At 44.6% G+C, this 130,451-nt stretch overlaps 3 protein-coding genes, 1 long non-coding RNA gene and 1 pseudogene across 7 annotated transcripts; 4 read left to right on the forward strand and 1 right to left on the reverse strand.

Moving 5' to 3' along the window:
• Positions 1–667: 667 nt before the first annotated feature.
• TMC2 (transmembrane channel like 2) lies at positions 668–81,760 on the forward strand (the record flags this gene model as incomplete). Its single annotated transcript, XM_079945434.1, has 21 exons — positions 668–701; positions 1,273–1,320; positions 20,871–21,189; positions 24,197–24,349; positions 33,854–33,944; positions 38,896–38,977; positions 39,367–39,473; positions 44,220–44,318; positions 47,506–47,648; positions 49,878–50,025; positions 55,620–55,808; positions 56,926–57,105; positions 58,549–58,698; positions 60,662–60,790; positions 62,469–62,536; positions 63,350–63,589; positions 72,276–72,401; positions 75,749–75,827; positions 76,657–76,768; positions 81,357–81,418; positions 81,548–81,760. 21 exons carry the CDS (start codon positions 668–670, stop codon positions 81,665–81,667), a joined length of 2,679 nt encoding a protein of 892 aa, XP_079801560.1. The 3' UTR covers positions 81,668–81,760.
• A 13,121-nt stretch (positions 81,761–94,881) lies between these two features.
• Positions 94,882–100,842, forward strand: NOP56 (NOP56 ribonucleoprotein). Its single transcript, XM_079944299.1, has 12 exons — positions 94,882–95,463; positions 95,606–95,695; positions 96,150–96,264; positions 96,846–97,007; positions 97,165–97,363; positions 97,733–97,920; positions 98,002–98,153; positions 98,334–98,434; positions 98,799–98,947; positions 99,164–99,285; positions 99,470–99,607; positions 100,378–100,842. Exons 1-12 carry the CDS (start codon positions 95,461–95,463, stop codon positions 100,744–100,746), a joined length of 1,788 nt encoding a protein of 595 aa, XP_079800425.1. The 5' UTR covers positions 94,882–95,460; the 3' UTR covers positions 100,747–100,842.
• A 4-nt stretch (positions 100,843–100,846) lies between these two features.
• IDH3B (isocitrate dehydrogenase (NAD(+)) 3 non-catalytic subunit beta) lies at positions 100,847–105,968 on the reverse strand. 2 transcript variants are annotated; one of them, XR_013831519.1, is made up of 13 exons: positions 105,921–105,962; positions 105,721–105,801; positions 105,511–105,609; positions 105,291–105,411; positions 103,331–103,391; positions 103,121–103,253; positions 102,886–103,019; positions 102,693–102,795; positions 102,457–102,603; positions 102,123–102,217; positions 101,949–102,009; positions 101,060–101,257; positions 100,847–100,966 (listed from the first exon to the last, which is right to left on the reverse strand). XR_013831519.1 is itself a non-coding variant. In XM_079944300.1 (12 exons), exons 1-12 carry the CDS (start codon positions 105,954–105,956, stop codon positions 101,171–101,173), a joined length of 1,158 nt encoding a protein of 385 aa, XP_079800426.1. In that variant the 5' UTR covers positions 105,957–105,968; the 3' UTR covers positions 100,876–101,170. The 2 variants fall into 2 exon arrangements, 1 of the variants encoding a protein (XP_079800426.1); XM_079944300.1 differs by having other exon boundaries at positions 100,876–101,257; positions 105,921–105,968.
• A 70-nt stretch (positions 105,969–106,038) lies between these two features.
• LOC307198874 lies at positions 106,039–110,191 on the forward strand. Of its 2 annotated transcripts, none has more exons than XR_013831708.1 (3): positions 106,039–106,593; positions 107,652–107,807; positions 108,593–110,191. It is a non-coding gene; the product is annotated as an uncharacterized lncRNA (long non-coding RNA). The 2 variants fall into 2 exon arrangements; XR_013831709.1 differs by having other exon boundaries at positions 108,616–110,191.
• A 5,290-nt stretch (positions 110,192–115,481) lies between these two features.
• On the forward strand, positions 115,482–116,685 carry LOC307198176 (STE20-related kinase adapter protein alpha-like; annotated as a pseudogene). Its single transcript has one exon. The product of its transcript is annotated as an STE20-related kinase adapter protein alpha-like (transcript).
• The last annotated feature ends 13,766 nt before the right edge of the window (positions 116,686–130,451 follow it).

A 130,451-nucleotide genomic window follows, 5' to 3' on the forward strand; every position in this document is an offset into this window, starting at 1 on the left:
TCAGACCGTTCCTCTGAAAGCCTGGTCATGGTTTTCAATGCAGCCAAATCTGCCTTTTCTGAAACCAGGCAGCAGTGGGAAGAGCTGGCGAGTGAGCAGGTATAGTGGGAGCAGGAACAGTTCATCAAAGTGGGCTCAGGATTCAGACCAGGACTCATGTGAATGCCCAGTGGTAGCCCTGGGAATCTGTATTTTAAATAGAAGCCCTGATGATAACTTTCACAAACATCCTAGAATTTCCCTGGTGCCTGTCCCAACCAGTGACTCAAGATAGAAGGAAAAAACCCTGGGATGATCCTCACACCTCCCCTGGCTGGAGTGCAAGTGGCAGCATTGCCAGGACATGAGCCAGCAGCTTCTGGCCCCTCCAGGGCCCCTCCGTGTGTAAGTGATGCCTGAAACGTGAGGCTACACCGCCCCTTTGCCGGGAAACCTGAGCAGAGGAGTGTGCAGCTGGATTGAAGGGCTGGGAACTCACCGCCTCCTGCCCTGCCTCTCTCCCAAACTTCACCCGCCTCCACATTCAATCTCAAACAAGCCAAGGAGCACTGGCTGCCAGGAAAGGAGGCCGGCCACCATGAGGGCCTCAAAACACCCTGGGCCGAAGGTGTGCGTGGATGAGCGAGCCTTGTGAGCCAGCCTGGGCGCCAAGCGAGCCCTGCAGACCATGAGCTGCCAGCTAAAGGGCCTTGGGGAGGAAGGTGAGTTTATCCTCATCTCTGCCCACTCCCAGGTTTCCTGGGCAGCAGGGGATGGGGAAGCAGACAGCGCCTTTGAGGCACAGGGACACAGGTTCGAGTGCAGGGCCTGCCGCTTGCTGGCTGAGCAGCCTCAGTCTGGTTATCCAAGCTCTCCCTGCCTCAGCTATGAAATGAAGGCAGCCATGGCCCCGTTGCAGGGCTGTTGGGGGGATTAAAAACGACCTGTCCTGTGCCTGCGTTAACACTGAGCGACAGAAGCCATCAGAGCCCGCGGGGCTCTTTCAGCCGCCCCTGTCTTGGTTAGAGTCACCTTTCCTTAGCAATCCCTTCCACAGATTTCTCTGTCTCTCTGTCTGTCTGGGGTTGTGGAGATATTCTGACCTCATGATTTTCCAGGGTGTCAAAGAAATGTCAGGACTGGGAACTCTGGAGCTTGTTGAGTTAGATAGCTGGAGCCTGGTTCCCTCTGAGGTGCTGTAAACCCTCTGAGGGTCCCCACAGTGAGATGGGGCAGTGCAGGGAAGGGGACTTTCCAGAGGTCAGTGGGTCATCCCTGTTGTATCTCTTACAGGAGGAGGTGGCGCGAGGGGGCGGGCGAAGAGCAGCTCTCCCGGCACAGGTGAGATGGGGTGAGGTGTCCCGGGGAGCCCCAAGGCCCAGCCAGCCACCAGCCTTCTCTTCCATGCTCCTGCTTCCCTCCCTCCCTCCCTGTCACCGTAAGGAGCCTCCCAATAACTGGGGAGGAGGCTGGGTGCTGCTCAGCACAGGAGTCAGGGGAGAGGCCCAGAGTTAGTGACGCTGAGCTGAGCCTCAGGGAGCAGTGAACACTCACCAGCCTGGGAGGCCGGGCCTCCGTCCCAGGCAGCTGCTAGGAGGGGGAGTCAGAGCTCACACGCAGGCCGCCTGACTGCAGAGGGCACACCCTTACCCTCCACAAAATACCAGCAGTGGTGGGTCACCTCCCCATCGGGAATGCAGACGCAGCTCCTCTGTGAGCCAGTGAAGGCTTCACCTGGAGGGGGCGACCTGCTCCACAAGGAGCTGAAGAGACAGCAGAAGTAACGGGGGAAGATTCTCCACTGCCAGGAGGGCAGGAGCCACATGAACGGGTCGGGCATCCTGCACTTCAGGTCAGGAGACATGTGGTTATGGTGCCCTTCTCTCCTCCTCGCATCCCACGCAGGGCCCTGCTTATAGGTGAGGAAGCAGAATCTCAGGAGGTGACGGACTTCTTGGTGGGGGTGGGGGTGCTGGGAGAGATCCTCTTACCTCATTCTGAGAGGGGCTAGTCCTGGCCCCATGCTGGCACACGGTACGTGGAGGAGCTGGCCCCAGGATCCACCCCATCTGCCTCCTCTGCCCGGCCCTTCCTCTTGCACCTACTGCTCCCCCACTGCCAGGGTCCTGAGCCCTTGGTGAAGCAGCCCCGTGATGCGGGGGGTGTGGGGGCACCCAAGAGCGAGATGTGCAGGGGAGCCAGGGCTCTTGGGCAGGCGGGAGGAGCCATGGAGGCACCACTGACATCTCAACACTCCTTCCTATGCCCAGAGCTGCCCCATGGCCACTGTCCCTCCTCCCCACCCCACCTGCCTCTGCATCCAGTCCTCACATCTCTCCAGAGTCTTGGGAGTGAGTGTGAGAAAGTGCACGGTGCTCAGTGGGGCTGGACCTGTCCTCGAGGAGGGTCAGCTCCCTTGATGACACTGTGTGTAGGATGCTCGGGTCTGGTCCTCCACATTCCATTTCCCTGCTGTCTTCCAGTTGCTGTCCCGTCTGCACCCATCCTGACTCCCCCTCCGCCACCCCTGAAGGGGTGGGCCTTGTGGGGGTCACCTGTGGGCGAATGGTCCTTGAGCAGGACTGAAATGGAAAGTTATTTTGCCGAAAACACAAACCTTTTTCTACTGAAATATGCCACGTACACACCCCTCCCCGCCCTTGCCATCTTCCCTTCTGCATAGAAAAGAGGAAGTGATTCAAAATTTTAACTTCAGGGACCCAAATGGTCAAGGGATGCAGTGAAGTTCAATAATGGGAATCTGTTAAATGAACTGGAACACAATTACATAAAGATTTCCATTTTAAATCTCCTGTGAAGTCACCTCTGAGGGACCTAAATCCTATACCTTCAGCTTATGTTCTACAAGAAGGAAAAAAATGTCTGAGAATACAAAGTTTGTTTCTCAAAATAATTACAATTTTTTATTCTATTAGTTGAAAAGGAGGATCAGAATTCTCCCTCCTCTTGTATCATTTAGTGAACATACTTAACTGTTAAGAGTTGGAGGGTGAGCCAGACCCACTGTGTCTTCCAGCTTCTCTATTTTCCTTTCAGCCTATTTTTTGCTTTGAATTTTCTGACTTGAGTCAGGTGCATAAACGTGAGGAAGCCTTTAAGTGTAAACGAGTGCATTCGGGGCTTGGAAGTCTTCCTAATGTGACAGCTGCCTTCCTAGCTCCTAAATTATGCATTACGTGGAGTCTATTGAAAACTGGCTATGAAAGAAAAACTAAAGAAGCAGCTTGCTTTCTGTGTAAAAGAGGTTGGGGAAGATTGAAAGACAAATTCTGGCTTGCTTTCCACATTCCACATGAATTCCATTCAGTTGGGAAATGAGATTACAACAGGAATTACAGCTTGGAAAAAATATGTAAACCACCAAGTTACATCTACGGTGCTTGGAAGAATGCCTGGTACAGTTCATTACCAAAGAGAAAACTGTTTCTTAGCTGACTGAGGATACACAGTTCAGAAGAGGTTACAAACGTATATTGACTTTCTTACTCAGTCTTGTCAAGCAATATGGAACTGGTCTTTGATGACCATGAGACCCTTCTCCTTAATCCCTTGCCCACCCTCTCTGTTCCTCTGCCCTCTCTGAGAGCCTAGCTCAGTTCTAGAGCTCTTCCCTGGGATCACAGCTGTGGTGGCACACACTTTTTCACACTTGCTCCCATGTCTTTGGAGGAAGTAGATTTGTTTCTGGCCAAAGCCTTTCAGACCATGGGAAAGAGCATCTGTAGGACAAACCCATCTTTCATGGCTAATACTGAACAGCTTCTTAACTTGGATGAGTTACCATCACACTTAAATAATTTGTTGTTACATTGTCTTACCAAAACACTCTTCCCATAGAAGGTGAGAAGGAGAAGACATTAGGGTAGGAGTGGGTGAAGAAAACCTACCCTGCCACACATGCGCTCACCTGTCTTTGAGTCTGTAACTAGCACTCAGTACTTTTCAGTGTACTTACACCAGGTGTCTCATCAGACCCTGCAGTCATTGCAGCAATTGGAAACCAAGTTCCAAAGACATGGAGATTGGTAATGGTGGAGTCAGACCCTTGCTTGATGCCTCTTCTTGCCTTCACAACAAGTGAAGCAACCACAGCAAACATGCTCATGGGGTCTGCCCCACAGTGACTGGGAACCACTGTCCCCACCCTCAACAGCCTCTTCAATGCTGCTAGCATCATCCTTTGATGCAGATCACATCCGGTCGATGCTCCAGTATTACACTCTCTCCCTCCAGATTTCCCCCTGCTCCCCAAGGGTATGTACTGCTCTCTGGGCAACTTCCTCTCTCCATGCTCCCTGCCCCAGCACCAACCACACCCGAGACTCAACTCTGCCCTGGTCACCCATGCCCCAGACCTCTTGGCATTTTCACTGGAGTCCTTCAAGCCCCCGTTTACTTTGCCCAGAATCCCCCCACCTCACTATCACCACTACCCCTCTCTATCTCAACCCCTTTCTTCTCTTGTCAAACTCATGTTCATCCTTTAAGACTCAGAGGAAACATCAGTTCTTGGTGAAGCATTTCCAACCATCCCAACCATAATTCATCACTCTCCCTCTGTAGTTCCAAGATCTTTTTTTATTTAGTCCACCTTTCATTCCTTCTTTAAAAAAAAAATACGTTCATCTAAGTTATTGTCAAGAGCTGGCTCCCTAAATATCACCAACAGGCCTGTTGATAAGACAAAGCCGATTTATTGCTTACAGCAAGCAAAGTCTTGACAATATCTCAGAGAGGGGAAGGTAAGTCAGAATTTATTAAGAAATGAACGTTTGATTTAGGATAGGACTTCCAAAGTGACAGCTTGATTAGGATTGGGTAAGAATCACAATATAACAATCCACAATAAACAGCAAGGCCAGGATTTTGAAGCAAAGCATTGAAAAAAATCTTAGGAAGCAAATTAGAGTCTGTTATGCTTTCCACTGCAGAGCTGATGGGTCTTTGGGAAAATTCTGTAATGAGCAATCAAGCCATTTGCTGGTCAGGAGTTTCCTGGAAAAATAAAGTCATGCTAACGAAGATAGAGGCATAGCACAACATCATCTTCATATAGACACTAATGTGTAGTTGGGCTTCTCCATGTCCAGGCTGAATGTGGGGAAATGGCTTCAGTTCTCAGTTTGTCTTTCTGGTCATTCTTCATCCTGAGCTGAAGGACTGACCATCAATATCTGAGAGTATCAATTCGGATCTTCACTGCTGTTTGAGGTGTCATAATTGCATGTCAATTGTCTGCTGAAAAGTTGTTCTGCTGGTGGTCCTTTCAACCTGTGTATCAGGTTTTCCAGTTCTTTTTGAGGGATGACCCTTCGCTGGATCATTTGACGCACAGCAGCTGTGTAATAGAATTCAAAACTCTGGAGATCACACATCTGAACATGGGAATGCAGAAAAATACTAAGAGGATTATGACCAGAGTTTATATAGCCCACTTTTCAGCCAGGAGCCAAGAGTGCCCAGACTGAACAAGAACACAGATCTCATGCCCAAACTGATGTGTCCACAGAACTACATATGGGGTCATTAGACATATAACCCAGTTTTATGATATCTTCATTTACTACCTGGATCTTTTTAGTAATGTTAAAGATCTCTGAGAGGTCTGCAGGAATGTGAGTACAATATTCTTCCCCTGAAACAGCTCATATTACCCTTGAGAGGTCAATACTATATCTAAAGCAGCTCTGTTCTAACCTCTAAGGAGATATATTCTACGGCCTTCGTGGCATTGCCTGAGTCCTGCTGCTTTTTTCTCTCAATCATAAGGTTCACCCTACTATCTGGGCCTCTTGTAAAGTATAAAATGAAGAGTACTGAGGAGAGAAGAAAGAAATCCAGAATTCCCCTAGAGTAGTTAGGGTTTCAGTTCTGGAATCAGGGCCAGTTTTTCTCCTTTTTCAATGAAACTATAAGCTGATCTCTTTTTCCTAGAGGACAAACCAATGGGCCAAAATGGAGCCTGGGTAATGTCAAAGGCAATCTTGAGAGTCAGTATTAGTATACCAACGTAATAAGTTCCTGTCCAATTTGTGGGTAGTAGCCAGCAGGTTTCTGTGCCAGATTCAATACCAGTCATTGAGGGCCACCCAGTGACCTGCTTTTGGCCAACTGATTTCTTACAAGGAACTGGGACCAAGGGAAGCTGGTTGGCTCCCAAGGCTCCTTTTCGCCAGTTCATGGGTGAATTGTAGCTGGGAATTAGTCATTCCAAGGAGTGATTAAGGATGCAAACAGCAATATTAGAAACAGGGATTATAAGTAACACAGTTAAAAGTAGCCTTAAGTGAGTGAGAGGATAGAAGATAGGTAAAAGAATAGAAAACAGAGGAATACAGATCGTAAACTAACAATCTGTGGTCTTGTTCTGTGGATCTTGGGCTCAGCTGTGTACATTCGAAGGCTGCTGCTTCAGGGTGGCTCCTAAGAACCTTCAGCCTGAGGTCACCATTAGGGACAATCTTCCAGTAATTTGAGGATAGTTTATGTCTCTTTAGTTGAAGGACATGAATTCAAGAACCAACCTACTTAAGCATTTCACTGCTTTGCTAGTTGTTAACAGTACCTGACAGAGTCCTTCCAGTCAGGGTTCTGAGACAGTCCTTTGATGAAGACAAAAACTCTGGCCTACAGCTGAGGTTTCAAGGAAGCTTTGGGGTAAAACAAATAGTCTCTGTAGGTAACAGGAACTTCAAATGGCTGTGGTTAACTTATTACTGATAGCTGTCAAAAGTGAAATATTTCATAACGGTAATGAAATTGACAAGGAAATTTAGTTGTTTCTGTAGCACACAAAACAAACACAATTAAGGCAATCTAAAAGTTTTGAACAGAATGTCTATAATAGTTAAGCATGTCTTTATAGACAATGAACATTATATCAGATTTATAAAGATGGTTAAACAGATAAAGATATCTTGAGGTATAAAACAATTTTAAAAAGACATATACATAATATACCAAAACATACTAAGCATGTAAGAAAAATATATCAAGACTATATCAAGTAAAGAGATTCGGTAGATCTGGAGTAGGTCCTAAGTATGCATATGTTAATAAAACTCCATAGGTAAGTCTGATGTTCATCTCCAGTTGAACAGCACTGGCCTTAAAATTACTAGATTCAAATTTTAAAAGATTGTTATCAAATAAACATTTTAAATGATAACTGAATTATGACTGATAATTATAGCATTGCCTAACATGAGAAAATCATCATCAGGACTCTGATAAATAGAAACCAATCCTGGCAGCAAAGGCATTGAAAAATCTCTAGGAGCAACCCATAGAGCATACAATTGCTGAAATATTTAACATTTGACCTATACCAGTTTAACCTAGAAAAGGCTAAGCATCTCTTCTGATTTGACACCACTTCCCATGAAACTCCAACAGTAACATATCAAATAATCCTAACTGCTTCTGGCACCTTTCTTTTTTAAGAGATGGAAAAACAAATCTTTGTGACTTCCCAGGGCCCTCTAGGAAATCACAAAGAAAGTTTTAGATACAAAAGATATTCTGAAAGTTATTTTACTTCATTTTACACTTACGAGTCAATCTTAGAAACAAAAATGAAATCAAAATTTTTCAGATTTGATGGGAATTCCCTGGCGATCCGGTGGTTAGGACTTGGCGCTTTCACTGCGGTGGCCTGGGTTCAATCCCTAGTTGGGGAACTGAGATCCGGCAAGCCATGCAGCACTGCCAAAAAAAAAAAAAAAGCTTTCAGATTTGAACACAAGATAGGATCATGGATGCCTTAGAAACAATATTTGGCTACTCATTTGAAAGTGACAAAAAAAACTTTGAAAAATATACTTAGAGGGTAACATGATCACCTACCAAGAACCTTAGCACTTCATAAGTGAGGAAGCTTTGTTTTCCTAAATAATCAAAGCCATAATAAAGCCAACACAAAGAATTATTGTGGGAAGACTCAGAATCTTTGCTATATAGTCAGATAAAGGATGGGGGGGTGCTTTATATCATAAATGAAGGCAACTAACAGTAAACTATAAAAATAAACAGAAACAAGCCCATCAAAACTGAGCAGATTTTGTTAGGATTTTAACAGGTTTCATAGCTTCTCAGACTCATTATTTACTCACCTATAATCCAAGGCTAGTAAAATTCCCTTTCCATGAACCTTCTGCTATTTTCTATATCCATTCAGGTTTTGTCCTTCACCATGCTCCATTCACTCTGCAACAGCCTGTCATTTCATTTTAGGGCAAACCTATTCCTTCTCCCTTAACAAAAACACATTTTTCACTTTGCATACAAAGTTGTGCCTTTCTGTCAAGACTAATCATAGTAGAGTCTCACTGAATTATAACCGTTAACTGAAGGAACTTCTATCTCACAGAATAAGCTGGGAAGATGGATAATTGTCAGCTGTCACACATCAGCACTTTAGACTAGCAGAACTCATGAGTACACATAACACAACTTTCTGCAAACAAACACACCCCACACATAATTTTTCAAAGGGACAGAAATGTACATGTTCATTTACAGACACAAAGATATTACTTCTAGGTAGCATATTTTTTAAAAAGAAGCAAAAGGATACAAACTTAAAATCTTGCTTAGTAATCAATGTTTCAGAATTTCATCTTACTTAGAAATGATCTAGGCATCCAATGAATACCATTAGCTCAATTTAGTATCAGTCCAAAGTTTCAAGATACCTATAAATCTTGGAAATTAATCTTGCAGCTGGAATACTATAAAACATAAATCTATTGAAATCAAATGTTCAGAATGATGAATCAATTTAATTAAGCACAAATTTATGTATTTCATAATCTTAAACTTTAAGTAGAAGTATCATTAGCATATTTAATCAATGAACCTATATAAGTTTAGGATACCTAAGTAGAATAAAAGTATAATCTTGTGTTGTATTTAATGCTGAAAAATCAAAGAAGGCATGTTTCTTTTTATTAAACCAGACATAATAAACTAGTTCATTTGCCAAATTTTTACCAAATTTCTACGATTTTTTGGAATATTTAATTTATATAAACACATTGATATCTTATAAACAAATCAAATGAGCTCCTTTAATCTTTAGAGAAACTTCTCCTTTAGATGTCCCTTGGAGCATCTCATTGATCAATGATTTCATTTTTTAATAGATTTTATCTTTTAGAATAACTTTAGATTTACAGGAAAATTGCACAGAATATACAGAGTTCCCATATATAATCTTCCTTCCTCCTCTCACCCCAGCTTTCCCTATTATTAACATCTTGCATTAGTGTGTTATATTTGTTACAATTGATGAACCAATATTGATGCATTATTATCAACTAAAGTCTACAGTTTACGTTAGGGTTCACTCCTTGTGTTGTACATTCTATGGGTTTTTTTCCTTTTTTTTAAATTGAAGTATAAAACAATCTATGGGTTTTAACAAATCCACCATTACAGTATCATACAGAATGATGTGCCTTAAAAATGTCCCTCCTCTTTCCCCTGCCCTCCTGGCAATCACTGATCTTTTATCATCGCCATAGTTTTCCCTTTTCCAGAATGTCATATGGTTGCAATCATACAGTATGTAGCCTTTTCAATCTGTCTTCTTTCAGTTAGGAATATGATAGGAATATGAATTGAAGATTCCTCCATGTTTTTGTGGGTTTTCTTGGCCACGCTGCATTGCATGCGGGACAGATCCCCCACCAGGGACCAAACCCACGCCCCCTGGAGTGGAAGCGTGGAGTCTTAACCACTGGACCTCCAGGGAGGTCTCGGTTCCGCCACGTTTTTTCATGGCTTGATAACTCATTTCATTTTAACACTGAGTAATATTCCACTGTCTGTATGTATCACAGTTTGTTTATGCAGTCACCCATTGAAGGACATCTTGGTTGCTTCCAATTTTTGGCAAATATAAAGCTGATATAAACATTTTTAGGTATTTTGTGTGGACCTAAGTTTTCAATTCATTTGGGTAAACATCTAGGAGTACAATTGCTGCATCATAGGGTAAACCTACGTTGAGCATTTTAAGAAACTGCCAAACTGTCTTCCAAAGTGGCTGTACCATTTTGTATTCCTATTAGAAATAAATGATAGTTGTGGCCGTTCTACATCCTCACCAGCAATTGGTGCTGTTAGTCTACTGAATTTTAGTCATTCTGGTAGCTGTGTAGTAGTATCTTCTTGTTTTAATTCGCAGTTCCCTGATGACATGTGATAACATTTTTTCATATGCTTATCTCCCATCTGTATATTTTCTTTGGTTAAGTATCTGTTCAGGTATTTTGTCCACTTTTTTTTATTGAGTTTTTCTTACTGTTGAGTTTTAATAGTTCTTTGTGTATTTGTGTACAAATTCTTTGTTGAATATGTGTTTTACAAATATTTTCTTCCAGCATATGGCTTGTATTTTCATTTTCTTCTTAACAGTGTCTTTTTTTTTTTTTTGCGATACGCGGGCTTCTCACTGCTGTGGCCTCTCCTGTTGTGGAGCACAGGCTCCGGATGCGCATGCTCAGCGGCCATGGCTCACGGGCCCAGCCGCTCCGCGGCATATGGGATCTTCCCGGACCGGGGCACGAACCCGTGTCCCCTGCATCAGCAGGTGGACTCTCAACCACTGCGCCACCAGGGAAGCCCCTTAACAGTGTCTTTTGCAGAGCAGAACTTTTAAATTTTAATAAAGTCCAACTTATCAAATTTTTCTTTCACAGATCATGCTTTAGGTGTTTAAAAAGTCTTTCAAAACTCAAGATCACTTAGATTTTCTCTTATGTTACCTACTAGGAGTTTTATAGTTTTGCATTTTACATTTAGATCTATGATTCATTTTGAGTTTATTTTTGTGAAAGGTATAAGGTCTGTGTCTAGATTTTTTTTTCTTGACATATGATGTGATGTTCAGTTGTTCCAGTACCATTTTGGGAATTGCCTTTCCTCCTTTGTCAAAGATCAGTTGGCTATATTTGTGTGAGTCTATTCCTGGGCTCTCTATTCTGGTCCATTGATCTATTTGTCTATTCTTTCACTGATATCACACTGCCTTGTTACTGTAGCTTTATAGTAAGTCTTGAAGTTGGGTAGTGTCAGCCCTTCAACCTTGTTCTTCTCTTATGTTGGCTATTCTGGATATTTTGCTATTCCATATAAACTTTAGAATAAATGTATCAAAATTCACAAAATGACTCATTGATATTTTGATTGGGACTGTGTTGAATCTATTGATGAAATTGGGAAGAGCTGATATCTCAGTAATATTGAGGCTTCTTATCCATGAACATAAAATAGCTCTCCATTTATTCAGATATTTGATTTCTTTCATCAGAGTTTTGTAGTTTTCCTCATATAGACCTTACATAGTTTGTTAGATTTATACCTAAGTATTTCATTTTTTGGTACTAACGTAAATGATGTTTTGTTTTTAATTTCAATTCCAATTTTCTCATTGCTGGTATATAGGACTTTGGCACATTACATTCTTTTTTTAAAGCAGCAATAAATATTTATCATCACATACAGTTTCTGTGGGTCAGAAATCTGAGGATGGTTAGCGATGTGGTTCTGACCCCTGATCTCTCAAGAGGGAGTGGGTGAGATGGTGGCTGGAGCTGCAGTCTCATCTGAAGGCTTGGCTAGGGCTGGAGTATCTGCTCCAGTCACATGGCTGTTGGCAAGATGATGCTGGCCAATGGTAGGAGGTCTCAGTTCCTCCCTACATCGACGTCCTCCTAGAGTTGTTTGAGCATTCTCACAACATGGTGGCCGGCTTCCCTCAGAGCAAATGAGCCGGTTGCTTGGGGGTTCCTCCCATCTTCCTGGGCATCAAGGTCCCCCATCAGTGTCCAGCAGGCACCCTAGTTGTGGGGAGATGCAAACTCCACGTCTTCCCACACAGCCATCTTGACTCGCCCCCGCACCACCCGCCCCGGCACATTTGCTTTTCATTCTGCAGCCTTGCTATAATCACTTTTTAGTTCTAGGAAGGTTTTTTGTGGATTCATTGAGATTTTCTACATAGATAATAATATAATCTGTAAACAAAGACAGTTTTATTTCTTCCTTTCCAATCAGTATACCTTTTATTTCTTTTTCTTGTTTTATTGCATTAGCTGGGACTTCCAGTAAAATGTTGAATACGTAAGAGGGAACATCCACATCTTGTTCCCAATCTGAGGGGGAAAGTATATAGTTTCTCACCATTAACTGTGATATTAGCTGTAGGTTTTTTGTAAAAATTCCTTATCAGGTTGAGGAAGTTCCCATCTACTTTTAGTTTGCCGAGAGGTTTTATTATGAATAGGTTTTGTATTTTTTCAAATGCTTTTTCTGAATCTATTGATATGATCATATTACATTTTGTCATTATCATGTTGGTATGATGGATTATATTAATTGATTTTCTAATATTGAATCAGTCTTGCATACCTGGAATAAATCCCACTTGGTTGTGGTATGTTATTCTTCATATATATATTTTTGTTTTGTTTTGTTTTGTTTCTTTTGCCATGCCATGCAGCTCGTGGGATCTCAGTTCCCTGACCATGGATTGAACCCTGGCCATGGCAGTGAAAGCCTGGAATCCTAACTACTAGGCCACCAGGGAACTCTCAATTTGCTAATGTTTTATTGAGGATGTTGACATCTATGTTCATGAGGGATATTGATCTGTAATTTTCCTTCTGTGTAATATTTTTGTACAGTTTTGGTATTAGGGTAATGCAAGCTTCATAAAATGAGTTGGGAAGTATTCCCTAATAGAAATTTTATGGAAGAGATTGTAAAGAAATTATATTTTTTCTTTAAACATTTGGTGGAATTCACTAGTGAAACCATCTGGGCCTGGTTTTGGGTTTGTTTGGTTGGTTTTTGGCTTGGGTTCTTTTTGTTTGTTTGTTTAAGATTAATTGTTGATTCAATTTCTTAAATAGATATAGGCCTATTCAAATTACCTATTTTTTCTTGTATGAGTTTTGGTAAATTGTGTCTTTCTAGGAATGTCTATTTCATCCAAGCTGTCAGATTTATAAGCATCAAGTTTTTCATAATATTCCTTTACTACCCTTTTAAAGTCCATGTGATAATAGTGATAGCTACTCTTTCATTTCTGATATTAGAAATTTGTGTTTTCTCACTTTTCTCCTTGGTTTTCCAGACTAGAGGTTTATCAATATTACTGCTCTTTAAAAAAAAAAAAAAAAAAAAAAAAAAAAGCTTTTGGTTTCATATTTTCGCCATTGCTTTCCTGTTTTAATTTTCATTGATGTCTTGTTCTAATTTTCATTATTTCTTTTCTTCTGCTTAGTTTGGATTTAATTTGCTCTTCTAGTTTCACAAGGTGGAAGCTTAGATTATAGATTTTTAAGCATCTTCTAATGTAGGTATTCAGTACTACAATTTCTCTCTAAGCACTCCTTTTGCTGCATCCACAAATTTTGATAAGTTTTATTTTCATTTAAATTTAATTCAAAGTATTTTAAAATTTCTCTTGAGACTTCTTCTTTGTCCCATGTGTTATTTAAAAATGTGTTGTTCCATCTTCAAATATTTTGGTATTTTCCAGTTATTTTTCTGTTACAGATTTCTAGTTTAATTCCATTGTGATCTGACCTCATACTTTGAATAATTTCTATTCTTTTAAATTTGTTAACATATGTTTATGGGCCAGAATGTTGTCTATCTCGGTGAATGTTCCACGTGAGCTCAAGAAGAATGTATATTCTGCTGTTGTTGGATGAAGTGTTTTATAAATGTCAATTAGATCCAGTTGATTGATGGTGCTGTTCAGTTCAATTATGTCCTTACTGATTTTCTGCCTACTGTATCTTTCAATTACTGATAGAGGTGTGTTGAAGTCTCCAACTATAGTAGTGGATTTGTCCATTTATCCTTGCAGTTTTATCAGATTTTGCTTCACATATTTTGGTGCTCTGTTGTTAGGTGCAAACATATGAGAGATTATTTTGTCTTCTTGGAGAAATGACCTCTTTATCACTATGTAATACCCTACTTTATCCCAGGTAATTTTCCTTGCTTTGAAATCTGTTTGTCTGAAATTAGTACAGTTACTCTAGCTTTCTTTTGTTCAGTGTTAGCATGATATTTTTTTCTCCATCCCTTTACTTCTAGTTTATATGTGTCTTTATATTTAAAGTAGATTTCTTGTAGACAACATATAGTTGTCTTTTTTTATCCACTTTGACAATCTGTCTTTAATTGCTTCATTTAGACTATTGACATTTAAAGTGATTATTGATATAGTTGGATTAATATTTACCACATTTTTTGCTGATTCTATTCACTGCCCTTGTTTTTTGTTCCTATTCTTGTCTTCCACTCTTGTTCTGTGTTTTGATTGAGCATTTTATATGATTCCAATTTCTCTCTTTTTTTAGCATATTATACTAAATACTACATTTTTCACTTTTTTTAGCACTAGAGTTTGCAGTATACATTAACAACTAAGCCAAGTCCACTTTCAAGTAACACTATACCTCTTCATGGGTAGTGCAGGTACTTTATAACAGAGTCTTCCCAATTCCTCCTTCCCATCCTTTTAACATTGTTGTCATTCATTTCACTTATCCATTAGCTATAGTCATCTAATATATTGTTGCTATTATTATTTTAAAACTCTTATCTGTTAGATTAAAAGTAAGAAACATAAAAGTTTTATACGTCATTTGTTTGTTCGTTCTTGAATGCTCTTTCTTTACGTATATCCAAGTTTCTGACCTACATCATTTTCCTTCTCTCTGAAGAACTTACCATTTCTTTTTTGAACTTATCATTTCTTTCAAGGCAAGTCTGGTCAATTTTTGTTTGTCTCAGAAAGTCTTTATTTCTCCTTTATGTTTGAAGAATAATTTTGCTGGATACAAAGTTCTAGACCATGGGGTTTTGTTTTTTGTTTTCCTTTCAGCACTTTAAAATATTCCACTTCACTCTCTTCTTGCTTGTGTGGTTTTTGAAGAGGAATCATATAATTCTTATCCTTGTTTCTCTAGAGGTAAAATGAGTTTTTTTCTTCCCCCTTCTGGCTTCTTTCAAGATTTTTTCTCTGTCTTTGATTCTTTGTAATTTTAATACAATATACTAGGTGGAGATTTTTTGACATTTGTCCTTGTTGGTGTTCTCTGAGCTTCCTGGATCTGTGGTTTGGTGGCTGTCATTGATTTTAGACAATTTTCAACCATTATTACTTCAAATATTTCTTCTATTCCTTTCTCTCTTTCTTCTCCTTCTGGTATCCCCATTACTCTATGTTACACATTTTGTAATTGTCTCACAGTTCTTTGGATGTTTTGTTCTATCTTTTTATCCTTTTTTTTATTTGCTTTTCAGTTTGGGAAGTTTCTATTGACATATCTTCCACTCTACTGATTCTTTACTTGACTATGATCAGTCTACTAATGAGCCCGTCAAAGGCATTCTTCATTTCTGTTACAGTGTTTTTGGTTTCTATCATTTCCTTTCAATTCTTCTCTAGAGTTTCAATCTCTCTGCTTACACTACCCATCTATTTTTGTATGTTGTCCACCTTTTCCATTAGATCTGTTAGCATATTAATCATAGTTATTTTAAATTCTTGGTCTGATAATTCCAGAACCTCTGCCATATCCAAGTCTGGTTCTGATGTTTGCTCTGTCTCTTCAAACTGTGTTTTTTATCTCTTAGTATGCCTTGTAATTGTTTGCTGAGAGAAACATGATGTACTGGGTTAACAGAACTGAGGTAAATAGGCCTTTAGTATGTTGTTTTATGTTTGTCTGGCTGTTAGGCCATGTTCATTGTTCACTGTAGCTGTAGGTGTCAGAGGACTCAATTTCCTTTAGTGTCCTTGTTCTTGTCTCTCCTGTTGTTTTGAGTTTCCCTAGGAACTCCTTTTTTTTTTTTTTTTTTTGAGTCTGAGCCTTGCAGTTTTTTCTGTTGTCATCCCCTGTCATTATACTGGAGTCTTGTTTATGTGGTGGTGAAGTATGGGGCAAGGGAAATGCTATAATCCTATGACTAGATTTCAATCTTTAGTGAGCCTGTGCCTTTAGGCTGTGACCTTCACAAGAGCTTCTCAGCCTTCTCCCCCCAGCCTTTGGTGACACAAGAAGTCTAAAGGTGGCTGGAGTGGGGGTATTTCCATTCCTCCAGGTCAATAAAGCTGGTAAACTCTGGTCAGTTAGGCTCACTCTGGTAAAATAATTTCCCTGGAGCATAGGTGTAAAGGAAACACTCTGTTTTTTTTCTTTCCCACATAGGGAAAAACCCAATTCTTCCCTACTGTGAGTTTCTTCCCTACTGTGAGTTTCTTCCCTATGTGTCTCCTTTACTACTCACACAGAACACTTCACTTCTGATATTTCTTGCCACCAAATGTATGGAAGTTTTCCCTTACAACAGTGTGACACTAGCTGGGTGTCCCACAGTATAAGTCAATTCTGACACTACTTACTCAGACCCCACAGGCTTATTTCCCCAAGATTGAAACCTACCCCCAGTTCAGATACCAATCACAAGCCCAGGTCCTTCTGACCAACCAGCTATAGATCCAAGGTCCCAAGGACCCCCTCCTTGGGTTCAATTAATTTGCTAGAGTGGCTCACAGAACTCAGAGAAATATTTATTTACATTTACCAGTTTATTAAAGGATATAATAAAGGATACAGAGTAATAGCAGATGAAGAGATACATGAGGGAAGGTCTGGGAGTTGGAGTGTGTCACCCTCCCAGTATGTGGATGTGTTTACCCAACAAGAAGCTCTCCCAACCCACTGTTATTGGGATTTTATAGAGACTTCCTCACATAGGCATCATCAATTCTTAACTTCATTTCTAGCCCCTCTCCCCCATCTTGAGGTTGGGGGTGGGGCAGGGCTGACAATTGCAAGCTTCTAATCATGGGTTGGTCTTTCTGGTGACCAGTCCCCATCCAGCCATTCAGGAGCCCATCAGAATCACCTCATTAGAAGAATAGATGTTCCTAGTGCTCTTAGGATTTTACAAAGATTTTAGGACCTCTGTGCCTGGAACTGGGGACACAGACCAATAGATATTTCTATTATCTCACAGCAGGCCTTTGTTAAAGAGAACAGGACAATCTGGGTTACTTTTCATATTTTAAAATGAGTACTTTCCCCTCCCCCTGCTGGAAGCACCATGCATTTTCCTCCAGTCTTCACAGTGAGAACCTGCTAGTGCTCCCAGGAGGTAAAATTCACGAAAGTGTGCCCCCTCCTCCAAAGACTGGGCCCCATAGTTTTTAACTCTCAAGCTAGCACACAATAAGCCTCCAGCATTTCATCAATTACAGTTTGTATTCCTATCAGTAATAGCCATGCTTTTTATCTTCTATATTCTGATCCTTTGGCACCTTGAGGCTTTGTTGACCCTGGAAGGACAGCCCTCCCAGTTTTAGCTAATTCTTAGAGATAGCAAACAACTCATCTGCAAGCTTTCCTTTCGTATGCAAACCAACCAACCCAGGTTTATAACCTCAATCTTTATCAAGCTCATACTCTGGGCCTCTATCCACCTGCCCTATTCACCCCAGGGCCTGGTATCAGAACAACTAGGGAATGCCCCTATGCTCCAGGGCCCACTGAAATTATTCAAATTAGCCAATCCTAAACCTGCTTACCCTGCCTCACCCCTTCCTTTCCTTAGAAACCATAATAAAGGCTCATGCCCACATTTTTCCTCTCTGCCTTGCTACTGACTGAACATTGTGCTTCCTCATGTGGCCCTATGTGACACGGTGTTGCTTGGGATCTGTAAGTCCAAAAACCTCTTCCTCCATGACAGTCATTTCCATGTCTGAGTATCTTACCATACCTAATTAAAGTAAGTCCTGAATACTCTCCCTTTAAGCACTATAAGCACTGGCTCCCATGGAGGGCTTCTGCTCAAGGTAAGCTATGATTCTCTGCCTCTCCAGTTTGCGGACAGTAGCTTGCCCTACAAACTCAATTTTCTGATGGATCTAAAAAGAATTGTTTTTCAGTTTGTTCAGCTTTTTTCTTGTTAGTAGGATGGAGCTCTTTACACATTGGAGTGAAACCCAGAAGTCCAATCATTTCATTTTTTACCTATTTTCTCTATCTTCTTAGCCAAGGCAGAACAATTCTTTTTCCAGTATCCTTTATGATTACAGTTTCTTGAAGTATCTTTATCAAGAAACTCCCTCCATTGGGGTTTGAATACTGAATGGGGCCTTTATAAAAGCACAAAACTGACCATGTCACCTCTGCGTAAAACTTTTCTGGCATCCTTCCTACCCACTCACTACCTAACCCTGCCCTGTACCCACTCGCTGCACACACATACTCTATTTTCACTCTAGGTCTTAGCTTAGAAGTTTCTTCCTCCAGAATATCTTCCTCAGGTCTGGGTGAAGCCCACCACTGTGCTTCTTGGATTCTACCAGTATCCTAGTTTGAGATCCAAGAGGAGAACTCTGGATAGTTTATCTTTGAACCACAGAGCAAATTCTGTTTGCTAAACCCAGCATGCTCCCCTTACATCACACTTGTATAGATATTATCTCAGTTGGATTTACCTACCACACTTTGAGATAGATGCCTATAGATAAATCAGGTCCCCTGGAAGCAGAGCCTGAGATGGGGATTCTTGTGCATGTGATTTATTGAGAGCAGCTCTCAGGAGACAAGGAGTAAGGGAATCAGGACAGATCAAGGGAAAGAGCTGAGCAAAGCTGTGTGTTCAGCTGGGGTCTAGCCTCTGCCTGATCCCACAGGGAGCTCTGGAGAGTGAATGAACCACAGACTTGCTCTGCCTGGAGGCCAGAGGACTGGACTTTTTATACCCCATATCAGTTAGCAATTGGCTGTCAGCTGACTTGAGGAGAGGGGAGGGGTGTAAACTCCCAGACATTTCCCAAGATGGTTTCCATCAACCACGGGTCCCTTGGGAAGGGAGAAGCTGTGAACGGTAAGAGCCAACATGCATAGCAGCTAAGGGACAATGCCACGGCCAGACAATGGAGATCTGGGTAGGCCACCCACAGCACACCCACGAGAAAACTGACTCAGAGAGAACAAGAAACCTGCCCAGTGTTACCGGGGTAATAACCAGCAGAACAAGGTTTCAGGCCCACATATCCAGACTCTGAATCCCCAGCTTACTCTACCCAAATCCACCAGCGACCAGCTTTGGTTGCTGTTTCACGGGGTGGCTTGCTTCTCAGAATGTAAAGCTCAAGGGTCAGGGAGCAGCGAGGAAAACTCTCTGTGGCTGCTACATTGCATGCACAACCTTGAGAGGCTGGAAAAGGGGTGGACAGAGGCAAGAATTTGACAACCTGGGACTCCTTGTCCTGGACTCCATCACTGATGGGACTGTTGCTGGGGATGTTGGGTGATGAAACTCCACTCTGCCCTGCCCTGCCCAAAGTTGGGGCTCTCACAGCTCTGTTGGGAAAATCTGCCTAGTGGTGGCAGAAAAGCCTGGATGGGGAGCCACTGTGAAAAGTGAGAACCTGTGCTCTGCAGACAGATCAGGTTCCAGGTGATGCCCACTTAGAGCACAAAAATGGCAAGGCAGGCTGGAGGTGGGAGGGAAGGAGGAGGGCCTTTGCTGAGTACCTCTCATGAGTCAGACCCTTTATTCCTGTTTTAAATTAACCTAACTATTCCTGTTTTAACCTAACCTAACTATGTAGTGGCTACTAGAGCCGTTTTACAGGTGAGGAACCTGAGGTGCAGAAAAGTTAAGTAATTTATCTGTGGTCACAGAGGTAAGTAAATGATAGAACTGATATTTTCGGGCAGACTGGCCTAGCTCCAAACCTGTGTTCTTTATACAAGTAAAAAGATCTTGACCAGGCTTCCCTGATGGCTCAGTGGTTGAGAGTCCACCTGCCGATGCAGGGGACACGGGTTCGTGCCCTGGTCCGGGAGGATCCCACATGCTGTGGAGCGGCTGGGTCCGTGAGCCATGGCCGCTGAGCCTGCGCGTCCGGAGCCTGTGCTCCACAACGGGAGAGCCCACAGCAGTGAGAGGCCCGCATACGCAAAAAAAAAAAAGATCTTATTTCCGGATAAGAATATCAGGGTAATGACTTCCGTTCTCAGAAGTCAGTCATTGTGTCATGTTCATTACCAAGCTGATGGAGTAGTAACATTCCCATGTTAGAGATGAGCTGAGACTCAGAGAGGTTAAGTGACTGGCTCAAAGACACCCTGCTAGTAAGTGGTGGAGAGGTTGCTTATTAATACCAGAACCTCATTACAATTTTTCCTGCATTTAATGTGTAACTGCCCAGCTGGGATAGCTGTGCTTACACTAGGCGTTGGGCAAGCTGTTGGGGAAAGTTCACACTTGAGAGTAGATTCTGTTCAGCCAGGCCATTTGCCAGTGCTATAAAGTCATGGTTTAAAATAACAGCAACAACGTGGGAGCAGCGTTGAGACACAGGATCGGAACCGACTCCGCTGCTCTCACCACCACCACCACCCCCCGTCCCTTCCCTCATGCCAGGTGGGGCACATGAGGGGACAGCCCTTGGAGAACGGAGCCAGCAGGCCCTCCGCGTCTCAGTCTTCCAGCCTTACCAAACAGAGGCTTACGCTTGGCCTTGGCCCTGGGCGTCAGGAGAGGACTGAGCTCTGACCCAAGGGACTGCACCCCCAAGCAGAGAAAGGCATGTGTCTGGGTCTCTAGCTGAGGTTTAGGTGAGAGTGTGGGAGTGCCAGCCGGTCAGAGGAGGGAGACATTAGCTCTCAGCCGAGACCAGAGGCTCTGTCTGAAAGAGGTGGCTTTTGGAACCAATAAGGTCCAGGAAGCATCTTGTACATCTGATTTCTCACAGCTGGGGACACTTTCCTGGGGTCGAGGCCCGTGAGGCCAGAACTGTTCATTCCCTGCCCCTGCAGGTGACAGGTCCGGGAGGAGACCCTCGAGGAAGCGGACTCACAAAGCCGAGAACGCGCCAGGCAGGCGCCGAGCCCCGCCTGGACAGAAGGAGCGGGCCGGGGGCAGCCCGGGGTCGGGGTCTCCCCGGAGGAAGCAGGCAGAGCGCAGGGGACGCAGAGAGCAGCTGGGGGAACCGGAGCGAGGCTCGGCAGAGAAGACCTGCGGAGGAAGGAGGAAGAGGGACGGGAGAGCTTCCCTCAGGGAGCACCGAGCACCTCCAAAGAAGGAAAAGGAGGTGCCGAGGAAGGAGGAGATGTGGAAGCAGCTGAAGAAACACAGGTGTGTTGTGACCGGGCTTCAGGCGCGCTTCAGTCCGCGCTCTCCCTCTCCTTCCAGCCCTGCTTCCTCCCTTGATAAGGGTCAGGTGTCGTCTTCCCCCCTCATTCTCTCCTATAAACGGGTGGCCCCTGCTCTCTTTTCTTAGTCCCTGCCTGTGCCCCTGCCAAGCTCTTCGCGGTTGGGGGCGGAACCGGGATGAGGGTCACAGCCATCCCAGGTTGAGGGGCCACCGCACACTCTCGACTCAAAGCCCTCCTGGAGCACAGGTGCAAGTGGAGCTCTGAGTGGGGAGGTGATATGGCAGCAGGGTGAGAAAAGATCCCAATTCTCAATTTCAGCTGGTGACTCACCACGGCTCTTGATGAGGAGCTGAGAGAAATTAACAAAATTGGATTTAGGAGTCATTCCAGGGCTTAAGCACACCATTTCCTAAGGTGACCTGTGTCCTCTTCTGTGAAATGTGGCTTTGATCTAGAACTTCAAAAGTTCTACCAGCTCTGAAATTCTAGGATTTGGGGGTTTGGTTTACTTGCTGTGTTTCCTTTGTTCCATTAGCATCTGCATACGGGGGTTAGTGGATAGAGCCAGTTTATGGAATCAGCAAGTTGGGATTTTAGTTTCATTTTTCGCTACCAATTTTGATGGGACATCTCCCTCTCTTTGCCTCCTTCTTCCACTTTACTTTGCATCATTTCTCAGGATGTTTTAAGAATCCCCATTGATAATGGGCTGGGAGGCTTTGGAAACAGAGATACCAGGACTATGGCAAAGAGCTGATGCTCCTTCCAATGGTTTCTAATAAACCTTCCTTGCCCACACCCTCACTCAGGTGTTCCACTGTACATCTCCAACTTTACAGAGGAAATTAAGGCCCACAACAAGGGCCACTGATTTCTTCTGTCACCCCTGCCAGCCATCCCTGGCTCAGTTAGGGCTTTTGTCTACTGTCTGGTTGTCCGTAGACCTGAGCTAACAGGGTAAAGGGTGCATGGTGTCCTTAGCAACTTAGAGAGAACTTGAATGCATCATTGATGGGCCCCAGAGTGTCCGGAACTTTAGAAGGAGGCGGTCTGGGTGGCAGATGCAAAGTAAGGGATGCAGACAAGGACCCATTTGTGCCATTTTCAGCTGAGTGCCATGGCAGGGCATAGAGAGATGAAAAATATCCAGTCCTGTTGCTCAGAAACTGACAGTCTAGCAGGGGAGGTAGGACATGGGCATCAGCTATCACAACACAAAGCAGAAGGCAATATGTATGCAAGAAAGGATTTGATTAAGAGCATGTTGCTGGGAGGCTGTGGTTCCTCCATGAGGAAGGTAAATATTTCGTTAAGACTTTAAAGCCCGGGTGGAATTTGAACAAGCAATGACTGAATGTCTCACCCCCCTACCACCACCCAAACTGAGGGAACAACTTATGCAAAGACTCAAAGGCAGATATCCTGGGGGGCAGGGGGGGGTGAGATAAGGCAAAATGTCCCTGTGCTCTAGGCTTTCCAGCATTTAAGAGCTAGGGTCCCCCCCTTCTCCACCTTATTCCTGTGACCTCTCCTTGCTCCTTAGGAGTTGATCAGAAGCTAAACTCACAGAGGCAAACTGGTCTCTAAAACCTGTGGTAACCCAAGCCCACATCCTGATATTTCCGTTTATCAAACGTGCTAAAAAGGCTGCACAGGCAGAACACTTCTCCAGCCCCTCCCTCACCCCCTGTCAGCTGCTGCCATCTCAGCTGAGAGTCACTGTTTTTATGAGTGAAGGAGGCTGTGAGTAGCACAGACAAGAACTTGGATTTTGTGGCAGATGAGCACACAGTCTTGTCTGTGAGCTGGTGAGGGTCATCACACCCTCCAGCTGGAAGGCCTCTGCAGTTGTGCTGTCCCATACAATAGCCACTAGCCACATGCTAGGCATTTGAAATGTGGCTGGTGTGACTGAGGAACTGAATTTTTAATTCAATTTAATTTTAATCTGATGTTAATACCACTGAGTTAAAAAATTTACTGAACTTGGACAAACAGATGTAGTTTTGTTTTTTGTGGGTTTTTTTGCGGTACGCGGGGCTCTCACTGTTGTGGACTCTCCCGTTGCGGAGCACAGGCTCCGGACGCGCAGGCTCAGCGGCCATGGCTCACGGGCCCAGCCGCTCCGCGGCATGTGGGATCTTCCTGGACCGAGGCACGAACCCGTGTCCCCTGCATCGGCAGGTGGACTCTCAATCACTGCGCCACCAGGGAAGCCCCAGATGTAGTTTTGAAGTTGATTTAACTTTGAAGCCAAAGCATTTCTTCTGGAAAAAAAAAAAAAAAAAAAGACAAACTAATTTTGTCAGTGCAGATGTGAACATCAAAGGAAAATGATATTATGTTACTTTATTCATTTACAAGGAAACTTTTAAGTATGTCTAAAAATTTGGATATGTAAATCTACTTTTTCAACTAAATTTTATGAAATCCAAGTACAGATTAAATATGTTCAATGAAAATTTTGTGCCTGAATTGACATCCGTGGTGAGTACAAGATGAACCCTGGGTTTTGAAGACAGTACAAAAAGAATGTAAAATGTCTCATTAATAATTTTTACACCGATTACATTACTGTAATTATAAATTATAAATTTTTCATATACTGGGTTAAATGAAAAGTATTATTAAAATTAATATGTCCATGTCCGTTTATCATATTAATATAGCTACTAGAAAACTTAACGTTACGATACATGGTTCACATTATATTCCCATTGGGCAGCCCTGCACGAGCGAGGTTGTGCAGCGTGGGGGGGACTCAGGGGCATGGAGCTTGAGGAGGCAGCCCGCGACGGGCCCTGGGCTCCAGGAGGAGAAGTGGCCTCCTCTGCCAGGTGGGGAGAGTCGCGGAGGGCTCTGAGCGGGGCAGGCCTGTGTGGGCGGGAGGTGGGGGCATCTTGTGTGGGCCCCTCACATCCCACAGTGCCCCTGAGGACCCCGGCCTCCTCCTCACTCCCCTCTGCTCCACCCCGCCTCTGCTCCAGGTCATCCTCCTTGGCCTCCAGCACCTCCGGTGGGGAGTCTCTGTCTGAGGAGGAACTGGCCCGGATTCTGGAGCAGGTGGAAGACAAGAAGAAGCTCATCGCCACCATGCGGACCAAGCCCTGGCCCATGGCGAGGAAGCTGGCGGGGCTCAGGTGAGCAGTGGTGGTCGACCAGGGCCCTCCCCGTCCAGAAGGCTCAGCTCCTCTGATGGGCGCAGGAGTCCCTTCCTCCTCTCCACTCCAAGGGGGCTCAACAAGAAGGGGGGTTCACCCTCCCACCCTGCTTTGGTCATGTCATCCCCAGCACTCAACTGGCCATCGGGCCCTGCTGTTGGCCAGCACCGAGCAGGGCCTGGCGGAAGCCAAGGAGGATCGTGGCCCTCCGGCTACGCACCCCCCTCCACTGTCAGGTCACCTCTCTGTCCCGTGCCCCATCTGGTGGCTTCCGCACCTCCCTCACAACCAAAAAGACACGCCTTCCTTGGGGGTGGGGGGGACTTTCCATGACCCCCATCTCAACAAGTTCAGACCTCTTTTGTGTTCCCTAAGCACTAGAATCTCTCCCCGTGTCACACACTCACCCTTACAGTGTGGAGAGCAGGCGGAGGGGCTGTCTTAGCTACACTTGTGTCCAAATGCCTAACACAGGGCCAAGCTTGCAGTGAGGTTCCATGAATATTGCGTGGCCTGGTGCCCACGCCCCTGACTCCTATTTGCAACTCGGCTATTTCCCTGGTTTCCATATGATGAGCCAGCCCACCATGCATTTTATGGCTCTTGACTCTCTGCTGAAGTTTTGAGAGAAGGGCAGGACGTTTTTCCTGAAAAAATCCCATTCAGTGTTACCATCTTCCTCCAAGTCCCACCTCGGTCTTTCTGCCACAAGACTGGAATGACTCCCTCCTTCCCTCTGTGTAAGAAGCCATTTTCCCTGGTTCCTCTCACACCTGATTTTCCTCATTGCTCAAGTCAAATGCCTCACCCCTTATCACATAGAACAGGTTGGCAGACATTTTTTTTTTTTTTTTTTTTTTTTTTTTGCTGTACGCAGGCCTCTCACTGTTGTGGCCTCTCCCGTTGTGGAGCACAGGCTCCGGACGTGCAGGCTCAGCGGCCATGGCTCACGGGCCCAGCCGCTCCGCGGCATGTGGGATCTTCCCAGACTGGGGCACGAACCCGTGTCCCCTGCATCGGCAGGCGGACTCTCAACCACTGCACCACCAGGGAAGCCCTAGCAGACATATTTTGACGTTCAGCCTCACTGTGTCTCGGAGGCACAGCAAAGATGCTGGCTGTGCAAACCCTGACTAGGAAGGAGCCTGGTAAACAGAGCTTACTCCACTGTTTTGCAAATTATTACGTTGTCTACAACTCAGCTGCAGGAAGAAATGCCTCCCTGCGGTGCCTCCAGGCCAGTGCTGACCAACAGAACTTTCTGGGATGATGGAAATGTTCTAAATCTGCGCTAATAGAGTAGCCTTCAGTCACATGAAACTAGTGAGCGCTTGAAAAGTAGTCAGTGCAATTGAGAAACTGAATTTCTGTTTTATTTTAATTTATTTAAATTTAAGTCATCACAGGTGAATGGTGGCGACAGTTTGGGCAGTAGCTACAGCTTCATGCAGCAGGTTGTCTGCCTTCCCACCTCCCTTTTTCTGAGTCTCTTCTCCCTGCTCCCCCAGAGCCGAGTTCTTCCTCCTTCCATCTGTCAGTCTAACAGAACCTCACTCCAACTCAGGTGTCACCAGAACACATCTTTTATTAACAGTGGAAAAAGAGCAATGTTGATGCTTGTGGAAATGAGATCTCCAGCTGGCTGGAAGTCTCAGGGACCATGAAAATCCCTGAGGGCCATTCAGCTGCCCTGAGGAGAAGTCTGCATCTCCTCCAGGCCTGGGGGCAGAGTTCCTGCTCTTGGTGGGGGTGGGAAGTGGCTAAGGCCCTAGAAGCTGAAAAGACTTGTCTCTCCCACTGGAGCAGGTCTCCCCTCCTTCTCCCTCTTGCAAGACTCCTTATCCCAGGCTCAGGCTCTCCAGCCTCTGGGTCTCAGCTCCATTGGTGCCTCTGCCCTCCCACCTGGCTAGTTCCCACACTCTGAGACTCAGGCCAGGTGTCCCCTCTGCAGGGAAGTCCCCATTGCCCCTCCCTGCATTCAGGCTGAGTTAGTTACGGCCTCTCTGACCCCTAAGGCCCTCACTTGACTGGATGCTCTTGTTTGCAGAGCTGTTTTTTATTAATCTTTTAATATTCTTTTTTTTAATATATATTGCCAACATTTGCTGGGTGCTCCCTATGTGCCAGGCACTGTTCTGAGCGCTGGGTGTGTAACAATTCATTTAATCTTCATAATCACCCTTTGATGTAAGTACCATTATTATTGCCCCCATTTTACTGACGAGCAAACTGAGACACAGAGCAATCTAGTAATTTGTCCAAGGCTAAACAGTGAGTTTAGTGGTCTGGCCAGAATTTGAACTCAGGAATTCTGCCTCCAGAACTTGCACTCTTAAATTGTAACTGCTTCTCTAGGATTACTAGACATTCTAGAATACACCCCTTTGCCTCCTGTATGATTTCCTCTTCTGGCAGTAAAGTCTTCAATTGCAGATCTGCAGATAACATGTCCAGACTACATCTTTTTTTAGAAGCAATGGTGTGGGGACCCCAATCTCTGGCCCACTCAGGCAGCTGGCATAGTTGTTGTAGACAATCGAAGAAGGATGGCAAGGCATAAAGAGCAACAGCAGTGAATTGGGGCAAGCCTGCCTTCACACCTCTACCATATCTGTGTGGTTTGACTGGCTATTCAATCCCCTCAGGCTGGATTCCTTCCCTTAACCTCTCTGAGCCTCACAGCTGGCTTTTGTAAAGTAGGAATAATAATATCTACCTGCAGAGTTGTTCTGACAAATAAAAAATATTTAAGTACCCAGCATATAATATGCAATTAATAGATAGTAATTATTGCTATTAAAGCTTGAACATCTTGTTCCAGACACTGTGCTGAACCCTGAGAGATGAGGATGGGGAACAAAGATGAATCAAAGAAGACATTATTAACGCACATCATTAATAATGACACGAGGCAGGCTGTGATGTTGGCAAAAGAGTTTCTAGTGCTCATGAGTCAGGGATGTTTGCTTTAATCATAGAATTAATCAGGTATGTCACTCAGCTTTGTCAGAAACCTAATGTGTTAGAAAATTACCCAAAGTGAGATCTGAAGAATTCCACTTCTAGGAAGATGGAGTAGATATACTTCTCCATAGTCTTCCCACTAAGTACAACTGAAACCATGGATATTATGTGTAAAGCAAACATAAGAGACTCAGAAAGGTGGAGAGAAGAAAGGCAGACTGGCTAAGGACCTCAGGGTCAAATGAATGACAGAGCATTGAGTTCCAATTTTCCTTTTTGCCTGTATATCCAGACTGGATATTGGAGAAGCTGGCTGCCCCCAAACACTGACAGTCACACACAAAAGCACCTCAAGAAAAGTCTGCTGTCTCCAGCCAAAGGACCAGAAAAGGGACAGCCTGGCAAGACAGAAGACTTGTAAACAATAACAAACCTACTCCAGCCAAACATCATAAACAAATGAGCAGCTGTAGCCCCAGCCCTGGCAGCAAAAGCCAAGTGGAGAAGCCTACATTTCCTCCCTTGCCAGGCTGTAACATGGTGCCCCTAACACCCCCATCAAATGTCAGAGAAGGCCAAGTGAGGAGCAGGGACTCTCATCCCCACTGGGCAGTGTAATGAGCCCTCCCTCTCCCTGGGGTGTCAGTGGAGACTACATGGGGAGTCTGAAATTTCACCACCACCTGGAAGTAACAAGGCATCTCTTCAAGCCAGGAGGATATGAGTGGAAGGCTTGTGGGAGCCTGAACTCCCATCCCTGCTCAGCAGTAACAAGGAGCTCCAGCCCAGCCCCAGGTATAAAAGGAGGCCAAGTGAATAATCTGGACTTCCACCTAGAAGTAAGCAGGCAGCATCCCCCTTCACCTACTGGAGCAGTGTCAGAGGAGGCCTGCTAAAACACAAGATTTAAATAAGATCCAGAGTCTCATAACATAGTATCTCAAATTCCAGGCTTCAGTTGAAAACTCAGTCATCATACCAAGTACGAGGAAGATCTCAAACTTGAGTGATAAAAGGTAATCAACAGATGCTAACATCAAGAGGACATATATGTTAGAATTATCTGACAAAGATTTTAAAGAAACCATCATAAAAATGTTTCAGTGAGCAATTATGAACACATGAAACAAATGAAGAAATAGAAAGTCTCAGAAAATGAATAGAGGATATAAAGAAGAACAAGTGGAAATTTTAGAAGTGGAAAATATAGTAACTAAAGTTTTTTAAAACTCAATGAATGGGCTCAACAGCAGAATGGAGAGAACTGAGTAGAGAATCAGTGAAAGTGAAGGTAGAACAAGACAAATCAACCTGAACAATAGAGAGAAAATGGTCTGGGGAAAAAAGTGAACAGAGCCTCAGGGACATGTAGGATTATTATAAATGATCTAACATTAGTGTCTCCTCCAAATCCCTAGATGATGAAAGAAGAAAATAGAGTCTCAAAAGAAGAGAAAGAGGGTGGAACTGAAAAAGTCTTCAAAGATATAATGACTGAAAATTTCTCAAATTTGGCAAAACTTACAGATTCAAGAAGCTAAACAAAACCCCAAGAAGATAAATCCAGAGTAATCCATGCCAATACACATCATGGTCAAACTTCTGAACACTTATAAGAGTCAGAGAGAAACAATGCATTACTATAAAGGACAAACAATTAGAATGACAGCAAATTTCTCATCAGAAACTATAGAGGACAGAGGAGGTGACATAAAGATTCTTCAAGTGCTAAATGAAAAGAATTGTCGGGGCTTCCCTGGTGGCGCAGTGGTTGAGAGTCTGCCTGCCGATGCAGGGGACACGGGTTCGTGCCCCAGTCCGGGAAGATCCCACATGCTGCAGAGCAGCTGGGACTGTGAGCCATGGCCGCTGAGCCTGCGCGTCCGGAGCCTGTGCTCCGCAATGGAGAGGCCACAACAGTGAGAGGCCCGCGTACCGCAAAACAAAAACAAAACAAAACAAAGAATAAAGGAGAAATCAAGACATTCTGAGATGAAGGAAAACTAAAAGAACATGTCACCAGCAGACCTACCATAAAGTATAACTACAGGAAGTTCTCTAAACATAAAGGAAATGGTAAAAGAAGGAATCTTGGAACATCAGGAAGGAAGAACATGGTGAGAGCAAAAATCTTGGAAAATACCATGGATTTTCCTTCTCCTCTTGATTTTTAAAATTATGTTTGACAGTTGAAGTAAAAATTAAAACACCACCTAGGGCTCCCCTGGTGGCGTAGTGGTTGAGAGTCCGCCTGCCAATTCAGGGGACACGGGTTCGTGCCCTGGTCCGGGAAGATCCCACATGCCGCGAGCGGCTGGGCCCGTGAGCCATGGCCGCTGAGTCTGCGCGCCCGGAGCCTGTGCTCCGCGACGGGAGAGGCCACAACAGTGAGAAGCCCACGTAACGCAAAAAAAAAAAAAGATAGCAGGAGAAACTATGTAAATACCAGACAAAGTCAATTTCAGAATAAAGAAAATTACCAAGGACATAGAGGGACACTACATAATGATAAAAGGGTCAATCCACCAAGCAAACAGGACAATCCTAAATGTATATGCACCAAAGAGATCAGTGGTTTGGATTCTACAGAGTATTAATTTTCCAGTGCTACATAATAAATTACCCCAAAACTTAGTAGTTTAAAACAATAATAAACATTTATTATCTCCTGTTGGTCAGTAATTCAGGAGCAGCTTAGCTGGTCAGTTATGACTTGGAGTCTCTCATAAGGTTGAGTCAAGGTGTTGGTCAGGGCTTCAGGCTTCAGACGGCTGGGGCTGGTGAATCCACTTCCAAGGTTACTCACACAAATGGATGGCAAGTTGGTTCTGTTTGTTAGTAAGGACCTCAGTTTCTCTCCATACAGGCCTCTCCACAGGCTGCTTCACTGTCCTCATAACATGGCAGCCGGCTTCCCACTGAAGAGGGGGATTTCAAGGGGGAAGTCACAATACCTTTTACGTCCTAGTCTCAGAAGTCATAAACTGTCACTTCTACCACCTTCTATTCATTGGAAGCACATCACTAAGTCTGCCCTGCATTCAACCGCTTGGCTTGTGGGATCTTAGTTCCCCCACCAGGTATTGAACCCAGGCCCTCAGCAGTGAACACGCAGAGTCCTAACCACTGAACAGCCAGGGAACTCCCCAGTTCTACATTTTAAAGGGAGGAATGTCAAATAATTTGCTGACATAGTTTAAAACCACCACATATGGGAAGCCAGGCATGCTTGGTTAAACTCAACTGCCCTTAAATTGATTCAGTGACACCTCTAGAACAGATGCCATCACCTGACTCATCTGAATTTCCACTTAGAGTGAGCTCAGCCTCTGTTTGATCTTTGTCTCCATAACTGAAAAATAAAAACTGCTTAGGGACAAAGGGAGACACCAAACCAACATAGCCCAGATCACCTTCAACCTCTTGACCACCTCCAACCTGTAGCCACCTCCCTTTGGCCACCTGTATTCCCTACCTTTGTCTGGTTGTCTTCTGGATTTCAGGCTGGCTGATACATTCTCCCAACGTTCTGCACGGGACGGCAAAGCTCTGTAAGGATGCCATCAAATGCGGGCTGCCCTGTGTCTATTTATACCTCTGCATCTCAAAATTAAGTGTGATTTTGAATCTGAACTCCTTCACCAGGGGATAGTTTTTGGAAATATGTAGTCTCTGAGAGATGCTTTGGATCAACTTCAGAGTATTCTCATTGTGGAAGGCGGCATTGCTGTGCCCCTTGTCCAGACCCCTGGGGAACAGAAGTCTCCTCACAGCAGCCCCCTGGGCTAGGAAAGAATCCTATCAGCTGCCCACTCCAGGAGCTGCTGTTTCCCCAGAAGGAGAAGGGTGACTGCCTGGTAAATGAAATTGCTGTGCTTACATGGCATGCATCCACACGTTTGAGTCTCATAACATTGTCCCCATTTCTAGATGAGAACTGCCACCCTGAGAGGCACAGAATCCTGCCTGGCTCTCTCTGGCACTAAAGCCACACAATACACTCCTTCTCTCCCAGCAGTAATTGCTGGCCACCCTGACTGTGTCTTCCAAACTGTTATTTGGGCCCTTTTATCGACAAGGAGGGTCTTTCTAGGGCAATGTGAGGGGCTGTTGAAGTGCTGTCTTCTGCTGTGGATGGCTGCCCAGGAGAGCCTTGCCTCAATGGCTTCCTCCTCTCCTGAGTGTTGGAGGGACCTGAGGGGTTGCTAATCACCTGGCAAAAGTGACCTTGAGATCCAGGCCCCTAGAAGTTTCCACAAAGCAAAGGATCTCTCTTCTTTTGCCTTTTTACTTCATTTACCACACACCATCTGGTTTGAGGAAAAGGAGAGATGAGCTTGCAGAAAGTTCCCCATTTGAAAGGAGGGGACAGAAGCACCCTACAGAAGTAAGATTTGCAGAACTGTTAGGGGAATAAAAAAGAAGAAGTAAGATTTTCAGGGAATTAATTCCCTGGCGGTCCAGTGGTTAGGCCTCCACACTTTCACTGCCGAGGGTGCGGGTTCAATCCCTGGTTGGGGAACTAAGGTCCTGCAAGCCATGTGGCACAGCCAAAACAAAAAAAAAGTAAGATGTGCAAAACTGTTGGAGGGGAGGGGAAGAAGTAAGATTTGCAACAGTTGGGAAGTGCAGTGCAAGAGCCAGTATTTCCATAAACCAACTACTATCTCTAGTAAGAAGAACACTGATCACGTATGACATGTTTAAAGGGGTTTGCTGTAAAAATGTTAGTTGTGATTATTTATATACTTTCAGTGGATCCAAAAAAGCTTGCTGTGTCCATCAGAACTGTTAGACCAGTTGTTCTCTTTGCAGTGAATTGTCCTCAGAATTTGCACCCAGCGCTGGGCAGGGCCCTCTGTTCTCCTGAGGGCCCTCTGGGCATCTGGACACAGTCTGGACATTGAGAAGAGAAGCATTTGGTGCCAGGCTCAATGGCGCAGGCATGAGTTGGCCTTTACTTTTGAGAATTTTTATCAGAAGTCTTCAAATCTTACTAGTTATCACATTTAAATTCACAAACCTCAAATGCTTAGGAGTCTCTACCCACTCATAAGATATAGGAAGAGGACAAAAATATGAATTTCATGAAAACATTCTTTGGTGTCTTGGAGTCATTGGTAGTCACAGATAACTCACTGCCAGAATGAGTGCTGCCTAGGGAGAAAACAGGGGCTGACCCCATAAAGGAGTCTTAATCCCATACAATCCAGCTTTTGACCCTGGACTCAGAAGCTAGACAGTTGGCCTCATTAACATTAGGACATCATTGAGACATCCTAATAAAACCAACCTTGGAGTTAACCCCAGGTTAGAATGTAACTTTAACAGGTGTCTACTACCTGCGTTTGCACTTTGGAGGTGGTTTAGGTTGTGTTGCCAGCAGGGGGCGCTGTAACAACAGCAGTCAGACACACAGGACCCAATGTCTTCTTCCACCCACCCTGAGATGGACTTCATTCTTCATCTACTTGTGTGGGTTTATCCAGTGTTTCCTGATAAACTGTTTCTGTGGGGGGATGGATGGGGGAACCCTGATTTGGAGCACTTGCTGAATCCCATAGTCTAAATACTCCCACCATGGCCGATTTCAAGCTACCAACAGTTTAATAATTTGTTGGCCAAGTTCCAGAATATTTAACAATTGGTTCTCAGAAGCCAGCCCTCACCAGCTCCAGCACACCACCCAGAATATTTAACAGACAAACCCATCCATGTGTTTCCCGTGCCGTCTTCCTTGGATGTTCACTCACTCATCCAGCGTTCATTCACTCCACAAATACCTACTGAATGCTGTACTGGTTTTTTTATTGCTGCTCTAACAAATTACTACAAGCTTAATAGTTTAAGACAATACTCATTTATTAGGTCACAATTCTGTTGGTCAGAAGTCCAACTTGGTGTGGCTGGATTCTCTGCTCAGGGTTTCACCAGGTTAAAATCAAGATATCAGTGGGGCTGTGGTTCCCTCCCACCTGGGACTTGAGGTCCTCTTCCAGGTTCCCTGACTTTTGATAGAAATTCATTTTCTTCTCTTGCTTTCCAGTGTGGCATCCTCCAGAGGGGCCCCAGCAACAGAGGGTGGAGAATTCTCTTGCTTCTAATTTCTCTGATTTCCCCTTTTGCTGCATCTCTCTCTGACTCTTCTGCCTTCCTCTTCTTTTTCTAAGGGCTCACATGATTATATTGGGCCCTTCCAGACATCCAAGGTAATCTCCCTGGTTTCAAGTCAGTAATCTTAATTACATCTGCAGAATCCTTTGTGCCATTCACCAAGGGGCAAAGGTCATGAGAGCCAAAATTCTGCCTACTGGTGCCTACCATGTTCCAATCACTATTCTTGGCATTTGGGAAACTTCAGTGGACAAAACAGACAAAATGCCCTGCCTTCGTGGAACTTACATTCTAACTAGGGATATAAAACACTTAAGGCTTTCAGCCACATATACACCCTCATAGTTCAGATTTCTTTGCTTGGGCATTAATTGAATTTCTGCCTTTTTCCCCCCCGCTAACCAGGGAGGCCCAAGAATTTGTGGAGAAGTATGAAGGAGCCTTGGGAAAGGGGAAAGGCAAGCGACTCTACGCCTATAGGATGCTGATGGCTAAGGTGTGTGGTGCAGAGGCGCAAACCTGTGGGGGGACTTGCTCAACTCCTGAATCTGGGTGACCATCACAGTGCCTGCCCAGCTTCACCATTTGTGTCCACCTCCCCCAGAATCCTGAGCGTGAGGTCCAGTCAACCATTCCAATTTATCCAAGAATGGAAACCAACCGTATCCTGTCCATTTCTCTCTACTTATCTGTGAGGGCTTCAGTATACTTGAGACTTGTTTCCTCTCCAGTGAAGAACTAAACTCACAGAATTAATGATGTTGAATCCACTGGGATCTTATTTTCCAAACCCCCAAATCAAGACTTTGATTTGGTGGAGACCCAGAGGGCCATGGTGTAATCAGGGTCATACAGAAGGACAACAGTAGTGTCGACGGGGCATTGGGGGCAGCTCTGGTTTATTGAGTTATGCCGTAAACTGAGCTTCTGATTCAGGCTAGGGTAATGATCTCTAATTGGATATTTAATGTGGAACTTATGGAAGTATTCTTCCTTTACCTACTGATCTGAAAAACTATCATTTTCATCCACTTAATTCTTGTATAGGGCCTTTTTTGGAGCTTTTATTTGAATTCATCCTTTCAGCTATTGATTAATTCTAATGGCTCATAGGGCTTCCTCCTTTTACCTTTCTTTCTCAGAAATGTTTTGGCCAGTCTTGCCTATGTTTCCATATGCATTTTGTTTTGTTTTCTTTGCATTCTTTTTTTCCACATGCATTTTTAAAATCACTTTGCCAAGGTCCAGTATAGCCCATTGAGATTTTGATTGGAAATTTTTTTAAATCCTTGATTTAATTTGGGAAGATTTATCTGTACAATATTTAGTCTTTACATCTAAGAATACCATACATTTCTCGAGCCTTATTTTTACAACCTTCAGCAAAGTTTGTCATTTTCTTCATATAGATCTTTTCCATGTCATATGTTATTTCTACAAAATTTATGTTTTGGTTGCTTTTGTGAATAGAATCATTTTTCCATTTATTTAATAACTAGAGATACCTGGTATGTAGGAAAGCTACGTATTTGAATATTAATTTTTTTTTTTTTTTTGCGTTACGCGGGCCTCTCACTGCTGCGGCCTCTCCCGTTGTGCAGCACAGGCTCCGGACGCGCAGGCTCAGCGGCCATGGCTCACGGGCCCAGCCGCTCCGCGGCATGTGGGATCTTCCCGGACCGGGGCACGAACCCGTGTCCACTGCATCGGCAGGCGGACTCTCAACCACTGTGCCACCAGGGAAGTCCTTGAATATTAATTTTTTAATCTGGTTCCCCTGTTGTGCTCCCTTATTAGTTCTAATCATTTTCATCTGATTGTGTATGTAAAGGTGTTTTTCTTGGGTTCTTCTAAATCATTCCTGTCCTAAAGTGCGGGTTAGCAATCCTAGAATAGTTTCAATTGATGATGGTGATAGTGGGTCTCTTTGCTTTTCCATTACTTTAATGAAAATGGCTCTACTGTTTCACACTAAGTTGATGGGAGTTGTTGCCTTGAAATAGATTTTCTTTCTCCCAATAAGAAATTATCCTTTTATTTCTAGTTTAATGACTTCCATTTTATTGGAAATAGATGTTAGATTTTATTAAATACCTTTCCCTTCTGTTCATACACTTACTTTTATCAGGCACATCTGATTTTTCAAGTATTTTATTTATAATTTTTACATAACTTTTCATAAGATTGATTTGAATTTATGTGTGTACATACGTGCACGTACACTATCTTGGCATATTTTAATATTAGGGCTGCACTTGCTTTATAATATTAAACGAATAGCATCACCTCCTTTTTATGCTGTAAATCAGTTTGTACAGCTCATTCATTTTTTTGGAAATTTGAAAGATGACACCCTTAAAACTGTACGGATCAGGAAGCATTTTATAGAATATCTTGATAATTTTTTAATGTTTTTCCAATTGATGTAGTCAAGTTTTAACTTTTTCTTGGGGCCATTTTGATATTTTATATTCTTCCCCAAATTTGATCATTTCATTAAGATTTTCATATGTATTAACAGAAAGTTGCATATAGGTCGTCCCATAATTTTTGTCATTACATTTTACATATGTTGAGTTTTAATCTCTTTTATTCCTAATTTTGTTTTTTTCTTCCTTTTCAGTTATAGTTGCCTGACAACTATCTATGGGTCGTTTATTAATTTTATCTAAAAACCATTTACCACTTAACAACTGCACACTCAGAACTTTTTTCCCAATTAAGGAATGTGTTCTTCACATATACCTGATAAATGGTCTATTCAATCGTGTTTCTATTCAAACAGTTCTAGCTTCTTTGTTAGCAGAAGGATGGCTGCCAACTCTCCATTCTTTGTATTTACTTTCCTTCATGGTTTTTAATTCTTTGCTTTCTCTCTCTTTGCATTCTCAAAAATTTCTCAGGTTTATTCTCAATATCATTGGATCAATTTTCTTCTGTCTCAAAGTGTAATGTTTATTTTCATTCTATTACTGAACTTTTAGCAACCTTGTAATTAATCCTTCCATACTTCACCTGTAACCTTTTTTTTTTTTCTCCCCTGGCCACGCCATGCAGCTTGCAGGATCTTAGTTCCCCAACCAAATGCAGAGTCTTAACCACTGGACCGCCAGGAATTTCCCCTCCTGTATTCTTTTTTAACTCTCTAAGTGCTAACCTGTACTCTAGAAGCCATATTTTTTGTATCCTACTAAGAATATTGAGCCATCTCTCAAAATTTAATTATGTATCCTGGAGGAAATGCTTTCCAAAAATTTCAAAGAATGGCATCACTTTTTCCTTGTTTTGACGTACTAATTCTCAGGCTTCACTGGTTGTCTTTAGTTATTCAGATCCAGATTTCATCCATGGACAGGATGTGCCTGTGTCTTGTTCGACCACTGTTTGAAATCTGTTTTCCTATATACAGCTGACTAGTAAGATGACATGCACAGCTAGTAACCCAGTCTGAGGACGGCAGCTACCAAATCACACAGCTCTGAGGAAGGGAGTTGGGGGTCTTCTCCCGCCCACGCCCAAGCTCAGTTTTCTGATTCTCTAAACCAATGAAGGAAAGAGCTTCAATGCAGAGCTTCCCCCAGGCCTCTCTCTGCCTCTGCCCCCCGCCCCCAGGCATCATCTTTTCAGGCCAAGATGCCGACAGCCTTGAGGGGCTGTCAGGTGGTTGCCAAGTGATCAACTGGCAGGCTATGTCTCCAGGGGCCTCACTTGACAACATTCATTACTCCATTGGTCCTCTGCCTTGCAAGGCTATATTTTATACTGATTTTATCAGCACCCTGACAGGGGATCTGTCTCTCGGGGGAGGACTCACATTAATAAAGCTTATGAGACTGATATATAAAACCAGATACCAGATTACTAATCTACAAGGAGGAATAACTGGTGCAAGAAATGAAAAACAAATTTTTTTTTTTTTTTGCATTATGCGGGCCTCTCACTGTTGTGGCCTCTCCCATTGCGGAGCACAGACTCTGGACACGCAGGCTCAGTGGCCATGGCTCATGGGCCCAGCCACTCCGCGGCATGTGGGATCTTCCCAGACCGGGGCACGAACCCGTGTCCCCTGCATCGGCAGGCGGACTCTCACCCACTGTGCCACCAGGGAAGCCCAGTGCCTTTTATTTTTGATAGTACAGTTAGTTATATGGGAAACTAAACCATAATCCCAATTCCAATCTATTAATTTGCAATGAAAAAAATTACTGCCATAGAAATCAAAATATTCACAGCCCAGATGATGCGCAAATGCTTTCCTTAGAGACAGACCTAGATAACAAGCCAAATAAGCCAAAGATGGTTTTTGAGCACAGAATCAGAACTAGGGAAGGGAGAGGAAGCAATGGTGTTGGGGTGTCCATGTCCACCATCTGCCATTCCCCACATCCCTTCCTGTCTTAGGGAGATCTTTGCCGTTATTATCAACCTGTCTTTTGCTTATGAACCCCTCTTCTCCTTGGCATCTGTGAACATTTCCCTCTTCTGACAGGTGGTTTCCTTCCTTATACAGTAATTATCCAATCATGATATAGTCAAAGCCTTCAGGTTTGGAAGCTCGTCTGATTCCTTCAGATAAAATTTCCCTTTTATCCTTTAGCGAATTTACAAAGGAAAATCTCATTTCCTTCATGAATAAGTTCTTTTGAGACCTTTGTAATAATAGAAACTGATCTGAGGATTTTCTCCCTACTTCCTCTTTGCCTGCTGTTTTCTATGAGGTGTTTTTGGGTTTTTTCCATTCCAAATGGATTTATTTCCGGGGGTGGGGATGTTGGAGAGAAGCCCCTTGAAGAGTTGACAAACTTTCACGCAGCCGGCAGACAGACAGCTATTCAAGTTTCTGATTGGTACAAAGTGTCGGAGCTGGAATAGACCATGGAAAGGGGCATAATGCCTTCCCAACTACTTTTAGGAAAAAAAAAAAAAAACAGGCTGCTGTTTCACTAGGAGAAGAATGGGAAGCCACGGGCTGAGATCTCTTTACCACTTCCACCAGCCTTGTAGTTTAGCAATAGTTCCTATCAGATTAAGGCACTTGGCTGTCTGCCAAATGTAGGTATGAGAGTTATGAAATTTCTTTTTTCTCTTGAATTTTTGGTTTAAGATGAAGGAAGTTGTATCAGAGTTTGCTAAGCCAATTTGATTCCCCAAATCATAAATTATACACAGACTTTCTAAGTTCATATGTAAAGTGTCCAAACCTGAAACTTTATCAGCACTATAGACAAATGCAAAGTATTGTGTTGCCCTTGCTTCTCTCTGACTCACACCTGACTTTGGAAAGTGAAGATGTGCACATCCACCTCTGACAGCCTAGGCTCAACAGCTCCAACATGGCAGCCTCACCCACATGTCAACATGTCAACATCTACATGCACCTCCAATTTCCCCTCCAGGCCCAAAGGCAGCGTGTTAATGAACTAAGGGTGTTGCCTGTTTAATTTCAGAAATGGGTCAAGTTTAAAAGAGACTTTGATAATTTCAAGACTCAATGTATTCCCTGGGAAATGAAGATCAAGGACATTGAAAGTGAGTATTTTGGTGTCACTGTTTTTAGTTCGTTTGCTGAAGGGTTTTCCAAGGGTTTGGACTGTGTTCTTGACTAACTGACTAGATTATGTTATAGGTTCTGTTGTACTAGGAGAAAGATGAAAGCAGAAACTAACACATCATTGTAAAGCAATTATCCTCCAATAAAGATATTAAAAAAAAAGAAAAAAGATGAACTTTGGACTAGTCAGACCAAAATTTAAGATGTGCTTCTTCACATCGGTTAGGCCCTTTTTTTCATCTAGAAAAAGAAAAGGGATGTATATTCCACAGACTGACATGAAAATTGAATCCATCACACACATAAAGTCCTCCTTTATGTTAATGTCCTTCTGCAACACTTACATCCACCATCTTTCTCTCTTCAGGTCACTTTGGTTCTTCAGTGGCATCATATTTCATCTTTCTCCGATGGATGTATGGAGTTAACCTCGTCCTTTTTGGCTTAATATTTGGTCTAGTCATAATCCCAGAGGTAAGAAAAGAACTGCTTACAACTTCAGATAGTGTTGAGGCTTATCATGACAGCCATCTTCATTTATATAAATCAAATACTCTGTTTTACAAAGAATCCGTCATTCATTTTAAATTCTGTGCTCACATCATTTGCCCAGATAGCCGAGTACAAAGAATGGACCCTACATTTTTCTACCTTTCATTTTACTTTAAAATTAGTGGAGAATTAATATCTCAGTGAGGTTTTTTTCTCTTTCACCTTGAAAAAAAAAGAGATAGAATGCATTATATCATAATTTATTACCCCAAAGAAACCCTGCATTTGAATAGCACTCCTCACTGTTCTCCCAGATACAATCTTATTATGGGTGTAGGTAGATCCTTACCTATAGCTTAGTAATTGAGAGACAAGAAAGGAACAAATGACCTGTACAAATTTACACAGTAAATTTGTGGTGAATGAGATTCCAGGTTTCCAGAGTGTTGGCCTGGGGCCTTTTCCAGGGGTGCCTGTGGTCCATTAGCGCTTAGCACAGTAATTGCTACAGTCCTGCCTGAACCATTTGGTGCTTGTGCTGGGTACACAAGTGGATTTACCTTTACAGCCTACAGGGTAATGATATTTATGCATTTAGTATTTTTTCCTTTTAGGTTTATTAATTGGCTCTATGATAGGTTACTGATTCCTACTTTATTACAAATGATTCCATGAGAATATTAGAGTCAACTCTATCTGTAGTCACATCTTCGGGAAACTTTCCTGAACATCTATTTTTCACAAAATTAAAAGACTTCCATGGAATGTGAATTAAATCAGATTAGTTAGAAGAAGTGGAGGGTTTATTATAATAGTACTTGGTAGCAAAGGAGTGTTATATTATTGATAAAACCATTGAATTCTTTTCTACATTACCCAAAGAGTATGCTTACAATTATGTCATTAACTAACCTTTATACTCCTTTATGTGCACACCTGGAAATCAAGGATTATGAGTCAGTCCACTTTGTCCTATATATATTCTTAAACCATTGTCACTCTCCAGTACAGAGACAAAGATTTTATTTTATTTTGTTAAATGATTCCATATGAACATTTTTTAAAATTTTTATTTATTTTTGGCTGTGTTGGGTCTCGTTGCTGGGCGCAGGCTTTCTCTAGTTGCAGCGAGCGGGGGCTACTCTTCATTGCGGTGCGTGGGCTGCTCATTGCGGTGGCTTCTCTTGTTGTGGAGCACGGGCTCTAGGCATGCGGGCTTCAGTAGTTGCAGCACGCAGGCCCTAGAGTGCACGGGCTTCGGTAGTTGCAGGCTGCAGGCCCAGTAGTTGTGGTGCACGGGGTCTAGGGTGCGTGAGCTTCAGTAGTTGTGGCTTATGGGCTGTAGAGCGCAGGCAGTAGTTGTGGCACGTGGGCTTAGTTGCTCCACGGCATGTAGGATCTTCCCGGATCAGGGATTGAACCTGTGTCCCCTGCACCGGCAGGTGGATTCTTAACCACTGCACCACCAGGGAAGTCCCCAGAGATAAAGATTTTAAACCTTCTGGCAAATGTGTACAAATGCTCTTGAAAACAAATCTGGTTCTCCCCAGTATTGTCAGAAGTTAAATAGAAGTTTTACTTCTCCCCTCCATAGCCAAGGAGGAGACAGTTTTCCCCAGTAGTTACTGGGGAAATTTACTCTCACAGACTCTTTGCTTTCTTCCTGGGAGTTTTTGATTCCAAATAGATTTATTTCCATGAGAACAGATTACATTTAAAGGCTGTAGGCCTATGAGACATCACTAGAATTTTGCTATACAGTGGTCCAGAAAGGCAGTGTTTTGGGAAAGGTGAATAATTTTTAAAACACTGAGGTTTTTTTTTTTCCTCAAAGAGAATATTACATTTTATATAATTTATATAAATTGATATAATTTATAAATATTTCCTATCAAGGGGACATTTGTTTGAAACAATGAAAATTTAGTGATTGCTGCATTCCAATGAAGCAGCCAAGACCTGAACTGTTCAGGAAAGAACACCTTGATTTGATTGGCAGGTGTTTGGGAAGCCGTCTTGGAGTAGGTTGGGAGAAAGAAGAGAAAGAGAGAGACAGGGAAAGAGTAGAACAGACAAGACTTGATGATAGGTTGGATAACAGCAGTTGAGAATGTGGGGTATCCTAAGATGCCCTCTTAATTAGGATAGTGGGAAATTGGCTTCATGGGAATCTGACACATCCAAATTCACTGCAGGTAGAGTAGAGGAGATGACCTGTTTGTTCAAGGACACGGCTAACTTCAGGGCCCAAAGGTTTTAAGCCTAAACCTAATGATCAGATATTCCTATGGCTCATGGCTGTTTTAAGGCTAACCACCGTGACTCAGAGGGTCTAGGAATAAGAATATTAGAAGTGCTCAAATGTTAGACAACTTTAACAGAATTTTTCCTCATACTCATCTTCTTTTGCCACAAATCCTTGATACATTTTAATGGAATCAAACTTCTCTGAATGCTTGAGTGAATCTTGTTCGGCTTTAATGACAACTGCCTGCAGATCCCAGAATGCCTTCATGGTCCCAGGAGTGCCCTCAGTTATGCTGCAGGAGCTCGCTATCAAGGCCTTGCTACACGACGAGCTCATGTATTTCTTGTCTTAACATGGGCTGCATATGAAAATCACTTGGGGAGTTTTTTTTTAAATATGAAGTCCAATCAATTGAATCTGAATCTCTGAGAATGTGGCTCTGGTGTCCCTATTTTAAAAGTTCCTATGGTAGGCAGGCATCTGAGATTGCCGCCAGTGATCCTCTTCTCCTGGTAGCATGCCCTTGTATAATCAATCCCCTCCACCTGAGTAAAGCCTAGACCTTGTGGCATGCTTTTAACAAATAGAATGTAACCAAAGTGACAGGCTGTCACTTACATGATTAGGTTATAAATGCCTGTGACTTCCATGTGGCATTTTCTCTTGGTTCCCTTCTTGGCTCGCATGCTTTGATGAAGCAACCTGCCAGACTGGAGAGGCCCACTGGAACGGAACTCAGTGTGGCCTTTGGACAAGAGCCAGCAAGGAACTGAGGCCCTCAGTCCAACAGCCCATGAGGAACTAAATCTTGCCAACAATTACGGGAGTGCATCTGGAATCAGATCCTCCCCCACCAGGCCTTCAGATGAGACCAAAGCCCTGGCAGACATCTTGACTGAAGCCTGTGAAAGACCCTGAAGCAAAGGACCCAGCTAAGCCCAACCCAGGTTCCTGACCTGCAGAAACGAGGAGATAGTTTTATGGTAATTTGATATACAAAAATAGATGACAAATACAGCTCCCCAAGTGATCCTAATATGCAGCCAGGGTGTACATTGCTGGTGTACCTTAATTAATTTAATTAAATAATTCTTTAAAATATCTTGTAAGTTCTGCTCTAGGGTTCACATAGGCAGCAGTCAGTCAGTAAGCCTCATATGGGTACTTCCTCTAAAAATAACTATTAAAACTTTCAGATATATGCAAAGGTATAAAGAATGAGCCCATTTGCCTGCCACTAAGTTTAAAAATAAAAAATTACACACACTCTAGAGTCCTCCATCTACTTCTCCCCAATTATGTTACCCACATAACTCTCACAAGTAATCACTCTCCTGAACTTTCCATTTCAACTTACATTTTAAAATGTATTGGCTTAAAGTTAAATAACATAGTTTCTTTTTTTTAAAATCACTCATGTATCTGAAGTTATACTCCCCTTTGCATGATAGTGTAATTTTTTCCTCTCTCATTTACATTTGTTGATTCTCTGACATGTTGCATGCCGCAGCTAGGGATTCCGTGTGCTGCAACTAAAGATCCCACATGTGGTAACGAAGATCCTGCATGCCACAGCTAACACCCAGAGCAGCCAAATAAATAAATATTTTAAAAATATATATATGACTGAATAAACAGGAAGGCACATTCGTGGAAGGGAAAATTTAATATCATAAAAAAGATCAATCCTTCCTAAATCAATATATAAATTTAATACAATCCTTATTTTTTAAATAATTAAGGCTGTGAATCAAGTCATATATATAAAGGGGTATTAATAACAGAATTATGTACACATGAAGAACTAGAAATACTCCAATTAGTCCAACAGTAGGGGATTTGTAAGTAAGGTTATGGTATATACATGTGATTAGATATTTTAAAGTCATTTTGTTTTGAAAAATACCATATGCCATAGGGAATTGGTCATAAAATAATATTAAGCTAGATAATCAAGCTAAAACGTATATAAAACTCAGAAACTCTGAAAGGAAATACATGAATATTTAACAGTCATTATCTTTAGGATGTGAAGGTGACAGGTAATTTTTTAAACATTCTTCTATACTTTTTCACATTTTCTACAATGAGTATGTAATACTTTTAATTACTTTTTTTTTTTTTTTTTGCGGTACGCGGGCCTCTCACTGTTGTGGCCTCTCCCGTTGCGGAGCACAGGCTCCAGATACGCAGGCTCAGCGGCCATGGCTCACGGGCCCAGCCGCTCCGCGGCACGTGGGATCTTCCCGGACCGGGGCATGAACCCGTGTCGCCTGCATCGGCAGGCGGACTCCCAACCACTGCACCACCAGGGAAGCCCGAGTATGTAATACTTTTAAAATCAGAAAAGTGATTAATGTTATTTAAAGGAAAAAGAATGGATATTCCTGCTCTGAGAAGAGATTTAGCCCACTATGTGCACATCTCCGTGTGTTTGTATCTTCTCCACGTGTAATTGTGTCATTCTGTCCCAACACAAGGTGCTGATGGGCATGCCCTATGGAAGCATACCCAGAAAGACGGTGCCTCGGGCTGAGGAAGAAAAAGCCATGGATTTTTCCGTCCTTTGGGATTTTGAGGTACCAACATGCCAATGCACTTCCATTTTGTGATTGTGGATGAGTGTGAAGTGTTTAATTATTGGAAAGCCAGTGCTTTAACCAAATGGGATCCTAGCACTGTGCAAAATGAGCTAGCCAACCATGTCCTCCTAGACCCCCTTCGTGGGTCCTTTTATCACACACTCTGATAAACGTGACTTCCCCATGAGGCCACTGGTCCCCGCATTCTGCCAGATCTATGTAAGGTGATATTACACGATGGTTTTATCTCGGCATAACCACAGTAAGACCCCCAGGCTATTGCCAGTCCAGCCTTTCCCCAACCTTCACGTGACATCTTCAACTGAATATCCTACCTGCTTCTCAAGTCCAACAACTATCCAACCAAACCTACATCACTTTTTCCCATTTCATTTATTGGAACCACTGTTCATCCAGTCATTCAAGTCTGAAACCTGAAAGTCATCCCACATTTCCTCTCCTCACCACCACCCCTCACATCAAATCACTCACTAAATCTGAGCCTATCTACTAAACGTTTCTTAAACCAGTCTCCTTTTCTCCATCCCTCGCACCTCTCCTCAAACCTCACTGTTCCAGGACCACTGTCAGAATCTGCTACCTCTCCTCCCTGCCTTGGCTTGTCTCCTCAAATCTCCATTCCCTCTGCTGCCAGGTGACCTTTCTAAAATGTAAACCTGACCCTGTCACTCCCCACCTCCGATATTCATTTATTCCCACTCCCAGATGGAATAAAGCCGAGTGTTCTGAATTGTGTTTACAAAAGAATTGTTCATGACCTGGCTGCCCTCTACCTCTCCAGTCCCAGTCCCATGTCTGTCTAAGACCTCACACTTCATGCCTCAATATTATCAACTTTCGGGGAAGTCCAGTGCCTCCCTGCCTTTGCTCACGATCCTATGCCTGGAACATCCCTCCCTCTTTTTGGAATCCTCATACCCCCGTGCCTCTGGGGGCCTTGGTCTGCAGCTCCAAGGAGTTCCAGAGGCAGGAGGACTGGCGGTGGTGGTTCAAGCAACACATCTTGCTGCTGCCATCCTTCACTCTCATAGTCTGATTCAAGACACCTCAGAAATGTGCGAAAGTAAGTTGGAGTATTTTTCTAAGTCATTTGGAACAGGGGTGTTCCAAATAACTACTATACCACTAAGAATTACTACTACCACTATATGCTACTACTAAGAATTTCCTTTATTCTTTATTTCACCCAAGGGCTGCTGTTGAAATGTCCTATCCACTCAAAACGAACAATTTATTCAGCAACAATCCCATGTTGTATTTGTTGTTGTTGCCAAGGATAAATTTTTATTTTTCAAGTAAAAATTAAAATTTTGGAAAACTTATATCCATCACCATGACAGTGGCAGTTTCTCAGTAGTTAAATACTTTTCTGATGAGATCAATGGAGATATTAACAGAGTGATTTTTTTTATATTGTATAAGAAATGTGTCAACATTTGGCATATGTTCACAACTCAATGAACCATTACTTTCCAGATGACCAATACATGATGTTACAAAATCATGTGTGAGTAAAAGATCCCACATCTTGATAGTAAAAGACAGAGCAATAGATTTTTAAAAACTATATTTTGAGATAATTTTAGACTTACAGAACAGTTACATAAATAGTACAGAGAGTTCCCATATACCCTTCACCCATTCACCTTATGATAACATCTCATATACCCATAGAACAATTATCAAAACTAAGAAATTAATCTTGATACAATATTATTAACTAAAATATAGTATTTATTTGTATTTCACCAGTTTTTCCACTAATGTTCTTTTTCTATCCCAGGACCCAACTCACAATCTCACATTGATTTAATTGTCACATCTCCTTACTCTCCTCTGATCTGTGACTGTTCTCTATCTTTCAGTGACCTTGACACTTTTGAATAGTGCTGGTCAGTTGTTTGCCCCTGAATTTGGGTTTGTCTGATGTTCTCTCATGATTGTATTAAGCTTATGCATTGTTGGGGAGGTAGCGTGCCTTTCTCAGAGTGTCAAATCAGGGTTACATTATGTTGACCACTTGGTTAAAGTGATATCTGCCAGAATTTGGGCTTCCCTGGTGGTGCAGTGGTTGAGGGTCCGCCTGCCAATGCAGGGGACACGGGTTCGTGCTCTGGTCCGGGAAGATCCCACGTGCCGCGGAGCGGCTGGGCCCATGAGCCATGGCCTCTGAGCCTGCGCGTCCGGAGCCTGTGCTCCACAACGGGAGAGGCCACGACAGTGAGAGGCCCGCATACCACAAAAAAAAAAAAAAAAAAAAAATAGTGATATCTGCCAGAATTCTCTGCTGTAAAGTTAGTATTTTTCCCTTTTTAATTACTTAGTATTTGGGGGAGAGCAATGGATCTTAAGGTATGAAAAAGTTCATTATATGATTCATATTCCACATTGCAACTAACCTTTAAGAAATAACTATTTAGTTATTGGGTTGAGGTATGATATCGAAGAAGAAATAGCCCCAAGTATATGAAAAAATACTATTAAAATTTGGCTCCCCTGTCCAACTACATATCTGTGTGAGGCCAGAATAATCCCGTTTTATATTCAGCAAAGACATAAAAGAAGTGCTAAAATTATAAATTAATTTTACACCTAAATAATTATACCTAAAAAGTGTGCTAATTACACGTAAAGCCAATTATACCAAAAACCAAAATGAAACTTGAAGCTCAGGTTAGATTGTGAGCCTTATCACATAGTTTTCTTTAGAAGTTTTGAAATACTGAGAAAGTTCACGGACTCCCTTCTAGTTCCAGAGTGTAAGACCCTGAGCACTGGGTGGGGGTTGGAGGGGGAATTTGGAGCCGTGTGTGCATGTGCACACAGACACACACACACACACACACACACACACACACACACACACACCCCTTATCCCTAATTTGTCCTGAATGTTAACAACACTCTCCTCCCCGTGCTGTGTCTCCATGCACTCTGTGTAACGGAGAAATAGACAGGAGAAAGACGAGGGGAGACGTGGAGACAGGCATAGACTCTGGGGCAACTGGGGGAGTGAAGGGAAGAACAGGAACATCGAGAACCCTTCCTTCCTCCCCTCCGGCTCCCATCACACCCGAGAAAGAAACCCCAGGTCGATGGAAGCATCCGATGACGGTCACGTTGAGCTTACAAACCCAGAGCATTTGGCTTTGCTGCCCCACAGGGCTACATCAAGTATTCCGCTCTCTTCTACGGCTACTACAACAACCAGAGGACCATCGGGTGGCTGAGGTACAGGTTACCCATGGCTTACTTCATGGTGGGGGTCAGCGTGTTCGGCTACAGCCTGATGATCGTCATTAGATCGTAAGTATGACTGTCTCATTTACAGGCTTTTAATTTTCTTCCCAGAAACAGCCCACTCCTGTGGCCACACTGTGCCTACTTACCTTCTTGTTGGGGATTTAGAGAGAAAACAAGGAAACAAATAAAGCAAATGCAGATTGTCATATGGGGTATAAAAGACATAGACAGGGTAATGTGGGAAGTTCTGGGAAATGGGATAGACAAGTCCTTTAGAGGAGGCTGGGCACAGCACTTTAGACAAAGCAAGAGTATGTGCAAAGGCCCTGAGGCAGCAAATATCCTACTGAGTCCCCAAAACGGTCAAAAAAAACAGTGTGGCTTGAAAGGGAACATGGTACCCTAATTAAGGAGAGGCTGGAGAAGTTTCCAAGGCCTGTTTCTATTTTCCCCAGAGCCCAGCATCCTCAGAAAAACCCTCTGCTTCTCTGTCTAGCTGGCATGTGAGAACTGAGCTGGTGCCTACAAAGATACAATGAGGCTAAACCAGTGTATATGGCAGTGAGTAACCTTGGTGTCCTCTCCAGCCCCAACTCTACTTGTCTCTGTGGTCAGAAATGGCTTTTTAATATGTCTGTGCCTCTTAATTCATGTTCTCTGAAGAAAAACTTTGGCCCAGCCCGAACTGCCTTCTTCTAAGTCAGAGGACCCCAGTTAGCACAGGCTGTGCAGGGTGGGGACACAGTCTGTGCACAGACCTGACCACCAGGCCCACTCACCCTTCAGCAGAGCCACAAGAGAAGAACAGGGCCGCTGTGTGTGCACAGGAAACAGAGCGCCCTTGAAGCCCAGCTAGAACCCCCGGAAAGCGGAAAGCGATGTGCGGGCCCAGCTGGGTTTTCTATCTCATCGTCTCAGGGGAAAATGCTGCTGTTTACAAGAGCCTGCCTGGCACAAGACAGTGACCACTAGGTGACATGTGGCTGCCCAGCTCTATCAAACAAAAGGAAAAAAAAAAAGGAGACAGGCGAGACAGGCTTGGTTTTATTCTTAGCCTTCACATTGCTATGTTTTTCCCTGCCAGATTTAAGGATGTGGAATGTTTCTCTGTTGAACCAAAAAATTAGCTAAGGCAACCAGGCCCCTGGAACTGCAAATCCCAAAAGCCTAACACATCAGATAGAGTCAAAGAGGGGCAACCCCACCCGCATTGTATCTGATGGGACCCCTGCCTGGGATTCCATGGTTCCCACAGGGCTGATCTCCAGGAAGCACAAAGAGAGTGATACCAACCAGGGCTCTTGGCTTCCTTAATCAGTAGAAATTGACTAGAGGCCAGATGAGAAATTCAGGCAAGCCTTTCCTGGGGCCGCTGCTGCAGCAGTGGAGGAGCAAGAACAAACAGCAGGTTCCCTTGCTTGCTCACTGAGGGGGGGAAAGCTTGTTTCTTATATGGGGTGAAGGTAGGGGCGTGTCCAGGGGTCAGGCCAGAGGTGTGGCTTAGGTGTTTTGCCCATTCCTTCGGTGGTATGTGCAGGCATGCTCAGTACTCTGCTTTTGCTCCCAATGCCCTGTTTTTGCTCCTGGCTCTTCAGAAATGGCAGTTGGGATTTTTTGTTTTTTCTTTTGTCTTTTTGTACCTTTTGGGTCCAGAATTTGCCCCAACTGAGCAGGCACACAGTTATTTTTAGTCCCATATAGTTTCTTTGTATTTTGTAGCTCAAGGAGAGGTGTGTCCAGCACTGCAGCAAAGGGTCCCAGGTCCCAGGCCTGTCTCAAGAGGATGAGGACAGGTAGGATGAAATAGGGGGCTATCAAGGCAGGTCCAAGGTACTTTCCTCCGAGCTTGCTTAAGAAAAAGATGTGCGTATTATCTGGTTGTAGTACTAACCGCCTCAGGGCTTATTGAATTTTACATCAGAAAAATATGATTTTTATCCAAGAAAACAGATGAATTAGAAGGGGATATTCTCTGTGAGAATGAAGAGTTCTAAAACATTTGCAGGTGAGTCAAGCTGCAAGACATCAGACGTCAGGGTAGAAAACATGGTTAGTGTTTTCTGTACCCTGCAGACTCCTTGTTACGCAGTTGACACCATGTGTGCTCGCAGGGGACTCTGAATTTGGGGGGAAGGTGCTCTGGCTATCGGTAGCCTGATTCAAATCCATCTTGGCTCTTTCCCTTCACTGGATATCTGCCACCTGTGCCCAAGACTAGCTTAGGCCAGGTTCCTTTGGGCTGACACAGTAGACACAGGGGCAGACATAACAACAGCAGTGTGCACCCTACAGGATGGCCGGCAACACCCAGGGCAGCACGAACGACGGGGAGAGCGATAACTTCACATTCAGCTTTAAGATGTTCACCAGCTGGGACTACCTGATCGGGAATTCAGAGACGGCCGACAACAAATACGCCTCCATCACCATCAGCTTCAAGGTAGTCGCTTCAGGGCCATTCCCACTTCCCGGGGGAACTTTGGGTCCCTCCTCTCATTGGGAGACTTCTCCCAGCTGGGGCATGGGAAATAAGATCCCTGATTAATTTGTGGTAAGGGCTTTACCAGAAGTGGGAGCATAGCTCTCAAGCCTTCAAGAAAGAATGTTCATGGCTGGTACCCACCATCTGTTTCTTAACATGGCAGAGAATCATGGAGCTGGTCCCTGGTTCTGCCTCTTTCCTCATGGAACTGCTTTCTGCTGGAGGAAGTGAAAAGACACACTTGGGGCAGCCGTTCTCAACATTTACACATGTTTGCATGATCTAAGGAGCATTAAAAATCTTCTGGGCCCCACCCCTAGAGATTCTGGTGTAATTGGTCTGGGGTGGGGTCCTGGCATTGGTTTTTTTGTTTTGTTTTGTTTTGTTTTTTTGCGGTACGCGGGCCTCTCACTGTTGTGGCCTCTCCCGTTGCGGAGCACAGGCTCAGCGGCCATGGCTCATGGGCCCAGCCGTTCCGCGGCATGTGGGATCTTCCCGGACCGGGGCACGAACCTGTGTCCCCTGCATTGGCAGGTGGACTCTCAACCACTGTGCCACCAGGGAAGCCCCTGGCATTGGTTTTTTAAAAAATCCCCCAAGAACACCCACAAAGAGTTGAGAACCCGGTTTGGGGGTGTGGGAATAAAGGAATCAATTAAGTGTACAACTCCACACTTAATTATCTATTAATTTGTTCACAAGAGAGATATGAGGTGGCCTACAGAATATAGAATGAAAACAAGCCTGAGGGTGAGCAGATGAATGAAGGCAGAAGCAGTGCACATCTCACTTTTCCCTCCATGACTGTAAAAACCATTCAGAGTTCTTTTTTATTTATTTATTTATAACATCTTTATTGGAGTATAATTGCTTTACAGTGGTGTGTTAGTTTCTGCTTTATAACAAAGTGAATCAGCTCTACATATACATATATCCCCATATCTCCTCCCTCTTGCTTCTCCCTCCCACCCTCCCTATCCCACCCCCCTAGGTGGTCACAAAGCACCGAACTGATCTCCCTGTGCTATGTGGCTGCTTCCCACAAGCTATCTATTTTACATTTGGTAGTGTATATATGTCCATGCCACTCTCTCACTTCGTCTCAGCTTACTCTTCCCACTCTCCGTGTCCTCAAGTCCATTCTCTACGTCTGCGTCTTTATTCCTGTCCTGCCCCTAGGTTCATTAGAACCTTTCTTTTTTTTTTAGATTCCATGTATATGTGTTAGCATACGGTATTTGTTTTTCTCTTTGTGACTTACTTCACTGTGTATGACAGACTCTAGGTCCATCCACCTCACTACAAATAGAGTTCTTTTTTTTTAATTGAAGTATATTTGATTTACAATGTTGTGTTAATTTCTGTTGTATAGCAAAGTGATTCCATTATACATATATATTCATTTTCATATTCTTTTCCTAGGTTACTACAAGTTATTGAATATAGTTCCCTGTGCTATACAGTAGGACCTTGTTGTTTGTCTATTTTGTATATAGTAGTTTGTATCTGCCTAATCCCAAACTCCTAATTTATTCCCCCCTTTCTCCTTTAGTAACCATAAGTTTGTTTTCTATGTCTATGAGTCTGTTTCTGTCTTGTAAATAAGTTCATTTGTATCATATTTTAGATACCACATATAAGTGATATCATATGGTATTTGTCTTTCTGTTTCTGCCTTACCTCACTTAGCATGATGATCTCTAGGTCCATCCATTATTTCATTCTTTTATATAGCTGGGTAATATTCCATTGTGTGTGTGTGTGCGTGTGTGTACGCCACATCTTCTTTATCCATTCATCTGTCAATGGACTCTTAGATTGCTTCCATGTCTTGGTGCTTATAAATAGTGCTGCAATGAACATTGGGGGTGCATATATCTTTTCAAATTAGAATTTTTGTCTTTTCCAGATATATGCCCAGGAGTGGGATTGCTGGATCATGTAGTAACTCTATGTTTAGTTTTACTATTCTCCACAGTGGCTGCAGTTCCCACCAACAGCATAGGAGGGTTCCCTTTTCTCCACACCCTCTCCAGCATTTATTATTTGTAGACCTTTTAATGATAGCCATTCTGACAGGTGTGAGGTGATACCTCATTGTAGTTTTGATTTGCATTTCTCTGATAATTAGCATGTTGAGCATCTTTTCATGTGCCTGGTGGCCATCTGTATGTTTTCTTAAAAACCATTCAAAGTTCTTGATAGTCCTCAAAAAAAAAGATAAATAAAGTTCTTGATAGTCCAATGCTTCTCCTGTCTGATCGGTCAGACTTTTTTACCCCAGAACCTTGCAGAGGTCAGATCTACACCGCAACGGTGCTTGGTTGTCTTGCCTTCTTCTCTCTCTTCTCTCCTGGCCCTTCTGGGAGGAGAAGTGGGCTGCTGCCCACTGATACCAATCGTTGCCTACAGAAGACAGGTACACCCACCAGGGACAGGGCTTGGGTTCAGCAACTCACTACATGGGTTTCATGAGCCCCAGAGTCAGCTTGGCAGTGGGTAGAGCAGGGAGCGGGCTCAGTTCTCCTTCTCCTTCTCCTTCTCCTTCTCAGCAATGCGAAGCCTGTGGTGGAGCATCCAAGGGCAGGGTAGGGGTCAACAAGGACTTTGACCCTTCCTTCGGGACCACTAGAGAGAGACAAAGAAGGTCAATGCCTGTGAAACACTTTGAACATATGGGAAGGAGAAGGCTTCCCCTCTGAGTCTGTTAAAAACCACTTATATAACAGGACACATGTCGTGAGAACTGTGTGCGTTAATGTATACTAACTACCTGATGAGTTAGTTGAAACTGAACCCGAACACAATAACTGTTAATTGATTGAAAAATCTCCTTCCTTCTCCCAAGGCAATAGAAATAAAAACAAAAATAAACAAATGGCACCTAATCAAACTTACAAGCTTTTGCACAGCAATGAAAACCATAAACAAAACAAAAAGACATCCTACAGAATGGGAGAAAATATTTGCAAATGATGCAACCGACAAGGGCTGAATTTCCAAAATATACAAACAGTGCATACAACTCAACAGCAAAAAAACAAACAACCCTATCCAAAAATGGGCAGAAGACCTAAATAGACATTTCTCCAAAGAAGACATACAGATGGCCAATAGGCACATGAAAAGATGCTCAACATCACTAATTATTAGAGAAATGCAAATCAAAACTACAATGAAGTACCACCTCACACGAGGTGGAGAAAAGTTACATTCCCACTGTTACTGGGAATGTAAGTTGGTGCAGCCACTATGAAAACAGTATGGACGTTCCTCAGAAAACTAAAAATAGAATTACCATACGAGCCAGCAATCCCACTCCTGTGCATGTATCCAGACAAAACTGTAATTCAAAAAAGATACATGCACCCCCTATGTTCATAGCAGCACTATTCACAGTAGCCAAGACATGGAAACAACCTAAATGTCCATTGATAGATGAATGGATAAAGAAGATGTGGTACAATGGAATACTACTCAGCCATATAAAAGAACAAAATAATGCCATTTGCAGCAACATGAATGCAACTAGAGATTATCATATTAAATGAAGTAAGTCAGAAAGAGAAAGACAAACACCATATGATATCACTTACATGTGGAATCTAAAAAATGACACAAATGAACCTATCTAGGAAACAGAAAGAGACTCATGGACATAGAGAACAGACTTGTGGTTGCCAAGGGGGAGGGAGGTGGGGGAGGAATGGGAGTGGGAGGTTGGGGTTAGCAGATGGACGCTTTTATATATAGAATGGATAAACAACAAGGTCCTACCATATAGCACAGAGAGCTATATTCAATATCCTATGATAAACCATAATGGAAAAAGAATATTTTTTTAAAGAATGTATATATATATATATATATATATATATATATATATATATATATATATAAAACTGAATCACTTTGCTGTACAGTAGTAATTAACACAACATTGTAAATCAACTACACTTCAATTTAAAAAAAATCTCCCAGGTACTTTGGTGTCCGGGAGACCTCATTTTCCATCCTGGCTCTGCCATGTACTAATTGTGTCTTTCTATGAAAAACTTACTAATGCAGGATACAAGGTTAATAATAAAAAATCTATTGTATTTTTATACACTAGCAGCAAATAATTAGAAAATAATTTAATTCCATTTTCAATAAAATGACATAAAGTACAAAAAATTTCAAGGAATATAGATTTAACAACAACAACAAAAAAATGTGTGACTGCCTACACCAAAAAGTACAAAACATTGCTGAAAGGAATTAAGAAACTCTAAATAAATGGAAAAATATACCATGCCCATGGATTAGAACAGAGGTCAGCAAACTACGGCCCAGGGTCCAAATCCAGCCTGCTGCCTTTTTTTTTTTTTTTTTGCGGTACGCGGGCCTCTCACTGTTGTGGCCTCTCCCACTGCGGAGCACAGGCTCCGGCCACGCAGGCTCAGCGGCCATGGCTCACGGGCCCAGCCGCTCCACGGCATGTGGGATCCTCCCGGACCGGGACACAAACCCATGTCCCCCGCATCGGCAGGCGGACTCTCAACCACTGCGCCACCAGGAAAGCCCTGCCTCTTTTTGTAAATAAGATTTTATTGAGACAAAGTCATGCTCATTTATTTATATATTATCTATAGATGATTTCATGCTACAGAGACATAGTTGAGTAGCTATGAGAGAGACCACGTGGCTTGCAAAACCAAAAATATTTGCTATCTGGTTTTCTAATAGAAAAAAACTTGGCCAGAACTTTTTAATTAAAAAAGCCAGCTCCCTGGGCTTCCCTGGTGGCGCAAGGGAATATAATTGACATACAGCACTGTATTAGTTTAAGGTGTACAGCATAATGCTTTGACTTACATACATCATGAAATTATTACCACAGTAAGTTTAATGAACATCCATCATCTCATATAGATACAAAATTAAAGAAATAGAAAAAAAAAATTTTTCCTGTGATGAGAATTCCGGATTTACTCTAACAACTTTCATATATAACATACAGCAGTGTTAATTATATTTAACATGTACCTTACATCCCTAGTACTTATTTATCTTGTAACTAGAAGTTTGTATCTTTTGACTGCCTTCCTCCAGTTCTCCCTCCATCCACCCCATCCCACACCTCTGGTAACCACAAATCTGATCTCTTTTTCTATATGTTTGTTTGTTTGTTTGTTTGTTTGCTGAGTATAATTGACTTACAACACTATGTTAGTTCCTGTTATACAGCAGAGTGATATTTCTCTACAATTCAAAATGACCACCATGGTAAGTCTAGTTATAATATGTCACCCTACAAAGATATTACATAGTCATTAATTATATTTCCCACTTTGTACATTTCATACTCGTGACATTTATTTTTCACCTGGAAGTTTGTACCTCTTAATCTCCCTCACCTATTCAAAATATATTTTCTTAAAGAAAAGAATTATCCATATACCACCCCCTCTGAATTCTTTCATTTCTGGAAATATAGAAAGTAGTAATCTCAAGGAACCCAACAACAGTGGTTTCTTGTTATTATTCACATCTCATTTTCACACATCAAGGAATCAATAGTGGATGAACAAGAGAGTAACAAAGAAGAAAATGTCCATCTGACAAGATTTCTCCGTGTCCTGGCCAACTTTCTCATCATCTGCTGTTTGTGTGGAAGTGGGTACCTCATTTACTTTGTGGTGAAACGATCCCAAGAATTCTCCAAAATGCAGAATGTCAGCTGGTATGAAAGAAATGAGGTGAGGAGGGCATCTCTGCTGAAGTGAATATTTCAGGAAAATACTGAAATTACCCTGGTTCCTATGCCATTCAGCTGAATTATTGAATTCTGGACTATTGGACTAATTTTAAAAAGTGAAATTACATCGCTTATAAATCAATTGTCTAGTAATGCATGGGTGTGATTCTGGGCTTCCTTTTCTGTTCCATTGGTCTATTTGTCTATTCTTGCACTAATAACACACTGATAAACTATGGCTTTATAGTATGTCTTGATATCTGACAGAGTGAGTTCTCTCATCAAGATCCACAATAACACACATTAAGGTTTTATTGCACTTGCATTGAATCCATAAATCTCTCCTGGGAATTTGACATCTGTGGTAGTTGGCAAAAATAGCTACAAATTCTTCCCATCCTTGTATCCACATTTTTTTGCAATGTGGTTTTCTAGTTCCTCCCATGAAGAGGTGAAATCTGTTTCCCCATCCCTTGCCTTAGTCAGTGAAACAGTAGCAGCAATGATACAAGCAGACTTGAAAAGTGCTTGTATTTTAGAACTTGCTCTCTTGGGAACCTGAGACCTCCACCATGTGAATGATGCCCAGCTAGCCTCCTAAATGATGAGCGGCACATGGCCCAATTATCTCATCACCTTAGGTGACAGCAAATCCACCACCAGATGTGTGAATGAAGCTGACCCCAAAGGCCACACCCTGCACCACATCCCTCTACTGTTGGTTCCGTTCTGTGATCTGAATTTCTGGTCTTGCATGCTCCTGAGATGAGGAGATTCTTACCTAGCTCACAGCTTTTACAGAATACGAAGCACTGTCCCATATGTTAATTCATTTACTTCTCAAAGATAGTTTGCTATTTTTATCAATGCTAATAACAGCAATCGTGGTGACAACCAGTCACAGAGCAGTTAGGACCTGTGGAACATACACTGACTGCTCAGGGCTTGTTGGTGCCTTCGCCAGGGTCATAGAGCAAGTTGTGGAGACCCCGGGGCATTTCCAGAGGCAGAGGAGGGGGCAAAAAGGAGATGGAGATGCATGGCCCTGGGGGTGCAGAGATGGTGGAGAAGCAAGTGATATTGATGACAAAACTAACCCAGCTCTCCCAATTTCTCAGGTAGAAATTGTGATGTCCCTGCTTGGGATGTTTTGTCCCCCTCTGTTTGAAACCATTGCTGCCCTGGAGAATTACCACCCACGCATTGGACTGAAGTGGCAGCTGGGACGCATCTTTGCACTCTTCCTGGGAAACCTCTACACGTTTCTTTTGGCCCTGATGGATGACGTCCACCTGAAGGTAAAGACCACAAACATCCCCCCAATTCCTAGTGCCCACCAAATTTCTTTTTTAAATATAATAATTTCCTTGTGCATAATTTATATCAATTTAAAATTTTTTGGAAAGGTCAGAAAAGTAAAATGAAGAAAAATATCACCAGATTCCTATGACCCAATTGTTAACATTTTGCTTCAGTTCTTTACTGTCTTTTTCTTAGGCTTTTTCACATCATCTGCATGTCATTTGGTACCCTTAATATTTTATCTGCAGGCTTTTCCATATTGTTTCTTAGCTACCATAAATGTTTACCAGCCCAGTATGTGCCCACTGAGCTGATAAGTCATGGTTGAGTTAACCTTTCATCACTGCTCACCAGGTGGATATAGCGTACCCACCAAGCCAGGCCCTGGGGGTACAGCAGAGAGTAAGACACGGTCCTGTTCCAGGGGAGACAGACTCATTCATCGAAGCATGCTGGGGCAGGTGCTTCAGTGGGAGCAAGCCCCGGGCAGTGTGGCAGTACACAGGAGGGGCTGCAAACCCCACCGTGGGGGATCTTAGCAGACCTTGGAAAAAGCAGAGGGAACAGCTCATGCACACAGGGAACTATGAGTTAGCTGAACAATAGAGTGGAGGGGAAGAAGTGAAAAGTGAAATTGGGGGAAGGGCCAGATTATGATGCTCCTCTTTCCCACACGTCCCTCCTCATGAACTTTTTCCTGAGGTTAACAGGAAGCTACTGGAAGTTTCTCAGCATGGAAGTGACTGGATCTGACCGTTGCCTACTCTCCATCTTCATTTCTTGCTTCCCTCCTACCCTAGTAAACTCCTTCACCCTCCTGAGCCTCACATTTCCTCCACGGGGCAAAATTCTCTCTTGCTTCTCTCTCCATCCTTCTCCCCGTGTTTGACTAGTTGACTAATCCTCCTGCGGTGTGGCTCAGATGTCACTGCCCCCAGGAAGGGCCCTGTTGTCTGATGTGGATTTCCTCAGTCCCCAAAGAAAATTTCCCACAGCTCTTATCACTCTGGTCTGTAATTGTCTGTTCATCTCTGTCACTTACTAGACAATGAACTTTCTGAGGAAAGCTCCGTTCACTCCTGTGTCACTCCTGTTCACTCTTGTGTCACCATTGCCTTATAGGCCCAGAATAGACCCTGAATAAATTAATCTCAAAAGAACAATGAGTAACTGAATGGATGGACAAATGGATGAAGGGACAGATGACTAATAACAGAGAAGAAAACTTCCTGGAAAAGACACAAGGACTTTAGCCAGTTGCCCCCCTCTCCTCTATAGATTGAAAGGCTGGGAGGGCATTTCTGGAGAGACCTGTTGAGGGGTAGGGCAGGGGCTAGATGGTAGGGTTGTGGCATATGCTGGCTCTATTTGTTGTTCCTGTAGAAACATTGGACCTTCCCTGGCTCCTTCCAACCCCACATCTCCATCTTCCATTCTAGCTTTCTAACGAAGAGACAATAAAGAACATCACTCACTGGACTCTGTTTCACTACTACAACTCCTCGGGTTGGAATGAGAGCGTCCCCCGGCCACCCCTACACCCTGCAGATGTGCCCCGGGGTTCTTGCTGGGAGACAGCTGTGGGCATTGTGAGTAGTTACGCTCTCCTGAAAAGATGATCCCTGTTCTCAGTTCTTCGTTGTCCCTTCTTGATGTTTCCATTTTTAAGCCACCAAAATGTCAAGCTAGCATTTCTTAGGAAAGTTCCACCTTTTCACATTATCTTTTTTTCAGTGTCCCAAACATTTCTCTCTGTGCTTCTTCTAGCAGTCTAATACCACTTGGATTTATTTGGAGTTTTACTGCAGATTTCACTGAAAGCCTGAGGTTCTCCACCTGGAAATCATGAATACAACTCCTAAAAGTTGTATACAAGATTTTGTGTGTATATGCATCTGTGCATTTTTCTGTAAAGAGAATTAAAGATTTTCATTAGATTGTCAAAAATTAACAACGACCATTTCCCCTTATCCACTTTCACTACTGTTCCTGTAGCTTACACAGTGTGGACTTCAAAGGCTAGTGTTCTTTGCCTTCCTAGGCAGAAACTTGAAGTATTCACAGGTAACACAGGGATCAGCTGCCTTCTCTTCCTCAACTCCATCTCTTTGCATGGGGTTTCTATTCACCTGCCACCCCTGAAGAATCCATGCCCATAGAGCATTGGACAACAGTGTTCTTAACGGAGGTTGATGAAGTCCCATAGAGGAGAGGATTATATCACACACTTCATCAAACACTGCCTACAAGTCCAACAGCAGATATTTTCCTGAGGCAGGGTTTCCTTTCCACGGGGTCCTGGGGGCTTTTTCTCCCTGCTTCCTTCACAGAAGGCTCAGACTCATGACTTCTCATCTCCTCCAGTCTAAATTCCCCCATTCTCTTCAAATCGTCCTCATCTTTAATATGTAGAGCAGCTCACATTTCTAAACCCATCACAGTGTGTAACAGAGAAAACCTTCAAGTCAGTGAAACCTACCCTCTTTAGAAGACAAAAGAGAGTTTGTTACCTATATGATTCCTTTGGAATATTCTGCTATAGAATTTCTCTTTTCCTTCCTCACATCTTGGAAGGCATCTCTCTTGCCCTCCTCCCTGAATGCCCATCACTGATTAAAACTTGTTTCCTTCTGAGTTTGTTGGTAATGATGGGTTTGAGGCATAATGTCCTGCTCACCTATGTCCACCACCACCTTCACCCCAGGCCCCAGAGCATCACCTTGCATAGACGTGGAGACCTGATACAAGTCAGTTTGTGTTTTACTTAAGAGTAAGAGTCTGAATTCTTGTTAAGGAAAAACCCTGAAAACTCATCAGCTGTTCATCCAGCAAGCATTTATTAATCATCTTGGAAGATACAAAAATGAATAGAGCAGACCCTGTGTCCCCTGGGAACTCCAAGTCTATTAGATGTCTTAAAGATTGTGATGAAGTCGGGTAGATCTTTCCAACTTTTCAAAAAGAATTAATAAATTATATGTACTCTACACATCAAAGAAAACTTTGTTCCTTTGCTTTTGGCTCTTCTTCTATGTGCCTCTGTGAAAAACCTACATTATTTTCTCTACATACCCCCCAAAAAAAATCCAGTTAGCAGGGGGTGAAGAAAACCAGCAGCTGTCCCCAGGGACAGTGGTCAGATTCAGTCTTAGCTGCGGCAGCTGGCACTTCAGAGCAGATGGGGGAAGCAAGGAGTGAGCCTTCAGATCCCACATCTATGCAATAGTGCTGATAACTACCAAATACTGGGTATTGCCAACTGCTAGGCAATTTGCATACATAATCACTAACTTTCCCAGTAACCCTGCAAGGTTAATGTATCAACTTCAAAAGGTTCAGAGACTATTCCAAAGCAATGAATTAGTAACTTGTAGAGCTGGAACCTATAGTAAGCATTTTTCAAAGCATGGGGTCTTTTATCTGCACGACCATTAATCAGAGGGTCACAGAGAAGAATAAGAGTGGGTGGGGGAGCGTTGGCATGCAGTCAGTTGGGAGAAGCAGGCATGGTCAAACCCTGACCATCCCCTTTCTCTATGTTCCTCCTCGCAGGAATTCATGAGGCTGACAGTGTCGGACATGCTGGTAACGTGTATCACCATCCTGCTGGGGGACTTCCTGCGGGCTTGCTTTGTCCGGTTCATGAACTACTGCTGGTGCTGGGACCTGGAGGCTGGATTTGTAGGTCACCACTTCATGGACATTGTGCAGAAAGGCGTTCCAATCATCCTTTCTGTTACAGTCAGATGCATTCTGTGCATTTCTTTAGATGCTTAATGACAGTCTCTACTCTGTGGAGTAGTATTTCATTTTTTCTAAGCAGGACATAAAATCCAGTAGATAAAAAGTATTTTTTGGTTTGTTTGTTTTTTTTGCGTTACGCGGGCCTCTCACTGTTGTGGCCTCTCCCGTTGCGGAGCACAGGCTCCGGACGCGCAGGCTCAGCGGCCATGGCTCACGGGCCCAGCCACTCCGTGGCATGTGGGTTCTTCCTGGACCAGGGCACGAACCCGTGTCCCCTGCATCGGCAGGCGGACTCTCAACCACTGCACCACCCGGGAAGCCCTAAAAAGTATTTTTAATATTTTCAAATGTTAAATTTTAAATTCCCAAGATTTAACCCTCCTATATTTGGATTCTGCATGTTTCTTCCTTTAATCCACGCTCACCTGACTTTCCTTCTCTCTCTCCTCACTTTGTTTTCCTCCTTCTCTCATTCTTGTCACTTTTTATCTCCATTTCTGGAAGACAAATTGGGAAGCAGGTTTCAGGTGGCCTCACAAGGACACCGACTACTCCCTAATGCTCACACACTTTATGTTCTTTCAAACAGTTGACAAATTTCCAAAACTCTGAAAATCAGAGTCAGGTTGAAAATCTGCATCTGGCTGAGGTGTTTCCTTTCCATGAAAAAGAAGATGACAGTGGGGTTTCCTTAGTGGTGCAGTGGTTAAGAATCTGCCTACCAATGCAGGGGACACGGTTTCGATCCCTAGTCCGGGAAGATCCCACATACCATGGAGCAACTAAGCCCGTACATCACAACTACTGAGCCTGCGCTCTAGAGCCCGCGAGCCACAACTACTGAAGCGTGTGCGCCTAGAGCCCATGCTCCATAACAAGAGAAGCCACCACAATGAGAAGCCCGTGCACCGCAACGAAGAGTAGCCCCTGCTCACCACAACTAGAGAGAAAGCCTACGTGCAGCAGCAAAGACCCAACGCAGCCAAAAATTAATTAATTAATTAATTTGAAAAAATGATGAGAAGGAGAAAAGAGAATTGGAGGATTTATTTATTTTGTTTTTAAAGCTTTCTTTACATTTGACTCCTCATTTAATTATTTGCATTTTGTTATTTATTTGATTTACTCCTTGCTTATAATTTCAAGTTACATTTCTGATTAGAACATTGATAAAATGTTCTCTTGGGGCCTCCCAAGAACACACTGTCAGCCTGAAGGCCATAAAAAGTAAAAATTCTCTCTCTGTTTTTTTTTTTTTAGTTTGACTATGCTGCACAGCTTGCGGGATCTTAATATCCCAACCAGGGATTGAACCCAGACCCCTGCAGTGGAAGTGTGGAGTCCTAACCACTTCACTGCCATGGAATTCCCAAAAAATTCTCATTATTTTCATTGGAGAAGACACTGAAGAAAGTTTCAAGTTTGAGAACTTGAAAACTCTTTTTTAAAATTTGAAAACATGTTAAAGAAATAGAAATCTGAATCTAAGGTTCCTCTCTGGTCACCAGAGCAGGCTCTTTGGGATGGAGTGGCTTGGTCAGTTGACCGGTAGTGGGGTCTGGCTGACACGACCTAACAGACTTTCTCTCTCTACTCTCTCTCTCTCTCCCTCCAGCCCTCATATGCTGAGTTTGATATTAGTGGAAATGTGCTTGGTTTGATCTTCAACCAAGGAATGATCTGGTGAGTTATCAATTTCCTCTGGTGATCACCTCATTTGGGGAGTCAAAAAGCTGGAATCCCAGGCTTTGCCTTTCAACCAGCTAGAGAGAGGCTAGACAAATCATCTGGCCTCTCTGAGCTCCCTTCTTTTGCTTGAACAGGACTAGAGGAGAACCAGGACAATGTCTGGCCTACCCACTTGCTACCATATATGTAGAGAGGGGAGAGAAGAGCTAGGGAGAGAGAAGGAAAAAAGGAAGAGGGAGGAAAGAGGGAGGAGAGAGGGAAGAAGGAAAAAAAAGTCGGGTGGGAAAGAAAGAAGAGAAGGAAAGGGAGGGAGGGAGAAGGAAGGGGAGGAAAGGAAAGAGAGGAGGGAGGGAGATAAATGAACTGAGGAACTTCCCTCTGAGAAGGAGTTAGAGGAGGCTGCCTGACTTCAGCCAAAGGCTTTCAAAGGCTCATAGCAAGCCAATGTCCAATTCTTTTAAGTTAAGGACGTCAAATACTTTTCTGAGCAGCAGTGCTGTTTCATGGACACCATGGAGAAACAGACAAGAGGCCATGTAATTTGCTCCATGCCTGGCGGTGGGGCAGTGGTAAAATCCTGGCCAGAACCCAAGCCAGGAATGCTCAGAGAGTCCCTGTCCTGAGGAATGGATGGCTATGGCTTGGTGATAAATGTCCTGGTTAAATGGGAGACCCCTTCCCTTGGGACCTACAGAGAAAGCAACAAGGCCTCCTGCCCCTAGCCCATCAGTCCCGTTTCCTTGTGTCGTCCTTCCCCGGCCTCTTCTGCTGTCGAGCCAACCAGGTGTGCGGTCTCTGCCCTTCCAGGATGGGCTCCTTCTATGCCCCAGGACTGGTGGGCATCAACGTGCTGCGCCTGCTGACCTCCATGTACTTCCAGTGCTGGGCAGTGATGAGCAGCAACGTCCCCCACGAACGCGTGTTCAAAGCCTCCCGATCCAACAACTTCTACATGGGCCTCTTGCTGCTGGTGCTTTTCCTCAGCCTCCTGCCGGTGGCCTACACCGTCATGTCCCTTCCACCCTCCTTTGACTGCGGGCCATTCAGGTGCACAGCCTCAGTTGCAGGAGGGCACCTCCTCTCCCAGGGCAGTCTGCTCAGAGATCTCAGGCTCAGAATTCCAGTTCTGGTGTCACGTCAGCCTGCGAAAGGCCATGGAGCTTTGGGAAAATCATTAATGCTGTTCAACAGAGCTTTCTGCAGGATGGAGGTGTTCTATGTCTGTGCCATCCAATATGGTAGCCACCATGTGGCTGTTGAGCACTTGAAATGAGGACCAAGAATTGAATTTCTAATTTTATTTCATTTAAATTAATTTTAATTTAAATAACCACCAGTGGCTAATGGCTACCATATTGGACAGCACAGCTCTAACCTTTTAACATATGGATAGCCTACTGCCCTGGATTGCCTTGCCGTGGGATGAGTAACAGGGGGCATTCTGAAAATGAAACGACCGTACATTTACAAGTCCCATTCAAATGTGAAGCCGCTACTGAGACTCTTGACAGGGCCCTCATGCTCTACAGAGCACTGTAGGCTCAAGGTATAAGCCAGACTAGTTTCAGAGACTGGACATTGTATATAAAGAGATAAACAACTATGTAAGGAGGTAGATGGAGAGAGAATGTGCATCTACTGCTCAATTTCCAAATGCGACACCCTCTGAAAACAAAGCCCTTTCTTTTCTGCATAAAAAGGGATTCTGTGGTTCAAGAGTTTGGGACATGCTGCCCCTTTTATCTGCCACCTCCTCGCTTAGAAATGCACAATGCACACTCCTTTATTCAAGGCTCTGAAGAAAAGTGCAGTGAGAGACCGTGTGCAAGCCGGTGCTTCCGTCCCTGCTGACCACAGACCCTTGCTCCATGGAACACCATCTAGGGCAGGGAGGAGGGTGAGGCTAGTAAGGTGCCCACCTTGCACCTGCACAACCCCGAGGGCAGTACCTCCTTAAACTGTGCACCCCAGGGCCTCACCTGCCTCATTCCAGTCCCAACCCTGCCTACTAAGGTGGATCAACACGCTTTGGGAAATGCTGAACTGACACTTCTCAGTTTATAACAGACTGACCTTGATAAAGCCCTGTGCTTGGTGCCCCACAGCAAGGGCTGTGGGAGCTCAGAGGAGTCGTTAGCAGGAGAGCTCACAGCAGAGTGTGATGGGGCTGAACGGGGGTCCAGATAGAAGGGAAGGGGGGCTGGATCCAGAGTGGAGGACCAGGCTGAGTGGCAGGAGGCCTGGGCACCAGGCTGAGGGACAACCACATGGCAGAAGTGGCAGAAGCTTCTTTAGGCTTCTTCCTGAGCAAGGTTTGGAGGGCTGGGCTCTGGGTGCAAAGGTTCAGCCGGTGCCCCTTTGCCCAGACCACCCACCTGTTCCAGGCAGGAGGCCAGTGAGTAGGCCCGTGTCGTGTCTGGCCCTCGCCACCTGCCCCACTCTTGCTTCTTCTGCTCCCTGAGGCCCTGACAGCTGACACCCAGATAGCAGAGGAAGGGACCCACGAGTGGAGCCCAGGAGGACACGTGGCTGCCACCTCCTTCCTGTCACTCTTCTGATAAAACCCACCAACAGGGCTTCCCTGGTGGCGCAGTGGTTGAGAGTCCGCCTGCCGATGCAGGGGACACGGGTTTATGTCCTGGTCCAGGAAGATCCCACATGCCGCAGAGCGACTGGGCCCGTGAGCCATGGCCACTGAGCCTGCGTGTCTGGAGCCTGTGCTCCGCAACGGGAGAGGCCACAACAGTGAGAGGCCCGCGTACAGAAAAACAAAACAAAAAAAACACCAACAGCGAGAACATTCATCCCTCAAGCATTTTCACAGCTGTCCTCTCACTTGCTTCTGAATTTTACTCAATGGTCACCTTTTCAGGCCTTCCCTGGAGACCCTAACTGAAGTCACACACACACACACACACACACACACACACACGCACGTCTTGTCATTACTTCTGTTTATCACATCTCTTTACCAACATCTAGCATGCCATTCTTTTTGTTTTTTCATCTTGTTTGCTGTCCATCTCCCCCACCAGACCATAAGCTCCATGCAAGTGTGATTTTTTTTTTCTTCCTTTCTCCCTGCTTTACACCCAGTGTCTAGGAGAAAATTTATGGTCAGTGCTTGAACCAGACCCTTCACCTGGCAGAAATTCACTTTTAGGGTTGGGACCAGATCCAGGCAGGCAAGATAAATGAGTGAGATGGGCAGCATTGTAGAGTGTATAGTTAAAAGTAAGGGTTGGTAAACTACATCCCGTGGACCGAATCCAGACCACCTGTTTTTGTAAATAAAGTTTTATTAGGACACAACCTCACTCATTTGCTTACAAATAATCTATGGCTGCTCTCTAACTACACCAGTAGAATTTGAGTAGTTCCAACAGAGGCCATCTGGCTCACAAAGCCTAAAATCTTTTTTGGAGAAAAATTGCCCCCACTCCTGATTTAGAGCATAGACTCTAGAGCTGGCTCTGTCGTTTGCCAGCTGGGTCATCTTGAGCAAGTTACACAGCAGATTCATTGCCTCTGAGATGGAAAATTTCACAAGCTTTGTTAATTTGTTCAGCTATGCCTTCTTCTCCTCTGTATATAGTTTGGCCATTATCAGTTGTAGCACATCACAGCAGATTCCACTTTATTTCAGTTGTTGCTGTGAGGGTTTAGTGTGCTGTTATCTGTAAAGTACTTGGAGGAGTGTGCTAACCCATAGTAGGGCATATATACGAATTTGTTAAGCTTGAGCCCTGCCTGAATTCGGGGTAGCTGGTACTCATAACAATGCTATGAGGTGGGAAGCATTATCTACATCAGGGATCAGCTAACTTTTTTCTTTTAGAACCTGATAGTACATATTTTAGGCTTTGAGGATCAAGAGACAAAATCAAGACTATTATGTAGGTACTTATATAACAGGAGAGAAACAAATGCCCACAACATTTTTACTGGCAAAATTCAAAATATGATAATAATAATAATAGAGTATAATTTTTTGTAATACAGGACTACCAATGAGAAGAATGGAATTCTTTTGAGGGGAAGGAGGTGATATTTCACATAATAGAGGTTCAGAGTTACTATTCTGTATCATCAAAAATCAGTTGTCCTGCCCAGATAGCCATCTTTGCTGCCAGATCAATTTTTGTGCCAGACATGGCAACACATCTACCACCATAGAAAAAAAATTTGCCATAAAGCTTTATTACTGCCAAGCCATCGGACTGCTGTGCAGTAGGGCAAGTCAGGATATTCGGTTTCTATTTCTGATAAAAATTCACAGATATGAAAATGATTAAGTCATGAGAGCAAATGAAGTTTACCATTGACACTATTGACTCAATTGTACATGATAGATTCAAATATTTTCTACAAATTACTTACTGATGAATAAGAAAATGAATAATCAGTGTGCACACACTGAAATTTTCACAAGCTTTGTTAATTTGTTCAGCTCTGACTTCTGCTCTACATATAGTTTGACCATTATCAGCTGTAGCACATCATAGCAGATTCCACTTCATTTCGGTTGTACTGAATTCCGTTCCATTCAGTTGTACTAAATTAGTGTTTTCTCAATTTCTTTGAGAAAATTTCACCCATATATGTCCTGCACAGAATATTCATAGGAGTTAATTCTTCAGTCACTTCAGACTTGGCATTAACTCCTCGAATAACAACTAAGCAGTATCAGAAACATCTATTGACTCATTAAGAGCCAAAGAAAACCACCTGAGATCACTTGCCTTGTGTTTGAATGTCCTCAACTCTTCAAGCAACTGCTCTTGCTGGAAAATCTAAAAGTCTTAAGTATATTTTCTCTGAATACATTCCTTCAGCTCCTACAATTTAATTACTTCATCACTGGTAAATGAGGACCATGATTTTGGAAACTAGAGGAAAGGGTATCCTTGTTATATAGAGACAGAAAGCTTAGATAAACTATGTCCTTCAGTTGTATGGAAAGCTGAATTTGTAAATGATAAACTTCTATATTTAGCTGAGGATATTTCTTTTTTTTTTTCTTTTTTGGTTGCACCGTGTGGCATGTGGGATCTTAATTCCCCGACCAGGGATTGAACCCACGCCCCCTACAGTGGAAGCACAGAGTCTTAACCACTAGACTGCCAGGGAAGTCCACAGCTGAGGATACTTCTTTTTTTTTTTTTTTTGAAGATCAATCTTAGTAAAAACTTTTTTCTCTGTTTTTTTTAATTGAAGTATAGTTGATTTACAATGTTGTGCTAATTTCTACTGTACAGCAAAGTGATTTAGTTATATACATATATACATGTTTTTAATATTCTTTTTCATTATGTTTTTTTTCCAGGAGATTGGATATAGTTCCCTGTGCTATACAGTAGGACCTTGTTGTTTATCCATCCCATATATAATAGTTTGCATCTACTAATCCCAAACTCCCAGTCCATCCCTTCCCCTCCCTCTCTCCCCCTTGGCAACCACAAGTCTGTTCTCTATATCTGTGAGTCTGTTTCTGTTTTGTAGATAAATTCATTTGTGCCATATTTTAGATTCCACATATAAGTAATTATATATTTATCTTTCTCTTTCTGACTTACTTCACTTAATATGATAATCTCTGGTTGTATCCATGTTGCTGCAGATGTCATTGTTTTGTTCTTTTTAATGGATGAGGAATATTCCATTGTATATATGTACCACATCTTCTTCATCCATTCATCTGTCGATGGACCTTTAGGTTGTTTCCATGTCTTGGCTATTGTGAATAGTGCTTCTATGAATATAGGGGTGCATGTATCTTTTTGAATTATAGTTTTGTCCAGGTATATGCCCAGGAGTGGGATTGCTGGATCATATGGTAGTTCTATTTTTAGTTTTCTGAGGAACCTCCATACTGTTTTCATGGTGGCTGCACCAACTTACATTCCCACCAACAGTGTAAGAGGGTTCCCTTTTCTCCACACTCTCTCCAGCATTTGTTATTTGTAGACTTTTTAATGATGGCCATTCTGACCAGTGTTAGGTGGTACCTCATTGTAGTTTTGATTTGCATTTCTCTAATAATTGGTGATATTGAGCATCTTTTCATGTGCCTACTGGCCATTTGTATGTCTTCTTTGGAGAAATGTCTGTTAAGGTTTTCTGCCCATTTTTCAGTTGGGTTGTTTTGTTGTTGTTGTTGAGTTATATGATCTGTTTGTATATTTTGGAGATTATAGCTGAGGATATTTCTAAGTAAAGTGTTGAAGGTGCAGCCTAGTTTCTTCTTGCTGTTTATACTAAAAATGTGAGAAGAAAGAGATAAATTGAGGAAAGAACTGATAAGCAAAAAGGAACAAGGACTTGATGATTTGGGAAATTCTCAGTCTGTCCAGTTTGCAGAAGACTCTAAAAACAGGTCCACTGTTAGGAAAGCATGCTCTAAGGAGAAAGCCAAGGAGGAGGCTGGACAACATTTTGCTAGTGCTTCTGAAGGATCTGAATATTCATTCACACAGATGATTCTTTTAAGCATGTAACTCGGATCCTCTCAACCATCTCAGCAGAAGCCAGAAATAGAAATGGAATTATCCAGGAAAGATCTGTGTAGGACCCTCTTGTGTAATGGACTGAATTCCCACAACATACATGGAAGCCCCACCAGGTATTTGAGATTGTTGTATGAGCAGTATCAGAGCTTGGACTGAAAGGGGCAGAGAAGAGGAAAGCTGTTGGACTCCAGATATTCTATAGTCAGTAAACAGGCTGATCAAATCTACTCAGCTGAAACCTGTGCTACTCTTCAAGAAAAAGGAAGGATGACTCTGAGGCCAGAGTCTTGGGCCTGGAGGGCAGAGCTGCAGGCAGGCACAGAGGGTTGAGCCGAGAGAAAATCATTCTCAGGCCTTTGAAATCTAATGGAATTTGGCTGACTGGACTTCAAAATTGCTGGGAACTGGTGATTCCTTTCTTCCTTCCATTTTCTTCCTTTTGGAATTGGAATATCTATAACTGTTATCCTATGGTTGACCCACCATTGTATTTTGGGAGTAAATAACTTGCTTTCTAGTTTCACAGCTCCACAGATAGAGAGAAATTTTGCCCCAAAATGGATCACACCCGAAGTCTCACCTACACCTGATTTAGATGAGATTTGGGACTTTTGAGTCCATGATATTTAGATGAGATTTTTGGACTCTGAGTTGATGCTGTAATAGGTTGAGACTCTGGGGCATGTAGGGATGGTGGTGAATATATTTTGCAGGTGGAATGAGTGTGAATGTTTGGAGGCCAGAGAGCAGACTGGTGGGCTGAATAATGGCTCCCAAAGATATCCAGGTCCTAATCCCTGGAACCTGTGGATGTTACCTTATACATCAAAATGGTCTTTGCTTATCTGATTAAGGATGTTGAGATGGGGAGATTGTCTGAATTACCCAGATGGGCCCTAAATCACGTGTCCTTATTAGAGGGAGGCAAAGAGATATTTGACTTTAGAAGAGCAGTAAGTGATGTGACCTTGAAAGCAGAAAGAGATTTGAAGATTCTATGCTGCTAGCTTTGAAGATAGAGGAAGGGACCATGAGCCAAGGAATGCAGGGAATGAAGCTCTAAAAGTTGAGAAAAAGAAACAGATTCTTCCCTAGAGCCTCCCTCTGAAAGGAGAGCAGCCCTGCTGACACCTTGGTTTCAGTCCAGTGAAACCATTTCAGACTTTCTGGCCTCCAGAACTGTAAGAAAATAATTTGTATTGTTTTAAGCCTCCAGTGTGGTAATTGGTTACACAGTAGTCACTGAAAACTAATGCATCATCTAATATGTCATAATTCAATGACAAAATAATCCACATTCTCTTGTGACTTAAGCATCACATTTGAAGTCCACTTTTCTTGTTTTTACAAAATGGGTATGCAGTAGTAATTTAAAAAATAATAGGGATTTCCTGGTGGTCCAGTGGTTAGGACTCTGCACTTTCACTGGCGAGGGTGCGGGTTCAATTCCTGGTCGAGGAACTAAGATCCCGCAAGCTGCAGGGCACAGCCAAATAATACTACTAATGATAAATTAAATGTTATGATGTGGTGATATGCATGGCACTTGAAATGCTGTCATGTTATAACTACATCATTGCAATTTGTAGTGTGCTGTGCAGCAGTACTAAGCATTGAGATGGCCGCAGATGTTTGCTAACACAACTACTCATCTCTGCTATTATAGCACAAAAACAACCAGAGACTATACATAAATAAATGAGCGTGGCTGTGTTCCAATAAAACATTTACAGACACTGAAGTTTGAATTTCATACTTCAATTTTTATGTGTCACAAAATATTATTCTTCTTTTGATATTTTTCCAGTTATTTAAAAATATAAAAGCCATTCTTAGCCCACAGGCCTTATAAAAACAGGTAGCAAGGCAAATTTGGTCCATGGGCCATTGTTTGCTAACCCCTGATTGACACATAAGAGAAAAATGAAGCTTCTAGATGCAACATTTTGGAGGGCACTTATAATTTGACAGCCCCATACTCAATGTTTTATATGAATTCATGTCTATGTCCTCTAAACAATCTGAGACAAATGCTGTTATTATATTTATAATACCATATTGTATATACTATTTTATTATTGTACTATATTATACGGACGAGGAAATCAGGGCAGAGAAATTTTCAATATCTTGCCCAAAGATATCAAACCTCTGCAGCACTAACCAATAGAACTTTCTATATGAGGGAAAAAAATCCACATCTGCTCCTCAAATATAGTAGCTATTAGTCACATGACTCCTTGAAATGTGTGACTAAGAAACTGAATTTTTAATTTAATTTTAATAACCACATTGAAAATTACAGCTCGGGCTTCCCTGGTGCCGCAGTGGTTGAGAGTCCACCTGCCGATACAGGGGACACAGGTTCGTGCCCCGGTCCAGGAAGGTCCCACATGCCACAGAGCGGCTGGGCCCGTGAGCCATGGCCGCTGAGCCTGCGCGTCCGGAGCCTGTGCTCCTCTAAAAGAAAAGTACAGCTCTAGTGGGGAGAGTGAGGGTATGAATACAGGCAGAAAGTGAGTAAGTAAATTGTCCATGGTGTCCCACAGCTAATAAATGGAGGAGAGAGGATTTAAACCAGGAATTTCAAACCATAAATTCCTGTTCTTGGCACCAAAGCTACCAACCAAAAGCCAGGAGCAGACAGTAATCTCTGGGCAGGTATTTGTAGAAGGCAGTCTGCATAATGGTTCTTAGGTATTTGAAGAAAATCAAAATCACTGTTGTGAACAGTCCAAGAGCCTGCCCTAGGCAATACTGGAATTCTCATCTGAAGACTAATTGTAGGTATTTTTGAGTCACCATGAGGCTGTCCATCACATCAGTATCTGGAGAGCTGCCTCCAGGCCCAGGGACCCAGAGGAAGCTCCATGTTGGTCTCATAGCTACATCACAGGTCATTTTCTCCCATGAGAGTATAGGAGAAAACCCATTTTCATCTTGCCGAGGAAGGTACCAGGCACAGGAGACCGAGGTAGTTTGAGAGGTTGTGAGGCCCCGAGGACTTGAAGCTGGGGAGCCAGGGTGCTGAGGCAGCTCTAAGCCCTCGCCTACAGGGCAGCCCCACGTGGGGGCTTTTTCCACTGCAGTCCCTGTGGAGAAGAGCTCTGTTCTTCCAGGAGAGTAGTTGTGAGTGGCAGCCTGGACCCTCCAGGGTATGGACACAGTTGTTTATGCCGTATGAACTTCACAGCACGCTATAATGTATTCTCTCCTCTTTCCAGTGGGAAAAACAGAATGTATGACGTCATCCAAGAGACGGTCGAAAACGATTTCCCAACCTTCCTGGGCAAGATTTTTGCTTTCCTCGCCAATCCAGGCCTGATCATTCCAGCCATCCTGCTGATGTTGTAAGTTAGCCAGGGGCCGTGGCTCTGCCTCGTGGAAACCTCCCCGAGACTTCCTTGGCAGGTCCTTCTTTCTTGCCCTCTCAATCTGGATTTCCCAGAAGCAGATCCTCAGACAAAGACTTAAACGCAATCTAAATCGCAATTGGAGGGAGCAGTGTGTGTAGGGAAGTAAGACAGAGAAGGGACAGGAAGGTGCATTCTTACTACTGGGGTGACTTTAATCCTGCTGGGAGTTCTGAGAAAGTGTGCCTCTGAGTTATCCCGCTCAAGGGTGAGGGATCCGGGACATCTGTAGACCAGGTCCCATCCATCACTGGTTGAGTGTTGCTGGGAGATGTGGAAGGGAAGAGGCGTTGGTTAATTGCCCGGCAGTTTGGGCCAGCTGCCTTCATGGACAGAATGGTTTCCGAGTGTGGGGCGGGGCTACACTGGCAGCTGTAAGTCTTTCAGTGAGCACACTGAAGATAGGGCCCAAAGCATAAGGTGAGTACTGGCATTGTCTGCAGCACCCTCCAAAACATCCACTGGAAATATCAAAGACCCCTTCCCCAAGAAAGCTGAGGCCTGATGCAGCCTGTCCCTGGCTGGGCCCGCAGGACTTCTCTACAGAGCACCCCGTGCACTAGAGTGTTCGGTGCATTTGTCACCATCCCTCTCACAGACTGAAGATGTGGGTGGGCTTGGCGATATCTGTATCCCCAACACCAGCCCCATGCCTGGGGCGTAGGAGGCAAACAATGAACGCTCAAGGAAGGAGCAGGGCAGGAAATTGTGAAATATTCCTAACGTACAGAAACATACAGACAAGCATGTACAAGATCACAAGATTAAACAGATGTTAACATTTAGCAATATTTGCTTCAGATCAGTCTCTCTTTTTAAAAGAAAGAAATGTTACACTTCAAGCCCCACCCAGTCTTTCTCTCTCCCTCCCTCTCCAAAGGTGACCACTATTTGGATTAGTTTTCATCATTTCCAATCTGGACCATTTAATCACGTGTATGTACTATTGCTTTCTGAGTTCAAAAATTTTTCATGACTCGTTCAGACTACACAGCTTTCCTCACTCACGTTATGTTTGGGGGACTTTTTCATGTGGATACACAAGCACACATTTTCATGGCTCTGTTGTATTCCACTGTGTCACAAAAATAATCAATAAACAATCTGTAATAGGAATAGAAAAGAGTTTTATTTGAGCCAAACTGAGGACTATAGCTCAGAAGACAGCTTCCTGGATAACTCTGAGAAGTTGCTCCAGAGAAGCATGGTTTTCAGCACAATTTTATATCTTGACAGAACAAAGAACATTAAACAAATCAGGGATACATTCTTTCAAGATTTCAAAAAAAAAAACCGATCAGCACACACACAGCGAGTCAGCATGGCCTTGGCATCTGGGAAGCGAATCTTATCATCAAAGGAGGACCAGCATTGGAATCCTAGGAAAGGAGACATTTAATCTTTATTTTTCACATGGACATTCTTTACTTCTGGTTAATGTGCCCTTTTCTTTCATAATTAAAATAGATATAGGAGGTCCCTGGTGGCCTAGTGGTTAGGATTCTGGGCTTTTACTGCCGTGTCTCGGGTTCAATCCCTGGTCAGGAAACTGAGATCCCGCAAGTCGTGAGGTCACCAAAAAAAAAAAAAAAAAAAAAAAAAAAGCAGATGTACAACGTATGCTTGATAGGTCACAAGCAGGCTGCTTTACTTAGCATAAAATTCAAGTTAGCTCATGTATAAGCCAGAATGATTTCCCCATACCTCAATATATGAAAATTTCTTTTATCAGTTGTGTGATTAAACCACAGTTTAACCATTTCTCTGCATAGAGATAGGTTGTTTCCACTTTTTGGCTATCTCCTTATATGTCTCCTTGCGTGCATATTACAGTTTTCTCTAAGATAGACTTCTAGAAGTGGTATTGCTGGGTCATAGGTATGCGTTTCTTCAATCTTTGAAGATAGTGCTGAATTGCTCTCCAAAATAGGTGTATTTCCTTACATCCTTGACTTCAGACATCCTCTGCTTCTAGTCCCGGCATGAAGGAGGGCTGACATGGTAGTGACAACCACCTGAGGAAATTCTGGAACCCAGACACCAAACCTGACCTTACGGGGCGGCACAGGGAAATGCTAAGCTTGGAAACAGCCTCAGGAGGAACACAGCCACCCAGGAGCATTTTATCTTCTCTGATCTCTGGTTCCTCCCTAACAAATGGGCTGTGAATTAGGAGAGAGGGCAAGGCCTCATGGGCGCCTTCCCAACAGATGGTGGTCCCTTGCTTGTCCTCCTTCTGGCCTCTTGTCGCCCACGGTCCTCTGAGTCTTTGCTTCAGGAAGCTCACGGGACAGCCTCTGACCCATACTCTACCAAAGGCTGCGTGGTTCCTCCCTTCTGCCTGTAAGAGAGCTCGAGGATTCTGCTGAAGTGGCTCCACCTCAGGATCCACCCTGAGGGCAAGGATCAGAAGACCCAAGAAAAGTGACAGATAAGGACAGGCTGTTGGAGCACCCAGTCCAGGAGGCATCCCGGGCTTTTGTGGCCCCTCCTTCTCAGGTGGTACATCCAGGACAAGCCCCAAATCCTAGATCCTGTGAAAGGGAAGCCCAGGCTATGGCCTCAAAGGACACCCAGCCACCCAGTCAGCCAGTGGGGGCTGGACTCTGAAAACCACAAGCCCAGGACAGACATTCCCATCAGGGCACCCTGGGTAGAGGGCCTTTGGGGTCTGTGCAGTTGTGTTTCTAGGCAAGCTTGGAGCAGGTCACTTAGCACCTCTCTCTCCTCTCTCCGCACTTGAAGGCTTTGGCATCAAATGTGGTCTCCGACAAGTGCAAATAGATAGGGCGGCCTTGGGCAAGTGACTTAAACTCTCTGCATTCCAGGATGCTGACCTGTAAAGACAGGAGTCATCCTTTCTTCTTCACAGGGTTTCATCAAAACCAGTGAGACGTGGAGTGGGATGCACATGGCACAGAGCCTGACACAGGGCAGGTATCCAGGAAACACAAGCAGCTGTTTCTGCAGACAAGAAACCCTGCCTCTCCCCTGCCTCTTCAGGTTCCCCAGAAGAGGACTGATTCCTTTAGCTAACCTTTATTAAACACTCTGAGAACTAGAAATGTGTTCAAAAAAATAGAGAGAGAACAGGGATGTCCAAGACCTTGTCAATGATGTTAAGTGGAGAACTTAAGATGATGCTAAGACCTCCCTCCACCCTGCCCAGGGGCAAAGCCTGGTCACCTATTCCGGGAAGCCTGCTGTGATTCTTCGGGAAAGGTGTCCAGCTCTTGCCATTTTCCAAGATCACAGTACCCCCGGAGCATGCTTTTCTCTTGCAGCCTGGCCATTTACTACCTGAACTCAGTTTCCAAAAGCCTTTCCCGAGCTAATGCCCAGCTGAGAAAGAAAATCCAAGCGGTGAGTCTGTCGGGCATTTTCATTCAAAAAGATGTTATGTTTTTGGTTTTTGCTGATTTGCTCTTTGAGCCCAGTTGTATTCTTTAAATGGCTTTCCTCTAAACCAAACCCCAAATTATCTGCATGGTAGGAAGCAGCCTTGAGAGACTCAATGACATGCATTTATATTCTGAGGGTATTTGGGAATACATAACAGTAATGACTTAAATTTTGAGCGGTTGCTAAAGAACAGGAGAAACTCAATAGATTAAACCAATGTTCATACACAATAAAACCAGTACCCACAGTAATTCCTACCTATTAAAACTAAAACTAGAAATACTAAAGAAAACAGCATTGTCAGAACAACATAGTGCTTGTGCCCCATGACCTAAGGAGTCTCTTAAGTCCCCTCCACACTGGGGCAGCCTCTCTCAACATCTGCTGACACGCTGACTGCCTCTTCTGCTCTCCCAGCCCCCAACCCCACCTTCTTCACGCGGTAAAGGCTCTACACCAACCCTCCCTAAGCCCTGCCTTCCTTGCTTCCTCACCCCCTCTTCTGGAACTAATCTCATCAGCCTCACTGCCAGTTCCCCACCCACACTTCCTCCTGCCCAGGTATAGAAAACCATTGAAATACAGGATTGGCAGAGGTTCTGTCCTCCCCTGGCCAGATGTTCCTTCAAATGCCATGCAAACCTGAGTCCCAGGTGCCGTCTCCAACCAGCGGTGAGGACAAGAACCGGCTATTTAAGGTGGCTGCCCTCTAGATCTCACCATCCTGGGCTCCGAAACTCAAACACTCATTTCCCTGACCAGGATCAACCTTTCATTTTTTTTCCTGCAGCTACGTGAAGTTGAAAAGAGCCACAAATCTTTCAAAGGCAGAGCCACAGCCAGAGATTCAGAGGACACAGCTAAACGCAACTCCAAAAATGCCACCCAGCTCACCAAAGAAGGTAAATTCTATTTCACGATGATTACTTTTACAAGGCCACGTGGGAAAATGTAAAGAGCAAATGCTGTGAAATCAGATACATCTGGGATTGAAATCAGATTTCTGGCAATTATTAGCTGTATGAAGCTGGGCAAAATAAAACAAGAGTGAATCACAGGCAACCTCGAGGGGCGGTACAAATGAGGTGGGATTATGCATGTGAAGTGCTACACAGACTTTCTGGCACAGAGAACCAATGAACGTGAGCTGGTAGGAGGAGGAGGATTGTCTGTAAAATGGGGAAATACCAGGGTTGTTTCCCTCATTTCTATCCCCTGAGTCTCTCACATTTTCTATGGTGGTGGTTCTTAGTCATTTCATCTTCGTTTCTGAAGCGACTTTGTCTTCTTCACTCTCATTCCCGAGTCTGTCATTTCCCGTGTCCTATCCTCTTAATATCTGGCTATTTAGCCCAATGTAGGAGCATTGGGTTTGTGTCCCATCCAGATCCTTTAAGATGCTCTGAAGTTGGCTGACATGGATCACAGCTGCCAGGGATGGAGGAGGTATTTGTTTTGTGTGTTGTTTTAAGCATTTTCTTTAGGAGGAGAAATAGGGAGATTTGCATCTAGCAGCTGCTACTCCCACCAGAACCAGTTTGTATTCTCTTAGAGAAAAGAGCAGCACTGGAATAGCTAGGATAACAGGGTGAGAAAAAGCCACACACATTCCAAAAAAGGTGTCACAGAGCTTCAAAGGGGAATAATCACAGACCATCTCTACCTTGGGAGTGAGGAAAGGTCAAATTGAAAGAGACCATCTCTGATCTGATCTCATTTTCCAAGGATTGTCCCTGTGTCAAAATTAAAGTGTCAATATGCGGTAATTTTGACCTTCGATGTGGAAATTGAATGAGATGCTCAAGAAATGGCTGAGAGTTTAGGAGTTAGAATTTTTAGTGCAGAGATTACTTATCATTTATTTGATGCCTTTGTAACATATAGGCATCTCTAGGAAACAGAACCAAGAAGAATTTAAGCACATAGCAGTATTTCCCTGAAGATGAAAATCCTCAGTTCTCGAGCTCCAATAGTGCAGAGAGTGACTGTAGAAGCAGATCCGGAGCAAAAAAGGGCACCTGTGTGTATCCCTAGCAAACACTTGTTGATATTGGAATAGCAATAAGTATTCAAATAAGCCATAAACAAGTGGATGTTACAAAAAGAGGACAAGAGGTCTGTGTCAATATAGAACCTATTCCTGGTAAGTCTCCAAAATATATGGAAGGCATTTCAAAACTACAGACATTCTTGTCAGCAAGATCAGCTGCAGTCCATCAATAGCTTGGAAGCCTCATTGAGAGATGGAATGCAGAAGAGCGAACGGCTGGCACTTATTGTGGAGCAGAAGAAAGTGTTTTGGGGGGGCTTTTTTGTTTGGTTTTTTTTTATTATTTATTTATTTTGGCTGCGCTGGGTCTTCATTGTGGCATGCAGGATCTTTAGTTGCAGCATGCGGACTTAGTTGCGGCATGCGGACTCTTAGTCGTGACATGTGGACTCTTTGTTGCGACATGCAGACTCTTAGTTGAGGCATGTGAACTCTTAATTGCAGCATGCATGCAGGATCTAGTTCCCAGACCAGGGGTTGAACACTGGCCCCCTGCATTTGGAGAGTGGAGTCTTACCCACAGGACCACCAAGGAAGTCCCTATAGAAGGTGTTTGAATTCACCTAATTTTTCCACACAGGGCAGGAAATGGAATAAATGTGATACTATGTTGTCATATCACCAACAAAAACAAGACAAAAAAATGGAATGGACTTATTTGGACACCGATGGAAGGAAAAAATAGGTTTATAAAACATTTAACATGAGAAAGCAAGAAAGTTACATTGGTTTGACAGTGGTCCATTCACGTGCCCATGATCTTGGGTGGCCTCGGCCTGCAGCGGCTTTAAGCAAGGTTTTGGTTCCCGGCCACAGATTAAGGTAGGGTTGCAGCAGTGAGAGTGCAGAATCCTAGCCATTAGACAAATGGTCAGTGATAAGGCCCTGACCCTTCAACTTTGCAGAAAAGAGTTCCCACAAAGAAGGAAAGTAGTGAAACAAAGTGTTTATTAGGAGGAAAAAGTACAGTACTTGTGGATAGACACACGGGTGGGCTCAGAGAGAGAGTCACGCCCTTGTGGTAATTTAAATCACTTATATGGGGCATTTCTTCTGGGTTTCCTTTGGCCTATCATTTTGATTTGCCTGGTTCTGAGTCTGTATTTGGTATATCTCAGGGTCCTCCCCTGTGTGTGTGAGCATCTCTCAGCTAAGATGGATTCCAGCAAAGAGGCCTATGGGTGGCCTTGACATCACTCCCCTTTTGACCTCCAAGGAGCTTTCTAGTCAGGAAGGTCTCCTTGACTTCAAGAATGAGAAATATGTGGTCTTTTATCTCTTATCTGGGCAGGACCCAGCCTCCTCTCTTGATTGTCCTGCTATTGATATTTTGGAGTTTCTGTCCACGGGGAATGAACTCCAGCTGCTTACCCTTGTGGGGTGGCCCCATCTATCTCCTACCTCACCTACAGTCCCACTGTTCCTGTCCACCTTACCCATTCCCTTCCCCTCCTTTCTCTACTGCTGCTGATCTAAAGTTTGCCCCTCTCCAAATTTGAATTTTTTATTTCAGATCAAAAGCTCTTTCTTTCCATTTTATGCTGATTAAGTCAATATTACAGTATATGAAAGGGTTATGTGAACACATCAGTGGGACTAGGGTGTGGGGGAGAGCTGAGGAAGATGGTTAATCTTTCCCTGGAAAACTCCAGTAGCCTCTGTTGCTGCCCTCATTTATCTTCTCTTTCTTGAAGTTAGCACTAGAATGACACTGATGTAACAAACAGGCCAAAAACAGCTAATGGCTCAAACACAATAAAACTTTATTTCTCACTCCATAATGTCCAAATTGGGTGTTTCCACTTGATGACCACTTTCTTCCCAAGTGGTAATGTTAACGTAAGTTTGTGTGCCTGATGCCAAAATATTGGCTCTCTGTACACTGATGCCAAAAGGAAATATGAAGACAGAGTTTTGGAGGAACGAGAAAGAGTACCTTTATTCTTTGCCAGGCAAAGAGGGAACACAGTGGGCTAGGGCCTCAAGAACTGTGCTCCCCTCCCTGGGGAATAGAGGTTTATATCCCAGGGGTAGGTGGTCAGGCTCAAAGTAATGAAGGTCTTGCATGTTTTTCTTTTCTTCTGCAAATTTACAGCCAAAGCTGGCCTCAGGCAGCTCAGCAACCAGGTCTGGTGTCCCTGAAGTTGTCAAGACATTCTTTTTGAAATGCAGAATGCTACAGGGGAGTGTAGGGGGAGAAGAATGCCAGGTGCAGAGAACAATTCCTATGGAGTCAGAGAGTAATTAGCTTTGTTTAGCTTTGTGAAGGACAAGTCTAGCTACAAGTGTTTGTTAGTAGTAGCCGCTGAAGAATAACCAAGATTGCTTAACTCTTTCAGGCCTGTTTATTCTGTTTCCCCAGCCTGTTCATTGTTTCCTTATTTTCCTTGTTTATCAGAAAAGAAAAGTCTCATTTCTATTTAAGTCTTATTTCTATTTTTGCTGCAACATGCCCAACACACAGTGAGCCCAAACAAACTGAAACGTCGGAGTTTGGAGCAGAGAAAGGTTTATTGCAGTGTCATGCAAGGAGACAGGTGGCTCATGCCCTAAAAGTCCCAAGCTCCCCAGAGGGTTTCGACAAAGCATTTTTAAAAGCCACGTGAGGGAAGGGGATCCTAGGGTGTGTGATCAGCTCATGCACAGTTCTCTGATTGGCTGATGGTGAGGAAACAGGGTGGTGTCACAGGGGTTAATGTTATCAGTCCTTAGGCTCCAGGAGGCCTGGGGCTATGTGCTCATGGTCATCAAGTAGTTAACCTCTTCCATTTGGTGGGGTGTTTTCACATCTATAAAACAACTCAGGAAATGTGCATCAAATACTGTTATTTATGTACTTCAGAGAAGAGCTAAAGCAGAGGATATGGGGGAAAGCCTGTCCCAGGAAGGCCCCATGGGGTCCTGCTCCGTTACAGTGATGTGGGGAACCCTGGCTCTGTCCATCCTGTGATTCTACCTGCATCAAGCGGGGACGGGGAGGAGCCTGGAGGTCACACATGGACATGGTGCCCATCAAAGCCGGGGCTTCAGCCACAGGCCATACCATCCACGATGTAAACTTAGTCTATCTCTATGTCCCTGGAACTGGATTTGGTGAAGAACAAGCCAGTAATTGCCCCCAACTCAGAGTTGAAGGAAGGAAACAAGTAAGAGAAAGAGCTGGAAATGGATTTGATTAGCAGGAGCACCATTCTGGGGTTGATCCAAACAGTTTCCATAACCCTATTGTCATATTTGACCCTGGTAGCCACCTGTGAGGCCGTTATTATTGCTCCAATTTTATTCTCAAGAAAACCAGGCTCACAGAGTCTAGCCTAAGGCCAGCATTCAAAATCTAGTTCTCCAGCCAGCTCCTCCTGCACAGCTGTTTATGCCAAGACTAGGCCAAGGTGCACCTAGTTGCCTGAGGGTGATCCGACCATTCTCACATCACTAAATAGGACTGAAAGCTAATGACAGCACAGGGCAGCTCCAGAGAGCTCCAGTTCCACACCAGAAAACTGTAGGGAAATCTCCCACATCCTCATTCTTGTCTTGTTCATTTTGCAGGGACCGCACATCACCCTGCTAGCCCAAGCCAGACCCTGGACCAGAAGGCGCAGGGCTCTAGGGCCTCCAGTTCTGCTGGCAGGACTGTGTCGCCTGCCTCCCAGCACCCCCTGGCATCAGACCAGACTCTGGCCAAGCCCAGCCTCAGGCTCGTCCTTGGAGGTCAGCCTCTGGAAGGAGTGCTCAGAGACCTCCCCACTGACAGCTGGGACTAATGGAGCAGGGTCCTGGGGCTGATCCTTGGACTCCCAACAGCTCATCTCACCCCCGCAAATCGTTCTCTCTTCCTCTCTCTTCTCACACACATGCACATTCTCCCCCTTCTCAGTGAACGTGGGAACCTTGATTACTCAGGCTCAAGCCCTTGTTTGCTACCAAAACAGGAGGACAATGGCTTTATCCACTTTTTAGAAGAGCTGAGCCTTCCCCTCACTAACTACCCTTCCCTGTATCTTGGCTCAGGCAGCTCTAGACCTTGCACTCACAGCGGTTTCCCTCGGCTCCAGACTTGGGAAGAGGGGGCAGGACCATGACCACCATCATAGACTTTTTGCAAGGAGCCCATGTTGGGCTCTGGCAGCCCCATCAACTGGGAGGAGGTTGCAGAGGGACCCACATTCCTGATCACCACCTCTATCCAAAGGAGGTGAGCCAGTGTAAACAAAAGGTTGAAGAAGCCGATGAAAATAAAAGTAAATGAACTGAAGTCCAGCCTTAGTGAGTGGGAAGATGGTGATTCCCCAGAAACTAGCCTGAGGGGAGCTGATGCCATCAAGCACCAAAAATGCACTGGAGCCTCCCTGGCAGCAAGGCAAGGAGAGAGAGCAGTGTGGTTCTCCTTATCTAATTGAAGGAAACAAAATATTTCTCAGGGCATAAAAATCTTTCTCATGCATGAAATTCTAAAAGGAATTTGATTGTTTATTATAAAGGGACACAGAAGATGGTTTTGGGGGGAGTTTTGCAAAGGGTGCAGTGCAGAGCCTTGTCTCTGGCAATGCTGTGTGTCACATACTGGTTCTGTGCAGAAGTCTCATGGGAGCATCAGCCCTGGAGGCCTGACCGCTGAAGAGGCCTTGCCAGCAAGGGCAAGTATCAGCAGGGTGCCAGTAACAACCCAGGACTTCCAATGGTTACCCTCAGGCTTCCAAGGTTAACCAATATCCCTACACACCCACCACAAACACAGACAAATTATCCTGTTCTGATGACGCACAACTTTATGTGAAGGAATGTATTTGTTATCTGTTGCTGCATAACAAAGTATCCCCAAAACTTAACAGCTTAAAACAATAAACATTTATTATCTCACATAGTTTCTGTGGGTCAAGAACTTGGGATTGGCTTCACTGGGCAGTTCTGGTTCTGCATATTGCAGTCAAGATCTGAGGCAGGGCTATGGTCATCAGAAGATTTGACAGGGCTAGAAGATATGTTTGCAAATGGCTCACTCACAGCTGCTGGCAGGAGCCTTCAGTTCTTTGCTGGCTATCCACAGACTTGATTACTCCCCACGTGGACCTCTTCATAGGGCTGCTTGGGTGTCCTCACAACACAGCAGCTGATTTCCCCCCAGAGCCAGTGATCCGAGAGAAAGCAAAGAGGAAGCCACAAGGCCTCTTATAACCTGTTCTAAGAAGTTACACTATCAATTCCACCAGTTTCTATTCATTAGAATGGAGTCACTAAGTCTAGCTTACACTCAAAGAGAAGGAAATTTGGCTTCATCTCTCGAAGAATTTTTGGACATATTTTAACAGGAGATCTCCTAATTCGAATAGTTACCAGATCTCTATCAAGAAAACGCTAAAGCTTTTTTGAAAGACATCCGTCAGAGGATTCATTAATGATGGCTCCTGCTACTGTCAAGCGCAACAGGAAACTAGGTGAGCTAGGGAGTTGGGTAGAGAAAGAAGGCAAGGGTAAGAGAGGAGGGATGTTCATGTGGTGTGGCTTTACAGCTGGGACATGTCGTTAGAAAACTGTCTAAATTGTGCTTTCATCTCTGCATTCTCAGGTTTGATCTTCCAGCTAATTCCATCTTAAAGCTTCGCTACTCAGCCTATCCAGGGGTCATCAAGCATGAAGACCACTCTTCCCTCCTTCCCTCTTTCCTTCCCTTCCTTCCTTCTTTCCTCTCTTTCTTTCTTTCCTCAGCTCACCTAAGAATGATTTGAACTAGAAAGTCCATTTAATAATTCATCCATAGGAATATAACTGGTATCTTACTGATATTACCTTAGTTTGTCTGTGAATTTGTCTTACTGGAGGGAAATGAAAGAGACACTGAATTTTTCTGTCAGACACTATTTCTACAGGCTGATCCTTTCATTTCTAATAATATACATGCTCAATGTCTATAAAGAGCTCCATTATACACAGAACCACATAAGTAGGAACACACTTTTGCTGAAGATCAAGGGGGCACCTGATCACCCCGTGACTCACACACTCACAGAAACTGGGAGTGATGAACCAGCCAGTAGGTACCTGGGCAGGGTACCAACAGCATCCACTACACTGGTGATCCTCAATTCAGATATGCTTTGTAGAGCCCTACCCAAAGCTGGGGCACCAAAGTTCCACATGCTGTATAAGAGACAATAAGGAATAAGCCTGCCAAACAAAAGGGACATTTGTCTCTCTTGACGTCAGCAGAAAGTGGTGGACAAAAAGTCTCCTTTGAGAATTTATATCCACAAGGCAGCGCTCACACAGAGAATCAAAATCCCCATACCAGCTGCATGTTCAAAAAAAAAAAAACTCAAATGGAAAATTTAATTTAAAGTGATCTTAGGTTATTTACCATCACATCAAAAAGAATAAAATACTTAGGAATAAACCTACCTAAAGAGGCAAAAAACCTGTACTCCGAAAACTATAAGACGCTGATGAAAGAAATTAAAGACCATGCAAACAAATGGAAAGATATAGTGTTCTTGGATTGGAAGAATCAATATTGTTAAAAAGACCATACTACCCAAGGCAATCTACACATTCAGTGCAGTCCCTATCAAATTACCAGTGGCATTTTTCACAGAACTAGAACAAAACATTTTTTAATTTGTATGGAAAAAACTAAAGACCCTGAATAGCCAAAACAATCTTGAGAAAGAAGAACAGAACTGGAAAAATCATGTTCCCTGAATTCAGTCTATACTACAAAGCTACAATAATCAAAATAGTACGGTACTGGCACAAAAACAGACACATAGATCAATGGAACAGGATAGAAAGCCCAGAAATAAACACACGCTCTTATGGTCAATTAATCTATGATAAAGATGACAAGAATATACAATGGAGAGAAGACACTCTCTTCAATAAGTGGTGCTGAGAAAACTGGACAGCTACATGTGAAAGAATGAAAGTAGAACACTTCCTAACACCATACACAAAAATAAACTCAAAATGGATTAAAGACCTAAATATAAGACCAGATACTATAAAACTCCTAGAGAAAACCAAAGGCAGAACACTCTTCGACATAAATCACAGCAATAGTTTTTTTTGATTCATCCCTAGAGTAATGTAAACAAAAGCAGAAATAAACAAATGGGACCAAATTAAACTTAAAAGCTTTTGCACAGCAGAGGAAGCCATAAACAAAATGAAAAAACAACCTATGGAATGGGAGAAAATATTTGCAAACAATGCAGTCAACAAGGGATTAATTTCCAAAATACACAAACGGTTCATACAGCTCAATATCAAAAAAACAACCAATCAAGAAAATGGGCAGCAGGGCTTCCCTGGTGGCCCAGTGGTTGAGAGTCCGCCTGCCCATGCAGGGGACACGGGTTCGTGCCCCGGTCTGGGAAGATCCCACATGCCGCAGAGCGGCTGGGCCCGTGAGCCATGGCCGCTGAGCCTGCGCGTCCGGAGCCTGTGCTCCGCAACGGGAGAGGCCACAACAGTGAGAGGCCCACGTACCGCAAAAAAAAAAAAAAAAAATGGTCAGAAGACCTAAATAGACATTTTTCCAAAGAAGACATACAGATGACCAACAGGCACATGAAAAGATGCTAAACTTCACTAATTACTAGAGAAATGCAAATCAAAATTATGAGGTATCACCTCACACCTGTCAGAATGGCCATCATCAAAAAGTCTAAAAATAATAAATGCTGGAGAGGGTATGGAGAAAATGGAACCCTCCTAAACTATTTGTGGGAATGTAAATTGGTGCAGCCACTATGGAGAATAGTATGGAGTTTCCTTAAAAAAACTGAAAATAGAGTTACCATATGATCCAGTAATCCCACTCCTGGGCATATATTTGGAAAAGACAAAAACTCTAATTCTAAAAGGTACATGCACCCCAATCTTCATAGCAGTACTATTTTCAGTCGCCAAGACATGGAAGCAACCTAAGTGTCCATCAACAGATAAATGGATAAAGAATACATGGAATATACACACACACACACACACACACACACACACACACACACACACACACACACACAATGGAATATTACTCAACCATAAAAAAGAATGAAATAATGCCATTTGCAGCAACATGGATGGACCTAGAGTTTATCACACTAAGACGGACAGAGAAAGGCAAGTATCATATGATACCACGTATGTGTGAAATCTTAAAAAAATGATACAAATCAACTTATTTACAAAACAAAAATAGATTCACAGACATAGAAAACAAACTTATGGTTACCAAAGGGGAAGGGGGGGATGAATTAGGAGTTTGCAATTAACAGATACACATTACTATATATAAAATAGATAAACAACAAGGATCTACTGTATAGCACAGGGAACTGTATTCAATATCTTCCTAGATATTTATTTACAAAACAGAAACAGACTCACAGACTTAGAGAACAAACTTATGGTTACCAGGGGAAAAGGGTGGGTGGGAGGGATAGTTAAGTTTGGGATTGACATGTACACAGTGCTATATTTAAAATGGATAACCAACAAGACCTACTGTATAGCACAAGGAACTCTGCTCAATATTATGTAGCAACCTAAATGGGAAAAGAATTTGAAAAAGAATAGATACATGTATATACATAAGTGAATCACTTTGCTGTACACCTGAAACTAACACAAAATTGTAAATCAACTACACTTCAATAAAATTTTAATTAAAAAAAGAAAAATAATAAAGAACATTAGCTACTAAAAAAATAAAAATATAAAGTGATCTTGGGTTACTAGTGCCTCCAAGAAAAAGGGGGGGAGGGAGGAGCAAAGAAACAAAAACAGCACAAAAAATACAAAGCATATAAATATAAATAAATCAAAATATATCAGGAATCAAAATAAATGCAAATGGACTAAACCCTCCAGACAGCAGACAAAGATCATCAGATGGATATTTTTATATCTCATGTGCTGTTTCCAAGGGATACCTTTAAAACCTAAGGACAGGTGCATATGGACTTTATCCTTTTTGGTTCCTAGGGAACAAAAACTGAAATTCAATCTTCAAGGGCAAAATCACCAGGTGTGTGCATGCCATCCAATTCTGTAAATTGGGATTGGTTTTGAGTGCTGAAGATTTCTATTAAAGAGAGCTGTCTGTAGTATTGTGCCACATAATTTATTCTTCAATGCAGTATTAGTTTGGAAAATGTAAAGAAAGGCCCAGCATCATAGTCAGGCAGATGAGGTATGTAGATCATACAGATCTCTCTATCACTGACTGTGTCTGGAGAATTAACCATATAAACCCAACTTCTAAACTCTGTTGTGAAGATTCAACAAGCAGACACATGTAAGACTAAGTGCCAAGCATTAGGCTAAGCGCTCCATAAATAACAGATATTATCACATATTATTATAAGATCAAACATCCTCAGGCTCAGGTTATGAACACAAGCAGCAATGACTGATCAAAACTTTTACCCTGTACTCCTAAATGATCGTCCTAGAAGGCTTCCCATTCTTCTGAGTCTTTGTGAGGAAATGTTGCATATATGTGTAACTCATTACCAAAGAATGTTGCAGGGTTTCTTTGGCCTAGGAATTGCTAGAAGCCTTTGAAATTTGATGTGAAAAATTCACGAAGTGAGTGTGAAGTGCCGCCATCCTGTGGTTGTTTCATGCAATGTCCTTTCCTGAAACTTTCCCTGGTCCCTGGAACTTAAATAGCACATTCATTTCCATAGATCCCCATTAGTGTTGCCCAGAGTAAAAACTCTGTGTTAATTTATACCAAAATGACACAGTGAGCCAAAGGCTGGGCAAAAGAAAAGAGGAAGAGATGCTATAGTGTATTATCCTTCCCAATGGGTGAACACAGAGAAAAGAAAAGACCCACATAGCTTTTTTTTTTTTTTTTTTTTTTTTGCTGTACGAGGACCTCTCACTGTTGTGGCCTCTCCTGTTGCGGAGCACAGGCTCTGGACGCGCAGGCTCAGCGGCCATGGCTCACGCGCCTAGCTGCTCCGCAGCATGTGGGATCTTCCCGGACCGGGGCACGAACCCATGTCCCCTGCATCGGCAGGCGGACTCTCAACCACTGCGCCACCAGGGAAGATCTGCCATGTGGCTTTTTAAAGCTGAGCCTGGAGCATGCTTCAGACCTGCTGCCCGTGCAGGACATTTTCTCAGCTGGAACTTGGTGAGAAATCTGTCTTGTACGTCACCTCCAAACTAATCTCCAATCAAACACTGCTTTATGGAGAGTAAGAGTCTCATCAGACCCAAGCCACTCATCCTGGCTTTCATTCAAGGCTTCTTACATCCTGGATCTTACATGCTAGATCCTTTAGTCTTTTGTCCAACTACTGACCAGAATGGATCTTACACCTCTTGCCTTCACTCTCTTTCCACCCTCCATCTCCAAATGACCTACACATTCTTCTGTGAATACCTAAATTCCCTCCTGACCCTGAAATCTTCCTCAGGAACCCTGGTCAGCCTCCCACGGTGAAACATCTTAGCACTTGAAGATGAAGTCTTCAGTGACATCTCTGAAGGAAGAGGTCGTGGGTTAGTACTACTACCGCTTTTATTATCCTCCCAGATCTCTGCATGGTTTATCCGCTTAAGCTCTCTACTCAAAATGTCGCCTCTTCACCAATGGTCTCTATAAAACAATGCAACATTCCTTAGCACGTACCAAAGCCTGATGTCCTACGTATTTACTTGATTTTCTATCTCCCCTAGGGTGTAAACTCCATGGTGGCAGGGACTTGGTTTTGTTTACAACTGTACCCTCAGCACCTAAAAAGATACTTGGCATGCAATAGGCACACAAAACCTGTTTTTTTTTAAGTACACTTACAGTACCTTCACACTCACTTTTTTTTTAGTATTTATTTATTTATTTGTCTGCGTCGGGTTTTAGTTGCGGCACGCAGATCTCTGTTGCTGTGTGCAGGATCTTCCTTGTGACATGTGGGATCTTTTAGTTGCAGTATGTGGGATCCTCAGCTGTGGTATGCAGGATCCTCAGCTGCGGCATGCAAACTCCTAGGCGCATCATGTGGGATCTAGTTCCCTGACCAGTGATCAAACCAGGGCCCCCTGCATTGGGAGTGTGGAGTCTTAGCCACTGGACCACCAGAGAAGTTCCCCCCCCCTTTTTTTTTTTGGTGAATGGAAAAATTGATTCTGTAGCTTCTTGAACATTAACAGTTATAGCTGATTCCTCATCCACAAAAGAAGATGTTAGATCATATGGTCTCCAAGGTGCCTGCTAGCTCAAAACATACCTATGTTCTCAGGGGCCCAAAAAAGACCAGCTGAATTACATTGCTTAGTCTGGGTTCTGAGAAGATGAATAGATGCAGCTTTGGGCTCATTTCTCTGCTCACCCTCCCACCACCCCCACCAGTTCAATCTTCCTGTCTGTGAAGTGTCGGCAGACTAAAATGAGTCGCCTGGGCCTCACACACATAAAATGATGCCAGCTGTCAGGGCCACACTGGCAACTTAAAGAACTAGTCTGACATTGACAGAAGCTGGAACAATGCAATCAGGATAGTAAATCTGAGGTGAGGAAATGCAACAGCTTGTGGCACCCCAAAACTGTTTTGATCAATAGCATCTTGCCTCCTCATCCAAAAAGTAAGTAGTGTCCTTTCCAGTGCAAAATTGGATGCTACCAGGCAGTGATGGGTGGCTGGGGATTTTCTAAGAGAAAGAGGAGGAAATAATGCTTAGAAAGCAGCAATGGAAAGCAAGGCAGACTTCAACCTTTAACACCCATCTAAACAATGTGTGGGTCATAGAAGCTATCATAATGGAAACTAGAATAAATTTGGAATTGAATTATAATGAAAGTATTGCACGCCAAAATTTGCGGAATACGGCTAAAGAAGTACTTAGAGGGAAATGCATATTGAAGGAGAAAAGTTTAAACCAATGAACCAACATTCATATTAAGAAATGAAACAGAGAACAGCAAAATAAAGCCAAACAAGTAGAAGAAAGGAAATAATAAATATAAGAGCAAAAACTAATTTAAAAGAAAATAAACAGACAATAGAGAGAATCAACAAAATCAAAAGTTCATTGTTTGAAATGGTAATAAGATTAAAAACTTTCTGACAAGACCGATGGAAAGAAAGTAAAAATAAATATTAAGGATAAAAAAAATCACAACTACAGATGATGCAGAAAACATAAAAAATTCTCCAATTCAAATCTATACTATAAAATGTGAAAGCACAGATGAAATGAACAAATTCCCAGAAAACTATAACAAAAATGGTCCAAGAAAGTAGAAATCCTGAATAATCTGTGGCCATTATAAATTTGAATTAATAATTTAAAATATGCTTTCAAGACCTCTTTGTTCTTGGTGTTTTGCTGGTTTATTACAATGGGTGAAAGCCTGGATTTCTTTTTATTTATCCTGCTTGAGATGCATTCCTGCACCTTTGGATCCATGCTTTTCATCAGTTCTGGGGAAACTGCATCCACCAGCTCTTCAAATATTGTTCTTCCTGGTGATGGTTAATTTTATGTTGTACACTTGACTGGGCTGAGGGATGCCCAGATAGCTGGTAAAACACTATATCTGGGTGTGTTTGTGAGGGTGCTCCTGGAAGAGATTAGCATCTGAATTGAACTGAGTAAAGCAGATGGCCCTCCCAAACGTGGGTGGTCATCCTCCAATCCGCTGAGCACCAGAACAGAGCCAAAAGGTGAAGAAAGGGCACATTAGTTCCATCTCAGCTTGAGCTGAGACATCCATTTCCTCCTCCCCTTAGACATTGGCACTCTGGGTTCTCAGGCTTTCAGTATCAGACCTGGGTCTGTAACATCAGCTGCCTCCACCCCCATTCTCAGGCCTTCTGGCTCAAACTGAATTACATCATCCAGCTCGCAGCCTGCAGACCAAGGAACTTCTCGGCCTCCATAACCATGTGAGCCAATTCCTATAATAAATCTCTTATCTATATTTATATCTATATCTGTATCTATAGCTATATCCTATTGCTTCTGTTTCTCTGGAGAACCCTCACTAATACACTCCTATTTATCCTTTCTGCTTTCTGGGCAGAACAGAAGCTAGATTCTCTCATTCCACATTCTATATCTCCTAATCGCTCTTTCACCTCTTTATCTCTCTTTGTAGCGTTCTGGATAAATTATTTGGTTAGATCTTCCAGTTCACTAATACTTTCTTAAGCCATGCCTAATTTGCTAATGAATCGATGCATTTCTTTTAAATTTCAACGAGTTTTTCATTTCTACAAATATCATATCTGTTCTCTTCTGCCATGCTCCCCGAACATGGCACAGATGAAGCCGCATACCTCAAGAACAGGAACTGGCAATCCTTTTGCATAAATGGTCAGATCATAAATATTTTAGACTTTGTGGGCCACATATAGTCTCTGTCACAATTTTTTTTTTATAACCCTTTAAAAATGTGAAAATCATTCTTAGCTCTTAGGCCCTACAAAAACAAGCCACAGGCCAGATTTGGTCCCAGGGTCATGGTTTACTGACCTCGCTCCAGAGGTCCCACACTCACCCCAATGCAATGGTCAGTGCAACACAGGAAAGCTTATAGAGCATTCATGAGGGAAAGGTTAGGATAAAAGTTCCTCTGGTAATGAGCCTGGTCCTCTCAGCATACGAGTGGCAGGCAGATGATCCCAAAGACCACGCCTGCCTCAGTGAGGAAATACACTGGTGCCACATGGCATGGAACCAGTAGAGGCCTGACATAAGGAGACCCAGAGCTCAGAGATTTCAAGCACCTGGCTGAGATCAGTGTGTCTCAGAGGACAAAGTACACAGGTCCAGGGGCCAGTCCAAAGCAGCCATTTTATAGCAGGGATTGATGGGGTCCCAAGACATAGCACCAGATCCTGAGCACAGAGAACTGAGACACAGAGATCCTGAGCACAGAGAACTGAGCCCCCCTTTTCCCCTGCAACTAGGGTATGAGAATGCTCCCATAAACCCTAGTGCAATTTTTTTTTTTTTTTTTTGCCGTACGCGGGCCTCTCACTGTTGTGGCCTCTCCCGTTGCGGAGCACAGGCTCCAGACGCGCAGGCTCAGTGGCCATGGCTTACGGGCCCAGCTGCTCTGCGGCATGTGGGATCTTCCCGGACCGGGGCACGAACCCGTGTCCCCTGCATCGGCAGGCAGACTCTCAACCACTGCGCCACCAGGAAAGCCCCCTAGTGCAATTTTGAAAAGACCTGAAGAAGAGAGGAAATCTGAAGGATTCTTAGCAACCCCGTTTAAACCTGAAACAACTGAGATAACAGTAACTGGCAAGTTTACACACTGAACATATTTTACAGGTTCCAACAACATTTAATCAGTAAACTGTCCATCTACTGCCACTGGAAGTTGAAAAATGAAATGCAAAACTGTTTCCTGTGTGAAACAAATGTTTAGAGGTGTTCTGTCTACATGTGCAAGTTAATGGCTAACATGATAGAAATGAATCAGAGCAGCTGGGTGTATAAAAAATGGGGTTTTAGTAGATTTTATGGGAAGTGATGGGAGAACTGAGACTCAACTGAGAATAGGTAAAATGAAATATTGTGATAAAAAAATGTATCACTATTTATTGATAAGGGGGACAAAAGAACAAGATGAAAGTCCACTAACATTCGTTCCTACTACATGCCAGGTACCACATCTGTGTCACATACTAGCTACCACACCTCTGTCACACCTGGCCTATGTTCAGTAAAATGTTTGTTGACAGGATGAATGAATCCTCCATCTTCATTCTGCAAAAGAAATGAAAACTCAGGAAGGTTGGGCAATTAACATAAGGTCACTTTGTAAGTAGCAGAGCTGGGATCTGAACCCAGGTTTGCTGACTCATTCATATTCACTGCTGCTTAAAAATCATCCCCAAATTTGGTGAACCTAACAAACAGCCCAAAGGCAAGGGAGATATGGTCTTTGACATCACATGCTACAGAGATGCCCATGGAGGTCAGGATTATGAAGTACCAGGGAAGATAGTTTAGTAGAGGGAGGTAAAGAAGCCAAAGAAATATTCTTACTGTTTATACCATGTCCCCATCTAATCAAAAGCTTTTCTGCCTCACTAGTGGAAGTGTACTTTTCTTCCTCACTAGTGGAAGTGCACTTTTCTTCAGCCACCTCTCTAAGTTAGCAAAGTATGACTCTCTAAGTCAAAGTATGACTCTGGTTAACTTTCAGCTCAGTGACTCTCAGGCTTTCTGTATTTAATCCACAGAAGTGTGCATTTATATAACTTACATATATGGTATATATATTTGTATATACATGTATATGTGTATATTTACATGTATACATATGTATGTTTGAGACAAAAGTTTTATAAATCAATACTCCTTACTCTATGTGATGTATTATTATTTCATATATTCTTTCATCCTACTTTTTTAATGCTGGCCAAGAATGTCTAAATTAATTCTGCAATCCCAGTTCAATTTCTCCTTTGAAACCCCCTACCTTAGTAGATAAGCACCTGTAACCCCAGGAATATTTAGGATTAAGTACAGAAGTACAAAGTAAATCAGTCATAGCATTAACATTTTCCATTACATTTTTTTAAATTTATTTATTTTTGGCTGCATTGGGTCTTCATTTCTGCAAACTGCTTTCTCTAGTTGCAGCGAGCGGGGGCCACTGTTCGTTGCAGTGCACGGGCTTCTCACTGTGGTGGCTTCTCTTGTTGCGGAGCATGGGCTCTAAGTGCGTGGGCTTCAGTAGTTATGGCATGTGGGCTCAGTAGTTGTGGCTCACAGGCTCTAGAGCGCAGGCTCAGTAGTTCTGGCGCACGGGGGCTAAGCTGCTCCATGGCATGTGGGATCTTCCCCGACCAGGGCTCAAACCTGTGTCCCCTGCGTTGGCAGGCTGATTCTTAACCACTGCGCCACCAGGGAAGCCCTTCCATCACATTTTGGAAACTTCTATTTAATCTGGTAATTATAATGTTTAAGACAATTTAATATTCTGATGTAATAGATTAATTTTGCAATTCCATTTTAAAATGTGAGATGGAGTGACTGATTCAGACTCATGACTGTAAGTGGATACATGTAACAAAATTCAAGCACATTTGCAAGCAATATTGAGACTATGCGATTTTAAGATTTAAGATTAAGTAAAGTTTATTAGGTTTTAAGAGTGTGCTCAGGGACTTCCCTGGTGGTGCCGTGGTTAAGAATCTGCCTGCCAATGCAAGGGACACAGGTTTGATCCCTGGCCTGGGAAGATCCCACATGCCACGGAGCAACTAACCCCATGCGCCACAACTACTGAGCCTGCACTCTAGAGCCCGTGAGCCACAACTACTGAGCCCTTGTGCCACAACTACTGAAGCCTGCACGCCAGAGCCCATGCTCCACAAGAGCAGCCACCGCAATGAGAAGCCCACGCACCGCGAAGAGTAGCCCCCGCTCTCTGCAACTAGAGAAAGCCCGTGCGCAGCAACAGAGACGCAACGCAGCCAAAAATAAATAGATAAAATAAATAATAATTACAAAAAAAGAGTGAGCTCAGTAATTGGATCTTGTCAAATAACTGAACTGCTTAAGAAAATACCTTAAAATTATAAATGCACGTTAGCTGTGGGAATTTAAGTTATAAAAAAATCTCCTTAAGATGACTTACTTTTAAATTTACCAGCATATATACCACTTTGGGGTAACCAGGATTTGGATTTATAACTCTAATATTAATTATTAAAGCAAAAGTAATTTCAAAATAGTCGCCCGAGTGCCCAAAAGCTGCCCCGAGGACACGGAAGCAGCTCCAGTTCACTCGGAGCTAACCGGGTGTTAAGAATTTAGGGCCGTGCACTGGGGCGAGCGACACGTGGCCCCGCAAAAGGAGCAGGGTTCTGCAGAAGCAGGGAACGAGAAACCGACCTAGGAAGAGGCGGGATCATCGTTCTTTCTTACTTCAGCGTCTGACGCCCTTATTTTTAAGAAGAAATAAAAAACAATTTAAAAGCACGAAGCCAGCCACTAGGAATCACGATGCCTCAGGGTCTGCGCCAGCCCACCCCAGGCCCCGCTTCCGTCCCGGTAAGGAGGGGAGGGCGCGCGGACCCGGGGCTCCAGACAGGGTCGTCCCCAGTGCCCGGCGGGGCCGAAAGGGGTCATGAGGTTGCCTGGGTCCAGAGATCCCCGGCGCTGAAGACAGTGGGCTCCGCAATAGTTTCTGCCCGCAAGGATCGCCGCGGCCCGCGCGGGGGCCTCCAGCCCGGATTCCACAGAGCTCTGCTGCCCGTAATTTACAGGATGAAAACATGAGGGATTGGACAGTTATCCGGAAAAGAGCCTTTCCAAACCGTTTTGCCCCCTCGGCCCCGCGCGTCCCCTACAACCAAGCCTCAGCCGAGGCCGGAAAAAGCCCGCTAGTCCGCACTTGCGCCCCAGCCCTGCGGGCCGTACCACCCCGGCGAACCCCCTCCGAAGGCGCGGAAAGGTACAGTCCCCGGCCTCTGATTGGCCGACGACGCGGGGGCGCGGCCTCCGGAGCCTGGTTCTGCGCTCCAGAACCCGCTCGCCGCAGTGCGAGCCGGGCCAGGAGCGAGCGCCATGGTGAGGAGTGGTTGCGGGTTGCCGGCGAGGCGGAGGCCATGGTTTGGGCCTGGGTTCTGGCCGGGGCCCGGGCCTGCCCGGGGATCGAAGCCAGGCGAACGCGGGGGCCGCGCTGACGCTCGCGCCCCGGCTCCTTTTCCAGGTGCTGCTGCACGTGCTCTTCGAGCATGCGGTTGGCTACGCGCTGCTGGCGCTGAAGGAAGTAGAGGAGATAAGCTTGCTGCTGCCGCAGGTGAGTGGACGCGGTGGGCTCTCCCGGCCGCGCCGCAGCCCCTCGGGCAGCGCGGGCCCCAGCATGCACCGCGCGCTCCCACGTGGCCGGCCGCGCGTTGGGGGGTGCGCTGTGCGCTACAGCTCAAGAGCAGGGGGTGCTTACCTGCATTCGTGATTAGAATCGTGTCAGAAGCATTTAAGTCTCCCGCATTCGAATCTGTGTGCACTCTCTACAAAATGCAGATTTTCATTTTTGCGTAAAGAGCAAATAAAACTCTGTATGAAAAATGCAAAAATATAAGAAAGTAAGTCTCCCGGACTCCACCCCGTACCGATGAAGCGGAACCGGGATTTAGGGCCCGTGATCCGTTCATTTTTAAAGTGTTCGGTTGGTCCAGACCTGCAGCTGCTTTACTGCGCCCTAGAGGCAAGAAGGAGGGAAGGAAACTACTCATCGTCTTTCTCTCCCCCAGGTGGAGGAGTGCGTGCTGAACCTGGGCAAGTTCCACAACATCGTTCGTCTCGTGGCTTTTTGTCCCTTTTCCTCGTCCCAGGTTGCCTTGGAAAATGCCAACGCTGTGTCTGAAGGTGAGTTTGCCACTAAGTATTTTAGGGAGATAACCTGCTACTGTTAACCTTTTAAATTGCACAGTCTAGGATGTAGGCTTTATTTCTTGTGGGCACTGTAGTGATAAATGATTCCTAAATGAAATCTGGCTGGGGTGGGGGGACTGGTATAATACTAGACCCAATCAAATGTGGTTTTCTGCTACTTTGTTCAATTGATTTGGATACCAAAACCCAAGAGAAAGAGGTTTGGTCCCAGAAGGTAAATCCAGTACTAAATGCTGTTGTGCTCCAGGGTGTTTTTTAAGCTTTCAGTAATGTATTTTATACTTACGTTATTGGGCCCGAGTCGTGTTCCTCCCATGGTTGATGCAGGCTTTGCAGTGATGACCTGAGTCTGTCAATCCCCTGAGTATAATCACTGATGTCTCCATGTCTCTGAGCAAAGCCTGAAGGGGAGGGCTCTAGGCACACCATCCTAGCATGCTCTGCAAGACCAACGTAAGATCAGTCTGTCAGTGATCAGTTGAGGGGACAGGATTCCTTTTTATAATTTAAGCATCCTTCAGCATGTTAGTGGGATCTCTGTTCTTTGCCCTGAGGTGTTGTTCATGAGGACCTCCGCCTGCTCTTGGAGACTCACCTACCATCCAAAAAGAAGAAAGTGCTCCTGGGGGTTGGGGACCCCAAGATAGGTGCTGCTATACAAGAGGAGTTAGGGTACAACTGCCAGACTGGAGGTGTCATAGCCGAGATCCTTCGAGGTGAGACCATCTATTGACATTTTTGAATTCTGGGTGGGGGTGTCTAGAAACTCATTAGGCTTAAGGTTGCTTTTTGGAAGCCCTCCTGCTTGGCTGGTGCCCGTGGGTGCAGGAGCTAGCTCAGCCCTTCCTTGCTCACAGTCTTGCCCTCCTCCAGGAGTCCGTCTGCACTTCCACAACCTGGTGAAGGGTCTGACTGATCTGTCTGCTTGTAAAGCCCAACTGGGGCTGGGACACAGCTATTCTCGTGCCAAAGTTAAGTTTAATGTGAACCGAGTGGACAATATGATTATCCAGTCCATTAGCCTCCTGGACCAGCTGGATAAGGACATCAATACCTTCTCCATGCGTGTCAGGTAAAGTGCAGGGGTGACCCCTTAGAAACAAGGTCTTGGGTCTGTGGTTTAGCTAATTTTGAATCTTGAAATCAGGACTGGCTCCTGTGGGTAGAACCACGTGGGGTGGAGCTGGGCCTCCTGGTGCTTACCACAGGCTGTGTTCTTACACTGACTGTATAGAAAGAGGAGGCAGAGTAAACGCACCTCATATACACCTCAGCCCAGGCCCTTTGCCTGGTCTGTATTGTGAATGGGGGGACATGGAGTTGAGGTTTTGGATCTGATTTGTTCCGGTTTCCTCCAGGCAAAGAGTAGATCTGGAGAGGGCTGAGGCTATAGCTTTGAGACTTGGCAGCTGGGCCATGGAGTGATTGTGGCTCTTTGCAGGGAGTGGTATGGATATCACTTTCCTGAGCTGGTAAAGATCATCAATGACAATGCTACATACTGCCGCCTTGCTCAGTTCATTGGAAACCGAAGGGAGCTGAATGAAGAAAAGTTGGAGAAGCTGGAGGAGCTGACAATGGATGCAGCCAAGGCTAAGGCTATTCTGGATGCCTCGCGGTCCTCCATGGGTCAGTATAGAGCTTGGCAGCCAAAATAAGGTACAGGGCTCTGAATACTGGGCTCCTGCATTCATACTTGATGTCCCTTAGGCATGGACATATCAGCCATTGACTTGATAAACATCGAGAGCTTCTCCAGTCGTGTGGTGTCTTTGTCAGAGTACCGCCAAAGCCTACACACTTACCTGCGATCCAAGATGAGCCAAGTAGCCCCCAGCCTATCCGCCCTGATTGGGGAAGCGGTGCGTCATGGGAAACCAAAAAATGGGGGATTAAGGAATTACCATGTATATTTGTATTGCTGTATGTCCTGACCCATCATATCTTCCTCAGTTGTACTTGATGGGGAGGAGGTGAAGCAGGATTATGCAGTTGGTAGGTTGGCAATCCCAGCTTCTCTAATTCCTTGAATCCTTCTCCAGGTAGGTGCACGTCTCATTGCTCACGCTGGCAGTCTCACCAATCTGGCCAAGTATCCAGCATCCACAGTGCAGATCCTTGGGGCTGAAAAGGCCCTGTTCAGGTACCAGTGAGGGCACCTGCCCACACTCAGGTGCCACTTCTGGTGCCCACTGCTTGTTTGGGGATCACGGTGATGGTTGACCAGGGCTCCCTGACCTGTACAGGCCTCTGCTATGGGGGTGATGGCCAGTCCTGGTGTCTGAGTGATTCCCTGGGCCCAGCACAGGGACCAACTTTCCAGGTCAGCGACATTGGATGCCTTCCCTCTGCCTCTGGGAGTGGTGGCTTGGCATGAGGTGGGGTAGAGACCCATCCCGGCCTGAGGCTTACCTGGAAACGGGGAAGAGGGGAAGGGAGGCGCTGCCTTAGCTAACGCGGTTGAAATTTCTGATCTTAAAACTCTCCGCTGAATATTCTTCTCCCAGAGCCCTGAAGACAAGGGGTAACACCCCAAAATATGGACTCATTTTCCACTCTACCTTCATTGGCCGAGCAGCTGCCAAGAACAAAGGCCGCATCTCCCGATACCTGGCAAACAAATGCAGTATTGCCTCACGAATCGATTGCTTCTCTGGTATGGGTGGGGAAGTTGGCAGTTGGGAGGGAGGGAGGCTGACTACCCTAGCAGCTTCTACAATGATGGCAGTATTTTTCGTCAACAGCAGTTCACCTAGTGAGTGTTGATAACTTTGGGTCTGAGTGAAGCTGAGGGTAGAGGGAATACTGGGGGTGGTGAGTAGTTTGTCCCTTTAGAGACTGACGTGCTATGTTTACTTACATGCATATCCAGAGGTACCTACCAGTGTATTTGGGGAGAAGCTTCGAGAACAAGTTGAGGAGCGGCTGTCCTTCTATGAGACCGGAGAGATTCCACGAAAGAATCTGGATGTCATGAAGGAGGCAATGGTTCAGGTCAGTTTGGGTCAGGTCAGGTGGGGAGAACCAGAGCTGGCTGTTGGAGTTGATGAACTGTCTTAGCCTGACCATGTAGAGTGGAGGCATAAAACTGATTTAATGAGCCTGATCCAATAAAGCCAAGAGAGAGACCTGGGGAACCAGAGGTCTTCAAGCCTTCTCAGCACTTTTCTTTGGCCAGGCAGAGGAAGCGGCTGCTGAGATTACTAGAAAGCTGGAGAAACAGGAGAAGAAACGCTTGAAGAAGGAAAAGAAAAGGCTGGCTGCGATTGCCCTGGCGTCTTCAGAAAACAGCAGTAGTACTCTGGAGGAATGTGAGGTCAGTAGTAGACAGCCCTTACCCCTGGGTGAAGATCTTAAGCCATAGGACAGAAAACAGCAGAACAGAGGATATGCCACCTCAAGTCAAGGTCTGGAATACAGGCTTTTGGACTGAAATAAGGATCTGAAACCTCTAAAACTACCTCTTGATTCTATAGGAAGGAGATAGGTGCTGAGAGAACTCGCTCAAGAGCCCAGAGCGCTGGTTTGTAGCAACACCTGTTCACTGGGCTAGTGTGTTCTGTCCTTGGCTGCTTCCCAGGAGTCCTCAACTGTGGGTAGTGTAAATTCCTGCTCTGCTTGTTCCCAGACATATCTAGAAATGGTAGCATTTCATACTGGGGGTTGAGGGCAGGGAGGGCTCCAGTGTGCTATGTTAGAATCATTCTCCCTGGGATTGTTGTGCCCAGTCTGCCAATGTTTCAGGGTCCACTCTGGAACTTGGTGTCATGATTCTTTTGCAACCAGCATGGTAGGGCTTTCTGTAAATTACTTATTGGGTTTAGATAATTGTGTATTCTCCCTACCTTCTAAGTGATTGGCCGGGGGGCGGGGGGGGGGGGGGTGTCACCTTTGACATGCATTTCCAGAGTTAGAGCCATACAATTTAAAAATCATCCCAGAAACACTGGACAATTTTAACACCATTTCTATCCACCAGTCTTTCTGCCCTGGGTACTTAACAGCTGGAATTCTAACGGGGTGTGTGCGCGTGTTCATACAATGGATGACACTCTTTCATGCCCATTTTTCCCTTTCTGCCATCAGGAGACAAGTGAAAGACCCAAAAAGAAGAAAAAGCAAAAGCCCCAGGAGGCTCCTCAGGAGAATGGAATGGAAGACCCATCTGTCTCCTCCAAACCCAAAAAAAAGAAATCTTTTCCCAAGGAGGAGCTGGTTAGTGATCTTGAAGAGACAGCTGGCAGTGGAAGTCTTACCAAGAGAAAGAAATCATTCCCCAAAGAGGAACCAGATAGTGACCCTGAAGAGTCAGGAAACAAGAGGGTCCCCAAGAAAAAGAGGAAATTCTCTGCCAAGGAGGAGCCTCTTAGCAGTGGACCTGAAGAGGCTGCTGCCAGCAAGAACAGCAGCTCCAAGAAAAAGAAAAAGCTCCGAAAGCTATCCCAGGAAAATTAGAATGGACATTTCCCTAGTAGGGCATAACTTACTTACAGAGATATTTCCCAGCCCATCCCCTATAGCCCAATAAAAATAAAAACAAATTCACGAGTCATATCATGTCATATGTTTTATTGGACACCTTACATGGTGGGACCTATGGGTTGGACAGGGCACCAATGACCGCCTCAGTGAAGTCTTGGCAGGTGGCATAACCACCCATGTGAGAAGTTCGAACCTGTGGGGGAGAACTGTCATCACCTCTGTGGCCTGGGCCCCATCCCTAACCCCCCACCACCTAAGTTCCCTAAGGAAGCCAGCCCCAGACAACCTAGGCTCTGCCCAGAAGGTGATAATCGTCTACAGGTTTAGGGCTCTTCTCTGGTCCACTGTACTGAAGGGAGGTGTATGGTCCTTGTGAGGCTGGAGGGAATAAAGGGCTCTAGCCCCCATAGGGGTGCAGGTGGCCGATGACAGACTTGATGAAGTCGGTTGTGGTGCTGTAGCCGCCCATGTCTCGAGTCCGCACCTACAGCCACCACCGGCAACAGCCGTGGGGAAGAAAAGAGAGCCCATGAAGGCAGGGAAGTATGATGGAAATGGAATCCAAAGAGGGTGACAAGGCCAGAAAAAGAAGACAATGCAGCAGAGATGCAAGGAGGTGGCCAGGTTTGGAAGAGCATGGACCCATCCATTCCTGTCTTTTGAGGGCCAGAGCCACTGTTCCGAGTTCTGCTGTGGCCTGGGCGATGGTGGGAAGCTGAGCATGAGTGAGAAGGGAAATGCAGATTGGAGACAGGAGAAGGATGCCTCGGGGGAAATAGAGAAGACCAGGTGGAAGCACAGATGACTGGCAGGGGAATGGCAGATGATGGGCTTCCAGGTGTGGAGGAAGTGGCACTGGTGCCTCATCCTGCCAGCTATCTCCCTCTGCTCCTCCATCTCCCCTTAGATAGGAAGCTGCAAGTTCTGCATTAAGATGGCCAATTAAAGTGCCAATGGACGGAGCAGGAAAGAGGGAATAGCAGATGGGAACTAGGAGGCAAAGGAGAGATCAAGAGGATGAAACAGCCAAGAGAAGGGAAATGAACAGCCCTGACAGGACTGGGGGAAAAGCAGAGAGCAGAGGCTCTTGGGACCTGGAGGGAAAGGAGGCCCCAACTCAGGTTCCCCAGAAAGTCCTGCCGAGACCCTAAACCCCACAGCCTTTCTAAACTCACCTTGCCAACTTTGATCACCTTCTTCACCGCATCTGCAATCGTGTTGGAATGATGCTCGAGACTGTCAATGTGGACAGAAAGAAACTGAGATTCCCCCCACATCATCCCCCTGATTTCCCCACCTGTGCTCCCCGAACAACAGCCAGCTGCCTCCCCGGGCTGACAGTGACCTACTTGAGATGCCGCAGCATGTTGGAAGCTGACAACAGCATGGCCGTGGGGTTGGCTATATTCCTGCCCACCGCCTGGGCAAATGGATGCCGGGCACCCTGTGGAAAGAGAAGCAGGCCAGAGTCACTGGGGGCAGACATTCTGCAGAAGCTGAGGTCAGGGAAGGGCATTAGGATGAAAGGTCAAGCCAGGAACACCGAGAAGATGTAAGGGTTGGGAGGACAGAAGCAGGCCAGGGTCACTTAGGAGGAGGATGCACTGGGGGAGAGCTATCAAGGGGACCTGAGGTCAGAAGAAGGGCACAGAGAGGGCTGAGGGAGGTGGTGACTTCACTCACCGTCTCAAAGACTGCATACTCTGCACTGTAGCTCTCACCAGGGACCACACCAGCTCCCCCAACCAGGCCAGCAGCCAGATTGTCAATAATGTTCCCATAGAGGTTGGGCATCACCAGCACATCAAACTGGTAAGGATTCTGCACCAGCTGGGAGCAAAATGTGGGCATGGAGGAGACGTAAATCCTATTCCCTGCCTTGCTCAGCATTGAGAATGGGGACACCGGGAGGGCCTCACCTGCATGCAGCAGTTGTCTATGATCATTGTCTCAAACTTGATCTTGGGGTACAGTTCAGCAACTTCCTCACAGCACTGCAGGAACAACCCATCCCCCAGTTTCCTGTCCATGGACCAAAGGGAACATTCAGCCGAAAGAGTGCAGGGAGCTACCTTCCCATGAACCTACCCCATGCAAAGCCACGTCCCTCACATGATATTGGCCTTGTGGACAGCTGTGACCTTGCCCCGCCCCTTCTTAGTGGCATAGTCAAAGGCGAACTTTGCGATCCGCTGAGATTTGGTTCGAGTGACAATCTTCAGGCACTCAATCACGCCCCTCGCACTCTGCGTAAGAGAGAAGCAGCTGGGGGACGCTAGAAAAAAGGGAAGGAGCTGTGCCTCTCTCCCCCCTTCACCCCTGCCCTCTGCGATTTCTAGGGCCTCACCTCGTGTTCCAGAGAGCTGTACTCCCCTTCTGTCTGCTCTCGAATAATCACCAAATCTAGATTGTTGTGTCGAGTCTTGTACCCAGGAAGTGACTTCACATGGACTACGTTGGCAAACAAGTCCAACTTACGCCTGGGGATGGGGCAGAGCCATGAGCACTGTGCCTGGTGCCCCAGTACCCCACTCACCCATGTCCTCCCACCACCTACCTCAGTCGCATATCGTAGGAGGCTAGTTCCCCCTTATACTCCATCGGGGTGTGGATCTTTCCTGCATAAACAAAGTTGAGGTGGGGGGTGGTTAGGCACAGGCCAAGCCCAAGGGAACCCAGATTGGTGTCCAATCCCCTCAGTGATCCCCCCCAGACTCCCATCTCCCACTCCCAAATGAGTGACATTAAATGCCTCTGGAGGCACGGGGCAAAGGAAAATAATGTAGTTAAAACCAGAAACATTTTGCCCACTGTTTCACTTCTAGTCACCAAATTTAATTTATGTTGAAACTTCAAAATGACCTAAAAGGACAGAAAAGAATTTTCTCATGTTATCAAAGAGCCTGGGTTTCGGGACTTCCCTGGTGGTCCAGTGGGTAAGACTCGCCCCTCCCAATGCAGGGGGCCCAGGTTCGATCCCTGGTCGGGGAACTAGATCCCACATGCATGCCACAACTAAAGATCCCGTGTGCCGCACCTAAGACCCAGTGCGGCGAAAATAAATAAATAAATAAATATATTCAAAAAAAAAAAAAAAGCAGCCTGGGTTTAATAGGTTGAGAAACAATCTAGGGGATCCATGACCTTTCTTGATGTTTCTATGTCTATGTATTTGACATCTTTTCAACCAGCACTTATTGAATATCATGTGTCAGGTACTAGGGATATCAACCAAAAAACACAAATTCCTGTCCTCAAGGGGCAAACAATGCATTGGGGGAAGACAGTTAATATGAAAGAAATGATAAATACAATGGGAGAGATATTACCAACACGCACAGGAGCACAGAGAAGAAATTCCCTCTGGTAACATCAGGAAGTATCATAGAACAGCTGGCACTTCAGCCAGACCTTAGGCTGAGTGAGTGTACTAGGTTGAATAGTGAACCACCCAAATGATATGCCCATGTCCTAACCCCCAGAACCTGTAAATGTGACCTTATTTGGGAAAACAGTGTCTGCAGATATAATAAGTTAAGGATCTTGAGATGGAATCACACTGGATCCAAGTAGGTCCTAAACCCCATGACAAGTCCTTATACAAGAAAAGAAGAAGAAACAGATATACAGACACAGAGTAGAGAAAACCATATCAAGACAGAGACAGAGACTGAACTGATGTATCCAGAAGCCAAGAAACACCAAGGAATACCAGCAGCTGCCAGGAGCCACCAACAGCTGGAAGAGGCAAGGAAGGATTCTACCCAAGTCTTCAGAAGGAGCTCTGCCTACACCTTAATTTCAGGATTCTGGCCTCCAGAACTGGGAGAGAATACATTTCTGTTATTTTAAGCCACCAGGTTTGTGGTAATTTGTTATGGCAGCCCTAGGAAACTAATACAGTGAGTGAGGAAGATTCTGACAGGTGGCACCAAAAGGAGAACACTGTGGCAGAAGAAACAGCAAAAGTCAAGACAGTACATGTATTTGGAAACTAATATAGTCTGGTGTGACCAAAGCACACAACAAGTGTTGTAGAAACAAAGGCAGAAAAGCTGAGGGTCAGCTCATAAAGAGCTTACTCTCCTACACTAAGGCTGGGCCTGAAAGTCATGCTGGTTTTTCCAAGAAAAGAGCTGTAGAGGATGGACTATAGGGGCAGAAATGAAAGCCAAAAAATCTAATGAGGTGATTACAGTAGGAAAGCAGAAGGGAAGACAAAAGAAAAGAAGCAGCTAGAAATGGCATTCTAGAAACACAGTTAACAAGACTTGGCGACCCATAATGTAGCCCCATGACAGACTACAAACTCATGGAGCCTTCCTGCATAGACAGCATGAGAGGCACACGATCTCTCAATTCCTGGGTTTCCAACTGGGCTCTCACTGATGGCCACCAATCCAGTGGTGGGAGATCGGGAGAGTTAATGTATTATGTGTGTGCTGAGGTAAGATTAATGAACATTTATTCGTTTGATTTTAACTAACATGGGTGGGGTAGCAAGGAGGCACGCATACCAATGATGGCCACCTTGTTCTCCTTCATGGAACTCAGCACCTGCTCCAGCTTCTCCTCAGATGCCATATTCTGCACCTCGCTCAGGTGATGCTCCTGGAACTCCACTGGGACAGAGGCAGCCTTCAGGGGCAGGTGTCAAAAATCGCAGGGTCAGAATCGAGTAAGTCCTTTCCAACCCAGGCCATCGCCCCTGCTGGCTGACTCCCCCAGGCCACTCACCTTGAACACCTCCTTGACAGCGTGCATCAGCTCAGGCCCCACGCCGTCTCCCGGTAGCATAGTCACGGGAAAGGCGCCCTCCACCCTCACGTCCTCGCCCTGCGAGCGGGGTCAGCAGAGCTAGAGCTGGGGCTGGGGCAGGAGTCCTGGGGTAGGCCAGGAGAGGAGGGGTCGGGGCGTGGGCCAGACCGGAGCCGGACTTGCACTTACCTGGCTCCGCGAGGCGGCTTGCACTACGGCCGAGGTACACAGGCTCCTCCATGCCCCGGGATTCGGGGCGGCGACCAGCGTCTACGACAGTCACATAAACCTTTGAGGTCGGATCTGGGAGCCTCGCTCCCCGAATACTTCGGTGAGCCCGGTACAAACCCGCCGCCCTCCCGCCTACCCCAGCATGCCCCGGGCCTCACTCGGGTCACCCAGCGGACACCGCCAAGGGCCGCCATGCTCTCCACAGGAAGTCGCGGCGAAATGACGCCGGAAGCCAGCGCGGCCCGGCGCCCCTATTTCCGGTCCGGGACTGATGCTGGGAGGTAAGCTCATTTTCTCCAGCCGAAACCTCCCATCCGTTCTTCTTCCTCCGTTTCTTCTTCCTCCGCCTTCATCCATTTCTACTCACCACTTCCCTTGGACCGTGATGCTGCACAGCGCCGCTTTGTCTATTGCTTTATTTTCAGACACCGTATTTATGTTGAAACTTCAAAATAACATTAAAGGCGAATATGAGGTTTTATTTTATCAAACGAGTTTAATAACAAGTTGAAAAACAATACTGGAGAATCTGTCTTTTCTTAATGTTTATGTGTCCACGTATTTGTTATTCTTTTAATCAATTCTCACTGAACAATCGTATGTCCGACACTAAAGGCATTCATGAACGCCACACAATCCATGGGAGAAGGTGTGTGTGTCTGGCTTCTTCAGTCTCCTAGCCTGCCCGGTTACTCTGTATTAATCAAGTTTCCTTGTTGTTTTTTCCTAGGTGGGCTTGTTCTTTGCTCTGACAGTTGTTTCCCTAATAGTGTATCCTAGGCCTGAACTCCTCTGAGCAGGATCGTAATTGGAGACAGAAATTACAAGCTTGTAAGTGTGACTAAAAGGGAATTGAAGACCTATTTTTAAATTTCCAGTCACATGCTGTTTACAAACGACATGGCTAAAACAGACGACACAAGTGGACCAGGGGCACTTGTTAAAAGTGCAGACTTATGAGTGTCACCCCAGACTTGCTGAATCCAAATCTCAGAATTGGGGCGCCAGAAAATACATGTCTAACAGGCTCCCCCAGGTAATACACACAGATTTACGAACCACTAACTAGGTGATTTGTATACCTAATCCATCCAAAAAGGTGCAGAGCATTCTCCCAGCCCAAGGGAAAGAATGCAGTGGTTCTAATCTTGGGGATCAAGCACAAGCTTTGTGTCTCTTTTCTGCATTCCTTTAGGAAGGACATTCTCTACTGTTGGGTGAAAAGATTTAAATTAGATAATAAATGCGTAAGAAACCTGAACACATGAAAAGTGCTTGAACACCTGAAAAAGCTGTTAATATTGTAGCTAATTGAATAATTTATCAATGTATAATATTAATATGACATACTCCTCCATCTCCAGAATCAAAACCAGAAAACATTCACACCATCTTGCCTCCTTAGACTCCCTAGTTACCGGTTCCACACTGCTATTGCCATCCACCACCATTTTTCTCTTCCAAATGTTACTCTTTCTTTTTTTTTTTTTTTTGTGGTACGCGGGCCTCTCACTGTTGTGGCCTCTCCCGTTGCGGAGCACAGGCTCCAGACGCTCAGGCTCAGTGGCCATGGCTCACTGGCCCAGCCACTCTGCGGCATGTGGGATCTTCCCGAACCGGGGCACGAACCCGTGTCCCCTGCATTGGCAGGCGGACTCTCAACCACTGCGCTACCAGGGAAGCCCCAAATGTTACTCTTTCTAATGGAGAAAAAGTGGGAGATTTACACTTTTTAAAAACCATATTTTCTGTTACTTTAGGAAATTTAGGGTGGGAAAGAAGAGAGTGCCGTCTTGGTCTAATTTCTGATAATCTATTTTTCATCCCAGAAAATATTAATTTTCTTGAGGGCAACAACAACATTATTTCCATCCCTAAATTCTGCACAGATCTGAGCCCAGCCTGACAAACAACATCTGCTAATTGGTATAACACCATGTGGTTGTCAAAAGGGTGAAAGGAATTGATGAAGGATGCCAGTTGATTCAGGCCAAGGAAATGTGACCATCACTGTCTAAGGCCATTGTGTTCTTCTGGTGAGTTTGGTGAGTTCTCCTGGACTTCGAGTCCCTATTAAGGCATCTCTCGCTGATACTACCTGAGAATAGGGAAGTTCAGTCAGGACCCTTGAAAAGTTCCTTAACCAGACTCTTGGGCAGGTGAGGGAGGTTAAACCATCTTGTCCCTTCTAACTGTTATGAAGCATATATGAGTGTTCAGTATGAGGCTGGATGAATTGAATGTCAGTTTCCTAGGCCTATAAATTGTCCAGAATGGGGTCCTAACCAGAGCTCCAGGTGTCCATGAATAGAAACCAGTACCATGAACTTGGAAGGGGAAAATCAAAAAAAATCACATCTTTATTCTCACTAAACTCTAACTGAAATTTAGTATTTCCTATCATTATGAATGTAGAGTGAAATTGTAGTGCTACCTTTAGTACCCTTGACTTTGTCACTAATAGAAATTATAATTCATACCGCATTTCAGTTGTGGCAGATATCCTGAAATATCCTTTACTCTGATCTCTACTTTGACATTATTTGACCTAATGCTAGATTTTGTTATTTAATGCACTAATAAAGCAGCACAAATAGCACTGTATTACAAGGTTGCATTATTATTATCAGTGTAATGAGTTTTATTTGTAATCCTATTTGTTTTGGTTTGTGCATTTAGAATCCTTTCCTAAGAAGAGGGCAGGGGATGGAGCTCAGCAAGATGTAGCCTCAGCTGGAGTCTACCTCAGCTTGTTCTGGGGAGCCCTGGAGCAGGAATGATGTCTCAGGGTTGTCCCAATTTGAGGCAAGGCTTAGTAACTCTGCTTCAGCCCTGCATGGGCTAATCTTCCAGGCATCTCTGGCTCTTGGAGGCTCCATTGACCATGGACAACCCTCCCAGAGAAGGGGGTAGCTATGAGCAGTTAATGACCAACACCAGAAGCAGTTGGACTGGATGCACCAGCTGGCAAAAAAGAACTGGAGAAGGCAGCTACTATTCTGTGAAGGTGAGAATGGCCATGGTGCACTGGGACCCAGTGAGGAGAGCAGGCATGTTTGAAGAGATGAGGTACAGTAAGGAGTAGTGAGTAAGATTGGTTCAAGTTCTAGAGCTGAGAGAAATGGAGAGGGATTAATGAGCAATACTAAGGACACCGTTGGAATGGTGACCATGAATTTACCATGATATGATTATGTGTGATTTCATGGAGAAAGCCAACACTTGGGTTCATCTAAAGATGTATTTTGCCAGAGAGAGGTACAAGAGAGTTGAGGGTGTTGGCAAAATGGGATCGGGAGGGAAGTGAAGACAGTGATCTAATGGATAGAAAGGTGAGAAAAGGATCAAAGATCCCAAAATAGTCAGAATAGTGCTCGTGGGAGTCACTGAGCAAGTAAGATGGAAGGAAAGGAGGGTGTCTTCACCAGCCGTTTTGGAAATGGAGCAGATGCCAGTGATAGAGGAGTCCCAGATGGGACTATGAGAGTGGATCCCAAAGAGAGCTCAAGGAGACCTCTGCAGAGAGGACTCAGACCTACATTGGGTCATCTGTGTCCCCGTGGGAGTCACCTAGGATAGTGTCATGGCAGAGGCAGGAGAAAGGCTAGGATCCAGGAGCTGGGGCCTGCTCTTGATGAACAGGAGAGACCAAGAGGTCAGAGATGGCAGAGAATGAGAAAGGTGATTTCAGTGGGAAGAGCCCCCAAAAAGTAGAACTTCTTTTTTCTTGTTAATTTTAGACTATTACCTTTTTTTTTTTTTTTTAAGAAGATGTTGGGGATAGGAGTTTATTTATTTATTTTTGCTGTGTTGGGTCTTCGTTTCTGTGCGAGGGCTTTCTCTAGTTGTGGCAAGCGGGGGCCGCTCTTCATCGCGGTGCGCAGGCCTCTCACTATCGCGGCCTCTCTTGTTGCAGAGCACAGGCTCCAGACGCACAGGCTCAGTAGTTGTGGCTCACGGGCCTAGTTGCTCCGTGGCATGTGAGATCCTCCCAGACCAGGGCTCGAACCCGTGTCCCCTGCATTAGCAGGCAGATTCTCAACCACTGAGCCACCAGGGAAGCCCCTCTTGTTAATTTTAATATAAAATTTTGCTTGAGTATTTTTAATTGGACAGTAGATAAATGATTACATTCCTTTTTTAAAAATTTATAAATTATAAATAAGGCCAAAGTTTCTTACCACCCCAGCCACAGCCCCAATCCTTTTGCCCTGTCCCTATAGGCAGCTAGCTGTCTCCCCCGAAACGTTTTCCATATGCAAGCACACCCCCTTACACGCACGGAGTAATATATAGTATTGTTTTTAGTGTATGGGTGTGCGCTTCAGAATAAATGGTTTCATACTCTATATACTTACTGTCTTATAATTTACGTTTTTCCCTCAGCACCATGTCTTAGAGATCTAAGATACCATGTTTTAGAAAATGAGCAGACTTATTGTTTTACTTTGCTACATAGTATTATATAATGTGAATTTACTAAATTTATTGAGGTTTTCTCACGTCAATGGATTCTTAGGTGATTTCTAGTCTGGGCTATTACCAGCGATGTTGCTGTGTACATTCGTATACAATTTTTTTTGTACACATGATAAATGTTACAAAAGTGCATCCAAAACACCTGTACATGTTTCTGTTATGAATGTGACCTGCTGCAATAAACAGAAAACTCATTAAACAAATAAGGGTTGTTGGGTTTTTTCACTTCTTTTCTGAAGGTAAGGAGTTACTGGGATTGGTTTAGTTGTGTGGTGATGCACCCTGAGATCCAGGCTCTCGAAATTTTCACTCTGCCAGCCTTAGTGTATTGTCTAGTATCCTCATCCTTGGTGCCTCATACTCACCATATATGGTTGCTGTGGCTCTGGACAACACTTCTGGATTCAAAGCTAGAAAGGGGGGCTTCCCTGGTGGTGCAGTGGTTGAGAGTCCACCTGCCGATGCAAGGGACATGGGTTCGTGCCCCGGTCCGGGAAGATCCCACATGCCGCGGAGCGGCTGGGCCCGTGAGCCATGGCCACTGAGCCTGCGCGTCCGGAGCCTGTGCTCCGCAACGGGAGAGGCCACAACAGTGAGAGGCCCGAGTACCGCAAAAAAAAAAAAAAAAAAAAAAAAGCTAGAAAGGGGGAGAAAGAACACTCACAGCCACATATGCTCCTTTTTATCCTTTTATTGTTCTTTAAAAGCTCCCTGGATGACTGTAAAAGTTAACCAGAGTTGAGAACCAGTGGCTTACACAAACAATCATGATCTTTCACCTAGGGCTGAGAAGGTGTATCAGTTAGGATTAGATTCAGGTGCAAAGTGATAGTGCACAACATAACAACAACCCAAACAAGAAAGGGCTTTATTTCTTGCTCACATAAGAGTTCAGTGATAGTTGGTTCAGGGCTGGATTGGCCTCCATCCTGTCAGAGATTCAGACTTCATTATCCTGTTGGTCCACCTTGCAAGGTCTTCATTCCCAAGTTGATTCAAGACAGTTATTCCAGCTCCAGGCACCATTTATGCATTCCACCCAGCAAGAAGGAAGACAGGGAAGAGGGCGAGCAGAGGCCCCCAGCCCTTTAATGACACTTCCTGCCAGTTGCACACACCACTTCTGCTCTCCTTCCACATGATACAGAAAGAAATGTGTCAGTCTGTCTCCAATGCTCTAGCTTTCATTTCAGAAGGCCTCCTGTACCTTAAGGTGATAAGCATATTCTCCAATATTTTTTCTAATGCTATTATGGTCTTGTGTGTTTCTCTGGTTTAGGTCATTAATTTATCTGAAATGTAGTTTTATAAAAGGTGAAATATAAATACCTACGTTTATTTTTTCTGAAAGTTTAGCTAATTGCCCCAGTATCATTTATCTGTTCCTCCAGATAAGAATTTCTACTTTTGTCAAATATTAAATTCCCACATATATATTAGGTGAAACCATGTGAAACTGCTGATATCTATCACTTCACTGGAGCTTTATTTTCTCAGTTTTACCAGTCACTACTAGATGTCATATTATGTATTTGTTTCTTTGTTTTCTGTCTGTGTCTCTCACTTGAATGTAAGTTCATTGAGGGCTGGAATTTTGTCATTTTTGTCAACCTTGGGCCCATATGTATCTGCTAAATGAATGAATGAAATTTATCCTTGCGTCTGTTAATACATATTGATAAACTTTAATGCTGAGCCATCCTTATATGTTAGAAAAGCTTGGTTATGATATATTATTCTTTAAATATACTGCTGTATTTGATCTGCTAAGATCTGTTTAAGTCTTTTGCATCTGTGATCTTAAAAGAGCTTGGGGAGACTTCCCTGGAGGTCCAGTGGTTAAGACTCTGTGCTTCCAATGCAGGGGATGTGGATATGATCCCTGGTAGGGGAACTAAGATCCCATGTGCCACAGTGTGGGGGAAAAAAAAAGAGCTTGAGTTTCTCTTTTCTTTGTTTCTGCTGCCATGATCCAGTCTGGGCAGACTTGAGAAGGGCAGCAGAAACTGCTGATCAGGACTGAGAAACGGAGCTTTTAAAAAAGAGACAAGCGTGGCCTGGAAATGGACATGGAGTAGGAACTACTAGGAGAGGCAACCGGCCATGAGCCCTGGCATCCCTGCCCAGTCTTCCTGGGTATCCCAAGGATACAGGGTCCTAACTGCTCTTTGCCATTTCTCAGGCTTGTGTTTGTAGTGAGCAACCTTGAGGGATGAAGTAATACCTCCCTCTAGGACAAAAAGCAGGCTTGCTTATTTCCTGCTATAAAACAGGTGGGTTCCCCAAGCTCAGTGTTCCTCAGATGCAACACAAACCCATTGTATGCATGGCATCTACTGGGGCCCTCCATGCTGCCCCTGTGGGACTTGGGGGGGCAAGGGAGCCAATGTAAACATTATGCTTATGCTGCTTAATGTGCCGTGTGTAATAAAGTCCTTTGTCTCTGTCACTAGAGTCTCATCTTGGCCAGCATCTATGAAACAGTAAGAGGCTAATTATTCACTTATCAGCAGGGTAAATTCAAATGCCAGACCCTGACAGTTTTGGCAATGAGGATAGGGTGCTGACAGAGATATGGCTTTCTGGAATAGGAAGGACAAAGGACCCTGTGGACCAGATCAGGGGATATGAAAAGACTCCCTGGCACATGTTAGTGAATCCTCTCACCCAAACAGTGGGTGGCAGGGTAAGGGTGGCTAGAGTGAGCGTCTCACATTGTCCTACCTGTCAACGAGGCTAAGCAGTGAGAGGCAGGATTGAAACAAGCCACCTGAATGGTGCTTTGGTTCCTGCTCACTCTCCCCCGTGCAGGAGGAGGAAGGATGTTATGACAATGGGGCAGCAAGCTGCACAGCCCCACCCAAAAGCCAATGTGGATGAGGCTGCTGAATCAAAGGGTCCCCAAAGCTGAAATAAATGGCATCAGCCAGGATGTTTGGAATAGAGCTTTAGATAAGCCAAAAACATTACAAGTTTATTTGATTGAGCCCCACAAATGGCATTCAAACCCAAAGTGAACAAACACAAAGCCTTGCTTACTGGCACAGACCCACTCTTTGACCCTGTGCTCCCTATCCCTCTCTCCCATCCACACTCCACCCTCAGCTGCTTTGATGAAATAGCAGAGTATGCTGGGAACTTCATGGAGCTGAGGATCTCAAACCCTTACAGCTCTGTAGGACCCAATGTCCATGTCAGCATCTTACCCAGTCCTGTGGATGGATGCAGGCAGGGGTGGCTGAAGGCACCCAGGGATGCAGTGTGGACTGGGGGAGAAATGGTCCTGGGCTCAGGTTCTCCCTGGACTGATGCTGGAGGTTCATGAGGGAGGAGGCAGTGGCACTCCAACCCTGAAGCCAGAGGCCAAGAGAAAATGAAAGTCTTCCAACTGCCTGCCCCCTGCCATGAACTAGCCTCTCCTGCCACCCAGCACTTCCTGCTCTCCCTTCTGGAATACCATGATCTCCTGAAGCTGTTGCAGTAGCTCCTGATCCACACACATTAAACCCCTTGGTCTGTTTTCCCATAAGGTAAAAATATCACCCAATTTCAGAAATCTGGTGCATTTCTATACACTAAAAACGAACTGTCAGCAAGAGAGAAATTAATAAAACAAGCCCATTTACAATTACACCAAAAAGAATAAAATACCTAGGAATACTTCTAACTAAGGAGGTAAAAGACCTGTACTCAGAAAACTATAAATCACTGATGAAAGAAATTGAAGACTACACAGACAGATGGAAAGATACACCATGTCCATGGATTGGAAGAATTAATATTGTTAAAATGACCATATTACCCAGTGCAATCTACAGATTCAATGCAATTCCTGACAAAATACCAATGACATTTCTCATAGAACTAGAAAAAATAATTCTAAAATTTGTATGGAAACACAAAAGACCCCAGATAGCCAAAACAATCTTGAGAAAGAAAAGCTACAGTCATCAAAACAGTATGGTAGGGATTTCCCTGACGGAGCAGTGTTTAAGAATCTGCCTGCCAATGCAGAGGACGCAGGTTTGAGCCCTGGACCAGGAAGATCCAACATGCCGCAGAGCAACTAAGCTCATGCGCCACAACTACTTAACCTGTGCTCTGGAGCCTGTGAGCCACAACTACTGAGCCTGCGTGCTGCAACTACTGAAGCTCACGTGCCTAGAGCCCATGCTCCACAACAGGAGAAGCCACTGCAGTGAGAAGCCCGTGCACTCAACAAAGAGTAGCCCCCACTCGCCGGAACTAGAGAAAGCCCGAGCACAGCAATGAAGACACAATGCAGCCAAAAATAAAATATAAAATAAATAAATTTATGAAAAAAAATAAAAACCACAATGAGATATCACCTCACACTCATCAGAATGGTTATTATCAAAAAGACAATAAATTAACAAATGTTGACGAGGATGCAGAGAAAAGGGAACACTTGTATGCCATTGGTGGTGGTGCAGCCACTATGGAAACAGTATGGAGAGTTTTTTTTTTTTTTTTAAATTAAAAATAGAACTACCATATAAACCAGCAATTCCATTCCTGGATATTTATCTCAAAGAAATAAAAACACTAGTTCAAAAAGATATATGTCCCCCTATGTTCATTGCAGCATTATTTACAATAGCCAAGATATAGAAGCAACCTAAGTGTCCACTTAGATGAGTGGATAAAGAAGATGTGGTATATATAATAAATGGAATATTACTCAGCCATAAAATAGAATGAAATCTTGCCATTTGCAACAACATGTATGGACCTAGAGGGTATTATGGTAAGTGAAATTGTCAGACAGAGAAAGACTGTATGAATTCACTTATATGTGGAATCCAGAAACAGAGTTATAGATACAGAGAACAAAGAGTTGGTTGCCAGAAGGGAGAGGGGTGGAGGCAGGAAAGAAATAGGTGAGGGAGATTAAGAGGTACAAACTTCCAGTTGCAAAATAAATGAATCAGTGGTATGAAATGTACAGTATGGGGAATATTGTTAATAACTCTGGCCTCCCAGCAATTGGCCTGGTGTTGGTACAGCCTTAAACCAAGGAGGTGGAGCTGGGTTTAAATTTTTGAAATTAAAGTAGGTCTACATGTTAGGAACTCATGTCTTTTCTTGTAAGTAAATAGAGTGAATTAGCCATTTGGTCTCGGAAAAGTTCATTGTTGAGGGCTTAAGAGATTTGGAACCATTTGGAGACCAACGAGGCAAGCTCAGAGTCGATAGCGTCCTTCACTAAACAGGAGATCATGAGTAGCTTTCTGCCAGAGGGAGGGTGTTATGAGCTACTCACCGTTACAGGCAAAGGATTCGAGGACCTGATGACAGTGAATCTAGCAAGGTACAAACCAATGGGAAAGTATGTGACTGTACGAAGGATTAACCTAGAAGCTTGTTCCAATGAGCTGGTGACATACTTGCAAGGGGAGCTCCATGTCTCTAAGATCTTCAGCCATCCCAATATCCTGCCATATCAAGCCACCTTTGTTACAGACAATGAGCTGTGGGTTATCACATCATTCATGGCATATGTCTCTGCAAAGGACCTCATCTGTACACACTTCATTGACAGCATGAATGAGCTGGGAATTGCTTACATCCTGCAGGGGGTGCTCAAGGCCCTGGACTACATCCACCACATGGGATATATGCACAGGAGTGTCAAAGCCAGGCACCTACGTTCTGATCTCCACAGATGGGAAGGTCTACCTGTCCGGTTTAAGCAGCAACCTCAGCATGATCAGCCATGGGCAGCAGCAGCGTGTGGTCCACGACTTTACCAAGTACAGTATCAAGGTTCTGCCCTGGCTCAGCCCAGAGGTCCTCCAGCAGAATCTTCAGGGTTATGATACCAAGTTTGACATCTACAGTGTGGGAATCACAGCCTGTGAACTGGCCAATAGCCATGTCCCCTTTAAAGGATATGCCTGCCCCCCAGATGTTACTGGAGAAGCTGAACGGCATTGTGCCCTGCCTGCTGCACACCAGCACCATCCCTGCCCAGGAGCTTACCATGAGCATCTCGCGCTCAGTGGCCAACTCTGGCCTGAGTGATAGCCTGACCACCAGCACCCCCAGGACCTCCAATGGCAACTCAGTGTCCCACCCCTATCACCACATCTTCTCACCCCACTTCCACCACTTTGTGGAGCAGTGCCTTCAGCACAACCCAGATGTAAGACCAAGTGCCTGCACCCTCCTGAACCATTCTTTCTTCAAGCTGATCAAGCAACGTGCCTCAGAGGCTTTGCCTGAGTTGCTTTTTCCTGTCACCCCCATCACCAATTTTGAAGGCAGCCAGTCTCAGGATCACAGTGGAATCTTTGGCCTGGTAACAAACCTGGAAGAGCTGGAGGTGGACAAGTGGGAGTTCTGAGCCTCTGAAGAAGGTGCACATTCTCCATCCTGGGCCATATGAGCTTCTGGGACACTTCCTGAGGGCTAGCCACATTCCCACCCTCCTGGGGGCAGATTGGGCAGAAAGGACATTTCTGCCAGAAAAGTTGGCTGCTAACTGACTGGGAAAGAAATTCCTGGAAAGAAACTTTTCTTTACTGCTCCAAGGCTTTTGAGACACAAGGGAATCCCAACAAGCATGGATCGGGAGGGGCTGGAAATCTGACATTCCTAGTCCTGTGAGCTCAGGCAACTTGACCTCTTCAGAAGAAAGAGATGCTGTTCTGGCCCTTGGGGCTGAAGTCCAAGCCCAGGGTTTGACTCCTCCACCCAGGGAACTGTGTGACTTCTCACTCTGGTTCTCCTACCAGCCTGCTTGCATTCTTCTCCCCTGCTCTCAGATCCTATAGGTCCATGGAGGGGCAAGCAATAAGAAACCCCTCCACTCATACCTCTCCCTAATAACCGAAGGGAAGGGTATTTTTTCTTTTTAAGCACTAGGTTAAGGCTATGGCAGTCCATCCTCATCCCCCTTTTCACTTGGGCCCTGACCCCTAAAACCTTCCCTTGGTTCATCTGTGTAGCTCATTCCTTTCCCACCAAGAGTCCATCTTACCGTCTCCTGCAGGCAGCCTTGGTGCTTCTTCCAAGGGCCATGATGTCTTGCCTAGCCTGAGGGCCTAAGTCCTTATGCCGTGTGAGTTTCATTGACAGAACAAATTAAAACTTCCAGAGAATCAAAAGGAAAAAAAAAAAAAAAAACCTCTGTAAGGTTTTTATGTCTGTAAGGTGACATATTGTAACTAGACTTTATTGTAACTAGACTTTATATTGGTGATCACTTTGAAATGTTATAGAAATATCAAATCACTATGTCATGTAACAGGAACTCACATAGTGTTGTAGGTCACTTATACTTCAAAAACAAACAAACAAATCCATAGAAATAGAGATCAGATTTGTGGTTATGGGACGGGGTGGTATAAAAGGGGAATTGGATGAAGGTAGTCAAAAGGTACAAACTTCCAGCCATAAGATAAATAAGTACTAGGGATGTAATGTACAACACAATAAATATAATTAACACTGCTGTATGTTATATATGAAAGAGAATAAATTCTAAGAATTATCACAAGGAAAAAATATTTTCTATTTCTTTAATTTTGCATCTCTATGAAATGATGGATACTCACTAAACTTACTGTGATAATCATTTCACGATGTATGTGAGCATTGTGCTGTACACCTTAAACTTATACAGTGCTGAATGTCAATTATATCTCAGTAAAACTGGAAGAAAAAGAAAGTACCCAATTTCAGCTGACGGGCTATGAGCAAAGTTTAAAGTGGAGACAGGAAATTAAATTGGCCCTACGGTGGGTCCTTTGGGTCAATTCAGTGTACTGCTGTTGGAGCTGCCACTGCTGGAAGTATAATTGGTACTGATGTTTGTACAGGTTTGTACTGTGAATGCCCATAAGTGTCAGAGGGGATTCGCTCATTCAGGGATTGCTGTATGTACAGAGGTGATTCCTGAATCCTCCAAGATGGTCCAGGAGAAACCCTATAGGCTTCCAAGAAGAGAAAGGAAAACGGGAAGAAATAGACTCAGTGGTCACGATTACTCAGAGGAGGCCAGTTTCCTGCACAACAGCATCACCTTTCGGACACAGTCACCAAGTACATTCCTTTTGGAACCTGCTAATTTCTTACTTACTGACCCATAGAAGTCCTGTGACTCTTCAACCTGACATTCCCATTTGGGGATGGGTAAACTTGGATTTGGTGGCTATCCAGGGACGAACAAAAGGCCTTGCTAGTCAAATGGAAATGCTATACAGTAAGTCCCCTACATATGAATGAGTTCCATTCCGAGAGCGCGTTCATAAGTCCAATGTGTTCATAAGTCCAACAAAGTTAGCCTAAGTACCCAACTAACACAATTGGCTATATAGTACTGTACTGCAATAGGTTTATAATACTTTTCACACAAATAATACATAAAAAACAAACACGAAAAGTAAAGAAAACATTTTTAATCTTACAGTACAGTACCTTGAAAAGTACAGTAGTACAGTACAACAGCTGGAATACAGGGGCTGGCATCGAGTGAACAGGCAAGAAGAGTTACTGACTGGAGGAGGGAGAGGAGGTGGGAGATGGTAGAGCTGAAGGATCATCAGCAATAGGAGATGGAGGGCAAGCTGCAATTTCATTCACGCCTGACGTTGATGGCACAGGTTCTGGTTCCTTGCTGGATTCAATTCTATCTACCCTCTTGAAAAAACGATCCAGTGATGTCTGGGTAGCAGCTCTTTTTTTTTTTTTTTTTCTCGTCATAGATGACACAGTAGCACTGGATTGCATTCTGAATGGCTCCTGCAAACTTCGTGTACCATTCTACATTCGGGTCCTGTGCCTCAAAAACTAACAGTGTCTCCTCAAATAAAGAAAACCCACTTGCCATTTCCCACGTCGTGAATCTCTTCGGTTCTTCAGTTACTTCTTCTTCCTCTTGTCTCTCCTCATGCTTTCTCTGGGCCTCCAATTCCATCAGGTCTTCATTAGTAAGCCCCTCGTGTTGCGCAGCAAAGAGTTCAATGAAGTCGTCCTCTTGCGGAACAAGCTGCAGCTTCTCGCTGAGGGTCACTAAGTTGCTGAAGACTTCTATGGACTCTTCATCCAACTTCTCAAATCCATGAAAATCATGAACAAACTGTGGGCAAAGGTTCTTCCAAACCCCGTTCATGGTGACCGCCGTAACCTCACGCCAAACAAATTCAATGTTTTTTATGACCTTGTAGATGTTATAGTCCTTCCAAAATTGTCACAAAGTTGTTCCCGATTCGTCACTCACCTTTACTGCCTGACGAAAAGTGTGACGTAAATAATATTTCTTGAAAGTCGCTATAACTCCCTGGTCCATAGGTTGGATAAGCGACATGGTATTTGGTGGCAGATGCACTACTTTGACATTCATGGGGATGAAAGTCGTCCATGAATGGGGGGTGGCCTGGAGCACTGTCGAGCAGCAAAAGAATGTTGAATGGATGTCCTTCTCCAAGCAATATTTCTCTACCTCTGGGATAAAGTGGTGGAAAAACCAGTCCTGGAAAATGGCCTGTGTAACACAGGCTTTGGGGTTACTCTTCCATACAACAGGAAGAGAGCCCTTGGCTATGTTTTTAAGGGCTCTTGGGTTCTCTGAATGATAAACTAAGAGAGGCTTCAGGTTCACATCACCAGAGGCATTGTCACCAAACAACAGAGTTAGCCTATCCTTTGCTGCTTTATAACCTGGCATCAACTTTTCCTCCTTACTGATGCAACTTCGGTCTGACATCCCCTTCCAGTACAGTCCTGTCTCATCCACATTAAAAACCTACTCGGGTAAATATGTGCCTTCATCAATAATTTCTGGAAGTGTTTCAGGAAATTCCCAGGCAGCTACTGTATCTGCACTCGCTGCCTTGCCACTTACTTTTACGTTCTGAAGGTTGGCTCTAGCCTTGAAGCAATGAAACCAACCATGGCTGACATTAAAAGTTGCACCCTCTGATTCTTCACTGTGTTTCTTCTTCAAGTCTTCATAAAGGCTTTTAGCTTTCTCTTAAATCAGCATTAAGCTGAGTGGGACTTGACACTGATGCTGATCCTGTATCCACACACTGAGAAGTTTCTCCACCTCTTCCATCACTTTTCCACGCTTCCTCGATATTATTGTTGACATAATTGGCACAGCAGACTTCACATGCCCCATGATCTTGTCCTTGTTCTTTAGAATCGTGCCAATGGTTGAATGATTCATGTTATAAGAATAAGAGACGTCTACCATCTTTTTGCCTCACTCCACTCTCTCAATTATTTTCACTTTTGTTTCCATCTTTATCACTTGGCGCTTCTTAGCAGTACCAGCTACATCACCACTGCTTTTACTCTTGCTTCTGTACATCCTGGGCTTGAAATAAAAATACTATACTACCGTACTCTATACAATGCTGTACAGTAAAGTACACAAAGCACAACCACTTGTGTAGAGGATGCACGCATGTGACGATGTACGCCAGATGCGTGAACTAACTTACATGATTGGACATGGGAACACACGTTCGCCTCTTTGGAAGTTTGCAACTTGAAGGTTCGTATGTAGTGGACTTACTGTATTCAAGAGCACACCTGACCTAGCTCTAACATTACATCTGGGTTTTACATGAAAGGGTGGCAGCAATCCCTTTGGGAAAAACTTTATTCCTCACTTCATCACCTGAAGCATAACTGCTAGCTCAATGGGACCCTCAGTTCACAGAGGGTCCCCTAAGTGCCTGCCTGGTTTTCAAGCACACCAGCAATGTCCATGTTCAACCTCAGCATCAGCTATGCAGAATCAGAAGCAGGCATGGTCATTCTGCTCAATGGGCAGAACTCAAGGCAGTGCTCATAGTCCTGGCCAATACCTCCCCTGAAGAAACTTAGGACATTTTTACTGACTTTTGTGCTGTTGCCAACGGCCTAGCTGTCTTGTCTGCAAGACTGGCAAATTAAAGGCATTCTTCTTTGGAGCTGCAAACTGTGGAAACAAATTCAGCTGCCAGTCAGACAACCTGGGTCTCCCATGGAGATGCCTGTGGTAAGGGCCCTTCTCTAATAAGACCAACTTAAATCAAGCTGTTGATCCAGCCTGTACTGCCCATACAACCACCATCGCTGCCTGGATCCATCCTTGCACCAGACGCAGCAACACATCCACCATCATGGATGGGGCACAAAGTAAAGAACTATATGTTTCTGATGCAGAAGCCACCACTACCTACCAGACTTGTGACACCTCCCAAAAGTTGAGCTGTTTGTCTTATAGTAAAGAGGCCACATTGCACAGGGCATTGCTCCCACCTACTCCTAGATGATTGACTACTCCAGACCTTTGACCCCTTCTTTGGACTATCGTTGGTGCCTCACTGCTCTGGGGCACATTTTCAAGTTACAGTGTTGCTGTTCTAGTCTGATCAGGAGACTCTGGCCACCACCATTGTGGCCCTTGTAACTAAGCCATGTCAAGTTTTTGGCTTTTCAGATCATCTACAGCCTGACAGTGATGCACCCTTCGTTGCAAAAGCCACTCAACCAGGGGCCAATAGTCAAGGTATCCAATGGCCATGCCATACTCCCTACCACCTGCTGGCACCCTGTATTATTGAGCACTGGAATGGCCTCCTCAAAAATAAACACAAAAACTTCTGACTACTTCCCTCATCTCCTTTTGTCCACACACCTCAGTGAGGCAGTGTGGTCACTGAATGCAGCCATCCCCAGACAAGGATCATCTCCTCTCAGCCATTTCCTAGTTAATGATCAGGACAAAAAGCGTGGAGGAAGATTTGGGATTCTGACTATTCCTGGGCATGGTGCTTCTTTTTTCTCCCTAACAACAATCCCAGGCTAACCAAGGTGGTATAACCTCCAGGTGTCAGATTAGCAAAAGGGGGCCTAGGGGGTTCAAACTTAATTCTGGTTTAGCCACCTAGATTCTCTTGGTGGATTAACGTGATCCTGAATCATAAATGTAATGACCACTTGGTTGAATATACTGCTTGCCAAGTCCCCCTACAGTGGCGCACACAGTCCAAGGTGGGATATATCAATAGAAGGGGTCTCTGTATATTTTGCTCCCCTCACACCTGGCCCCTCCAATTAAAAGGTCAGGGTATGAGTAGGGGAATACTGGGGAAAAGGTGAAGATATGGGTACTGGCGTGGGATACACTGCTTCCGTGGCTATGGAGGACTGGCGAGAAGACATCTTAGGTGCCAGCAGGTACAGGGAGGGGGGACGATTAGTGTTCTCTTTGTCCCCTAGATGCAGCAGTGCAGCCTAGCAACACCATCACCTCATTCACATGAGCCAAGTTTCAGCTGGCAATCTGATCCCTTCCCTCTAGGTTTGTCATCCTGTCCACATGCTATGGAAACAGGAAACCCATGTGGGCATGGCTGGTCTGAAACAATTTGGCTGTGCCCTTTGCCATCAGTGGCAGCTCTTGAACATGGAACCTCCCCCCTTCCCTGTGCTGGTAGTACAAACACACCATCCAGCCATCCAGCACAACCTTGTTTCAATCCAACTGGTACAAATGCACATAATTTTCCTGTCACCTGAGTGGCCTTGCTTCCTACATGGCAACTAAGCTTGCAACTATTTGGTGACACTGCCCATGTGGCTTAACCACATGGTGATGCAAATCAGATTTAACAAGAAATCTTAAACTGGAATGACACGTAACCTATTGGGGTGTGTGTTTGTATGTGGGCCATGGAATGTCTCTCCATCAGGGATGGGGAGTACTTTTGGGCCCATCTAATGCCTCCTATAATTATTGGCAATGACACCAAAGATCAGCAGATTAGTCTAAAATTCACTTGTGAGAATTTTAGTGGATAATAACCTGGGTTTAGACTATATCCTGGCTGTCTGAAATAAGACCTACTGATCCCCTTGGGATTTACAGATGACTGAATCTGGGACCCTGGGTGGCATGGTTGAAGCCAACACTTCAGGTTAGCCTCATCTTCCTTCTTGAAGTTCTATTGATAGTAGCCTTAATTAAATTCTGTATGAGACAGATTGAGCAGATTTGGTCTCAGCCTCTATTTGATCAGACTAAACAGTGTGGCAAATGGAGTGGCATATTCATGTGAATTGTCAAGTTCAGCCAAGAATGTGTAGGGCCAATTGTTGAAAGAATTTGGACACCACAGGCCCTGTGCATCACTGCACGTTTTTACGTGGCATGCCAAGAATATAAGGTACTGACCACTCTGCCTGCACTATTTCTCAGGGTTGTGTGTGCAGACAGCAACCTTAAGGAACAAAGCAATTTCTCTCTCCAGGACAAAGAGCTTGTTTATTGCCTTCTATAAAAGAGGTGGGTCCCCCATTCTCCTGTTGCTCAGATGCAACACAAACCCACTTGTATGCAGAGCACCCGCAGGGCTCCTTCACACTGCCCCTATGGGACTTGGGAGTGGGGGCAAGAGGAACTGATGCAAGCATGATGCTCTTGCTACTTGCTTTGCTTTGAGTAATAAAGTTCTCTGTCTCTGATCCAGGAATTTCATGTCTTCTGCCAGCAACCATGAAACAGTAACAGGTAAACCTATTAGCTTGAAAGTAGGGCAAAATCAAATTCCAAGTACTTACATGCCATGGGGTGAAAGAAAATAAACAATAACTGCTGGAAAGAGCCTTAGGAGAAAGGGTGTCCTAGGGTGTTGCTTTAGTCTGCTCAGGCTGCCATAAGAAAATACCAAAGACTGGGTGGCTTACAAAGAGATTTATTTTCTTACAGTGCTGGAGGCTGGGAAGTCCAAGATCAAGGCGCTAGCCAATTCAGGTTCTGGTGAGTGAAACTGAGCAGAAGCCTGCAGAACCTTCCCAGTGGCAGACCCCTCTGGGTCCCCCATTTCTTGTTTGTAAAAAAAAAAAAGGCTTTAGTATCCTAGGCCTTGACCACATTCCAAAGAGCAGACTCAAGCAGTTACTAATTAGAGAAGTGAGGGAATACAGAGAATAAAGGAAAATCAGTCAAGCAAGAAAAGTAATAATATCTTAAACAATAGTTCAGCCATAAAATAGAGTCACAGGACCCCTAGTTCCTCCTCAAGGGGTAAAAATACAATCTGACACATATCTTTGAGTTGTTTTACAGAAATCAGGACCCCAATGGATAGAAAGTGCTGACCACAAACACAAAGACCTTAGACTGTTTGGAGCTAGAAGATTAATGATTAAGATTCCCAAAACACCACCCTGTTACCTCACCACCAACCAATAAGAAGACTGTCCGTGAGCTGATCATGCACCCCACAACCCTTAACCCTAATGTTGCCTTCAAAAACACTTCCCTAAAAAACATTGAGGAGTTTGGGTCTTTTGAGCATTAACTACCCATTCTCCTTGCTTGGCGCCCTGCAAATAAAGGCTGTACTTTCCATCACCACAATCCAATGTCAGTAGATTTGCTTTGCTGCACATCAGGAGAGCAAATCCAGGTTCGATGTGGTAACATGAGGACTCTCTTCCTGGCTTGCAGATGGTTGCCTTCTTGCTGTGTCCTCACATGGTGGAGAGAGCTCTGGTATCTCTTCCTCTTCTAATGGCACAGCCCTATCAAATCAGGGCACCATCCTTATGACCTCATTTAACCTTTATCACCTCCTCACAGGCCCTGTCTCCAAATACAGTCACATTGGAAGTTAGGGCTCCAACATATGAATTTCAAAGGGACATAAAGAGTCAGTCCATAACAGGTGTCATCCAGGTTTCAGTTAAGGCTAGAGATGAGAGAAACCTTTAAAATATATGTTGAGAATATGAGGAAGTTGGCTAATTAGGGAGAAGGGTTCTGAAGGGTGTGGCAGATGTTTTTTGGGGTGAAGAAATGGTGGCGGATGAGTCAGGCAGGGCCAAGGAGAAACAGAGTATTATGGGACTGAGTATGTAGCCTACCTAACTGTTCCTACCCAACTCCAGATCCTAAGGGAAGATTTAGGTTTGGGGGAGGGGTGGGGTGGGGCTTAAGCTTATACAATTGGAGGGTGGCCCTCTAAGAAGAAAAATACAACATTACAAATACACAATTATATATAAGCATGGGAACACATTGCAAGGAGTTTGTGAAGGGCCTTGGAAAGGGCCTGTGTGGATGAGCTTAAGCCTCCTGGAGAATCAGCCTCTGCCAGGTCTTCTCCCCACTTCACCCAGGACAAGGTGAACAATGGCCCCCTCCAACCTACCCACTCCATTCCCCTGACCCCTACCCACCCTGCTCCACTTCAGGGGTGATGGCTTCCTTTCTTGTTGACCCCACAGCAATCAGAAAAGAAATTTGACCTTCCCCATGCCAAGTTATATATATATATAATTAAATCATGCACTAAATATAGCTGTTCACATTGTTCCACGAAGAAACAAAATGGCTAGGGCCATCCCAGAAGGCTTCCTGGTGGGTATGTTCCAGCTCTTAGCCTTCCTCCCTGCTGACTGAAGCTTACACAATTGGGGGTGGGGGCTGATGCTGTCATTTCAGACTTTCTGCCACTGCCTGTGGGTAGCTAAGGGGCAGCCCTCCAGGGATACTGCTGGTGCTGTCACAGATTTAGGTTAGAAACCTGCAGGTCCTGGACCCTCTCTGAAACCTGGAGGATGAACAAAGGGTCAGCCCTGTGCAGATCTTGCTCCACAAGGGAAATGGTTCCTTTCCTCTTCCTCAGCAGGGACTGAGATTGAGATTGGTTGTCTTTGAGATGGTTTGTGATTGGAAGGGGTGTGAACAACTTGGAATATTGAGGGGACACACAGCCTATGCTCCAGCCCAGAGACTGAAGATGGGAGTACAACTCTCCTGACAAAAGTGTCCACCATTGTGGCTCCCATTGAGTTATTATATAAAATTTAATAACTCAGCCTCGATGCGGGGAATGGGATGGATCCTAAGGTCAAATAACACCTGTAGTGCAAGTTTTCCTGAAGCAGTTGAAAAGACCTCAGGAGGCAAAAGGGAGGAAGGCTAAGAGCTGGGGCATGCCCACCAGGAAGCCTTCTGGGATGGCCCTAGCCATTTCTGTTTCTTCACAGAACTATGCGAACAGCCATATTTAGTGCATGCTTTAATTGTTAAATTCTTCCTATATTTTAATTCCCATCAGGGAAGTTGACATGAAGTGGATCCGAGTGCTGGCTTAACACTTTGGGGCCTCCAGGGGGCTCTATGGCCCAACACACAGTCTGGTCAAGGGCACTTCTGCCTAATGTGCCACTTTGGATTTGTTTTCTACGGTGCTGCACCCCCCTTTGGTGGGGGGGAGAGAGAGAGAGAGAGAGAGAGAGAGAGAGAGAGAGAGAGAGAGAGAGAGAGAGTTCTGTTGATTTTTTAAATATTGTTTTAAGGCCCAGGCCTACAGGAAAAATTCCATGCTCCTCAGCATGGCATCCTAGGCACAAGCATGATGCTCCAGGTGCTAGAAGCTTCTACCTTGAAGCAAGTGCTGCAAACCCACTCATTCAGCTCTGCCAGTCGTTACAGATGCTGATCCTTCTGCCCAAGACCGCTTTCTCCCCTCTTAGGCTCAGGCCCTTCTTCTGTGCTGGTCCCAGTATTTGCACCTGCATCTTTATCAGACCAGGTCACTCTGGAGTGACACTGAGTGTTTACACATCTCCCACCACCACACTGTGGTAGCCATAAAGACACAGCCTGTGTTTTAGGCTTTGCTTATTCTCTAGCACCAGGCACATGACAAGAACCCTTCCTGTGGTATGAGCACAAATGTCCATGATGGAGAAGGATGAGGTCAGAGGCTCTGGACTGGTGGCTTGGGGTGAGCCTCTGCCTGGGCCAGAAAGGATTGGCGTTCTCTGTGGCCTTGGACCCAGCATCCTCTATCTGTCACTACCACCCCTCCAGCTCTCTGTGAACACAGCTACGGGAGGCCCCCAAATCCCTGTCTCATGAAGCTACAACGGTTTGAGAGGAGAACTTTGTCAAAGGAACTAAGATAAAAAATACAAAATAAAAACACACAAGGAGTTCCAAGAAACAGACTTCCTGGATCTAAAGCAGAGATACTTACCTCTGACTCCAAAAGCTGACTCAGAATTTGCCCTGCTGGGCCCAGTTGGTATTCTCATCACCCAGGGCCTTGCCCATTGGTTCAGCGGCTCTAACCCAGAAGACCTTCTCAGGGGCTGCAGGCCCTGGGAAGCCTCAAACACCATCCTGGTTGGTTTCTTTCTAGTCCATGTGGTTAATACAAGATAGAAACCCACACAAGTCAGGAGCCCATCTCTGGGTTGAGTGACTCCCCTTTCTGCCCAGGTTAATTCTGAGCACCTATCCCCCAAATCTACCTTAGGAAGAGGCTTCTAGAACCATGAAGACTTGCAACACCAAAGCCATTCAATCATCGTGAAAAGAATGTGGACCCCGTTGCCTCCCAGAGAAGAAAGGTGTTGTAAAAGTGAGGGCACTACAGCTGGAGGGCACAGCCAGAGTAGAGGCACGGAGTTGAGAGTGTGGGACCTGTGTCTGCATTTGGAAAACAGTAGATCTTCTGTGTCAGGCAAGCAAGGGACTCACACAGCAAGGGAATGGAGGGAAAGCCGGCAAGAACGTTTGGATCAGGCATCAGAGGGCCTAGAATGTCCCCAAACTAAGTCCCTAAATGTCTACTTGGGGAGCCAAGAGAGACACTTGGAAGTTTCTAAGCAGGTGATGGCTTGCTTTTTAAAACTGGCAGGAGGATGGAGGGTGGTTGCGGGTAGACAGGTGGGGGCAAGAAGATAGCTAAGGAGGCTGTCCTCAGACTGGGGCAGATTCCTCTTCCAAGCCAGGGTGGAGTCCAGTGGAGGGCAAGTAAATTCATGGTTAAAGATATTCACTGTGGGCCCTGGGGTAGAGAGAAGGACAAGGAGGGAGAATCCTTGAGACTTGACAAAGAGGTGGCTATTGGGCAGGCAAGGAAAGTATCAGAGATGAACTCCTAGGCCCCAGACCTGGTGGGCATCAGGAGGAGGTGTCATGGACAGACACAGGGGAGCCAGGAGGAAGAGCTGGTTTGTGGGGAATGGGCATGAACGTGGCTGGGCATGTGGAGATGAAGCAACCCCAGCCCCGGCTCAGGGGCAGAGCTACTTGGGAGAGGGCCGCTCCCTGGAAGCAGGTGCTCCCCTCCTCCCCAAGGGTCAAGGACAGCTCTGTCCTCACCATTGGATGTTCAGGACTGACAGAAGCAGATGGAGGCCCACACTAGGACATCATTTTCCCAAAGATGTCCCCTGAGACTGTGGAAAAGCCTGAGTTCTCTAAGAGAAGAAAAGGAGAAGGGAGCAGGACACAGCAAGCTGGGGCGCACCCAGGGGTAAGAGGAGAGACGGTGTGCTCTGGTCATCAGGATGGCCTTCCCAGGTGTGTGGAGGAGGCAGGTGCGCCGAGCCCAGTGCTGCACGGGGGTCAGAGGGCCTGAGGCCGAGAGAGAGGAACAAACAGCGGCAGAACTGGAAGGGAGCCAGACCAACAGGGCTTCAAGAGTGGCTTGCTGGGGCCTGGCAAGGCAGCCTTGGCGGAGTGCACCTGTGAACTTTCTCAGAAACAGGAATGGCACAAGTAGGAGGAGGAGGAGGCGGGGACAAAGGGAGGGTTCTTTTAAGAATGGGGAGGTCTGAGCAGAGGAAAGGAGTGTCAACACACGAACAGATTGCATGGGACAACATCAGGAGATGCAGAGGAAGGGACTGAGCAAAGAGGTCCCTGAGCCCACATGCTTCTCTGGGTGCAGGGGGAAAAAAGAATGGGTGAGAAGACTGAGAAAGGAGGAAAAACATGGACGGCTGAGAAGGCCAGCAGGATTCTGCCAAGATTCCCTGTAATCTCTCCAGTAAATAAGAGGTAGGCGTCTGTTGGAAATTTTAGAGAGCCAGAGGTAGGTTTGAAGGTTGGAGAGAGGGGTGGAGCAAGTATGTAACAGCCTTGGGGGGTTTCTCTAGAGCATTGCTTCTCAAATGTAATGTGCATGCAAATCACATGGAATCATGGTACAAGGTCGGCTCTGATTTAGCAGGTCTGGGCAGGGCCTAAGATTCTGCATTTCTGACAAGCTCCCACTTAATGCTGAAGCTGCTGGTCCAGGGACCACACTGGGAGGAGCAAGGATTTAGAGTCAGATAAGGAGATGGAGAAAAAGACTGGTATAAGAATTCACCTTAAGGAGAGACTACCTTTGATAATCCCTGGGGTAAAAACTGAGACCTTGAGAAGTCTGGGTGGGAGTGACAGCCCCCGCAGGTGATGGGGAGGGGGGCATAGGTCAGAAAAGGAGGTGGGGGTGCCTCTGGGGTAGTAGGAGGCCCAGTAGTGGCCCTGGGACCTTCATTTGGGTCCATGTGGGGTGGACCACTAACTGCACACTTGGAGGCCCCCCAAAAGAGGATGGGAGTCAGAGGATGGGATGGGGGCAGGAAAGTGATATTCCAGGGGTGTCTGAAAATGAAGCAGCAGGCTGGGTAGGCCACCCCCATGCTGTTCTGCAGGAAAGTGCTGGACTCATTCTGGTCTTGTTCAAAGCCTGGTCAGGACACACCAAGCCAGAATGTGGGGAGAGGGTCAGAAACGGCTCAGCCCTCGGGTCAAGGGCGAGATGATTTCTGGCCCGGGAACTAAGAGGAATGAAATCTGAGAGGGAAGATTCTCTGGCTGGGGAACAAGAGGAAGTGAGTCCTAACTCAGTATCCAACTTGCATCAAAAACCAAGAGGTGTCTGAAAGGCACAGGTTGGAAACGAAAATGCTTTAGTGTTTAGACAAGCCACGGACTGGACTAGGGATGGGGGATGCAGGGACGGCGCTCGGCGCGTCTGGGGCCCAGCCTAAGGGAGAAAGGTTTGAGTCCCAGGCTGAGGTTAAACCGAGGTCAGGGGAAGGCGGACAGGACCAATGGGGCGAGCAAAGAACATCAAGAGTAAAAGCCTGAAGGCGTCAAAATGAGCGGCAAGTGCAGGAACCGGGCGTCGGCGTGGAGAGTACGGCGGGTACTTGGGAGACGAAGATGAGTGGAGAAGAAGCCGGGACTTCGTCCAGTGGCGACCCGGAGGCGGTGGAGGTTTCTGAGTGCGGCCCTGCTCGCTCCTCCGGCTTCGCCCGGGCTCCCCCGCCTCGCAGCCCGGTCAGCTCTTTGCCCGGGCCTCCCGGGCCCACGCTGGTCCCTCCCGTTCCTTCCCGCGGCCTCGGGCAGGCCGCAGCCCCCAGCCCCGGCGACCGACTCGCCAGGGTCCGCC

This window comes from Stenella coeruleoalba (genome assembly GCF_951394435.1).
Source record: "Stenella coeruleoalba genome assembly, chromosome: 15".
Lineage (NCBI taxonomy): Eukaryota > Metazoa > Chordata > Mammalia > Artiodactyla > Delphinidae > Stenella > Stenella coeruleoalba.

What these genes read in the sequence shown, in the direction of transcription:
- NOP56 (XM_079944299.1), top strand. An exon ending in TAAGCTTGCTGCTGCCGCAG is followed by an intron (nt 95,696 to 96,149) that starts GTGAGTGGACGC and finishes TCTCTCCCCCAG; the next exon opens with GTGGAGGAGTGCGTGCTGAA. An exon ending in CCGCCCTGATTGGGGAAGCG is followed by an intron (nt 98,154 to 98,333) that starts GTGCGTCATGGG and finishes ATCCTTCTCCAG; the next exon opens with GTAGGTGCACGTCTCATTGC.
- IDH3B (XM_079944300.1), bottom strand. Translation starts at nt 105,956, where the DNA reads ATGGCGGCCCTTGGCGGTGTCCGCTGGGTGACCCGA. An exon ending in GAACAAGGTGGCCATCATTG is followed by an intron (nt 103,392 to 105,290) that starts GTATGCGTGCCT and finishes TTGTTTATGCAG; the next exon opens with GAAAGATCCACACCCCGATG. An exon ending in AACATGCTGCGGCATCTCAA is followed by an intron (nt 102,010 to 102,122) that starts GTAGGTCACTGT and finishes CCACATTGACAG; the next exon opens with TCTCGAGCATCATTCCAACA.